The following is a 142,320-nucleotide window of genomic DNA, read 5'->3' as shown; positions in this document are numbered from 1 at the left end:
TATTTTGACTACTTTTTAAATCAAATTTGTAATCTAATCAAAAATGCTGTTTTACAACAGACTGGCAGCCTTTTAGTGTCTTTAAATTCTATCATGTCACAGATTTGAGGGTTAACATATTTATTATTTATAGGGACTTCTCAAAAGTAGCTAACAGACAGTTTACAGGAATTCATAGCTGTTAAATCCAGCTTTTAGTTTCCATTACAAGATGTCAGCTGACATATCATTTTTTTACAACAGCAGTAACATTGATGTAGAGCCATGTCTTCGACCCTAACGGCTGCAACAAAAAGGCCTGAAACAGGCCATGAGGACGGCTCCTGCTCGAGGAACATGCACAAAGACATGAAGCACCCTTCAACAAACACGCTTTAGTGGAAAAAAGGGGAGATTGTCATCACCCAAGCTTCGTGAGTTGGTCTAAATCAGCAGTCCCAACCTTTTTTGCGCCACGGACCGGACTTTAAGGTGTTGCGGATAAATACAACAAAATAAAACCAGTACTGGTACCCAGAAAAAAAAAGCTTTATTCATAGCATAAGGGAAAAGACCCAGGGAAACCGAGTTAATGATAAAAACCGATAAAAACCCTGAAAACCATACATTTCACACCTGAGCCTCAACTCTTGCGGCCTGGTAAAAATCGACTCACGGACCAGTATTGGTCCATGGCCCGGGAGTTGGGGACTGCTGGTCTAAAGGGTACCTGGAAGCGATACGGCCCGTAGGGGGAGTCCTGGGGAGGTTTTCCTGTGTTGAACTCTGTGTTGCAGCTGAAGAAGATCCCCTCCAGTTTGCCGCTGATGGGGGACCCGTGGCTGCCGCTGTTGTCTTTCACCGTTGGCAGCAAGAAGCAGGACTGAGCATCTCTGGAACGACACACAGGGCTAAAGCACAGCTGTACGGAGAACCCTCTCGGGGTTTTGGTCACTGAGCGGGACGCACCTGTCTTGTTGGAAGTACTCCCTCTGCTGGTTTCTGTAGAAGACGGTGAACGGTAGCATCCTGCCAGCGATCGCCTCTGCTTTCTGCAGCAGCTGGTTCAGGTGGATGGAGGAGTAATCTGCAGATGCACAGACTCAGACATTCAACAGTGAGCCTATATTTAGGCTGTGGATAAAGATGAGTTATGTTAGTCCATAGTGTGACTGCAAAGGATTTTATAAAATGATGGGACTATTTTATCAGACTAAAAACAGTGTGATAGTAAATTAGTTCAAAGACGATCCTCGTGATGCTTTAACCTGCAAATTGATCCAAAGGGATCAGTGTGCACGAGCAGCGAGGAGAGGTGTGGTTTTTGGACTGAGAAGCTTCGGTCTAACCTGCAGTGCAGAACTCAGTGATCTCGCTCCACCGAGAAATGGCGTATTCTCCGTCTGGCTGTTTGGCGGCCGTCTGAACGGCCACGGTGTACTCTGTGCGAGGACTCAGGAACCAGTGGCCCCTCACTGTCATTGGCAGAGGAACCGCTTTGGCCACCAGCTTGGTGGGCACATCCTGGAAAACAAAAAGTACTCGGCTCGTCCGGTTCGTTTGCTTTGTATCATCTAAAGCTGAGTCAGATTGCCCAGGATCGGCTCTGCAGACCCACCTTGTGTTTGAACTTGTTGGAGCTCATGTTCTCCTTCTTGTTGAGGTCGATGAAGTAGTGTGTGATCCTGTCTCGGCCCCTGCTGTCCATGTCCCAGCTGATCTTGAATGAATCGCAGGTGATGTTGGTGATCCGGATCTGCTGAGGAACCGGCAGGCCGTCTGCGTCCCTGATGCCGCTGTCTGCAGACTCTGCGCCTGCACAAACATGGACAAATAACGAAACTGCAGCTGTAACGCCTCTGCTGTGTGAGACTGTCATCAAACTGTGAGTAAGTAAGATACCTACAATCCATTTTCCCAATATTTTATCACTGAAACCAAAAAGCACTTAACCGCCAACCACGAGGTGTTTCATAGGCGTATACATATTGAAGGGCTGATCACAGCTGTGATGAGCTGAGCAACATATGCATGTGCATGATGAGATTTCAGTGGATGAAGGTTATGAGCTGGAAGTGATCATCAGTGCGGTGTCTGCATTAATGCAGGAGCTGCACAATGAAGCCAGCACTGAGGCACCAAAAGCTGCAATTCCTCTACCGTCCAGCAGGGGCTCCAGCAGTGAGTCAGTCCCGTACACTCCAATGTTAAACATGTTTACAGCCTGATACACAAACTGTTTGGGCTCCATAGATCATTTCCTCCTTCATAATACCTGTTTTTATAACTGACCTGTCTAAACTGTATTAAGGTTTAAAGTTTGCATTATTAGGGGCGTGGCCTCTTTGACTGACGGGTCAATGGTGACACAGGTGGCTGTAGCTTCTAGCTGTCTGCTAGCTTCACCTGAACTGGACCTCTGGACCGTGTTCGTACTGTTGGAGCCTTTTTAATTACATCATGTGACCAATAATATGGCTGCTGTGAGGTCACTGTACAGACCGTTCAAGAAGGCGGAGCTCCAGATGTGCTGGGTGAAATTGAGGATTTTGATAGGACGTTATCTGGGAGCTGTCTGAGCGTGTGTGATTCAACTTGCTAACCCTTAGCATGTGCTAACTTTCAAACACCAACATGAGAGAAAATCACTGAGAGTGGAAACCAGGAACCAGTGAGTGCTGCCCTGTGGTTGTACTGGGCTGCTGCGAGGTGAAGCTTTAGACTTACAGTGAAGCTGCCGTGAGCTCTGGGCACTGACTGAGAGGATGACATCACAGATACAAGCAGCCGAATACTGAAGCTTAAAGTGCTTCGCTGAGCTGCTGATCACAGATTAAAAAGACCACCGGGGGGGGGGGGCTCATGATGTAAGCAGATTATATCAGAGTCATAGCAACAGATTAACCCATCAAGGGTTGCAGTCCTGTGAAATCTATGACCCACATCAGCACCCACAGCTGCATCTCACTGAGCTTTTACATCAGCAGATCGATCCCTAACCCTGTCTGCACCACGCACAGCTACAGAGGTCCGAGAGCTTTGTACATGTATCTATAACCTGTGAATTAACAAAGAAAGTATCCTGATATGTCCTCATCTCTCTGTACAGCATTATTAACAGCATTATTTGTTAATAATGCTGTTAATAATTTGTTAATAATGACCTTCAGATCAGTCTGATGACCTTGAAGGAGAGGTCAGGGGTACTTTCTTTATATTCACAAACACAGAGAACGCAGCACTGCGCTACAGAGTTTTATATGAAGTCATTCAAAGCTTTTCCAGCTCTGCTATTTACAGACACAAGGACCCGTGGAGGCGATCAGTCTGAACTCAGACCTGAAACTCTGATGTTCACGTTCGCATGACTCTGAGGACATCACCATCAGCTCTGATGTGCATCTACTGCAAAGAGCTGATTAGAAAGGCTAAAAATCAGAGGACAGAGTCGATAAACTGCCCGAGCCGGAGGTTCTGATCACAGGACCGTTTCAGGCTGATTCTGCATTCATCCCTCCTACCCTCCCTCCTTGTGTTCTGCATCTTTTCAGCCTCGGTGGACAAAAGATTTCAGTCAGCAGAGACGCTGAGAGCTCAGGCTGAACAAGGAGCCCGTTGAAGAGGCGAGGACAGCTCAGACTGCAGCCCCGCAGATAAAAACCCTCCATCGGGGCAGTCCAAACACAGCAGGGGTCACATGGAGAGAACAGAAGTCTACAGTCTCGAGGTCAAAGGTCACTCCTGCCTCGCTGAGTGAGGACAATTGAGTGGCTCTGAAGTGCAGGACTCATCAGTTTTTGTTCTTAGAGTGAGGATTAGAGGACATTAGCGCCTGCAGGAGCTTCCAGGTGTGATATTAATTTGACCGCTCTGCTCACGGACGCCGGCCGCAGGTTCACTCAAAGCAGTAAAACCTGAACGCCGGCTTCCTCTGGACTCTAACATGTGCACTGAGCTCAGACTTGAGTTACATCAGACCCCTCCTGAGTATACATCTCTCCTCTGAACAGAATCAGTGCGTCGCCGTTCATTCACAGGAAGCTCATTGCTGCCTTTACTGCAGGTCGGGGTTATGGCTGAGGGTCGACAGCTTTGGCAGGTTCTTATTCTGAGTCCAGCAGCGCGCGGTGTGGAAGAGAGCAGAGATCGAACTAACCTGAAAAACTGTCAGTCACATATTATGGGCCGAGTATTTTACTACAGTCACTGTTGACCTGAACTGCAAAAAACTCAGACAGCAGTAAAATACCTGCTCCCGACTTTAGCATGTACAGATCTGTGCTTCATTTCCCACAAATGGAGCACAGAAACACCTGTATCACACCTGTATCACACCTGTATCACACCTGCCCTTCACTCACGTACAGAGCGGTTGGTGCTGGAGTGGATGATCAAATAATCGATCTGTAAGGACCAAACTGTGATGAAGCTGAGGTGTGATCTGATTTCAGCCTGTCCAGGATGATTTTAAACTCGTATCACTGAATCACTCGCTGCAGTTTGGACTCCGAGCTCCACACCAGCAGCTTTTCTCTGCTCCCAACACCGGAAAATGTTCGCTTTTGTTCATCAGCTGAGAAAAGAGAGCAAGAGCAGAAAGTGTTCCCTCCTCCTCCTCATCCCTCCATCCTGCCAGTGAATGGAGGAGGTGAAGCATCTATTCATTGCTCCTGGGAAGGTGATTAGCCACAGTGGTCTGCAGACCCAGCAGCCTGAAGTTGCTGCCAGAGTTCAGTCCACAGAGGCCGTTCTGCACCAAACACAGATCACAGCTCTGACCAAGTGCTGGGACTGCGCCGTCAGGTGTCCGTGATGTTACAGTCTGGGATTTCTTTTATCTCCATGACCTGTACAGCACAGGGCTAGAATCAGCTGTTCGTGCTTACATTTATTTTTATGGTTATTTCTGTGGAAACACATGAAACCATTATGGATTATGTACTGGAGCTGCACTCCCAATGTTCTTACAGGAGCTTTCAGGACTTCCTGTGAACGCTGCAGGTTCACTCTGCTCTGTTGGCCACATTTACATCCTTATTCAAATCGAAGCAACAGCCAGACCTCTTGTGCCAGCAGGACACACAAATCACCTGCATTTACATGAAGTCACCAGAGGTCATGTGACTCCTCGTCTTAGAGGCTTGGGGTTAGAAACGGAAACAACAAAAGATGCCTTGTTGTTGTTGTACACACTTTCAGATTACTGCAGTGAAACTGTCCTGAGGTCAGCCATGATGACAGCGGGCCAGTGCTGGTAGCCAAGGTAACAGTGACACAGGAGGTCCAGAGTAAAAGCAGGGACGTCTCAGCTGATGATACCGAAATTAAACATTAAAAATCCATCCATCCATCAATCATCTGTCAATCCATCATCATCCATCCATCCATCCATCAAACAGCCATCCATCCGTCCATCCATCCATCAAACATCCATCCATCCGTCCATCCATCCATCAAACAGCCATCCATCCATCCATCATACATCCATCCATCCGTCCATCCATCCATCAAACATCCATCCATCCGTCCATCCATCCATCAAACAGCCATCCATCCGTCCATCATCTATCCATCCATCCATCCATCAAACATCTGTCCATCCATCCATCCGTCCGTCCATCCATCCGTCCATCATCTATCCATCCATCCGTCCATCCATCCATCCATCAAACATCTGTCCATCCATCCATCAAACATCCATCCATCCATCCGTCCATCCATCCGTCCATCATCTATCATCCATCCGTCCATCCATCCATCCATCAAACAGCCGTCCATCCATCCATGCATCAAACATCTGTCCATCCATCCGTCCATCCATCAAACAGCCATCCATCCATCCATCCATCAAACATCTGTCCATCCATCCGTCCATCCGTCCATCAAACATCTGTCCATCCATCCGTCCATCCGTCCATCAAACATCTGTCCATCCATCCGTCCATCAAACATCCGTCCATCCATCCATCTGTCCATCCATTCAACATCCATCCATCCATCCATCTGTCCATCCATCCAACATCTGTCCATCCGTCCATCAAACATCTGTCCATCCATCCGTCCATCCATCCATCTGTCCATCCATTCAACATCCATCCATCCATCTGTCCATCCATCCAACATCTGTCCATCCATCCATCAAACATCTGTCCATCCATCCATCCATCCATCCATCAAACATATGTCCATCCATCTATCAAACATCCATCCATCCATCCATCCATCCATCAATCATCTGTCCGTCCATCCATCCATCAATCATCTGTCCGTCCATCCATCCATCTGTCCATGCATCCATCCATCAAACATCTGTCCATCCATCTGTCCGTCCATCAAACAACTGTCCATCCATCCATCCATCCATCCAACCATCATCCAGCCATTATCATTTCATCCATTTGGCCTGTGGGAGGAAACTGGTGTTCTTGGATTACATCAATAAGGTAACAGGACTCGGCCATGTGTCTATGCAGAAATATTGCCTCTCTGAAAAAGCAGATTTATAGCTCTTTTACCAGACTGTGCAAGTGTTCCTAATAAAGTGCTCTTTGAGTTGAAGTAGTTCAGGTTTTGGCTTCAGCCTAGAATACTTACCCTCACTGGGGTAATCATTAATATTTCGGTACTTCTGCTATAAGCAGCTGATGTCTGAGCAAAGCTGTGATTGGTCAGAAGAGCTCTGACCTCCACCTTCTCTGTCCACCACAGAGATTATCAAGCTTTAATGCAGACTCTCTCCGTGCTGTTATCCCATCTGGACTGTTGGATTAAATCAAGCCTGCCACAGGAAAAGTAACATGTCCACGCAGAGGTCACGGCATTCCTGACCCCGCTGCTCTCACCATGTTTGAATTAATGTTTACTTTCAGTCTCTGCTTGTTTAAAGTACAAAATGTGAATAAGCCCAGTCTCTCTGTTTAAACTTTTCTTCTTCTTCAGTCGAGTGTTTGGAGTCCGTCATGTGACAGCAATGATTCATCAGAACAACAGAAGCAGCAGAGCGGATCGTTTTCCTGCTTGCTCCGGTTCCCCTGAACGCCTCGACCACAGCAGTGCAGTCTTCCTGCTTACTGTGAGTCCATCACTACCTTTGACCTGCGGACTCAAACCATCAGCTCAGACTCCGTCCTCTTGTGAAATGATGATTAAAACACAGACGTGATGTAAGCCGACCAGGAGCAGAATCTACAGCAGCGTGCATCCAGATGTTTGACTGGCAGCAGCTGTGAGCAGGATTAGAGAGCAGGAATATCCTGATGGACGTCCTCGTCACTACAACTCTGAGACCAGCTGATGTTCACGAGGCCCAAGACTTTAAACCCAGAGCTGAGAGCCGGCTACTCTCTGAGTTCACATTCATGCACACTGAGTCAGTTTGAAGCTTTGGAGTCTAAAACCAGCCAAAGTTCAGACAAACCCACCAATCAGAGTGCAGCAGGAACTCTCTGCACTTTAAATAAAGTTTAAAAATAAAAGTATAAGTTAACTGGACTGTTCTACCTGCTGCGTCCTCGCAGTGTGACGACAGCAGACGCACACACTGACCTTGGCCCGGCTGCAGACTCTGGAGCTCCACGCTGGGACTCCGAGGCTCCGTCATATTGGCTCCACTCAGACAAAGAGACGAGCTCAGAGACGCTTCAGCCTGCCTGCAGCTCGCTCCACCCCTCTCTCTCTCCCTCTCTCATTCAGTGACATCATGGGACGATGAAGGAGGAAGAGAGAGAGTCAGACATTTACTGTTGTTGTGATTATTAAAGTGAGCTCTCGCAGCCTGCACTGCTCTTACACTGAGCTCATCACAGCATCATTACAAGCTGCCTGAACCAGGCAGGAACATCTGGCCCAGCTTCAGCGTGTGTGAGCGGATACCAGCGCCTGTAAGAACATGTGAACGACCCACATGCTTCATGTATGGTTACTGAAACTTTTAACAGAATTTTATAAGAAACAGTTTACCTGTAGCTGAGTGACCCTAGCTCACCTGTGTGCGCTGAAAACAGCCCCGCCCGTGTCACAGACGCTGCAGCTTTGAAAAAATGGAGAAACAGCTGGAAGCAGCAGAGACTTCACCGCTGTGACGTTGTGTCCCTGAGATTACAGGAGCTGGCAGATGTGTGTGTGTGAGACCGTGTGTGTTTGTTTGTGTGTGTGTGTGTGTGTGTGTGTGTGTGTGTGTGTGTGTGTGTGTGTGGATGGACTTGAGTTAATCTTCTTATGTAAGCACTCATTTCATTCTGTTGCCGTGCGGTCTGTAATCCTGCAGACCCACCGCCATGTTTAAATCCTCAGATGAAGACGTCACCGCTGCGGGGCAGGAAACGCTCCACCTGCAGGCCTCCACCCCTGATCTTCACCTCACAGAACTGGGCTGGGTTTATCTGTGCAGGCTGGCTCAGGTACCACCGTGTGGTACAGAGACTGCAGGAGCAGGACTGACAGCATGATGAAGCACAATAGGCAATAAATGCAGTTTATATTTTATATATACACATATATATGAGAGCTGATTGGTCACTGTGCTTGTTAATGTAGACGCAGCGTGATGATCATAAGTGTGACTGACGCACTTACTTTGCTTACATTTACATTCAGAACAACATCATCACGTGTGCAGCGAGCTGCTGTTTGTTCCAATCACATCTTTAACTTTAAAATGAGGCAGCAGGGGGCGGAGGTCCACTCCGCGCGCGCAGGCAGGTTCAAATAAAACAAGGCGGGTTTTTTTCATGTCACGTGTGACCCCAGCGTGTATTTTGTTATTGTTATTATTGTTATCTTCAGCTCATATTTTCTCCTGCGTCCGTCACACGGATGGGGACGTCCCTCTGGCTGATCCAAGACTATCTAAGGCACGGTCTCTGGACTGGAGGCTGTGGTTGCCATGGTGACGAAGCACGCATCGGGGGGGAATCTGCGTTTCTGCGCAGGCGCGGTGTGTGTCTGAGGCCACAAGGAGCGAGGACACGATGAACGGAGGTAAATATGTGAGCCCGCGGGACTCTAACAGCGCGCGCTCGGCGGGTGGACCGAAGGCTCGAGGCGCCGAAACCCGCGAGCCCCGGGAGGACGTCACCGACCGCAGCTCTGGTAAGAACCGAGGAGCTAATGGAGCGGTAGTGGAGGAGCGGCTAGCTGTTAGCTGTTAGCTCCGAGCAGGACTGAAGGACGGAGGTGCCGTTCACCCCAGCCCTCCATCAGCTCCATCAGCAGCCCGCTGCTCCATCGGGCTCATAGTTCAGCATTTTGTGCTGAAGAAGGCGGAACTGTTTGTAGCACCCGGACGGTTTACGGCGCGCACACGGCGCAGTGAGCGTGTTTTTATGGCACAGCCACGCAGGAAATCGGTATCCATAGAAACAGATAAAAAAACCAGCCAGGGCGAAGTTTAAATTGAAGAGATTTACATGAGTGAATAAAAACTCCAAACATGAAGACCTACTGAGTCCTTATTCATTTATCCGTGTTAATCAGACTTTCTGCTCTGGTGTTTGGCTTCAGGCTCAGAGTCACTGACCTGCTCTGCATTAATAAATAATAACTAGAACACAGATCCGTAAAACAACATGAGGCCACCTGTTAATTGTCTGATTCAGCTCAGAGAGTCGGGCTCTTGTTCAGAAAAAGATTTTGTTTGATTGTCAATCTGAGTCTGTCGTTTCAGTCAGCTTTAAAAACATAACTCCCACCTGGACGTCCCAGATGTACCTGAGAACAGGTGAGAGCACCTCCTGACTGCCATCAGTGTGCAGTCCTGTGAGCTGCTCTGACTCCATGGCCTGGATGAATATGGGCCTGTTTCGAGAGCTCGGACCTTCAGATGCTGCCGTGGCTCTGAGCAGCTCAGGTTAGCAGGCTGATGATGATGAAGGAAACCAGAGTTCTTACTTCATGTTGAAAAGTTCAGCTGTTAAATGTGAAGTCTGTTTGTCAGCAGCTGAGTTTAATGTAGCTTTGTGAGCCTGTTGTCCTGGATATCAAGCTGACCTCTGATTGGAGGAGGAGGGCACAGTCTACACACGGAGAAATCATCCACCTTTGTATCCACCCTGAAATCAGGTAGACCAGTACGGGTGGATGAAGTTTATTTTTCTGGAAAAGTCAAACTTTTTACAAGGTTTTCATGACATTTTTGTATGCGAGCAGTTTTTATGATGAGGTGACCTCAGAGGTTAAAGGTCATTTAAATAATTAATCACAACAACAACAATGGCCGTCGAGCGACATTTAAAGAGGCTGAAGTCACAGAACGTCTTCCTGCTGCCCGGGTCGTAGAGTCCCTGACCTGTTGTTCACAAAGGACAGAAACCATTTTGCTGTGGTGTTTGTGGAGAAAGAATCACTCGACAGTGAAATCTGAAGAGACACATTCAATTCAATTCAATTCAATTTTATTTATATAGGGCTTATTTATATAGGCGCTTCATAGGTACAGAGAAAAACCCAACAATCATATGACCCCCTATGAGCAAGCACTTTGGCGATAGTGAGAAGGAAAAACTCCCTTTTAACAGGAAGAAACCTCCGGCAGAACCAGGCTCAGGGAGGGGCGGGGCCATCTGCTGCGACCGGTCGGGGTGAGAGAAGGAAAACAGGATAAAGACATGCTGTGGAAGAGAGACAGAGATTAATAACAAGTATGATTCAGTGCAGAGAGGTCTATTAACACATAGTGAGTGAGAAAACCAAACTAGAAGCTGGTTTAAGTTCTGATTCATTCTGGAATTCTGTTTTAGCTTCAGGTGGGAAAAGCTGATATGTCCGAGAGTAAAACTGAGTCTGTGTGACACGCTGACGTTCAATGATGTCCTCTCTCTGTGCTGCTGCATGAGACAAACTCAGTGTTTGTTGTGTTTGTGTTTCAGTGTTACCTGCAGACATCCAGCAGGTGGTGGTAATTAAAGAGGAGGTTCCCTGGAGCCCGAGTCTGGAGCAGCAGGATCCAGATCATTTCCATATAAAAGAGGAACACAAGGAGCTCTGGACCAATGGGGAGGGAGCCTCGGCTGATGGGCGGGAGCAGGAGGAAGAGATGAGGTTCCCAATCATCGCTGTTTGGGTGAAGAGGGAAGATGAAGAAGAGAGTCCTCACAGCCAAACTGAAGACAGCAGGTCGATTCAACCAATAAAAACAGAAAGTGATGAAAGTAACTGTGGAGAACTAGAACCAGCCAGTAACCTGGATCCAAACCACCACAAACAACCAGATACTGCTGAGGAGGCTCCAGGTGTCTCTGAGATTGAGAACAGCTTTGATGGTGGTGACGGGGAGGAATCTTTCTCAGTTTCTGGGCCTTCAAACAAAGACAGTGATGGCGGTTTGAAGGACAGCAGGGCGCCTGATTTAAGTGTAAATACTCTGGAACAAGAGGACTTTCTTCAAACACCGAGGACGGGTCAGACAGAAAAAATGTCCTCCACCTGTTTGGCTGCTGAAAACGGTTTCAGCTTCAAGCTAAATGTAGATTCACAGATGAAAATTCACACAGGACAGAAACCATTTGGCTGTGGTGTTTGTGGTAAGAGGTTTAGCCGCAAGACGCTCTTTAAATCCCACATGAGCGTGCACACGGGGGAGAAACCCTACGGATGTGATGCATGTGGGAAAAGGTTTACGCTTCAGTACAGCTTTAAAAGACACATGCGTGTGCACACGGGAGAGAAACAGTTTGGCTGTGACGACTGTGGGAAAACATTTCGTTGCAAAACCCATCTGAAGCGACACATGAGAGTTCACACAGGGGAGAGACCGTTTGGATGTAGCGTGTGTGGGGAAAGGTTCACAGAACAGGGCGCTCTGAAACGACACACCAGAGTGCACACTGGAGAGAGACCCTTTAGTTGCACTGTGTGCGGGGAAAGATTTGCAGAGCAGGGCGTTCTGAAGAGACACATAAGAGTTCACACAGGAGAGAAACCATTTAGTTGTGACATCTGTGGGAAACGATTCAGACAGCAGAATACACTGAAAAGACACACAAACGTCCACACAGGAGAGAAACCGTATGGCTGTGATGTGTGTGGGAAAATGTTTAGAGAGCAGACTACACTCAAAAGACACACTGTTGTTCACACAGGAGAGAAACCATTTTGCTGTGGTGTTTGTGGAGAAAGATTCACTCGACAGGGAAATCTGAAGAGACACATGAAAGGTCACACATGAGAGAAACTCTTCCACTGAAGGATTTGTCTTTAAAGATGAGGGGTGTACTTGTAAGATCAGCAGTAAAATTTTGATTTCACCTTTCTCATTTTCAGAATAGGAATATTTAAAAAATAAAACTCTGACCTTGGTTTGACGTCTTTTTTTTTACTTCTTCAGTTGAATTTATTGTTTTTATCTACAGTTTTCTTAACATGACTCATTCAGCTCACAGCATATCTGAAAGGTGTGTCCTGTTTTCCTTTAGACGTGCCTAGCATGTGTACAGAGATTATTTTCACTGGTACCAGAGCTTCATTTTAGCAGAGACCGTTTGCTACATTATTAAACATTATTATTATAAACAAAAGTAATCAAAACTTTTTGATTTTTTTGTTTTGTTTGGTTTTTTTGAGCGGATTACAAACATGGTATTATGATGTTTGCTGCCTCACCACCTCCTGCTCTCTGCCTGGTGATGGAGCTCACAGAGATCATGGGTCCAAAAAGATTGAAGAACTTACAGGATTCAGAATTGTTCTAAAGAATCTTCTCGTGCTTTTCTCTGTCTTTCTCAGAGTGGCTGCTGTTTTTTGATCTCTGTTACGTAGGGCTGCACAATTAATCGTTAGAAAATCGCGATCTCAATTCATACTTATGTGCGATCTCATTTCCAAATGACAACGATTAAAAAAAAAAAAACCCAAAACAAGATGATGATTGTACCGCATTTTGATCCGGGACATAATCTGCATGAAAACAAGAGCTCACTCTTCCTGCTCAACAAATGACAAGGGCGGAGCCTTATACCACGTAATACCGAAGCCAGCTGGCAGGGAAAAAACAACGGAGAGCACGTGAGAGATGATGAAGCTGTAAAGGCCAAGAAAGTGACAGGAGAAAATCCGTCCCGGTCAACCACCCAAACATCAATAACGGGAACCTTATACAGCGCTTCCCCATACCCGTCGAACTCCCGCAGGCACAAAGAAATTACGGAGGCTATCACTTATCACCTGGCTAAAGATATGGCTCCCATCAACACTGTGCAAAACGAGGGATTTAGGAAAATGATCAACACCCTAGACAAACGCTACACAGTGCCGTCCTGCAACTATTTTTCTATTGTTGCACTACCTGCTCTATACACGCAGTGTCGAGCAACGGTGGAGACGGAATTACAAGCAGTACAACATTTTGCGGCAAGGACAAAATGTGAGACATTTATTGTTTTTATGTTCAGTCTCAACTGTTACGAAGTTGATGTGCAGTTAATAAGTGCAATAAATATTTATACTGGAAAAGAAAATCGTGAGAGAATCGTGATCTCAATTCTAAGCAAAAAAATTGTGATTCTCATTTTATGCAAAATCGTGCAGCCCTACTGTTACGCCTGCTCTCTTAGATGGCGGACAGCCACACAAGAATGTGTTTGTGTCGTGGGAATTGAATGTTTAATAGGTCGAACTCACTTTGTGGTTCCACCCTCACCGCTGAGGGGAGGAGTTCTCTGCTCTGCTGATCTCAGAGGCAGAGACCATCTCGGATATCTCCTACCTCCTGTTACCAAGTTAGAGGAAACCAGAAGAGTGAGATTTATCTGTTCATACGCTGCACGTACGAGACTGTACATGCTGCCCTTACATGTGTGGAGCTTCAACTTTTCCACTACTATATAAGCAGATACAGGAGGCTGTATAATCTTTTTATTAATGCATATTTTCTTTAACATCTCTGCAGAAACATTTACTGATCTGCTTCTTCTGCCTGCGTCAGAGTCTGTTACAGATTCCCTGTTACAAACTCCTCTCATTGAGAGTTCTGCAAAGGTGGCAGCTGAACTGGACCACAAGGCTTCCTAGATTGGACCTCCAGCAACAAAATGACTGCTGACTAAAGCACGTCTGTGAGCGCTAAGAATGACTGTGGATAGTTAGCTTAGCATGGCAGCATGTGCCATCCATCCATTCAGCTTAACCTCTAACAGCTCTGTTAGCTTCCTGTAAGATAAACAAGGAGCAGTTTGGTTTTCATGTGATGATATTAAAAAATGTTTTTTGTTTAATCTTTTTATACAGGTAGTCCCAATGAGACTCAAGGTCTCATGTACACAGTCAGATCAAAGACAAGAACAAGTTCCCTGAGATGATTTCACAAAAACATTTTTACGTCTTTTAAAGTCTACAGGGGAACTCAACTGAGAGAGTTTCTTTGCAATGTATTCCATGAAGACGGAGCAGAAAAGGAGAATGGCGTCTTCCCGACCTCTGTACGAGCTGATGGAACAGTGAATGTAATGATGTCCTGAGACCGCACTCTATGACTAAACTGTTTGCTTCACATGTACTCGTGAAAAATAGGAGGGCAGGAAACCAGAAATAGATTTATAGATAAACTGATACCAATGAACCATCCTGTGTAAGACCGATGATGACCAGTCAACCAGAGAATATAGAGTACAGTGGTGTGTTAAAGGTTTAGAGCCAGTTATAAATCTTAGTGTCCCATGATAGACAGACTCCAACAGATGAAGAGAGTGAGCAGGGGCATTCATGTAAATGATGTCACTGTGATCCAGGAGAAGTAAAAAACTTAATAACATGTTGTTTAAAAAAATACTGTGGACAAAAATGTGTTTTTTAGTCAGTTACAACCATTTTCTACATGTATTGCTATGTGTGAGAATATCCTGGCCCTGAAGGTGGAGCTGTAGTGTGTGACTGTAACCACTAGAGGGCAGCAGAACACAGGTCTGCAACCAAAAAACTGCATAGGAGTTTTTTGACTGTTTCTTATAGATTTTTACTCACTGAAACTGGAAAATATATTTAAAAATTTAGGTTTTCTTGCAAAACACATGTTTTTAGTGTAATTAAGCATACAGTTTCCCCTTATCCAATAATGATTTCTTACATTAATTTAATATTTCTAAGAGCGAGACTCAAGAGATATACAAATATAAAATGCGAGGAATTTGCGGGTGGGGTTGTGGGTTTGGTGAGGTGAGGAGCTCAGATGATCGTGTCTCAACAGATTTATTTTGTTCATAGCCAAAGGTAAGGAATCTCAGAACAATTATACATAGTTAATTGTAATATAATATTGATTTTGTTTTTCATCGCTGTTGTGCTTTTGTAATGTAAAGTCCTCATGTTTTGCAAAAACACCATATGTGATGGAGAGAAATGGAGATCATCTTTGGATTCAGCACCCTAAATGTTTTTTTGCAGACCTGTGTAATGATTGATATCAGACCAAACAGCAGGTTCACACTAGACGAGTCGTGTTTGTGGACCTACAGGAGCTCTGCTCCGCTGTTTACCTGCAGAAGCAGCTCTGTGTTCATGTTCATGTGTGAATAGAATAGAATAAATGTTTATTATCCCACGAATGAGAAATTTGGGTGCACACAGTTCTTATAGTAAGAGAAATATAGACACAAAGAAGTCCTATATGTATAAGCAATCGAAATTTGTATGTACAGATGTACACGTGTAATGTACAGAGATATTGTACACAGATGTGTGTGTTGGGGGGGCGTGTATGAATGATCCTGGTGAAGTATACAGTGTAAATGAATGGCAGCAATCACCAGCTCCTTCAGAATAACAGCTGCTGCTTCGTTTCTTGTGTCTGCTGCCTTCAGGGAGCCTGAGAGGAGCTCAGCTGTGCTGCACTCGAGGACTGTGAGGACGAGCAGGTCATCTGTTAATCACAGGTGAACATAGCAAACGTGGACAATACAACAACAAACAGAGGGAGACTGAGGACTTAAATACACACACAGGATAACAAGGAGAAGGGCAATGGGGGGAACACAGGAAGAACACATCAGACATAACGAGACAGGGGAAGCAAAACTGAACATGGTGCATGTGAGAAATAGAAGTGATTAAACGAGGAGGCACAAGGAAACTAAACAATACCAAATAAAGACTAAGAAACATAGATCACTAGAATAATAAGTAAACACGGTCGAAAAAGTGCGACAACACAAAAACACTGGGTCAAAGACCGTGGACCATGTCAGTAATGACAGATTGCAGATATGGTTAAAGGTTTTGTAATCCATTGTTACTTCCAAAACATGATTTCAATGTCATTCCAGTTTCAAGATTTTGTTCTGATATTTCCCTAAAAAAAATCTACTATTTCGTTTTGTTCTACGACTGTGAGAAAAATTGATTTACTCTGTTCTATTCTTTGATCAGACACGTCTGCTCTGATACTCTACACTGAATAGCACTGCTTCTGATATTACTATTAAATCTTCCTGTAGAAACTCCACCACAATGAAAACACCTCCAGCTCATCTTAAACTCTGAACATAGCCTGCTCCTGAGGTCTGTGCCACCAAGCAGGATGTCCTCTTATCCAGGTAACTTAAGCCTGGATTTTCTGGGGATGGTTCAGAATGGTTCTTATTCTGTGAAGCTCAGAGATCAACAGGAATACGAAAATATAACAAAGCATGAACTCACTTTACAATGAAAGGGAACAGGACTATACTAAGAAGTGCCAAGGCTGCTGACATCATGAGCTGAGCACAGCGAGGGGGGTTTGGCTGAACCACACCCTGTGCAGACTAGACAAGACTTCAGCACAGCTGAGAGGCAAAGCTGAGGGAGAATCACAGGCTTTTTGAGCTTGGTAGGAAGTGAATATTGTGCAAATGAAAGGCTTCCTCTCTGTTCCTGCTGCCAGCGGTCTTCATCGTCCTCCTCCTCGCTCCTGTGTTGACCAGCTGCATGGAGCTCATCCAGCCGAGGGACTGCAGCAACATCCGCCGCCAAGACAGAAGCCAAAGCAGCGGCGTGTACACCATCTATCCCCTTGGAGAAAGGTCTGCGGTCCAGGTACAGTCCACCCTCTCTGGGACTCTGGGTCCTGTTCATGTCCACGTCTTTAAGCAGCTAGAGTGTGACGGGTGTTTGTGCGCAGGTGTACTGTGACATGGACTCAGAAGGAGGAGGCTGGATGGTGAGTGCTTGTAACTAAAAAGTGTAAGCAGGAACATTTCAACAGGAGCACTGCTGTAAATCCAGATCTGTGATCCCTGAAACCACATATGTTTCTGCTGCCTCCTCCCCAGGTGTTCCAGAGGAGGATGGACGGCTCGGTGAACTTCTACAGACCCTGGGATGAGTACAAGATGGGCTTTGGTGACGCTGCTGGAGAGTACTGGCTCGGTGAGAGTTTTATTGGATGATCTGCAGCTCTGTACCAAACAGCACCCTGCAGCCTGTAAGTAATAAATTCAGTAATTAAATAATTAATTCAGATCAAACTGAGGTTATTGTACTCGGCCCTGAAAATCTTAGAAATATGGTATCTAAAGTTTTTTTTATTATTTTGAACATTTAAGAAAAACATAACATAACAACCCAAAACAACAAAAACCACACTCAGTGAAGAAAAATAAATAAATAAATAAACTGTTGCACACACAGGTAATTCTTAATTCAGACTGTATCTCACATTGTCATCATGTTGTAGACCCATAAAAACAAAAAAACTGTCCCATTGTTCTATTAGAGTCTCTGTCTTGCTGCTCAGTGTTCCCAGCATTTTCTCGCATGCGGTGTTTTCAGTCATTTTCTCCTCCCACATTTTCAGGGTTGGAGTCCGAGGCTCTTTCCAAAGTGTTAAAATAAGACAAACACACGTCACAATCCCAGTGTTTAGCACTCTAAAGCCTGCTTTGTCTAACTTTGGCACCTCGCCTCTGTCCCCCAATAGGCACAGTCTTGGTGATCTAGGTAATTTAAATTTCACCCACCCCTCCATATATTTTAAAACATTTTCCCATATTGGGGAGACCAGTGGACATTCCCATAAAGCATGTACTAACGTACCTTTTGCTTCTTGGCACTTCCAGCACAGGTCGTCTTTACTAATTCCCATTTTATAAAGTCTCGTTGGTGTGTAATAGTACCTATTGAGAATTTTATATTGGATACATTTGCCTCTAGCTTCCCTAATGTAGAACCCATTTTCAGAAATAATTGAATCCCATGTTCCCTCATCGAAGGAACAATCCAGATCTTTTTCCCAAACACTTTTAAGACTTTTACATATGTTGTTTTTAACCCAATGACATAAATTATACCATTTTGATGCCTTTGCAAGTGGTGGAAGTGAAAAGAAATTCTCTACAAGATTTTTCTCCTGAGACAATTTTATTTTATCTTTCAGACAATCTGTCATTTGTAAATATCGCCAAAAATGGCCGGGACCTTCCAAATTAAACTTTCCTGTCAAATCATTAAAAGACATAAACATGTTATCTTCATATAAATCGCTTATTAATCTTATGCCTTTTTTGTGCCACTGTGGCCAATAAATTGTTTGTTTACCTATTTTTATTTTTGGGTTGTGCCACAGGGGTGCATATTTTTGAAAGTATGGGGAAAGATTACAGCTCTTGTGAATCTCTTGCCACACCATTTTTGAAAACTTTAAAATAGGGTTATCTCCTCTATTCCCTTTATTGTCCGGTTTTTGAGACAACACCTCAATGGGAGTGAATGGAAAGACCAGTTCACGTTCCATTAGAACCCAGTCTAGGTCCGAATTTATTGCTGCCCAGTGTTTACACAGCTTGGACGTTTCAAAGAGATGAGATGCTGTACTGCTTTATGTTGGGTAGGGATAAACCCCCTTCTTTTCTCGGTTGGTACAGTCTACCAAGATTGATCCGCGGTCTACCACCATCCCAAAGAAAGTGTTTTATCATATTATCATATCTTAAGAAAATTTGAGGTGAAATACAAATTGGTATCATTCCAATGAAATAACTGATCAGAGGAGCTCCTGCCATCTTTATCGTATTTACTTTGCCCCATAATGCCAAGTGCAGCTTACCCCATTTCTCCAAATTAGTTTTAATCCTAGTAAGTAGTTTTCCTACATTATCATTCATAATCTCATCAACATTCGGATTAAGTGTTATTCCTAAGTATTTCATCCCTTTTTGTAACACATTGAAATTGAAAGCTGATAACGAATTAGCAATACATGTTTGCGATATTGGCATTGCCTCCGACTTATGCCAGTTAATTTTGTAGCCTCATAACTTAGAGAATTCACCAATAACATTTAGCAATTTAGTTATAGAATTGGTAGGGTCCTGACACACCACCAAAATATCGTCTGCATATAGAAATAATTTATGTTCTCTCCCCCCTCCATTCACACCCACAATACTTGAATCTTCCCTTATTTTAATAGCCAAGGGTTCCAAAAAGATAGTGAACAAGAGTGGGCTAAGACTACAACCCTGACGGGCAGACCTGGAGATAAAAGAAAAAGGGGACATCAGTCCATTGGTGATTACAGAGGCTTTCGGCCCTGAATAAAGTGTCTTAACCCATCTACAAAAATTATCATCAATTCCAAATTTTGACAATGCGGTGAATAAAAAACTCCATTCAACCCTGTCAAAAGCTTTCTGGGCATCAAGTGAAATTATTACTACCGGTTTTGGGTTATTTTTATTGGCCCACATAAGATGTAATAGTCTCCTCATGTTATCAGCTGATGATCGATGCTTAATAAACCCCACTTGGTCTTTATGAACAATCCGTGGCAACACCGTCTCCAGTCTTGCTGCCAAGATCTTTGACAGTATTTTACAATCCACATTTATTAAACTAATAGGTCTAAAATTGGTTGGGTCAGTTAAATCTTTATCACCTTTTGACAAGAGAGTTATAATAGCTTGATTGAAACTTTCAGGGAGCGTGCCACATCGGAAAGCTTCCTGAAATACTTTAGTTAAAAATGAGGCAAGTATGTCTGTAAACTTTTGATAATATTCGGCTGTAAAGCCATCTATACCCGGTGACTTCCCAGTTTTCATTGCATTAATGGCTTTTTTAACTTCTGCCTCTGTTATAGGTGCCTCCAATTGGTCCTTTTCTTCCGGAGGAACTTTTGGTATTGTTAATTTATCAAAAAGGATTCCAATTCTTCTGTACTAGCCGTGATCCTCATAGAGATCCTCATAAAACGATTTGAAAACGGCATTAATATCCCAAGATGATGTCATCAATTTATCATCTTTTTTAATTGCCGTAATCACACTTTGATTTTCTAGCTGTTTAAGTTGTCTAGCCAGTAATTGTCCTGTTTTTTCCCCATTCTCATAGAAATTTGTTTTAAGCCTGAACAGTGCATACTCTGCTTTCTTATTATAAATTTCATGAAGATTAAACTTTAGTTGGCATATTTTTCTGAAGTTACTCTCTACATAATTTTCTGCCAATTGTTTTTCCAAATAACTAATCTGTTTTTCCAAAGTCTGTATTGTTTGTTTACTTTCTTTCGCCTTCTTTGAACTGTATCCCAGACATTTGCCTCTAATAAAGGCCTTTAGGGCGTCCCATACAGTAGCCAATCTCTCTGTGGTCCCAATATTTACATCCCAAAAAAAGTTAATGTCATCTTTTAATGTTGCCACAAATTGTTCATCCCGTAAAAGACTTGGGTTTAATTTCCACTTGCCCTGATTATATTTCTCAACCTGTAAGTCTATATTTAGTTCTACTGGGGCATGATCTGATATTATGATTATACCTATTTCACAGTTTACAACCAGATCAGTGCTCAGACTAGGTATTAAAAAATAATCAATTCGGGAATAACTTTTATGAGAATGTGAGTAAAACGTATATTCCCTTTCTAAAGGATGTACTAGTCTCCAGATATCAAGCAACCCAGCTTCCTCTTTAAAGATGGCTGCTGCAGATTTTTTTTTTGCACTAGGGCCTAGACTTGCACCACTCCTATCCAAATACTGATCCGGAACATGATTAAAATCTCCTCCCAGCACAATCTGGCCATCAAAATCACCTAATATCTTAATAATATTGACAGCAAAGTTGGGGTCTTCCCTATTTGGGGCATATATGTCACATAGTATTACTTTCACACCATTTATAAGTACTTGGAGACGTATTACTCGTCCTCTCGCAATGGTACAAAGTTGATTTTCTTATTAATAAGTATTATAACTCCACGGCTTTTCCTGGATACAGAGTTATGAAACCCAACCCAATCTCGTTTCATTGTCAGGGCTTCCGTTTCACTTTCAAAATGTGTTTCTTGTAAAAATGCTATATCTGTACTACGGGACTTAAGCTAGCTTAGGAATTTTTTCCTTTTAATTGGTGTACTACAACCATTGATATTCCGTGTCACAATATTAATACCTAATTTACCCATTCTTATCTTTTTCTACGAGTATATATTGTCTCAAATACCTTAGTCTACTGCACAGTATATCAAAGCATCTCGGTGCAAGTGTTCCCTCACTGTAAACATCTTCTCCTAGCAATATAAACACAACAAGGGGAAAAAGAAGAAAAACAAAAAAACAAACAAAAAAACCCATGAAGACTTATCTGGTCCGTGTGGGTTCAGAGAACGGTCCCGCCGCTCTCCCCGTCATTTCGATCCTGGTGACACCATCCTGACCCCTGCCTAGTGTAGTGATTTCTCCACTCCTTCACTCGTACATCTCACTGCGATAGCCCCGCACCATCTACCGCCTTACCACCAACCTCCATATTCTCACCATTCACTGTCTTTTCAATGTTCTCGTGAATAAAATTTTCCGCCTCCTGTGCGTCTGTAAAGCTTAGCCATTTTCCCCTCCATGTGAATCGGAGCGTTGCCGGGTGGGCCAGTGTGTGCTTCACCTGATGCTGCCACAAAACCTTCATCATCAGGTGGAACAGTTTGCGTTGTGACACACGCTCCTTGGTCATATCCTCAAAAAACGATAACTTGCAGTCCTCCCATATTATCCCTTTCTTCTTTTTAGCTGTTGCTAGCACTTTTTCTCAGGCTGTACATCTGAGAAATCTCACCAAGATAATACCTGGAGGCTGGTTCGGGTTTGGACGGGGTCCCATGCTTCTATGACATCGTTCAATCTCATGTTCACCTCCAGTCAGTCCCAAACCATCTGAGAGTATCTTCTGTACATAATCAGATAGATCGCGCCCGGCCTCTCTTCCTTTTTTTTAATCCGACCAGTCTGAGGTTCTTTCAATGAGCCCTGTTTTCTTGATCAACAATCTGGGCACATAGTTGATTGACTTTGTTAATTAGCTTGGCATTATCTTTAGCCAAGATGGCCACCTGGTCCTCCACATCTGAAATACAACTTTCGGCTTCCGTTAGCCTCGTTTGGATTGCAGCTACAGAATTTTTAAGTTCCGTAGTGTCAGTTTTAATCAACGTCACATCAGCTGCAATCCCGTTCAGCGTCACTCCGATCGTAGCAATCTCAGCAAACAGACCCTCTATATCGCTTTTCCGACCTTCTTCTTGATTAACAGGTCTGGCAGAGCTAGCTTCTCCGGTGGTGACAGTTGGTAGGCGCGACTGCACAATATGCTTTTTTTGACTGGATGCCATATTCCGTCCCAAATTTACTTTAATGTTTCCCAACGTCGAGTGGTATCATAGTAGGAGTAGTAGGAGTTGTTTCAGAATTTAATTTCCATTATATTATCGGCTGGGGTTCAGAGCTTCTCTACGACGCAGCCATTCCTGATACCACGTGACTCCCAATTTGAATCTCTAACCAGATTCTTACTCTGGATGGCATTACCTTGGCCTCCAGTAATGCTGTGAGGAACCTTGGAGTCATTTTTGACCAGGACATGTCCTTCAATGCACATATTAAACAAATATGTAAGACTGCTTTCTTCCATTTGTGCAATATCTCTAAAATTAGAAATATCCTGTCTCAGAGTGATGCTGAAAAACTAGTTCATGCATTTATTACTTCCAGGCTGGACTACTGTAATTCATTATTATCAGGATGTCCTAAAAACTCCCTGAAAAGCCTTCAGCTGATCCAAAATGCTGCAGCAAGAGTCCTGACAGGGACTAGAAAGAGAGAGCAGATTTCTCCTGTTTTGGCTTCCCTTCATTGGCTTCCTGTTAAATCCAGAATTGAATTCAAAATCCTGCTCCTCACATACAAGGTCTTAAATAATCAGGCCCCATCTTATCTTAATGACCTTGTAGTACCATATCACCCTATTAGAGCACTTCGCTCTCACACTGCAGGCCTACTTGTTGTTCCTAGAGTATTTAAAAGTAGAATGGGAGGCAGAGCCTTCAGTTTTCAGGCCCCTCTTCTGTGGAACCAGCTTCCATCACTGTCCTTTGCTCTCATTTCTTCAGTTGTCACTGAGCTTCCAAAGAAGACACGGGGGAGCTGCTGTGTATTTAGATCTTATTTTATTCATTTTGAGACGATGATTAAAAATCGACAATGTGTTGCAGCGATTTCCTTTCACGATGTGAGAAACCTGCAGAATTAGCTCGACAGATAAGCACTGATTCAGTTTCCCATGTTTCAGTTTCCTAGTCAATTATTACAGAAAATGACTAAAATCCATTCGTACAAACACAGCGAGGATATTCATTCTTTCTCCTGGTATAAAAATAAGCTCTAAGTGCTTCACACACTTTAATACTGTCTCTGCTTCGGCGCGTTCACAGCTCGGTGTCGTCGATTAAAACTCTCCAGAAACATTTAAGAATAAAAGTCAACACGAATCAACGACATCGCCGTGTCCTGACAGGTCAAAGGTCAATCGCCTCCCTCAAAGCAAGCATGGAAACTCATTAAACTTTTATTAGAGGCATGAACCAGCTTTAGTAACTTTAGTTAACCGAGTGTTTAACTAAACCAGAGATAATAAACTCTGGTTCAGTTAGTGGTAGTGGACGTGAATGAAGGAAAAGTTAAAACAGATAAAAAACAATGAAAGAGCGACGAGACGAGCATCACGGCATCAGCAGGTGTTTATGGAGTGAAGCCTCAGAGACACCAGAACGAATTCAGCAGCTCCACATCCACAAAGTAAGAGCAACTGAACTTCTTCATGGGGATTCACTCTAACAGCAGGGACGACGTTTCTGATCCAGCTTCTGTTAACTGGAGATCAGGAGGGATATGAACTGAGAGCATGCTTCATTTTTCAGCTGGCTGAGAGACTTAAACTGGTTCATTTCAACTTTATTTTACTGACTTTCTCTGACTCAGATGGAGAGCCGGCCGGTGAAGACAGCAGTTTTACAAGACAGCTTTTTAAAAATGTTGGCTGAAACAAACTGAAACAGGAACTTAAATACTGGTCTTAGATTTTTAAAACACGGGTCACAAGTCTTCAGTAAAAAACCGAGCGACACGAAGGCGATGGCGAAAAAATGACTGAGCTACACTTCAATGCTGTAAACACGCTATGAGGGAAAAAAAACGATCCAAACGTGAATTCAAATCGACCAATCACAGCCAATCATGGGCTGCCTAATCAATGACGAAACCGTGGAAACCCACGGCCATGATTCGGATTACAGGAAGCTGGACAGCAGAGAGCGACGCGTGGAGAAAGAAGAAGGGGCTGACGAGTCCGAGACGTTTTCTGGCAGCGGCTTCCTGTGAGACTCAAACCGCTGAGTTCTGGAGAGTTTGGACCTCAGCATGAAGGCGCGCATTTGTTTCCTTTTGTTTGGGTTTGACTGAGCACTGGTATCTATAACGAGCCAATCAGATTTCATGTTGTACTTTCAGGAAGTTTGAAAAGTGCATCAAAGCATCCTGTGGGCGTTCTTCTTCTGAAACCGCTGCTCTAGAAAACACCGTATCCGTCAGTGTGACGAGCCGCCACAGCGAAGGCGGGGTAACCATCGTAGGTGGTGTAGGTGGTCAGGTCCTGACCCAGAGATACGGCCTGCTTCAGCTGGGAGGCAACCGCCGTCGACGCCGGGCCCGCCAGTGTGTATCCTGCAGGGACAAAAAATGCAAACTCAGCACTGCCTGTTTAGGGACAAATCTTTAATTGTTCTGATCCCATCGAAGCCTTTTAGCTTCAGTATTTCTACAGGCTGTATATAAAAGATGGACGTAGCCGCTGTGATGTCACCTCCTGTTTAGTGAAGTCTCTCGTCCTCTGCAGGAGGAGGAACAAACTTCGTGTTTTATTTAGACGAATTGATAGTCATCAGGAGAGAGTTCACTTACAATCACACAGCAGGCGCCCCCTGCTGGTCATCTGCACTCGCTCCATCTGGCAGACTTTGAAGCTACGTCCATCTTTTATATACAGTCCTTGGTGTTTGGGGCCTGCAGGTGAGCGTCTGTCAGCGGTTAGTTGAGTGAAGCGTTAGTTGGCTTTGGGTACGGACCTTCACATACCTGGGAAGGCTACTGCCGCCACAGCAGCCGCAGTAGCACAGTTGGCATCGGTGGCGCCCTCCGCCTGCACACCGAGCGTCTGCAGGGTGTGTTCGGCCGCGTGAATTTTAGCCTCTTCTACGCCCGCGCACAGCTTAGCAGGGGTGAAGGGATGGCTGCAGAGAGACACGTGAACAGGTGGACAGTCAGCCCTGCGTCCGGCTGAACAGCAGGCAGGTGATCAGACAGGTGAGATGTGCTTACACGTTGGGATACTGAGTAGCCAGAGCTGGGATGGTGATCTTGTAGAGAAAGAGCTGTCTCTGGTCAGGACCGATGGCAGAGTGCAGCTGATAGACCGGCTGACCCCAGTTATTCTTCTGACAGAGCTCCTCCAGAACCTGACAGACAGACAGGAGGACAGACAGGCAGAAGGACAGGCAGGAGGACGGGCCGGAGGACAGGAAGAAGGACAGACAGGAGGACAGACAGGAGGACGGGCAGGAGGACAGGAAGAAGGACAGACAGGAGGACAGACAGGAGGACGGGCAGGAGGACGGGCAGGAGGACAGACAGGAGGACAGACAGGAGGACGGGCCGAAGGACAGACAGACAGGAGGACGGGCAGGTGGACGGGCAGGAGGACAGACAGGCAGTATTTACATGGTATTTCGTAGTCCTGACAGTAATGGTGCATGAGAGCTAAAAGTATAAAAGTACAAGGAGAGTCTGTTTGACTAAATATAAAAATATATTTTGTACATTTTAGTGTTTTAATTTGAAAGGTTTGTTCTTCCTTTCTTTTTAAATGAGCAGCATTTAATAAATCCTGACAGCTTCAGTATCGTCAGACTGCTCTAGGTTTAGTTTTTCCCGCGGATGAATACATCAGGCCTTTGCTAATTTGATCCTAATGTCTCCTAGTCTCCCTCACTGACAGTTCATCGGAACAAAAACTCAGAAAATATATATGTGGAATATCGCCACCAGGTGGAGCCTCATCCCTGGTTGCTGTATCAGCTGTTCACTGTCAGAGGTTCTCATCAGGTGTGATATTTACTGCAGTGCCATGAAGGCATCATGCGGTCCATGTTCACTGCTGTAGATCAGGTCACATGACTGACTGAGTGGCGCTAAAAGATTCAGAGTTTTCCCCTTCATGCACACCTGACTGCTGTGGGTTATTTTGGGGGAGAGAAATTCTCAGATTGCAGTGGGCACTCTGTGGCATCAGGCTTCTCCTCCAGCTGTGAACCACCCCAGTGCACCTGATGAAGCCAGATGGCCACAGACAGACCAGGACGCTGCCTCCAGACCCTGAGCTGTGGGCTGACGTTAGCCCGACTGCATGGACACTTTTCCATTAGTACCATCTTGGATCGACTCACCAGAGTTTTCAAGGATTTCCATTAGGTCATAGTGATCTGAGCAGTCACTAAAATGTGACATTGTCAGACTGCATGCCACCGATTGGCTGGTCAGTGACATTACTTGAGGAGTCAGGATTGCATCTCTTTCACAAAAATCGAAACCGCCAAATGTCTCCAAAAACAACGCCGTGGTCCCAGAGTGTGAGAAAAAGTCTCAGACCGAGCAGCAGGTATATCATCGCCTCCACCTCGCATAATTGGTATGCGACACGAGCGCTCCACCTTTGTTTGAGCGTTTGTGTCACATACCAATTATGCCACGGGACGTTCGGCCCCGTTGGTATGATGACAACAATGTACATTAGGTAGTACTTGAAAGTAATGGAAAACCAGTCGATCCAAGTGGGAACTAACGGACAAGGAGCCTATCTGAAGCACAGAGGTGACCCTACGGCCCCACAGGAGGCCAGGCTCGTTTTTACTCAGCCCAGGTGCTTAGGCCTGGGTAACGCTGGCCCAGGTGAGGTCATGTGACGCATCAGGCCAGGACCAGCAGTGTTGGGAAGGTTACTTTTAAAATGTATTCCACTACAGATTACAGATTACATGCCCCAAAATGTATTTTGTAACGTATTCCGTTACGTTACTCAGTGACAGTAACGTATTCTGAATACTTTGGATTACCTATTATATTATCATGCTTTTTACAGCTACATGAATGTCCTATTGCTGTGTGATTTATTACTTTTGCTGGTTACTCGCCATACCAATACCAACTAGATGTTTAAATCTTAATATAAATGAGTAACAGTAGGTGGACATTAGGTAAGGCTGCACTTTTTGCAGTGATCTTTTAGAGAAAACTATTCCGCGCGTATATAAAACAGGTCCGCGGCTCCGAACCGTAGTAAAGGGACCTCCAGGTCTGATTGTTTTCTCTGTATAACTGTAGAGTCTCTATACTTACATTATGATAAATATATAAATAAAACCGAAATGAATTTTTCTGCTCTGAATTTTTGTGCCACACCAACAATTAAAGGCCTCCCGGTCAGGTGTGTCCTGTTACCTGTGGTGCAGGCTTGACGGCGGTGGCCTTCAGGTTTGGGGTCATCGGGGTCAGCTCCATTCCCGGCAGAAGATCGTACAACTTCTCCTCTTGCTGCTTGTCTGCCTTCAGCCCGTAGGAGGCACCACCACCACCACCGCCTCTCCCCACGGCTCCGCTCCCAGCAGCGTAGGCCAGGTAGCCCCGCCCACCCAGTCCCCGCACCCCCGCAGCCCCTACAGGTACAGTCATGTAAATTTCTACAGGAAATCGAAAAGGCAGTGAAATCAATCAAATCATCGGAAATCAGCCGTAAGAAGAATCACACAGCCAGACAATTATCAGATCGGAGCAAACAGGTACAGTGGTAACCACGGTAACAGCACACCTGCCCTTCTTCTTCTGCTGCTCGTTGACGATTACCATTTCCTGCATGATTAAGTTTCAGGTATTTAAATTCATTCGAGCCTGAATTGACAGAAACTTCTCGGTGATTCGTGGATCTGTTTTCGATTCCTGCTTCAGAAAAACATTCACACATCATCACGTGTTTGTGATTCAGCTGAACTGCCTCAGCTCACGACACAGGTGATATGATGGTTTCTGAGGCCCCGCCTCCAGCCTCCACGCAGCAGCAGGGTTACCTCTGAGACTCGGACACTTTAAAGTCACAGTCCTGCAGGCCCACTGAGAGGACTCACTCTGACTGATCTGTGATTGGACAGTCAGTGTTCAGGGGCGGGGCTTCACAAACTCTCAGTTCACCATCAGAAGTCTGTTTGATTGTGCAGAAACATTTTGGAGCTTTCTTTTATGTTTGAAGCTCTGCAGCATAAAACTAAAATCTGAAAGTGCTGATGGATGCAGAGCGAGCTCAGACTCACACAGAAGCACTGAAACGCAGCAGCCTATCAGAGGCAGAGCAGGTTCAAAGCTGAGCGCTGGAGGCTTTTACTCAGAGAAACACAAAGATTTTTAAAGTAAACTTGTGGATCCATCTAATCACAATATTCAGGCGGATTCTGCGTTTTCCTCAGAAATGAACGCTCTCCAGCTTGTAGACTGTATATAAAAGATGGTGGTAGGGTCATGTGACACGGCGAGCGTGGGGTATGGTAGTGGCACTCAGTAGACACATTTCCCTTTTAGAGTCAGGCCATTAGAAATAATGTGGACTTGTTTGTTTCTATGAGTCAGCTCTGTGTTTCACTGACATATGTGCGTTCTCTGTGGTTAGCCAAGCATTAGTCTGTCCCCAAGGCTTCTCTACAGAGGGCCTACCTGCTCTTTCAGTCTCAGAGTGCTTTTATTCTGTAGGTGAGTGCGAGCTGTCTTTGCAGGCATTCAGAGATCACACATGCTCTAAGGGCGTCCTCACCTCGGACCGACGGCGTCCGGATCAGACCTCGACCTCCAACGTGAGCTTTGGCTGCTGGGAAGCGGAACTGAGCTGGTATGGCTGTGTAGGCCTGAGGGGCGTAAAACACCGGCGCACCGAGGTACGCCGCCGAGGGGTCGTACATCTATAGAAGAGAGAAAGATGTGTATTTGTACTTTTTAACAGGAAGCAGATACGAGTTTCCTCGAGCACCATAACGAGGTCTACGCTCACAGTTTCAGTGTTCTGTGTTTCCTGTCACATCTGCTGTCGTTCACGTTAAACGTCAAGCTGCTAATAATGAGCTCAGTCTGTGTTCAGTAACCCTGATCTAAGCACTCTTAGGTATCCTTATTCAGTCAGGAACATGGAAGCCACGCCCACCTGCTGTTCAACCCTTCTGTTTGTGAGTGACAGCAAGTCAGAAGGAAATTGTCTTAAAGGGGGAGGAGCTAAAATAGCTTGTTCCAGACAGGAAATGCAGTGAGGGGCTGCACCGAGGCTCAGTATCAGCTACAGAAGGATTATTTTGAGCTGTGGATCACTGAAAGCTGCCCTGATAGGAGGAATAACTCAGAGTGCCTGTTGGCTTCCTGTTGGTCAAACATTGTGTCACATGACATTCATCGATGACTCACCTGTCCCAGCGTGTAGGAGGTGTAGTCGGTCTGAAGCAGAGAGCCTCCCCGGCCTCCCGTCCCTCTGGTGTAGCGAACGTAGCTGTCTTTGTCCACCGGCTTGGCCAGCGTCACCTCGATGGGAGAGCCGTCCACCACCTGCAGGAGATCCTGGTCAGTCTTTGAGGCTTTCAGAAACCTTCTCCTCAGGGTCAATATACAGGTGTCCACTGATTACAGCATAAATGTAATCAAACCTGATTTTGATTCCTGAAAATAGAGGAAGGAGTAAATGTTGGGCCTTGCTGACCTTCCCGTTGAGCGCTTTCATGGCGTTGATGGCGTCCTCTCTCTGAGTGAAATGGACGAAGGCGTAGTCTCTAATCTTCTTCACTCGCTCCACTGCGCCTGCAGCACGAACACAACAAGCACTTTTTTAAAACCACATTTCTTTTAAACTTTTATCTTTCAAAATCCTCAGTTCAGCTACAAAAACGAGCAACAACATGACGCATTCAGGGACAATCTGACATCAGAGCTTTGATCGAACCTGGCTTCAGGCTGTTGAACTCCTTCTCGATGGTCTCCTCTGTCGTCTGCAGCATCAGGTTCCTCACATACAGAATCTTCACTGTTGCCATGGTATCCTCATCAACCTCCACCTCAGGCTCCGCCCAGTCCACAGCGATGGCGTGACCCCACAGCTGGATACGACCTAAGAGAAAAGACGGAGACTCACGATCAGGTCTGGGAGGGATTGTTCTCTTTGTGATCCTCGACTTGTAAACTGGTGTCTGAAGCCACTCCCCCTCAGCTGAGGGGGAGGGGCTAATTACTGCTATACCTGCTGCTATACCTGCTAATTACTGCTGATCAGTAACATCCAAATAAATCCTCACTCAAACTGAGCTCAGACATCTTGGACAGTACAGCGACCCACAGCAGCCATGTTATTGGTCACATGATGTCACTGAAAATGCTCCTAAAGGCTCCAACAACACAAACACGATCCAGAGGAGCAGTTCAGTTGAAGCTAGCAGACAGCTAGCAGCTACAGCCACCTGTGTCACCATCCACCTGCCACTCAAAGAGGCCACGCCCCTAAAAAGGTAAAGTTTAAGCCTTAATACAATTTAAATAGGTGAGTTATAAAAACAGATGTTATGAAAGGGAAATTATCTATAAAGACCAAACAGTTTATGTATCAGGTTGTAAACACATTTATTTCTGCTGTAAAGGTTTAACATGAGGGTCTATGGGACTGACTCACTGCTGCCTCTGCTGGACGTCAGAGGAACATACTGGCTTTATCTAGAGCGTGTAATTGTCCTCTGGACGTGCTGGTGATGTTTGTGGGTGTCGGGTTCAGGGTCTGAAACCGAGTAAGATGCTAACGAGGCAGACGCTCTTTAACTTCAGCAGGAAGGCGCTATGATTGGACGCCAGATTTCGGAGGCACGGTGTCATGGCTTTCCACCCGCATGAGCCGACTTAATGTTGCACGGTGAGCATGATCTTCCTGTGGAGAAGCAGCAAAGCTGTTTCTGTATCTTATCTCTGAGACTTTCAGCTTTAGACTCCAGGAGAATCAGATAGTGTAACAAACCAACAGCTTTGGGTGTATTTATGGGTCTATCTGAAACAGCAGTTATCTTATCATTAAGCCCATCTAAGCTCTTCTTCTATTGGACATTGTGTCACAGGCTGTGATTGGCCCGTGATAATGCAGTCTTACAGCCAGCCAAAAAGAGACTTTGGAATTTTTTTATTGCGTTAGGTTTACTTTACAAGGTATTAGACAGCGTGAAGCCGGGTGGAGAGTTACAGCTGAACTCAATATCAATTTGTTATAAATTTATTGGTGAGGCCCTCATGTGGCCGCCTAAGGAAAATTAACTGCTCGCTGCCGGTGTCAAGGGCTTGTTAGCTAAACCACTGCAGCTGCATCTGCTCAGTGTCTCCAGCACCACAGGAAGTTGGAAACAGCTGATCAACAGAGCCTTCAAGTTTTAGGGGATAACTGAACCAATTTTACCAGATCCTTTGAAAACATCTTATTTTGGGAGTTCTTCACTGAATCATTCCTGAAGTCAGAGAGGGAATTATAACTGTACATTAGCAAAGAAAACTCAAGTTTGAGTTTGGTTTGGTACCTGGCAGCAGTTTGCGGCGGGCCATGGCGGCTGCTCGGTGGCTCTCATACTCGACAAAAGCAAAGCCTCTGTTCTTGGATTTGTCGGCGGCGCTGGGGTACACGATGACATCGACGACGCCGTCGGTGACCTTCTTCATCTCTGACAGGATCTCCTCTCGCTTCTTGGTTTTGGGAATCCCGCCAACAAAGAGGCGGCAGTTATCGACGCTGGCACAAACGCCAAGGAGGCGTCCGTTCCTGTGGGCCAGAGAAAGATTTGGTTCAAGCTCAAACGGGATCCCAGCTGGCTAAGGTGGTTTGTTAGGTCTTTGCTGATTGGCACTTGGGTGTTTCTATGTTTGTACTGGACTGTGACCACAACCCAAGACTTTGGGTTTATTTGTTAAGGTTTTTTCTTTTGTGTTAAAAACACTCGGGTACCTGCACCATCTGTTTCCCCGGTGTAATACTCCCAGGTCTATTTTGAGATAAAGAAGCTCTCCTTGCTCTGCTGCTTCCTGCCTAAACTGTTCACTGTATCGGCTGACTTGCTCTAAATGTGATGAACATTTGGATTTTGGACACGTATCTGCTCTGGTTTCCTCTCCTCTGGACCATTACGTAGTTTGGGTGTTTCTGGTGGATTGGTAGAATAATTTTAGTTAGGTCACTGGCAGGGTTAAAGGTTGTAGGGTTTGGGTGTTTGGTTAGTGGGTCATAGAAGGTTAGTTGGTCAGTTGATAGGCTGTAGGTCAGGGGTGAGGAACTCCAGGCCTCAAGGGCCGGGGTCCTGCAGTTTTTAGATCTTTAACTGATCCAACACAGCTGATTTAAATGGCTAAATGACCTCCCCAACATGTCTTGAAGTTCTCCAGAGGCCTCATAATGACCTAATCATGTGATTCAGGTGTGCTGACCCAGGGTGAGATCTAAAACCTGCAGGACACCGACCCTTGAGGTTCCCCACCCTTGCTGTAGGGGGATGGCCTGCTGGTAGAGTGATGGTAGGTGGGTACTGTTAGTCTGTACCGATGTTAACTGATGATTCTCTCAACAATGCAGGCACCAATGAGGAATCAGAACCAGGCTGGACTCCCAGGTTTGACTAGTTGCCTGACTGGTTTGACTCTGGTTGTTGTAACTAAAGACTTATATGAGCTGAAGTCAGGTGAGTCACGACTCTTGAACCAAATCTGCTCCACATTCAGAAGAAGGTGCTCACATTAAAGATGACTGCTGGTCAGGTTGTTTGGGTACTCAGTGCTTCTTAGTTTGCTGCTCCATTATTTTTGCAGTTGTGAACGGTTACTAGAAAAATAACTCTAACATTTCTTTGACAGTGACTGAAAAAAAGCAGACCTGAAGCCTGCCGATGTGTTTCTGAGAGCTCAGTTATCCTTTCATTTATCAGTACAAATAAAGATAAAGGAGGGATCACCTGATCTCATAGTTGTTGAGCTGCTTCATGGCAGCCCTGGCCTCCTGTTTGTTGCTGAAGGTGACAAAGGCGTAACCTCTGTTGTTCCCGTTGAAGTCCATCATCATCCTCACCTCGTAGATCTTTCCAAACTGAAGAGATGGAGAGGGAAGCACAAACAGATGAAACAACACCCCCAGGGACATCACAGTGACCGAATCCTTATCCGTGGTTCTCTGACCTTCTCACACAGCGGAACCAGCTCATCTTCAAACAGATCTCTCGGCAGTTTCCCCACAAAGATCTCGCTACCCCTCTCCGGTGGGGGGCCGTCCCAGCCTGGAGGTGGGCCGCCGTACCGCCGCTGACCGTTCTCCTGAAGCGGCAGCAGAAAAACATGAAAAGCATTCAGGAGCAGTAACAGACACGTGCTGCTGTCTCCTCGGTCTGAGGGTCCACGTACCTGCCGCAGCTGGTATCCAGTTCGTTGCATGAGTGAACGAAGCGCCGCCTCCTTCTGCGTCCCCGCCAGTCCGTCCCCGCTTGCTTTCTGATTGGAATCCATTGAGTGTGATTGACAGCGATATGTAAATCAGGGAAATTAGCGGTGCTCACTGGAAGACAATAAAGTACAGCAAAGGTGTTATTATGAATGCAAATAGCTGTGAACTGGTCTGCCTGCACGTGTCGTCCAATAATGTGCCGGAGCATTGCACACAATGCAGTCACACCTGTTTGAATACAAATCACTGCAAGCATCAGACCGTAACATGTTCGAGGGACGTTAAATGTTCATTTGATGTCGTGCTGATGGTTTTATTCCACACTGAAAGTGACCGGACTGAGTCCCTGAGCTGGACCTCTGCACATCTAAACGAAGCTGCTTTAGATGCATTTACGTGCAGACACTGATGCGGGAGACGCTGGGTGGTTTCAGCAGCTTTTGTCACTGACGTGGTCGAACAGCAGTCAAGGAGGAGCTGCTGGTCTGAACGGCATACACGAGTCGTGTTTTGAAGAGCGCTGCAGGGAGGTCAAGGTCTGCTCGGTAATCATTGACAGAGACTGTGGAAAGCTGCAGGCTGGAAGCCCGTCTCACTGTAACACTGAGAGAAAACATGCCAGGCTTCAAATGTGAAGCCAGCACATTTATAAATCCTGTGTTTATGAATGAATAACACACTCCTCTCTAACAAACCTCAAACCTGAACCCTCTAACCACAGCCTGGGACAGAAAATGGTCCCAGTCCTCCCAGTTTGGGAATGAGATGAAGGCAAAAACAAACAGTCGGTCTGTGTATCTGTGTCTTTGCAGTTTATTTACAGGAACCACAGGACAGCACACAGTCAGCCGATGATGCAGAGACAGAGAACGACCTCGTGGACTTTGGCCGATGCTGCTAGGTTTATGATGAATGTACTGACATGATTTTAAGAGTCAGTTATTTAAATGATTGAATTATAAATATCTCTAATTATAAAGCATTACACAGCGAACAAACCATCATCTGTGAGCAGTACTTGGCGACAGCAGGGAGGAAGAATGCCCTTTTACTATGAAGAGACCTAGAACATTCAGCCACTCATCAGTAATGACTACATGTCATTTACATATTTCCATGCACAAGAACATCTGTTGCTGTTGTGGAAATACGGGAACAATGAGATCGTCCGTAACGTTTAGAGTTTAGGTTCAAAACGATGTTTGAACCAGTTAGTTAGCTTGCTAGCTTCCATGTAAAGGTGATACTCCACGTTCTGACTGAAGAACCTGGGACAGGTTAAACAGCAGCGAGGTTGGAGGGTTAGTGAAGCTAGGCTAGCTGACAGGTGGAGATTTAAACACATAAGCACAGAAAGATGGAGGACCAGGGTTAAACTGAAAGTTCACATTGAGACAATCACCATCACATGACAGCAAGAAGACACCAAAAAGAGAACGTCTGAGGTGATCGGTCCACAGCAGGGGTCAGAGGTCAGGTCGCTGTTAAAGTCCTGATCCTCAGCTTCTACTCTGAAGACTTCAGGTCTTTGCTGCAGCCACAGCGCTCAATATATTTATGACACCAGTGTCAAGTTCATGAATTATTACAGTTATTCCTCGAGTGTGCGCTTTAACCACTGTGATATTTTCAATAGTAAGATATGATCATTGTTGTTATTATTTTTATTCAGAATCGCAGTTTTAGTGGTCGAAGTCCTGTGTGCCCGTTAATATAAATGTACGTTTTTAACAGGTTTTTGACAAATTTCTAATATATTTGTGTTCTTGTTTCTATGACAGCTCAGTCTCACGCTGCATCAGAATAACGGTGATAAAAAGCTGAGCACAGAAGAGTTCCATTAAAAAGAGGAGAGACAGACACGAGCACAGAGACGCCCTCTCCTCTGCAGGAGGGGTGTGTCGGTCGTAGCTCTGTCCCCGGCCTTTATCAAACTGCCCTCCAGTTTGGGCGTTGCCTGTGTCTGCTCTGATCTTTGACGGGGGCTGTGACCTCAGAGCGCTCCCCAGCTCTGGGTCCCAAACTCCTGAAAATCAAAGCTCTTTAAGCACAGAACAACTCGTACTGGACATCAGCTGGTGGTGGGAGTCACGCTCAGTGTTCGGCTGATTGTGTCTGGGAGCTCTGTGAACACACAAGGAAGTTTAAGGTGAGCTGAGAGTCAGCGCGTGGAAAAACATCAGCTGGACTCAGTCACCTGCTGCTGAGATCCACCAATCAGCACGGCTGACAGAGGGGCGTTCAGCTGGCAAACAGAGCTGATGCCCAAAGAGATCTGTATTTCTTCAGCTGGTCATGAATCTGTTGACATTTTCAGTTTTTCAGTCAAAAAACATGTTTTCATTTTTATCCAGTCAGACAGAGAGAGCAGAGGCCACGGCTGTGAGTATGGAAGCCCATCAGCGCCCAGAAGTCAACGACAGGCTTCATAAAACCTTCATTACTTAAAACTTCAGTCAGTCAGAATGATTTACACGATGCATCACAGTCGAGATTAGGTAAGCTGGTGTGTTACATCTTTATCAATACATCCTGACAGAATGAGACCAAAAATAACATGAGCATGCGTTCTGGGATATGATATCAAAACTCTGACATTTTATATTGAAATCGTTCAACATTCATGTGGAAGTGTTCACAATAACATAAAAGTTCAAATTTCAGGGTAGAAGATCAAAATAATGTCAAAATACATGGATTCAATAAAAAATTATATAACTAAATTGTCTTAAAATATAATGTAACCTATAATTAAATATATGTATATACATTTATAACAACTGTGTAAAAATATGATGTATTAATATAAATACCAATAAAGTATTAGTTAAAGGTAAAAAAATTAACCTAAATCAAAATGTAATGTTGTTCACAATGATGAAAGAATAAATGAATGACTCCCAGCCCCACAGTCATGACCTCCATCTTCTCCTACAAATCCCAGCATGCCTTTCAGCAAATCTGCCTTATCAGCCTGTGTGAGCTGCAGCTCTGAGTAATCTCTGCTGCTGCGCTGTTTAACCTTTCACCACGTTTGAACCACTACAGCCACATCTGCACAGGCACATCTGCACAGGCACATCTGCACATCTGCACATCTGTGTCTGCACATCTGCACAGGTGACCCGTTGAAGACCACGGTGTGTGTTTGAGGCAGCAAACAAGCTGCAGAGTGTTTATGCTCTGTTCAGAAAAGTTGACCTTTGACCCTAACTCCAGTGTGGCTCACACAGCTGCAGCTGTAATAAACATCAGGAACGTTCAGCTGTCACTAAATGAGATGGGATGTTAATAAGATGTTTTTCCAGCTGACTGCAGCACTGGATGAAAACAAACTACTTCCTGTCCTTTAAAACGCCGCAGCTCACTCTTAGACTGTGTTTCCTGTCTGTCTTCAAATTAAAGTCCGAGCAGTGACCTCGCTCGTTTCCCCTCAGGTCTTTTTAATGTCCTGGTGATCTTCAAAGTGAAATGAAAAACTACTCGCTGCTGATTCCCGATGGCTGACTTTACAGACGGAGTATTTTCCTGTTTTGAAACTGGACGAGTTGATGAGTGACAGGTGGATCTACCGGTCACAGGTAGCCCCACCCTCCTCCTCCTTCCTGTTCCTCTCGGACTCTGACGGGACCAAAATCTCCAAAATAAACTTCCTGTTTTCTTCAGTCTGACCTGAAAGCAGCGACTGAACCCAGATCAGCTGAGCAGGACGCTCATTTTCTCACAGACTTCTATACAGTCAGAGTTTAGAGGAGTCGCCCCCTGCTGGGCATTAGGAGGAGTGCAGGTTTAATGTGCTGCAGCAGTTTCCATCTTTATAGACAGTCAATTACAATACAAAAAAATTAAACTCTGACTAAATGTGGCACTAGTTCATGATTAATTACTGGATTATGATAATAATAAGTTACAGTTCAGCTTCTGTTTGGATTAAACTGAGTAGTAAATATGTTACTTTAAGCTTCTTCTGTATGAATGTGAGCATGACTCTTTTTAAGCTTGAAACCCAACGCAGACAGAAACTCGACTCTGTGCTTGTGTTTATTTGTGTTTATTTCTGATGTTTCAAAATAAATGTAAACTCGGCAGCACAGCGGCAAAAAGCTGCTGCTCTGTCGGCTCGGCTCGCACGTTTGGAATTAAATTTCAGGTGTTTCTATGGGTCGAGAGACACTCGCTCACATTCTCTCTTTTTCACACAGCGGTAGAGAGACATTTACTTAGCACTCTCACTCTCTCCATTAAAACACCCATTAACCCCGGCCGGCCTGTTTGCTCAGCTAGCCGCTTTTAGCCTCTGTGACGGCTACTGTTCACAGACACCAGCGAAGAAGAGAGGAAGAACGACCCTCACTTTACCTGTTCACACTCTCCCTCTCTCTCTGTATTTAAAATATAAAATTCAAACCTAAAAAACTTTATTTGCATGAAAGAGAGACAAAAACTCACCTGAGCAATTTCAGAGATCACCTCCCTCCGATCAGAGCTGTGTCATTCTGAGCGCCGAGTGTGTGTTCACGTGTCATCAGGGGCCTCTGTGTGTGTGTGTGTGTGTGTGTGTGTGTGTGTGTGTGTGTGATCACATCATATCAAACTCCAAAGGTTCACTGTCTTCGTGTTAGCTTTACGAGCTGCCCAGCGTTAATGTTTAACCCGCTGCTATCTGTGGAGACACACACACATGCATGCAAATATAGACCCACACACACACACATACTTGTGGAGTGTCCTGCAAACGTCTCTTCACAGCACACAAACATGTGGTCAGGTTTTTAACCCAGGGCCTAAAACCTGGTCGTGGTTCTGACTCAGATCTCAGAACCCTGCAGTTCCTCTGACATCCACTAGAGACCCAACGCTGCCGCTAGTAAAGATCCCCATGTTAAAAACTATGGAGGAGCAGGAGAGTCACACAATGACTATTAAATAACTAAATTTAAAAAAATAAATAAAATAAAAATCATTTTCAAAATCTGTTTTTTGTTTTTAATGTAATAAAAATAAGTAAATAGACATAAAAATTTTGTGTAGATTTTTGTAGATTGTTTTGTCTTCTGACATTTAAAATGCTCATTGTACTCCTTTACCTAGCAGCTACTGGACTAGCTTCTTCATTAGCTTTTCTGTGAGTTGTTATGTCCTTGCAGCAACAGTTTGAGAAGAGTTTGGACATTTGCACATTTACCTCGACGTTGCCTGTCTTAAAATGTCCAGCATGGATATATGACGAACAGTGATGGGAATAACGACGTTACAAGTAACGGCGTTACTAACGGCGTTACTTTTTTCAGTAACGAGTAATCTAACTAATTACTATTCCTATCGTTACAACGGCGTTACAGTTACTAACAAGGAAACGCGGTCCGTTACTATTTTTCAACAAACAGACGGTTGAAGCTGTGTTCAGCTTACCGCATCTTATATCAGCTGCAGGAAGTAGCTGTAAGTAATCTGGACGCTACAGCTTTAAGCAGCTGCGCGCTCCCGCGGACGGTAATCACGATCACTGTCTAGCACAACACCTGGAGCTCAGGGGGCAAAACAATCGAGTGCTGCTGTTTGACTGAGGAAGAATAAAGTAGTCGTGGTAAGTCAATCACACCAATCAACCACTTAAAGACAAAGCAACAAGGTGCCAGTTTTTAATTGTGTCGATAGGCCACGTAAAACCAGAGTCATGATAAACAAGATATACGCGGCGTTTTTCCCTCAATAGTTTCGTCACGTTAGCGCCAGCAAGCACTCTCTGCTTATGAGCAAAAAAAAAAAAAAACAGGGGAAGTTTTAGGAGTGACGGTGAGAGAGAGAGAGAGAGAGCAGAAAAAGAGAGAGAGAGAGAGTTTGAGATGTGAGATTTGTGACGTTTAGCGTGTTTGGAGTGTGTAGTTAATGTGTTGTCTTGTGTAGTTAGTGTGTAGTGTTGTGGATAGTTTTGTGTTGTGTGTCAGAACAATGAGGCGACTGCTGTCTCCAGGTAGAAACAGCAGTGATACACCTGCTGCTGTCAGACCTGCAGGTATCAGGCTGTGATGTTCTCCTTTATAGTGGACACAAATTATTTTTTTGGGAGTGGCACAAATAATTTGTGGCATCTTATTGAAGAACAGCTGATTGTTTTGTAAATAGTTTGAAATGGTTATTTAAAAAAAAAGGGTAAAGGTAAATGGATGCAAATAACTTTGTTGTTTGCAAAACTTGTGCATAGGATTTTAAAATTGACAATTAATATTTGCATTTAAAGTTATGAAATATGATTCATTAAACATGTTTATGGTTGTTACAGTAAAAATATAACTTTTTCTACACTGATTTTATGGTTTTTGTCTGATTTTAGATCAATTGTGTTAATACAGTATGTCAAAATGAGAACATAACTGTAAATTCAGACACGTGAGGTTGTGCTGAAAAGGATGATACCAAACAAGACAAAGTAAATAATTTTTAAAGGTAAAATGTGGAGAGAAAATCAAAAGTAGTTAAAAATGGCCAATTATACCCTGGACCCCAGAGGGTTAAACATTTTTTTTTTTTTTTTTTAAAGTAACGCAATAGTTACTTTTCAAGTAATTAATTACTTTTAGAATATTGTAACTCAGTTACTAACTCAGTTACTTTTTTGAAGAAGTAACTAGTAACTATAATTGAATTACTTTTTCAAAGTAACTTGCCCAACACTGATGACGAACATGAAGGCACTCTGCAGTGAAACGAAGGCCCCATTCTCCAAGTGTGCATCCGAACCACCTGTTAAAGGTGAGCCATGCTAGTGTTAGCCACGCTAGCATAGCTAACACTAGCATGGCTCCCACTAGCCTGGTCGCAGCAGATGGCCCCGCCCCTCCCTGAGCCTGGTTCTGCTGGAGGTTTCTTCCTGTTAAAAGGGAGTTTTTCCTTCCCACTGTCGCCAAAGTGCTTGCTCATAGGGGGTCATATGATTGTTGGGTTTTCTCTGTATGTATTATTGTAGGGTCTACCTTACAATATAAAGCGCCTTGAGGCGACTGTTGTTGTGATTTGGTGCTGTATAAATAAAATTGAATTGAATTGAACTAGCATGGCTAACACTAGCATCACTGCATGTAGCCTCACTTTCAGGCTTATGTTAGCTGGTGAAAATAGCGACAGCAGCCTACAGGCTTTAAAACCATGATTAAAGTCATCCGCCTGTGAACACATCAGTCCAGATGTTACCACAGAACATTCTGATAGTGAAGCAGTAACAGACTTGACACTGATGTTGTTTTTATAAAATGCTGTTAGTTTGATGTAACGGGACTCAAACCTCCCGGAAATCTCAGGGATCTTCCAGATGTTAGTTGGCAGATGTGAGACGAGACTTGTGATCTTGCTGGTCAGCATTGGTTTTCTCCTTGGAGTCTCCCATGGAGGCCATTTTAGCCCAGCCTCTTTTTTATTGTTCAACGTGACCTCTGATTTTAACTGAGCCGCATGAGGCCTGCAGGTCTTTGGATGTTGTTTTAGGTTCTTCTGTGACCTCCTGCATAATTTTGGCCAGCCGGTCGCTCCTGGGAAGGTTCGGCACTGATCCAGGTTTTCTCCATGTGTGGATAGCGGTTCTCACTGAGGTTCACTGGAGTCCCAAAACCTCAGAAATGTCTCTGTAACCTTTCAGACTGATGGATGCCACTGGTGTTGTTCCTCGGCTGGTTCTTTAGATGGTGGCGTGATGTGCTGCTGTTGAGACCTTTCAGCCTGCTTCAGTCTGTAGGTTTGGCTGTGAAACTGACCTCAGCTTTATAACAAATGCCATATATTTAAATTTTCGTGCTTCGTTAAATTATCGCTGTGTTTATAATTTCTTGACTGGTGTGTGTGAATGAGAGCTTCACAGTTAGCTGTGTAACTGCAGCTCAGCTGCCAATGAGGTGACGAGTAATCTGGATACTGACGCGTCACAGATCCATATTTAGATGATTTTCTTTCTCAGTGCTCACGTTTAACCAGCACACAGCTCAGCATGTTACTGCACACTAGAGGCCGCCCACAGCCACCAGTATGTGAAAACCAGAAAGACCCCAGCAGCCATCACAGACCTGCACCACCTTTATTGTGCTGTGCAGCATAACTAAGAGAGGATTCAGGGTCACCTGGTCCAGCCCTAACTATATGCAAAAAGGAAAGTTTGAAGCCTAATCTTAAAAGTAGAGATAGTGTCTGTCTCCTGAATTCAAATTGGAAGCTGGTTCCACAGTTTGTCTGCAGTTTGCTGTAATGACAGTGATCGTCCAGCAGAGAGTGCCACGCGACAGCAGGAGTCCTGAACTGGCCTTCAGCCGCTCTTTCTGCTCTTTAATAACTTTATTTATAAAAGACACAAACGCTGTTTCATGTTTTTCTGTGAAATGTTTTTTCTTCACTGTTAAAAAATAAAAAAGAATTTCAGCTACGAGACTATTATTACAGAGAAATGCTTAAAAATGAAAACATGAATAACTTTACAAAGCTCATTAAAGATGATGAGCTGATAAAGGATCATAAAGGAAGACTATAAAAGACAACATCACATAAAAGCAAGTTCATAAAAATGTGGTTTTGAAGGAAGTGGCTGATTTTATGAGCCACTGCTCCAATTACTAGAACTTTATTTCCACAAACAACAAAACAGATCAGCTGACCCCTGCAGCGTGCAGAGAGACCACAGCACGGCAGCAAGGGTGCCACAGAGGGCATCGAACCGTGGACCTGCAGCACACCGTGTGCACAGGAAACATGACCACGTTCACTCAGGAAGCTGTGGGCCTGCTGACATTGCTGAGCTCCAGCAACATCCATCAGAACCACACCCATCTGCCTCCACCAGCTTCTGATTCCGACTCAGCCCAGGTTCAGGAGAGGCGGAGAGACGTTACTCTGACTGAACACTGGACTCGTGTTCCCACCTGAACTCCACCCTGAGACGTCTGTGGAGAAATGAGCCCGAGGGTGAAAAGTGAAAGAAATATAAAGAGAGCGGTGCAGTGTGAAGGCTACATGTGATTCAAACATGACATTGACAGGTGAAGGTGGAGGTTCCTCTATGGTGCTGTGTTTGAGGAGATCCTGGATGTTGTTTAGGCTCCACCCTCTTTGCCTCCAAGGTCAAAGAGACCGAATTGAAGATGTTATCCACCCGAATTTCGTGCTGATGAAGCTGATCTCTGTGTGCTTCTTCCTGATGGGAAATAAAGGTGTGTGTGTGTGTGTGTGTGTGTGTGTGTGTGTGTGTGTGTGTGTGTGTGGGGGGGGGGGGGGTGCCCCTGGGTTTCTCAAACATAACTCCGGCCCTGACAGCAGCCGTAAATGTCCAGCTTTTAAACCCTGAAAGCTTCAAATGTTTCTGAGTGAGTGAGGAGGAGGAGGAGGAGGAGGAGCTGAGGCAGACCAACTTTTCGTGGCTCGTGTCGTTCAGCCTCAGCTCCGGTAACTCGCTGAAGTGCCGCCGGGATGAAGCGGGAACGTTTCCGTCCTCCGGTGCGCGGCTCAGAGAGGAGAGCGTCTCCTTCTTCCTGCACGTTTCTCTTTGCGTTTCGCGTTTTTTCGCTTATCGGTCTGAAAACAGCTCCTGTGCACCTGAGTGACGCTCAGCCCGCAGCAGGAGGAGCAGGGGGAGAGCGGGGCTCGTGTTTCACGCCGTGTGTTTGCGTGGATTCGCTTCTGCGGACGCCGCTGTGCTGACGAAGCCTTCCTCCGGACTTCACGCGAGGACCTGTGGATTCTTCACTTAAACTTTGTTCCACGCTGTCGTCTCACTGATCAGATGTTTCCTGGAGGTACAGCTGACGCTGAGAGCTGGTGAGTGTCTGCTCAGGTTTCCTCTCACTCATCTCCACATCTGCTCAGATGAAACAGGGAGGATGTGAGGTCACACCCTGAGGACCAAACGTTTCTCCAGTTTCATCATCAGGAATTTTGTTTTCCTTGAAGACCTTTAAAGACTTCGATGGGAGAAAGCTGAAACTTCCACAAAGAAGGAAGCTATCCTAAAGCCAGAACTAGGTGTTTGCTTCCTGGTGAAACTCTGAGAAGCCCATCTGAGGAATCCAGGGAGACCCTGGAGGTCCTTCAGTACATACTGAGAAGGAAGGGTGAAACTAACGACACACCTGAATTATCCTCCTGGAAGAACCTGCAGCATGACCTCAGACAAGCCTCATTGAGCTGCCAGACTCAAAAGTTTTGAGGGAGGGATGTGAGGAGAGCTTCTCAGACACTGAGCTGAAACTCTGATGATTTATCCAGAGGAACCACATGACAACCCACGAGGCCTCTGAAGACGCTGAAAGGCTTTGACTCTGAAGCTTCCTGAAGGTCAAGGTTCAAATTTTTGATGTGACCCCTGAGACCTGCTGAATGTGGCAGAAGAAACAAGTAAGTGCAGGTGTACCAAAGATCCTGGGTGTAAGAATATTTAAGAGCTGCTGTAACTGACTCATAGACTAACACTTTGACCAATCAGGATTAGCACTTCAAGGATCCTGAAGATCCATAAAAACAGGAAACTCTGAGGAGGAGTTGCTGTGCAGAAACATGACTTTTAGAAGTCAAAACTTTTAGGTGCTCAAAATCCTCAAAGACCCCAGAGGATTCAAAGAGTCGACTTCTTTAGGAGAAGAAGGTATTCCAGTGGAGCCTGGGGGCGTACCCCAGATAGTTCAGAAGAACTCCTTGTGGATCCCCTGAAGGACAGATGGGGACCTTGCGGGACCTCCAGTATGCCCTGCAGGAGAAGATCGAGGAGCTTCGGCAGCGCGACGCCCTGATAGACGAGCTGGAGCTGGAGCTGGACCAGAAGGACGAGCTGATCCAGAGGCTACAGAACGAGCTGGACAAGTACCGCTCGGTGATCCGGCCCGCCACCGCCCAGCAGGTCCAGGCGCAGCAGCAGAGCCTTGTCCTGCAGCCGGACCAGCACCGCAGCAAGCGGCAGGCCATCTCCGCAGAACCCACTGCCTGTGACATCAGCGACCTGTGCCATGTGACCCTGCCCTTCTACCCCAAGAGCCCAGAGTACGTAAGCTACCTGCACCTTAAAGGGTTAGCTCGTCCTCCTGCAGGTTTGAGATCTGTGGCTCTGAATGAGGGCAGCACTGCAGGACTGTTAGAGTTTTCTTTATTGTAGTCGATGACATGAGTAGAGCTGATGAGACCGACAGCTGCAACTTTACCCTCAGACACATAAAGGGTCATTTCCAGTCGTTTGATGTGATTATGCTGTTTGGAGCTGAGGTTCGTATCTGCTGTAATTCTTGAGCGAGGAACGCGAACATGAATCCATAATAGATTTATTGAGTTTCTGCTAAACGCTCCAGCTGCAAACACCTGGCTCACATCTGAAGTATCAGCAGCTGTTTGTCAGCCACGCAGACGTCCTGAGAACCAATCAGGGTTAACTTTGTTCTCCTGACTGATGGGCTGAAGGTGCAACAACAGTTAGTTGTTTTACAGAGTGAAGGCTGCAGCTTCGGTGGGTGTGATTAAAGCTGGAAGCTTAGACAGTCTGTGGGTAACACCACAGCTTCAGGTCCGTCATGTCTGGGGTGACGTATCGGCCACACAGCAGCTGTGACGCTGCGCGGTCAGAGCGCCGTGTCGTGGTTTCTTTGAGGACAAAAGTGAGAGCAGCTCCTGCCTCCTGAAGCCTGTACAGGGGCTGATCCAGGATACCAGACCCTTCAGGCTCTTTCCTCCTGCTGCATGTCCTGGTGTTAGGCTCACAGCTTTAGTAAGACCTGGACTTCACTGCTCTGCATGTGTTTCATATTTAGAGATGAATCCAGGTGAAAAGTCTCTGCGTGCATTCATGAGGGTTTTTTAATATGGCGCTGCTGGTGCTTCACAGCACCACCAACCCTCCAATTAGCACATGACCTGCTCTACCACTGAGCTCCAGACACTGCACAGGTGCTTGCTCTTGATTTTACTGCTAGATTACAACTTAGGTATTTAAATAAAACATTTTTTATGAAGTCAGGCATCATTCTGTATTTTCATCATTCTGTATTTTGGAAATAAGTTAACCTGGGAAACGGGGGGCTCGTGCAGCCCTGAGCTGTCACAGACTGACGCAGAGCGAGTCGCCACTGTAGCTTTTTTTAAAAAAGCAGAATTGAATAAGAATCAGTAAAATCTTCTCTTCCTTCCACGGATGAAACATCTCGACGGCTCTGACATCACATGATTCGTTTGCAGGTGTTAGTCTTTATGTTGTCATGGACACGTATGATGAGTGATGATTGGCTCTTTTCTCCTGTTAATTGTGGGCAGCGTGTAGACGACCAGTTTGGACTCAGAGTTTTTTGGCGCCTGCAGCGCTCGGTGGGCCTCGTCAGCCTCGTGCAGGCAGGCTGCTCCACCTCAGAGGCCTCTAACACCAAAACACTCGACGTGTTGAATCCAACCTGCTCGCTGTGATCTCGTAGTTTAGTTTATCTGCTCGTGTGTGACCAGGATGTCTCTGACTGCAGCCACTCATGGTTCAGCTAAATAGATTTAAATGCTGTGTTTAAGTAACATACACAGAACTATTATATTCATCAGCTTAATAAAATCTTATTGGAAACATAACTGAGTTGAATGGTTGGCTGTAAACGCTGCCGGGGTTCTGGTGTGCAGGAAGTGGAAGCAGATGGATTTTCTGAATCAAAGATGGTCCGACCAGCAGCGGCGTTTGAAGGCGCTGTGAGTAATCAGATGCTCAGCCTCAGTTCTTCAGCTCTGAGTTTCCAGGACACGTCACACTGCGGTAACCTCCGGCTCTCTGCCGCGGCTCTGCCGCTCACACGTTTTCATCGTGTGTGTCGACTCAGCTTTCAGCCAGAGATCCACCTGATGCTGCACTTCCTGTGTGAGTGTAGACATTTGTACCTGTAATGACTCTGACAGTTTCCTGCACTCACTCACTTTGTGCTGGGAGTCACGTTTGTTCTACTTTTAACTCTGAGTGAAGCTTCTTCTTGAAACAAGGGTTTACTCATAGCTGCTGCCCATATCCACTTCCTAGTTTTACTTTTGGACCTTTATGATTAGTTACTCAGGTCATAAACAAATATGCAGGACTGCTTTCTTCCATTTGTGCAACATCTCTACAATAAGAAACATCACATTATCTTTTCAGGATGTCCTAAAAACTCCCTGAAAAGTCTTCAGCTGATCCAAAATGCTGCAGCAAGAGTCCTGACAGGGACTAGAAACAGAGAGCAGATTTCTCCTGTTTTGGCTTCCCTTCATTGACTCCCTGTTAAATCCAGAATTCAAAATCCTGCTCCTCACATACAAGGTCTTAAATAATCAGGCCCCATCTTGTCTTAATAATGGATTGGATTTCATATAGCGCTTTTCAAGGCACCCAAAGTACTTTACAATGCCATTATTCATTCACTCACATTCACACACTGGTGGAGGCAGCTACAGTTGTAGCCACAGCTGCCCTGGGGCAGACTGACAGAGGCGAGGCTGCCATATTGCGCCATCGGCCCCTCTGGCCAACACCAGTAGGCGGTAGGGTAAAGTGTCTTGCCCAAGGACACAACGACCAGGACAGAGAGCCCGGGGATCGAACCAGCGACCTTCCGGTTGCAGATACGCTTCCCAACCCCCCTGACCTTGTAGTACCATATCACCCTATTAGAGCACTTCGCTCTCGCACTGCAGGCCTACTTGTGTGTGTATATATTTATACATATATACATATATAAGGATCAGATGGTGTCGGCCCTGCTGGCTGTTTGAGAGAAGCTGCACTTCGTCATCACGTCCACTTTTCAGACCTGGAAGCTGCTGCCGTCTTTATTTACAGGTTGTGGGTGGTTCCCACTAAAGTTGGTGTTTGCAGCACTGCATTTTGCACACACACACACACACACACACACACACACACACACACACACACACACACACACACACATCTGAAAGAGTTTCATTTACATCCCACCACCTCTCGCTGTCAGCGCGCCAGCCTGAGTGTTTGTCTGTGTGTGTGTGTGTGTGTGTGTGTGTGTGTTGTTTTAGAACAGTATTACAGTGGAGAGTGTGTGTGGGCTGCGAGCGCCCACCAGCTCTCCTGCTGTCTGCAGCGAGGCTCCAGAGGCAGACGAGTTAATGATGAGCTGAGACTCACATGTCACAGATCTGCTGCTGACGCTGGACTTTTATTTTGAAAGTTGTGTGTGTCAGGCAGGCTCGTCCTGTTTGTTCCTCGTTGCTGCGTTTGATGAGGTCGTTTTCATTCACGGCTCTTTTCTTCATACATTTCTGCTGACAGTCGGATGTTTTTGTGTCTCCTGCGTTTCCTGATGTGATGTTTCGCTTTCTCGTCCTTTGTGTTTGTGAATAATGATTGTAAGATTATTGCTGCAGTCCTCAGGTCTTCCCAGGTTTCTTTCCTTTGTCTGCATCTAATCTCGGGCTCTGTGAGCACTCTCTGAGTTTGGTCCTTCTTTCAGTTTACTTCCTGTTTTATTTTGAAAGAAGGGTCCTTTGTGGTGTTCTTCCTTTGTACTTCCTGCACTCCTCAGTGCCCTGATCCTTCTCTGGGCTTGTATTTCAGGTCATTCCCTTGCTCTCAGTTTCACTTCCTCGTCAGGTGATCGTCGTAGTGATCGCCTCTTTAGAGTCACCTGTGTGTCACCTGTTTCCAGTCAGCCAATCGGTGCTCTCACGTCATAATGTGCACATTTGCACTCAGTACTGCTGCTGTTTGTGTTTCCAGATGATCTCCTTGTGCAGGACTTGCATGCAGCGCAGTGTTGCATTTCACTGTCACATGCTCAGTTGATTTTGTGTGTAGGGTCACATGACGCATCCTTTTATGTGAGCATGCTCAGAGCCTGCAGCAGGAACCCTGTGCTAACAGCTGTGTTTTATCCAGCTAACACAAAGAAAACTGTTCTGTTAGCTGGTGTGAGTCTGCGTGTGTCCTCGGGCTTTACTCGCCCTCGCTCTTTGGGTTTTTCATGTTTTCTGATAAAACTTCTTTATTCGGCCCTATTCTTCTTCTTCTTCTTCTTCCAGTCACCCCCTTTAGGGATCTCCAGAGCAGATCATCAGCTGCACCTCTTCCTATCCCAGCATCCTCCTCTAAGGTCTTCCTCCTCTCCTCCTGCCTGCAGCTCCATCTTCATCATCCACTCTCCCTTCTCTGCACATGCTCAGACCGTCTCAGCCTCTCTGATTTTTCACTCCAAACTGATCAAGTTTTGAATATTAAACTTTTTTTGGTTGTACTTGCTGTGAAGATGCTTCAGCCTCGTTGTTTCCACAGATGAGTTTTTCTTTCCTCGGGGATGCTGAGGCCTGCAGTCATGCACCTGCTGTAGCCTGGTATCTCCGTGCTGCATCAGTGGGTGTCGCTTGGAGCATCATGCTTCCCTCTCCTCAGACGGATCTCCATCAGGATATGAAAGTCTCTGTGTTTCCTCCCGACTCTTCCTGTGATGCATTCGCCCCTCTGGCACCTCTTTCATTTGCTCGGCTCTGTGTTTATTGTCTTCTGTGTTCAATGAAGTTTTTCTTTTTTTTCTTTGAAATACATTTCCTCACATCCTGCTGATTAATTTTTGTTCTTTAATTATTTTTGTCTTTTATTTAAACGGCAGTTTGGTTCCTATCTCGTCACTTGTTCTGCTTTTCCTTTTATTTTCCTCCTCACTCCACCGACTCATGCAGTAATAATGTCTGCTTCATCACCCCCTCCATCCACTCAAAGCGCTTCTTCATTGCTTTCCTCCTGAGTCCAATTTGCATGCAGCAGCCGGCCAGTCGTATTTCTTCCTTTGCAGATTCACCAAAATAAAATCCAGCTAATGGATCCTCTCGGTGCTCGTTTGACTGCCTGGACAAAATAAAACTCTCAATCCAACGTTAAGTAGACCTTCAGGTGTATTTTTTCCTCTGTAATAGAGTTATCTTGCATATATGAATGTTTTACAGTCTCAGAAATGTTGGCTGCCTACACTGAATTTGATTTTGACCGAGCTATCGCATAAATCTCAAAGAGCTGAGGTGAAGTTGTAGATTTTACACCTGCAGTTCCTCAAACATCCACTAGATTTTATGACAGCTTCAGTTCTGAGAAACCTGTTTTTGATTTCACTTTCTTCATTTGATTTTCAGTCATTTCTCTGATGCATCATCTATAAAATTTGTTTTCATCCATACAAGCGAAACGGTTTGCTTATAAGAGTGACATATCGTCCACGGCTGAAAGTGATGCCAGTGCTAAAGTTCCCTTAGCCTGTGTTCTCTCTGATGTTGAGCAGGGTGCAGTCTCATTGTATAGAAGTCTATGAGGAAAAAGCTGATCTGAACTCAGTGAAGTTCTCCCTGGTCTCAGTCACTGGTTTGAGGTCTGACTGAATGAAACATGAAGTTCATATTGGAAATGTTGGTCTGACATTTACCTTTAATTCATGCACAAACCAGCAACTGTGAGCAAAGCAAAGTCAGAGGTCCTCACACGGAGCCCTGTGGGATGCCACAATTTGAGTTCAGAGCATAAAGTAAGAGGAAGTGAAGCTATTGAAAACTCTTCTGAAACAGTTCTGCTTTTTAAGTTCTCATCATCCTCAGCTTGTGCCACGGTAAATCTTCCTCCAAACCTTCTAACATCCAGTAAATCATTGCCTTGAATTAAGCACTGTGAATTAAAATGCTGCTCTCTTTAATATTCATTCAGCCGACTGTTCTTACTGCTGACAACTGGAGATTATCCTCTTTGATATTTTAACACCAGAATAGTTTCCTTTGTTATGAATGAGCTTCACAAATTAAACTGAATTACTTCCCCAACAGATCTGATGAGGGTTTGGATGCTGTTACTTCAGTGTGAGTGAGCTGCAGGTGTTTTCAGCTCCCACATCAGCAGCCTTTTTCTGAGCTGTGAGCCGGCTGACAGCTGGGAGTGTTGGTTTTTCTCCTGTTTTCCATCTTTTTCCACTGTCTGTCTCTTTCAGTCTGTTTCACTTTAAATGAGCTTTGACAGGAAGGAAACCTTTGGCTTTGCTTTAATATGCTCTCCCTCCCTCTGTTTCTTTGGGCTGATTCATTCCTCTCAGCGTTGGGTTTTCTTTGTGACGGCACTGTGAAGGAGGACGGAGCTCCTCTCCTAACCAATACACCGTATCTGACAGTTCATGTGTGGCACCAGCTGCTTGGAAAACCTGTAATTATGATTTGATAGTTGAGAATTAGCTTCACTTACACTGGAAAAGACAATCATGGTGCTTAATTCACATTTAATCTGTGATTTATTTGTCTCAATGAAAATGGATCTGTTTGGTAAACAGGGACCAGAGCAAACTAAACAGGAAGTGCGTAGTTATCTATAAATCCTGATTCATAAATTATCTTTAAAATATATATATGCTTTATTTTTAATTTTGATGGTTTCCTCACTGCAATCTGCTTTTATATGTCTGTTAATTATTTTTATTTATTTTATCTTTTTTCATGAATTGTATTGAGATGCACTCAAAGTCTCTTCTAAGTCCCTTTTAGTACATAAACTAATAATTGATGAAAAATTGAATTACAGAAACCTGGTTACAGCAGCATGATTATGTTAGTTTCAATGAATCAACACCCCCGAGTTATTCTAACCATCAGAAAAGCACAGGCTGAGGAGGGGATGTGGCAGCAATCAAAACCAGTCTTACTTGTTATCATCTATCGTCCACCTGGGCCTTACACAGAGTTTCTCTCTGATTTCTCAGACTTTTTATCTGATTTAGTGCTCAGCTCAGATAAAATAATTATTGTGGGTGATTTTAACATCCATGTAGATGCTAAAAATGACAGCCTCAACATGGCATTTAATCTGTTATTAGACTCAATTGGCTTCTCTCAAAATGTAAAAGAACCCACCCACCACTTTAATCACACTCTAGATCTTGTTTTAACATATGGCATAGAAACTGAACATTTAACAGTGTTTCCTGAATATGATCAACCTATCTCTAATAATCGGCTATGTACCACAGGCCTTCAAGCTGGCTGTAGTTAAACCTTTACTTAAAAAGCATCTCTAGACCCAGCTGTCTTAGCTAATTACAGGCCAATCTCCAACCTTCCTTTCATATCAAAAATCCTTGAAAGAGTAGTTGTCAAACAGCTAACAGATCATCTGCAGAGGAATGGCTTATTTGAAGAGTTTCAGTCAGGTTTCAGAGCTCATCACAGCACAGAAACAGCTTTAGTGAAGGTTACAAATGATCTTCTTATGGCCTCTGACAGTGGACTCATCTCTGTGCTTGTCCTGCTAGACCTCAGTGCTGCATTCGATACTGTTGACCATAATATCCTATTAGAGCGATTAGAACATGCTGTAGGTATTACAGGTACTGCACTGCAGTGGTTTGTATCATATCTATCTAATAGACTCCAATTTGTTCAAGTAAATGGAGAGTCCTCTTCACACACTAAGGTCAATTATGGTGTTCCACAGGGTTCAGTGCTAGGACCAATTCTATTTACATTATACATGCTTCCCTTAGGCAGCATCATTAGAAGACATAGCATACATTTTCACTGCTATGCAGATGACACGCAGCTCTATCTGTCCATGAAGCCAGGTAACACACACACATATGCTTTTGATGTTGAACCATGCACAGGAAGTCTAAAGGTGAGGCCATCATTTGACTGAAAAATGAACATAAACCAGTCGGAGAGAGAGAAAACTTCAGGAGTGGTCAAACCAACTGAAGTCAAACTAAACTTTATAACATCTAAAAAGGTCAGGAGCACCTGGAGGAGGCAGGTGTATCACTTTGAAGGTCTGCAATCAAGAGACGTCTCTTCAGTTCTGAAGGCAGAGATCCACAGTAGCAGCTGTTAGTTTGTGCAATTACTTTTGAGACTGAATTGCAGTTTTTCCATATAGTACTTGGGGTCTCTCATATGGATCCTGCTGCGGTTGGAAGCATTATGAATAAAAGCTCTGAGCTCATGTTCTGGATCAGAATGATTAATCAGCTTTTACAGACCAGTGTTTGCAGCAGGGCCAAAGTCATGGATGAGGATTCATTTCATTATTTCCTGGATGTTTGGTGAATCTGAGCTACCATCAGTTCATCACTGTCGTCAGGATGGCTGCTAAATATTTGTCTTCTTTTGCATGCATGCTGCAGTTTCACAATTTAATATGAACTTCTTATTGCTGATCTTACTTCCATTTGTACCATTTATATCACTGTAGTCACTTTATGGTGACTGCTGTTGTGATTTTGTGCGATATAAATACAATTGAATTTTCATGCTAATGGTACTTTTCAAAGCTGGCTTTACTTTTTGTTCTACCTTTGCTTTTTTTGTAGCAGTCTTTTTAATGCAGATGTTATTTGTTCTGTTCAGACAGTAATGTGTGGACTTAAACACTGATTTAAAGTTACGGCTGCTGAACAGCAGAGTTCTGACTCTGAGGGGAAGTTTGTCATCTGGGTTTTTGTAAACAGCCCGTCAGCTGTGAATGGGCTTCGGTCTGAAACACGAGAGTCTTTGTGAAGCCAGAGACTGTGAAGTCTTTTCATCAGCTGCTTCAGTCAGTGTCCGTACGCTGTGATCAGACCGGCAGAGGAGCTGCAGCTCTGACAGATCTGTGGCGTATCAGACACTTTCACAGTCAAAGCAGCGTCCTAAAATAAGCTTTCAAAGGAAGGCAAATATAAACTTTAGAGGTCTTCTGCTGAATCTGTCACAGAGAGCAGGTGGGGTTTGTTCAGCGCTCAGCATACGTTCACCTGAGGGCAGAATTGCTGGTTTGATGTGTTTCTGTTTGCTGCTGGTACAATCCTCATCACAACTCCTCGCAGCTTCTGAGAGAAACATGGGAATCGGCTAATTCTGCAGCCGCTGCCCTCAAACCATCACAGGAGATGTTTCACTAATGTAGTAACTGCTTTGCTGATGATATCTGCATTATGTAAAGAGGTCATTGTAGGAAACAAATGTCAGGCTTGTTTGGTTTCAGCTGCTCTGCTGTGACGACCTTCTGTTCGATTCGGGTTTAACGACTGAGTTTTTCACTCATGATTAGACAAAAGAAAAATACATATGAAAAGTTTTTGTTGGTTTTTAAAGCAACTTTTGAATCAGATAATCATCAGATGAGTCATAAGTGAAATAAGCGTGAGGTTCAACCATAATATTTGCATGATTCATACTTAAGCCTTCGATAATCGCAGTGGTTTGGAGACTAATTGAAGCTCTGTGGTGCTTCTTTATTCTAACTGTCTGTATTTCTGCATAAAAAATGAGTAAAACTTGGTAGAACATCAGCGCACAGGCAGTTTATTTTGCACATAAAGATTGAGACGTCTGCCCCATCCAGAGAGGTGTGCATGCAGGTGATACCAACTGTGAGACGCACAGGTCTTTATTTTTAACGGCAGGTTTGCTCTTATCCTCCAAACACAGCGGCACAAATACGTTTCCCCTGATAATGAGGAGGAGTGTAGGATAACGGTATACTCATGAAGGTAGAATAAGGACTTACTTGCTGACCTGTCGTCCTCCCTCCTCCTCTCAGATCGAAGGAGCTGATAAAGGAGGCCATCTTGGACAATGACTTCATGAAGAACCTGGAGCTGTCTCAGATTCAGGAGATCGTGGACTGCATGTACCCGGTGGATTATGGGAAGGACTCATGCATCATTAAAGAGGGTGACGTGGGGTCGCTGGTGTTCGTGATGGAAGGTGAGGAACCCACGGTTTAGTTTTCTGTCACTCTTCAGGATCTATTTATTTATTTCTCTGTCAGCTGTTTTTTTTTTAAGTGAGGTATTTCTGGCAGAAATTTCTCTTTTCAAGAACTTTTCAGGTTTGGGGATTTTGGGGCAAAATTCTGAGGGAAAAAAGTACTTTTGACCTGAGGTGAGGGGACTTTTGAACCAGGCAGTGCAGTTTGTTTCCACTCAGGTCTGTTCTGGTTGTTAGACTTGGTTGTCATTTTTTTTTCCTGAGCGTTTATCAGATGTTTCTTTTCTCGCTGGTTTTCCTTCAACAAATAAAAACTGTGCAGTTTGAGCTGTAGTTGTAGTGCAATGCTCATCATGAGCATCTTTGAATGTGTGGTTGGTGACAGACAGCACCTCTCCTCACTCTGAAGCTTTTTTTAAAGGAACTGTCTCACATTAGATAATACAAATCTCATCTCTACAAGAAGCCGACTCTTCAGGTTTGAAATCGGTGATAGCTTTATTAACGATCGTGTTTCTCCAAACTAAAACTGCCATTGTGCCTCTGAGACCATCAGTGGGTGAATAAAAGTTTGGAAAGAGGTTTGAAGACAAGAACACTGAGCCAAACCTTTGGAATCACAGAAATAGGAAAAAGTTCTGGCATAACGGAGGCACGATAAGGAAGTCGTTTATCACTACACGAGAAATAAGATTCCAGCTTTCAGCTTCTTGAAATGAATAAATATGGAACTCGTTTATTCTTTAATGACTACATTTCCTCCAATGAGCTGAGGAGTGAATAATTTCACAGGTCTTCTGTGTGACGGTGAATTCATGAAGCGCAGCGACCTGGAAACTCCTTAACGAGTGTTGTCTCAGAGCTCCGTGACATTTCCGCCTGAAGTTTCCCAGAGCGCCGTTCGACCTTCTGGACGTACTTCACTCGGCCGCTGGGAACATGTCAGAGCGGCGCGGCGTTGCGTAACGTGTCAGAGCGCCTGAAGGCGTTCACCTCCACTCTGCTGCTGGTTTCCCTGCTGCCTTCACACCACACACTACTTCTGCTGCTGTGAGGAAGAGGAGACCTCAAACACGATCATGAAGCTGCTGCGTCACAGGGCGCATTTACATTTTTCTGCCTGTGGAAAAAAAAATCACAAAAATCATCCTGTAGGTAAAAAGTAACTAAGTGCCGTCACAAAGATGAATGACAGTGTGTCTGAACAGCCAATCAGTGCGCAAACAGCAGAAAACAAAGAGAGGAACGAAGAATGATGGGAATGTGTCGGCACAAGGTCACTGCCCACAAGAACTGTGACATCACTACAGCCACATGACCAACTATGACTAACTAACTAACTAACCTGTGAATCAACTGCTGGAAAACGACAGGACAGGAAATAAATTGACTGCAGACAATGACGAGTCTCCCTTGTGTTTTTCACTGAACAGGACGCTCCGCCTGTCGGGCCTCCATCACCATCAGCTGTTTCCAAAAATCATGGATTTCCACAAGAAACTGAAACATCACTGAAACACGGTGCCGCTTGTAACATTAGACCAGCGTGAGGTCATCACTGTTGATGAGATGGAGCTGTCACCTACAGAGGACTTCAGATCATTTCTTGGGTGCTTTTGATTCACGTTCAGTCATTTGTTTGTTTAAAGGAAAGAATTAAAGAGACTCAATGAAACAATGTATCAATGTTCTTGTTTTATTAGGAACAAAAAGAACTTGGAAATCTGCCAAGCAGTCTCAGTTTGGCTGACAGGTTAGGGTTAACGTGACTGCCTGAGTCTGAACAAGTCAAATTTATTATTGAGCTTTATGATAAATAAAAACATAAAAAAAATAAATTAAATAAAACATAAGAAGTTCTGCAAATAAAATCAAATGTTGAGACTCAGTCAAAAGGGTACAAAAGGATACATTCAAATGTCTGGACCAGGGACCGGCTCACAAAAGTCATCACAGACACACAACAGACACACAATGGGCCCGTGGAGGACAGGCAGCAGGCTGGAACCAGGCTGAGACCCTTCCACTATCACCTGATGCAGGCAGTTCTCACCTATTGTCCACATGCTCAGACAGGTCTGCGGTTCTCGCCCCTGCTTTGTTCCTCTGATGTTTCACTCTCACTCACTAACCAACAACACTTGGTTAGGAGATGGAGAAGGCTGGGGTAAACACTACAGTGGTGGAGTTTAACACTGAGATGAAGGTCGTCTTGTTCTGTCAGCTGCTCCTTTCACGGGTCACCACAGCTGATCATCTCCTTCCGTCCCAGCATCCTCCTCTGTCACACCAACCCAGCCTTTTTATTTTACCTGTACGCAGCTTAAGTGCCGCCAGCACAAACCTAAAAGCTGTCGGCAGCATAAATGTCGTAGCTTGAGTGCAGATAACTGATAATTATCCTCAAAGAAACACTTTCAGCCTGCAAACAGCAAAGACAGATGTATGAAAGGTTGTGCTGCTGGAACATGACAAACGCTAGCGTTCCCCTTTCAGAGGGAACGAGTCAGTTCGAGCTTCATTGTTTGTGCTCAGAAGCTAAGAGAACATGAACAGCGTGGATCCTTTTGTTTGCTTTTCATTTTCTTTGACCCAAAGCTTTCGGCGCTCATTATTTTTGCCGAAGGACACTCGAACAGAAGGAACCGGGGATCGAACCAGTAACCCTGCAGCCTTGCTCCGCCGTTCCTATCTAGAGTACTTTTGTTGTATTTTTAGCTGCATTTGAGGTTATTGTGTTACATAAGAAGCCTGCGTAGAAACGTGATCCTCCCACTGAAAACACAGGGCACTGCTGAAGCTGCACTCAGGACGCCTAACCTGCACGCTCGTGTGCATCCAGTTAGTCATCCATTCACATTCAGCAGCTCTCACAGTTTTAATGACGTCCTGGTATCTCGAGGTGCTCGGGCACAGCAGCACAGGTGGATTTTTTCAGTTTCACAAATTTCAGTTGCATATTGTTCTTAATATTCTCCTGGAATCACTCCTTTAGGATTTCTTCTGTTGACAAACTGCTCGAGTTATTAGTTTTATGGCTTGTCGTCTCGTCATTAGACCTTCAAACCTGCCATCGGTCAGACTGTCACTCTGTGTTATCAGTACATTTAAATCTCTTTGTCCCAGTCATGCTGGCCTCACAGGGACAACAATTGTCCAGATGGCCAATCCTCCGTGTCGGTGGGTGGCAGGCAGCGAGTGGTGTGAAACAACTGATGACATTTATATCTAAGTAAAAGCTGCCGGGTGAATAACACCCATGCTGAAATTCAGAGCGAGTCTTCACAATGTGAAAAAGATCCTTTTGTCAGATTTTAAATGAAGATGTAAGCTGATCAGCAATTCAATATTAAAACTGCCCATTTTTGAATGGAGTCTGGTGTGGGCGGACGAGGTTCAGGAAGGCAGATTGTGTGCACATCTGATGACTATGTGTGCATGTGTGTGTGTGTGTGTGTGTGTGTGTGTGTGTGTGTGTGCACGCGTGTGTGTGTGTGTGTGTGTGTGTGTGTGTGTGTGTGTGTGTGTGCATGCGCGTGTGTGTGTGTGTGTGTGTGTGTGTGTGTGTGCACGTGTGTGTGTGTGTGTGTGTGTGTGTGTGTGTGTGTGTGTGTGTGTGTGTGTGTGTGTGTGTGTGTGTGTGTGTGTGTGTGTGTGTGTGTGTGTGTGTGTGTGTGTGTGTGCGTGTGTGTGTGTGTGTGTGTGTGCGTGTGTGTAAAGCCATTTTTTTTTTCAAACCTGAAAAAATCAAGTTTTAGTGAATTTCATGAACATCAGTTTAAATGTTCCTCTAAACTCGGCCACCGTCTGAAGACTTATCCATGCAATTCATTAAAGTTTTTTTAAATTTAAGTTTTTGTTTAATTTTATTGAATGAAATCTGCTCTGCCTTTCAGCACATCGTTTTTCAACTTTTGACCTCCTCCATAAAACTCTAAGAGTTATAATTAAAGTTCAAGGATATCCACTTAATTTTTCCTGCTGATTCAATATGAAAACTGTCGTTTGATCTGCACACATCGTTCGCAGACACACACTTTTTAAATGTACAAACGTCTTCAGGACCCTGTGAGAAGGTTCATCAACATCTGTGGAGAAGGACCAGAGCTGGCTGGTTAACAAAGGAACAAGACTGAGGTGATCGTTCACTCACAAATGCCTCTGAGGAAAAAGTAAACCTGATACTTTAAAGTAAGTCAAAGACAAAGTAAAACTAATACTAATAATGATCATTTATAATGATAGTTTATATCAGTGGTTCCCAATTTTGATGGGGCTCCCACACAAACGCAAAGCAGAAGATGAAGCATCGCCAAATATGCTTTATTTATTATTAATATTAATATTAAACCAACTCTGTTCCAAGCCAAAGACAAGAACATATGATGAAGCATATCTTCCCTTTGGCTTCACCTGCACAAGTGCCAAGGTCGGTCTCCCCGACAGAATTGGTTTCCCCTGCGTCGGGAGCAGCGCTGGGCTCTCCAAATCACAGACAAACAGCATCCCACAGCTGTTTATGTTTTTAAACTGATTTTGCACAGAGAGACATTTTTTTAAATGTATTGATAGAAATGTTGAATATTATTACACAGTAATAACCAACCAAACAAAACAACTACAATAAAATAATTACACCATGAAGATGATTTGTTTTGTGGGTTTTTTTTATTGCAACCTGTAATTTATTGCAGTTTACTTTTATTTGTTTAATTGTTTACTAAAGGTTTGAGTTGTGAAATAAACTGCAATGAAGTTTTAAAACAAAATATGGGTGTGTGTGGTTGGAGGATGTGTTTGTGTGGTGGCGGATTGTAAAATAAAAACAAAGGGTCCTAGCAAAAGAATTTGGGAAACCACTGATTCATATGCAGACGACTGTCTGATCTATGGTACAAACCTGCCGATAGATCCTCTTATTATACAATACTTTTGTTTTACCTTTCAGTGTAAAGCACCTTTGGGACGCTGGTTTAGCTTAGTAGGATGAGCAGGCGCCCGTAAGGCTGAGAGCGGTGGGCCCGGGTTTGAATCCAACCCGCGGCCCTTTGCCACATGTCTTCCCCTCGCCCTCCCTCTGCTTTCCTGTCAGTCTTCACTGTACCCATCCAATAAAGCCAAAAAACAAAAAAAAGCATCTTAAGGCACTGTTGTTATGATTTGGCACTATATCAATAAAACTCAATTGAATATCTCTGACTTTAACACCTCAAACTGCTGATAAACTCTCATACTCAGGTAGTGTTCAGGAAATATTTCAAGAATATAAATGTGGAAGATCTCAGAAACTCTCCTGGAAAATTTCAGCCTCCCAAAGACAAGAAGAGGAAAGGAGAGCCGCGACTTTTAGACGTTCTAAAGATCTTTATTTATCAGAATCATCTAAAAAACTCTTCGTCATCCACGCTCGACAGAGCAGTGTGTGACGCAGCAACAACCAGCTGCAACATCGACAGTAAAAAGAATAATTATATCAGACGGACCTGACTGAGATTCATCAGAGCCAACAGTGTCCTGAGAAACGAGTGCAACGTTTCATAAATATGATAAACACATTTTTAGGTGTTTGTTTTGTTAATGCTGTGCTGTGAAAATGCAGCATGAATTCGTCTGCTGTGTTTGAGCTTACATAAGAGCGGCGCATGTAAGAGTTAACGTTGCTCTTCTGTAAGGGTTACGCTGCTGAGCTCATGAATGCATTATATCAATGAGGGTCCTCACAAACATAGATATACCAACGTGAGAGTGTGTTGAGGGGGCGGGACGAGGGGGCGGGGGCCACAGATGGTGGCTAAATATACCGATAACTGTCACAGGAAGAGGAAGTCATCCCTAAAAACAGACCACGACAAAGGCTGATAGTGTGTGTGTGTGTGTGTGTGTGTGTGTGTGTGTGTGTGTGTGTGTGTGTGTGTGTGTCGCTCATGTTTTGGGGACATTTAGGGACATAAATCTGTCACAGTTTGCTTCACTTTGCACAACAGAAAAGTCCTCAAATAGAAAACAGCAACGTTTTATTTCTTTTGAAGTTTGGTTTGAGGTTGGAGTCACTGAGATGGAAACACCACCCTGTGTGTGTGTGTGTGTGCGTGTGTGTGTGTGTGTGTGTGTGTGTGATAAACATGCTGCTCATTAATTGTGTGTTTGGAGGAAGAAACAGATGCAGCAGTTTTGTCTCATTATGTAAAAGACACACACACACACACACACACACGCACACACAGAGACTTGTGTTTCTATCTCTGTGAAGACCCTCAGCACAGATGGTCCCCTCCTCATCCATCCAAACTGGACTCTGAGGCCGCATCTGGACCTTTGCAGAAATGTCCTCACTGTGATGGTTTATTACAAAAATGTGTCCACACAAAGACTGAAAGACTTTATACACACACATGCATGCATGCATGCACACACACTTCTCTGGTGATGTGGTTGTCATGGCAACGTGTTGGATGACAATTTTTGGCATTTAAATATTTTCACAGTTTGGAAATTTGGAATCTGTGTTTTTTCTTTCTAAAAAAGGGAAGATGGAAAAAACATACGAAAGGATGAGAAAAGGAAGGAGGAGAGGAGGAGAAAAGGGAGCGAGCAGGGAGCAGAAGGTGATGGAAGGAAGCACGTGAGAGACTAGGGAGGTGGGATGGAAGAAGAATAGCAGAGAGGAAAATAAGGACGAATAGGTGGAGGAGTGAAAGGAAGAAAGTGTGAAGCTGGAGAAAATAAAGAGAAGGAGAAAGGGAAAGGAAAAAATAGAAGAGAAAGAATAAAGGTGTGAGGCAGAGGAGGGAAGGAGCAGCCTGACAAAGAAGGATGTTTGTAAGAGGGTAAGGGGGGGAGAAAAACTAAAAAAGGGAAGTAAGGAAAATAAAGAGGAGGAAGAAGAAAGAAAGAAGACATGACAGAGGGAGGAAATGAGGGGAAAGGAGAGCACAGACCTTACCTTTGGTCATTTTGATGAGAAAAAAAAGACGCTTCCTGGATGATGTCACAGCTTTTTATTCCTCACCTCTTTATTCTTACTGCATGTGAACCTGTGACCTTTGACCTGTGACACACACACATGGACAGCAGGAGCTCATTTAAACCGGACGGTGTTTTTCCTGAGCTGAAAGTTTCGCGCTCGTCACTGAAAGTGCTTTCAGTGTTTTTTCAGACCAAACGTTACCGTCGGCGCGTTGTACTCGACCGCAGCGTGCTTGATGCTCAGAACGCCGTCTGCATGTCGAGCTGTCACGTTACCTGCTGACAGCGCGACTTGTGTGAGCGTTACCTGGATTTTGCTGATTAATAATGACTCTGAAGCAAAAAGGTTCAAATTTATTATCAGTAAAGAAAATAAGGAGAGAACACCTGAATGTCAGGATTCAGCTGCTGCACACACTTTGCTGCTTGTTACCCCGAAACCTGATGGGACATCGTCCTCAGCTCGCGGGGCGTCGGCGTGGATGCCCAACACTGTGAACAATAATCATAATAATAATTTGGATTTCTGTAGTGTCTTTCCAGAAACCCAAGAACACTTTACACAAGAATAGCAAAAAAAAAAAAAAAAGTAACGGTAGAGTTTGAAAGAGTCCAAAATGACACCCAGATTTCAAACCTCAGTGGACGGTGAGATGTAGGGCCTCGGGGGCCACAGCGGGGGTCACAGAAACCAACACCTCTGTTTTACTACTGTTTAGCTTGGGTAGGTTAGTTGACATCTTTACTTTGATTTCATGCACACAGTTGACAAGTGACTGTGGGGGAAGCTGGGTTTAGGGTTTGTTACTGAGGCTACGTCCACGTGTACTGTCAGGAATGCTGCTATTGTTGCTATTTTTATAATCATCACATTTCAGTACTGAAAACAGAGATTTTTCAAAACTCCAGGTGCCAGGTTGTGGAGGATTGTCGAAAACTCTGTTTTCTTTGTGTTTTGCAGTTGAAACCGAAAGCAGAGTGAGCGAGGAAAACTAAGATTTAGTCACATATATAGTTCCAGTTAGGTTATTATATGTCAAAGGTGTGCGCCGTTTTTGACGTCACGCTGTGCGCCACGTTATTGTTTGTATGGGATGAATTTCTACAATGGCTGATAGAGACAAAATACTGTTGCTGTTAATTTGACTATCTGCAGTGTTTACACACTTACATAAATTTACTTTTTTTTAACTTAATTTATGCATGCTCTATGACTTTTGTTCGTTCCTAAGTTGTGAGTCTACACCAACTAAAATACTGTCTTTAGTATTAACATCTGAAATGATGAAGGCACTTGAAAAGTAACACAACATTAGCTGCCTTTACAGAAAAACACTTTTCAGAAGTACTTCAGGTTTTGTGAGGGTACAAAACCCTGTTTAGTCTTTTCCTCCCAGGATTCTAGACTTCTGATTGGCCAAAATATGGACGGGATTTAAAAAAAAAATGAAAACGGAAAATCTGCGTTTTCAAAATACCCGTGTACATGTGGACGTAGCCTGAGATAAAGTTGTTTATCATCAGCATAGGAATGGAAGCAGAGACCATGGTGACAGATGATCTGACTCAGAACCTTGGGGCACTCCGTGGTTAACTGGTGCAGAGGTAAAGCGGGAGTCTACCATGTGGACAAACTGTGTTGTGTTGGAAAGATACGCCTGAAACCAGGACAGTACAGAACCAGTGATTGGGTCAGACATGAGAGAAGGATGGGGTGAGAAATGGTGTTGAAGGCTGCAGAGAGGTCCAGGAGGATGAGGATGCAGATGTGGCCAGCTGCAATAAGGAGGTCATTGGTTATTTTAATGAGAGCAGCCTCAGTGCTGTGGTGTGTTCTAAAGCCAGATTGGAAGGATTGATGGTCTGACATATGTTACTGAGAGAGGGAAGGTTGCAAATTGTTAGTAGTTGTTAAAGTCGTCAGGGTCCAGACCTGGTTCTTGAGGATGGGAGTCACTGAGGTGGCTTTGAGGGTCCCGCTCCTGACTCCAGCGAACAGTTGATGATGTAAACTGTAAGGGGGCACAGAGCAGGCAGACATGCTCTGACCAATGTTGTCTGCACAGGGTCCAGGGTGCATGTGGAGGCTTTGGACTGAAAGGTCCACTTGGTGACCTGAGAGGACTTCACAGAGAAAAAAGAGGAGAAGGAGCAACGAGGTAGATGTGCTACAGAGGGAATGACATCCTGAAACTGATGTACGAGGAGCTGCCGATGGATGGCACTAACTTTTTCTTAGAAACAGTGCAGGAACTTGTGCCAGGTCAGTGGCACCTGGAGGATGAGGTGGATGAAGTAGGTGAAGTAGTCGGTTGATGGTGGAGAACAGCAGTCTGGGATGGCTTTGCTGCTGGTGAATGGTGAGTTTTGGCCTGAGAGAGCTGCTTTGTAGGACCTCACGTGAGCTTTATAAGGCTCAAGCGGACACTGAGACCAGATCTTTTCTACGGCCTCTCAAGTCGGCAGCTGTGCAGTGAAATATGGGGCGGGGCAGGTAAAAAAGAGAGGTTGAGTTTTGAGGGGGACAAGAGAGTTTATACTGCTAATGGTCAGCAAGCGTATCAACCATGGTGTTGGGTGGGTCTGAGACCAAGTGGGTTGCTATGAGATTGTTCAGGGCCAGTGTACTGACAGCCTTAATGTTCATGTATGTAATGGTATATTTAGTGCACAGCCTACGCACTGGAACAGGAACAGGAAGCAGCACGGTCCAGCCACTTCAGATTGGAAGGAGTAGTGCTGGTGGAGAAAACCAGATCGAGGGCGTGACCTCTGCTGTGGGTTCGACCTTTAACATGCAGCGTGAAATTGAGACAGTCCAGCAGTGAAATCTCAGGTGAATGAAGACCTGCTGGAGTGGACATGAATATTGAAGTGACCAAGTAGGAGTAGCTGGAGACGAGGAGCAAACGGAGGTGAGAAGCTCAGACACCTCAGAATGACCTGGAGCTGTGTTGACCCAGCCAGGGTGACAGTACACTAATCTTGGGGGAGGGGCTTGAGTGAAGTGTCTCTGTTAGGCAAAGGATGTCGACCTCCCTGTCAGTAATGACATCGTTTTATTTGAGCGGACATTCAGCAGCATGAAAGATGCTGTTGGCAGCTGATGTTGAGACAGATGTGTGCTGTGGTTCCTTTAGCTTTGTGGTGGTGTGAACACGACAACACGAGAATGAGGCAACGCGGGATTTCAGATCGATGCCATGGGTGCATCTAATAAAAATTTCAGACAAGGTTCAAATTGCAGTGAACCTCAGCCTCAAGGTCAGAGGTCAAGTTTTCTGAAAATCTTTTTCAAACCATTACCACTGGACGCTCCCAGTATCTTTGTTTCATTTTCTCAAATCCCAGTTTGCCTCCAAATGTGTGTGTGTGTGTGTGTGTGTGTGTGTGTGTGTGTGTGTGTGTGTGTGTGTGTGTGTGTGTGTGTCTCCGCCCACACATGTGCGAGCACCGTTATTCATACATTATGTAAAACACTGATCGGTGTTTCTGCTCACAATGAAACGTGAGATTGTTTTGAGCTGCACATTTTATTCATCAAAATCGTAAGAATCATAATAATAAAATAAAACAACAACTTCCGTCTCTTGTGACTCTTTTTTTTTACCGTGGACATGTTCCACAGGAAGCATTGGGATGAGCTGATCTGACTGTGGAAAAATGTTTTGGGGATTGAACAACGACACAGGCGACAGACAGAAATGAGCCTCAGCCTGAAGCTCATTAATGTGCTGCTCTACTGCACGGCCCTGCGTAGCTCTGAAAATATCAGAGTCTAAGAAAAGCATTAATAAAGAAACATTTTATCACAAAAATTAAATAGAAATTTAGAAAAATAGTGATGAAATAAAGTAAAATAAAAATAAACAGGTAATAATTTATTTCAAGAAAAAATGTATAATTTTCAAGAAATAAAATCCCTGAAAAATGCAACAAAATTTCCTGGAAAATAATTTTTAAAATGACCAAAAAAGTCATATAAAAATGAAATAATATGAAATAATAAAAAAGTCCAGTGTAGTCATTCATTTACATAGATGAATCTATAATCTGTATTTTTCCTTATTGTTAGTGGTTTAGACACAGAACCCTGCTGTCTCTGCACAGCTGTTTAACCAGCTCTGCAAAAGCAGATGGTTATAAGCTAAGATGATGTCAGCTAATGTTAGCCTCAGGTGTCCTAAAAATCACACTTTACATCTCTCAAAGACCTTGATTACAATCTCAAATCGTCTCAAAATCCAACAGACAATTTCACTAACAGCAGCTAACAGAGTCTAACAGCAGCTAACAGAGTCTAACAGCAGCCAACAGCAGCCAACAGCAGCTAACAGCTGTGTTTACTGACACAAAAGCCAGCTGTCATCAGTCAGCAGTGATCTTTTCTGACTCATCGACTCATATCAGACTCACTTTGCTATCTGAGCACACTCTATACATGTGACTCTGGGGTAAAAATGTAAAGTACTGCAACTATTTAATTCACCGTATCCATTTTTTATTTCCTATTTTATTGCAAAGTGGTGAAATTATTCACATATGTTAAAATTAAGTGTTTTTTTATACAACATTAGCAGGGTAAAAGGGTACAGTCTAACTCTACTGTATCTCTTTAATGATTAAAACATGTTTGTTCTGTAGCAGCCAGTTTTGACTAGGACTTGAATTTGGAGGGTAAGAAAGCAGAGCTGACTATACTGACATCACACTATAACTTTAAGATAAATGGATGGATAGAGATTGGAAAATTGCTAATAAATAAATGTCTTGAGGCTTGAAGCAGTCCCAGCTTGTCCCTAATCGCTGGATCTCAGATTTTCACAGTGCAAGCGTCACGTTTCTGAACAGCTAGCTCTGTGAGATCAGAAGAAGCTGCTGTGCTCTGGAGGAAAACCAAAGCAGGCTGCTCTCACAGCGTCTTTGTGTAAATCTGAAGCTTCCTCAGACTTTGCTTCCTTTTTGTTTGACTTTAACAAAGACCTGTTTCTGCGTGCAGCCGGCTGCTTGTACCTCTGACAAAGCTCAATTTTCACTCTGACTAATGAGAAGCAGCTTCTGTAATGAATCCATGTCTGCTCAGAGCTTTCTGCTCGTTTAGCAGCGTTTCATGATCCCCTCCTCCTCTTCTCCACTCTCCCACGGTTTTAACGAGTTTCTAAAAGCACAACTCAACATCAGCCTGTCGGGTGGATGCAGATTATTTTCTGTTTGCAGGATCAAAGACACAAATCAGAAAAACTAAAGGAGGTCTCGTGTACTCTGTGTTGTTTGTCCATTTGTACAGATTTAAATTAACCCAGTGCTCCCAGTGCACCAGTTTGGAAACCGTTTGCTTCTCTGGTTCTTTCTTCTCTGAGGGGAAGCTTTGGCTTTGAAAGCTCCACCGCCCGCTGCTCTGATCATTGCTTTCTGTTCCTGAGAGTCTCACGTTTCCACCTCGTGTGTTTTTACCTTTAGACTGAAAAGTCTCAGATGTTGTTGCAAGAATCACGATGGAAGGTGGTCCAGACATTCACGGTCTCCTCAGGATTATTCTTCTGATTAATGTTTGAGCTCCACAAGGAGGCGCTGTCCTCTGTGAGGCTGAGGTGGAGATTCTTTGCATGCTTTCTTGTCATGGTAGGAGAGATTGTTCATGTTAGAGTATGTTAACGTGTTTGTGCTCTTTCTCTGTCTATCAAAAAGTAATATCAAACTGCCATTTTTGGCTAAAAGTTTTTAATTGATCGTTTTTAGACAAAAAAAGCATCTGTGAGAGCTTTCAGTCAGGTTTTAGGCCCTTCAACAGTTATGAGTCAGCGCTTTTGAAACTAACAAATGATATTCTGCTTGATTCTGATGATTCTATCTTAGTTCTGCTGGACTCACTGTGCTAATGAAACACCAGCAGAAGTCGAGGGTTTAAGATCTAAATCTTATGTTAAGCTCAGAACTGGAGTTCCACAGAGGTCTGTCACAGAGTCTGTTCTTCTTTCCTTCTACATGGACCCTGCAGGCCAAAATGATCCATCAAGCATCTCTAGATGACTGACAACTGTGAATCCTGGTTATAAAAAACTGCATGGCCTTCAGGTTCTCACAGTTTTAACAAAGGTTCAAACTTTGGGATAATCTTTGGCACAAACCTGAAATTTGCCAAACAAATGAATGTTTTGGTCCAGACCAGTTCTTTTCAAGTCCTTTCTAAAACAACCAGATCTGGAAAGGGTTCACTCTGCAATGCAGAGTTAGCAGTGGCTCTCTGTGCAGAGTTCAGTATACACTTAATTTAAACCTTTAAATGGTCTACACCTGCATATGAGGTAGATTTGTTGTACACTCCAGATCCCTAATGTCTGCTTCCTGCTCACCATCCTGCTGCTGAAGCTTATGTTAAAAGTGTGCTGTGTCTTTAAGTGTAAGTCTTTGGGATGGAGGACGGGTTCCTGTAGTGTCATTTTATCCTGCGTGAATTTTTAGTCTTGGATTCATTTATTTATTTAGCTGTAAAGCACATTGGTTTAAACCCACTGTATGAAGCAAGAACTTACTAAGTATAATCAATGACAGAACAACAATCCAAACAAAACAACACAAATTTAGATTTGTGTTTAGATTCTGATATTTTCATCACACAAAAAGTGCTTCATAAATTAAACTGTGTAGAAGAAGTAAAAGAATTCACATCAGGTTGATGCTGACTGTTGGAGCTGTTGATGAGTAAACTGTAAGAATTATACAACAAACCTTTAGAGATTATGATATCGTATCCGTCTCCCTTGTAATTAGCCAAGCCTACACTCTGAACCATCAGTGTAAAAAAGAAACAATGCTTAACGTAAAGAAGTGTGAAAAATATTAAAATATTTTTTTAATGAACACCCCAAACTTTTATTCATCAAAGAAGTTCAAAGTGAACAGGAAACAGGAGGCACACATATAAATTTGGACATTTGTAAATTGTATATAATGTTTCAGAGGAAGTTTAAAGGCAGATGGTGAAGAAGTACAAACTGGTGGAGAGCCGTGCTGGTTTGTTGATCTGGTTGTTTAAAGCAGAGCCCCTCACTCAAGCTGCTGAATGTGGCTCATAAGTAAATCTGTGCATTCAAACAACAGTGTCATCTGCATAAAAGTGTACATTTGCATCAGCTGCATGATGTGAATATTCATAAAGTATCTCATTTTTTGACCCCACCTGTGAAAGCTCGTGTTACTTCACACCGTGCCGTTAAACCTGCTGTGTGTACAGTTGTCCCTGGTGTTTGCTGTATTTTGTTCAGTGTCTGCTGGTCTTGTGTGAGTCCACCACTTCTCTGAACTGTGCTGTGTGAGGCTCACAAACCTGCCAGTCCTTTTCATCACTTTTAAAAAGCTCTCTCTCTTTGTCTCTGCGGTAGTCGCTCACCCACGCACTTCTTTTTGTTGTTCTGTCACTCTCTGTCCACCTTCTCAGTTATTAACATGGTAAAAACATTTTTCTCTGCTCTGACCTGTGATTCCTCCTCTAATGAGCACACCGTGGGCTCACGTCTCTCCTGTTTGATGTCTTAGGTCCTGTTTGATGCTCTGGAGCTCTGAGACTCCCCTGAAAGCAGCAGCGGCGTGTTTATGTGCTCTTTACTGACACAAATGACTCATATTATTTAAGACTGCGTAACAGTTGGTTTTGTTCATGAACATTGTCCACACTATATGAATTTCTTGAATAATTATTCAGTATAAGCTATGGAATAATGAATCTTAGTTAATTATTTTCCTCTTCAAAGTATATTTGATGACATAATTAAAATAGATGATGATGATTAACAGTCTTCAGCACCACGGACAGAGACATGGTTCATGTTACAACCAAACTGATAGAAGAAGGAAAGATGACGTGACGGCTTCGTGAGGACTTCTCAGGTGCTTCTGATGCTCGTCCATAAACAGCAGTGATGCAGTGTGTGTGTGTGTGTGTGTGTGTGTGTGTGTGTGTGTGTGTGAGAGAGAGAGAGAGATTAGCCTAATGATCATTATAATTTGCAATTACAGCCTCAGTTCCTGTGTGTGTGTGTTTATCTCACCATTCAACATAATAATCACCACCATCTGGTGTGTGTGTGTGTGTGTGTCTCTGTGTGTGTACGAGGCACAGCGGGGTTAATTCATGTGTGTGTGTGTCTTTCTGTCCCTGTGTGGACACATTTCGTTCCAAGTTGTTATGGGGACGTCTCTGCATTGCGGGGATGTTAGGGCGGTCCTCACAACTTTAAGTAAACAGTTAATCTGCTGTTTAACATGCTGTTTCTCAGTGACATGTCGCCCTCTGAGCTGATGTGTAGCGATGATTTTACAGTCACAAAATGATGCTCAGTGATAATCATGAAAGATCTGCAACTTCAGCCTCCTGATTTAATAAAATCCTCTAAAATCCACCTGCGATCAGAATACTAGGGGATCGAAGATGACTAAAATCCCTGTAAAATCAGACAGCGGTGTAACTTGTAGCATCAACACTGAAACTTTAATCTGAAAACTCTTTTTAATGGTGCTATCTGAACAAACAGCACCATAACTCATCTGAAAGGCAGATTTCCTGTTTTAGGTTCCTGAAGACGTTTCACTTCTCATCTGGAAGTTCCTTCACTTCTAAAAGCGGGTGGAGACATAGTTGGGCTGTTAGTCATTAGCATCGCATGACTCACATCACATGTCATGAGGACAAAAAACTCACACAGCAAAATGACTTCATCAGCTAATGTTACATCCTCACATTCTCAGATTCATGCGTGTAGCTAACTTACAGCTAGCTTGCGTTCTAACAGTATTACTAATAACTCACAGATGACTTCAGCAGCTAATCGATGATGCTAACCTTTGTTTAATGTCACACAGTATTGGTTTTGGCCATGATCAGCTTGTCAGTCACCAGTGAAGCTCAGCTGGTTCACACCTGTGTCAGAGGTGCTGTTTTTATCAGTAAGAGGAAACTGAAGTTCAGTTCTCCTAAATCAGTAAAAGAATATTTGTGTTTTTATTAAATATGTTGGAGAAGGTTTGTTCCGAGCTGCTCAGAAACAGAGTCGCTGAATCTCCAGATAATCCGCTCAAAATGAACCAGCCCTTCATGAAAGCCCTCTGAGTCTCTGAGCTCACTTCATACTCAACGCCATGTTGCATCCCTGAAGAGACGGGAGACTCTTCATCATACATGATGATGACACGAGTTTGTGTTGTTGACACTGATCACTCTGACATTTACAGTTCCCACCGCATTAATCTGTCTTCATCTATATTGATTTAAAATGTCAGTGTTTAAATGCCAAACAGTGTCTGACATCAGATGAAATCACTCAGACGGAGAACCGTCGGCTCTCTGAGCTTCACTGGGACTTCCAGCTCTCTGTTACTGTGCTTCCCTCAGAGGGGCTGTAATGTTACCAGCAGTGCTGGGTGCAACGCATTACTGTAATCACATTACATTTTTCAGTAACGTGATACAGTTACAATTATGTAGTTACTTGCATTATAAGTTCTTTGGCTATCTGCACGCTGGGTCGATAGACACAGAAATTCTTTTCTTCCTGCTACAATCAGCTGATTTCAGTTTATGTGCATGAAGAAGGAAGAGTGTTACAGGGATCCAGCTTTACAGGAGTGGACATTAGCTTTGTTTGTATTGTGCAGAAGGAGAAGAGCAAGATACTAAAGTGCAAACTGCCTCAGAACAGAAAAAGCTGCATTATGCTGCTAACATCTGCTCAGACAGCATGCTAACGCTAAGCTAGCCAAGCAGACTCCAGCCCAGCAGCCAGAGCCTGAGCCTCAACAGCCTATGATGATGATGATGATGCGGCCTGTTTCTACCTGTTCAGGTTTCTACAGTAAAATCACCATGGCAACCGCTCTGAAGTCAAAGAAAAAACAAAGAGAAGTACAAATGAAGTCAGTTAAAAAAGTAATATGTATGTACTGTGAAGTACAATCGACAGTATTTGACTGAAATGCAGACTCAGTGAGTATCAGCAGCTGACTCTCGTGTGTCTGTGAGACGCAGCGGCGTGAACAGACGTCTCCTCTGTCCCACGCTCGGGTTGGTCTCGTGTTCAAATGTCAGCACTGCGGGGCCAACTTTGTTTTCAGCTCTGGCTTTGATTTAACGGCTGTGATGGAAACAGAGAGGGCAGTCATTATGAGTGAGGCCTGAGTTAACATGACCCTGTGTAACGTGTTAAACCCGCCATGAAGTCACAAGCTGTGCAGATGACAGAAGCTACCACAAAGACTGAGGAACGAATTCTGAGCATGTAAATGCTGGAAAGCGTCTCTCTCTGTCCTCAGTTTTACTTTGATGTATTTCTAACTTCACTTTGCTTTTTCATTATTATTATTGTTACAGTAGCAGACGGAGGGACACACAAACTGACAGAGACGTGGAAGCCTCACAAACTGTTCTGGCCTCTGCAGATAATTTCCACCTTCATGACAGCTGTACGAGGGGAGAATGTTTTTATACGTCACCTGTATGCATCATTATGGGCGTGGCCTCTTTGTCTGACAGGTGGCTGTAGCTGCTAACTGGACCTCTGGACGTGCTGTTGGACCATTTTTAATGACATCATGTGACCAATAACGTGGCTGCTGTGAGGTCAAACAGACCAAGAAGAAGAAATTCAGGGTTTCGTTTGGATGTTACTGAGCACTGATTCATATACCATCTTTAGTCATCTTTAGGTGGAGGACATGAGGCCCTCTGGAGTTTCTTTTATTTATCAGATAATTACAGAGACTCATCGAAACTCGCCTCATTACAACAGTCTGCTTCTGATTTAAAAATGAGCCTCATGAAGGTGACTGTGTGTCCTCACTGATGAACGCTGACAGCACTTTGATATGTAAAATCCTCCTGACAGGTGGCCTGTGTGTGTGTGTGTGTGTGTGTGTGTGTGTGTGTGTGTGTGTGTGTGTGTGTGTGTGTGTGTGTGTGTGTGTGTGTGTTTCTGCTCGTAAAAAAGTAAAAGTCAGAGGTGTTTATTCTGTTTCCAGTGTGTCACTGCAGCTGAACAAAGCACTTTTTCTATTTTACACAACTGAAAACACACAACACACACACACACACACACACACACACACACACACACACACAGAGTCACGTTTCCATGACATTATCAGACCTGTGTGTATTTCCTGGAGACTTAATCTGACCTTAAAACATGTCCTGCCTGCTTTCTGTCCCCGTAATGTGACTGTGTAACCAGATTTAGGTTCACACAACGGGGGTAACACACACACACACACACACACACACACACACTGACCCGTGGATGATCTCAGACCATTGTGTGTTTCTCTCCTTCAGCTGAATCCTGATTGGCTGAAGTTTTCAGGTGGCTGTCAGTCAGTGTGTGTGATGGATGAGCAGCAGAGGAGGATACGGGACCGCGTCTCAGTGTCTTCAGATGGCCTGGAGTCGTTTGAGTTTGGATTCAGATCTGTTAGAAGCAGAAACACGAGTCGTTCTGGTGCTGTGGCGTCCCTCACTTACAGAACTCTTCCAACATTTCATGTTTTGTTCTGTGGCGAGGAGCCAAGGCAGAAGATTCATTAGCCGATGGATGAAACTCGTGGCGGGAATTTAATATGAGGCATGTGATTGGAGTCAAAGCAGGAGAATTCCACTCAGAGCATCATTTGATCATCGTGGACCTGATTGTAAATGTGATTCTGACGGCAGTCAAATAAAAGTGACAGGATTAGATGATCCTGCTCTTAAAGACGTTTATGAAACAGAAACTGTGAAACGCAGAGTCAGAGTGAATCTGAGAGGTGGTTAAAAATCGATCTAGGAGGAAACCAGATATTCAGTCACGCTGAACTGTTTACACGAGGTTTTGGTTGGTAGTTAAAATCCCTGCATGGCGTGGAGCTGACCGGCAGACAGCTCCAAAATTCAGGGGGTGTGTCCATCAAAGCCTTGCTTCTGAGTCTTTCACCGTCCTTTCATGATCACTCAGACGTCGTCTGATGACATCATAATACTACAGGACCCTAACAGCTGAGCAGCAGCTGTGTCAGAGTCAGGCAGGTTAGAACACAGCCTGTTAAAGAGCCTACATTTCCCACACTGCACCTGTCCTTCGTGAGGCTGTTTCTGTATCAGCCAAATCTCTGAGTCAGAAAACAAGAAACACAAACTGAGACTGACGGTCTTTGTTCTCTCTCTCTCTTTGTCCTGCTGTGTGTGACTGTCTCTCGCCCAGAGGGGAAGGTGGAGGTGACGAAGGAGGGGATGAAGCTGTGCACGATGGGACCGGGCAAAGTGTTCGGAGAGCTCGCCATCCTCTACAACTGCACCAGGACGGCGACAGTGCAGAGTGAGTACTGACAGCCTGATGTTGGTCTTCAAACCTGACCTCAGATCAGTTCAGTGCAAAGACATAGAGCAGGTGAACTCTGACCTCTGACCTGTACACCCAGATGAATCAAAGATTAGCCATGGTCTAGTTTTCATTAGTGAGAATGATGTCATATCTGATGGGAGCTGGATGGACCTGTTTCATGTTGGTGGCCTCCTCACATCATCCACAGGAAAACACTTTCCTTTTATTGCAATCACACACCACACACACTGAGTACGGTGATCGACAACCATCACATCAGAAACTTTTCATATTTCATGTCTCAACTTAAAACATGAAGAAATCCATTCATTCACACATCTAACATGTGCACTCTCAGGATACTTTGGCATGCAGACTGGTGCAGTCAGGACTCGAACCACCAACCTTCCAGTATCCTTGAAGCTGAGTGCTGATGTGAGCGAGGCTGTCAGCTGCTGACAGATTCCTCTGGGTTTCTTTGGGACCTCTCAGACTCCCTCGCTCTCGGAGGGATCTTTGTTTCTTACCTCTCCGTGTTCGCTAACAGTGCTCTGAATGTCTCTCAGTTGTACTCGGTCTGTGTGGCTGTGGAGCAGCATCAGATCCCTGTGCATCAAATAAAAGCAGAGCACCCAGCTGGTGGATCAAAGATGTTTGGTTTGTGTTTTCGACTTTTGTAAAAACCTGTGGTGTTCGTGCAGAAACTCTGAAACGGTCGCTGCTGCTGGGAACTTGTTGCTGTCAGACACCACTCGCACCATCACCTGGCTTGTGGAGACCACGGGAGCTGTTTGGACCTGACAGCTGGAGCTAACTCTGTTAAGCAGATGGTTGTAAACCTGCTGATGCACAGAGACGCTGGCTGTCCGTGTTGGCTTTCCAAACTTTATCCGAGCACCTTTGATCTTCAGAGTTTCTGGAATCGTTTTCTTTTAAGATTTCCGAGCGAACCCTTGAGGATTTCTTCCTCATGTAAGAAGCACTGAACTTCCTTTTAGCATCACATTTGATGTCAGTTTGGTTTACCTTCTCGCTGAAGCGTCTTCGTTAGAGCCAACTGTTTTGTGTTGTGTAATAAACCGCTGTGAATAATTGAAGCGCAGCTGCAGAGCGTGCTGACCGTGTGGTGTAAAAGCAGAGGATTAAAGCAGATAAACTGCAGCTGCAGCTCCGTGTGAGCGTGAAGATAACGAGCAGAAAGATTCTGCAAACGGAAACGAATCCCCTCGAACCCAACACTGTTGCCAAGAGACACGGATGCCAAAACTTAGCTCACTGGCTCAACCGGATGGTGTTGCCTGGCAACTGCTGCTCAGCAAGCGGTCTACCAGGAAGCCCCGACAAAAAGTTGGAGGTCCACACACACACAGACATACACACACTCACACACACACACGCTGCTGTCAGAGTTGCGGTTGATGTTCAGACTTCCTCTCCCTGCAGACAGCACACGCTGAACGCTCCACAGTTTTTACAGCACGACAAACTTCCAGCTGTGGTCTGGAGCCGACGGTGTGACGGATCCAGATGTTTGCTGTGGTGGACACATGGACTCCAGCAGGTTCAGTGGGTGTATGCAGGGGGCGGGGCTAAAGGAGACGATAGTTTGTTAAAAATGTCATCAGTCCATTTTTACTTTGTCTGTGTCTCTATGAAAAAAACATTTTAGTGCGTAAACATTAAAACTGCTGAGACTGCAGTTTGTTGGAATCGGTCTTTGATTTGGGATATTTCAGGATCGTTTTGGGAAAGTGAGCCATTTTAAACAGGAACACAGAGCATGTGAGGATAGAGCATCCACAGGTCCAGGATGGATCGAAGCAGCATCCAGGCCTGATCCTGATCTGTTTTGGACCTGCTGGAGTTTCAGTTCTGAGTCGACCAAATGAGAGTGATTTAGGTGATTTTCAGACTCTGATCCAGATGTGTGAACACATGAAATCAGATTACAGTCAGACTGCAGCTGCTTTTAAAAACTCACTTTAATCACATTTGCTTCAGTTTTAAAGTCTCGCCTCCTCTCAGATACTCACCTGGGACAGGTGTGCTTTGGTCATGTGATTAGTGTGTTAGACACATCAGTTTGATTTCACGGTGATTCTACAGTATCAAAGGAGCAGACAGAGAGTCACTCTTACAACACCAGTGATAATAAGTCAGTGGTGGACTGGCTGCCTCTGTCCTTACACTGAAACTGAACTGTAAACACACTCAGCATCTCACAGCGATTCAGTGTTTGGAGAAGCCTCTGCAGAGGAATTCACTCTGACAGCAACGTCATTGCTGAGGAAATAAATGGAGGCAGGCCCCTGGAATCACACGGGGCCCTGGAATCACACGGTTCTGACCTGACTGAAGGTGCTTCTGAATATGAATAACTCTGACCTTTGACCTTTACAGCACACACACTGTAGAGCTTCTGATGTTCTGCTTAGTTATAAATAGATGTTAATAACGGTTCGTCCGCCCCCCTGAATCACACTCGCACTGTAAACTCTGCTCAGACCATTGTATCTGCTGCTCTGAGGGTCTCCCGTTGTTTCCGTGGTTACAGAAACACTTGGTATCTCCATAGCAACAGGCAGCAGGTCATAAAGGAGTGGAAAAAGTAATAAAGAGTAATGGGCAAACAGCAACTGAGACACCACCACAGAGAAGGTAATGTGGTGTAATGCACCAGGTCAGAGTCATCTTCAGTCTGAGTTACAGCTTCTGCAGCTGAAACATGAAGTCAGCACTGAAGCACCACAACCTGCAGTTTCTCCGACATCCAGCAGGGGCAGCAGTGAGTCAGTGCCCATAGAGTCCCATGTTAAAATAAACATGTTTACAGCCTGATGCACAAACTTTTTGGTCTCTATGGATCATTTAATCCTTTATAACACCTGTTTTTTAACTGCTTTATAAGGGGCGTGGCCTCTTTGATTGACAGGTGACACAGGTGGCTGTAGCAGCTAGCTGTCTGCTGGGCTGCACTGGACCTCTGGACCGTGTTTGTGCTGCTTGAGCCTTTTGGAGCATTTTTAATGACATCATATGACCAGTAATATGGCTGCTGTGAGGTCACTGTGGTAACAGAGCATCCAGGAGCCACAAAGCTAAAGCTTCTTAATTCCAGAAACCAGTGGCTCTATGGCCATTTAAACGATTAGACTGTTAATTACAAACTTACAGAAACAAAGATTGTATGTTTACTATTTAAATATATAATTTATTTGTTAGTCTCAGAAAGATAGTATTTAAAGGTGGAAAGCAGAGCGGAGTAGTGTGGGAGTAGGAGTGAGACTTTTCTGTATACAGTTTGAGAAAATCCATCCGTGTGTGCTCGTGTTTCCTCACACCTCCGCTCATTAAACTGAAGGAAGTTTGAGCAAGTCTCTGCATCGCCACAGTAACTGCCAGCAACTTCAGGTGGATGACTTGTACCCATGGCAACCGCCTCGGTCTTAGCATCAGTGCTGGAGTTTATGGGATGGCTAACAGATTACATGTTGAAAGCGTCCTGATCCACACTGACAGCGTGAGCTCCCACGCCCTCTAAAGTAACCTGAACCTGAACACTCATACTGACCCACCACCATTTACCAAATACACCAGATCAGGTGCATGATCTGTGTGCAGGTACGAGTCCCAGCAGACAGTCTGACTTTTGCATATCTGACCTGATCTGATTGAACGATGTGTTCAGGTTCAAAAAGAGCTGCTCTGGCTGCTGCTCAGAAGGAAAACCTGGCAGATCCTGGTCCTCGCTCAGACACTGATCACAGCTCCTCTCTTTCTGAAGTTTGATTTCATTCTGATATCAGAGTATCGCTTACTGCCTCGTTTCTGTCCTCCTCTCATTGGCTCAACATTACGACCGTCTGGGGAATCAAACCTGCGTCATCTTGATGTCAGCACGCAGATCTGAGACTCCAGAGAAAAAGGACCCTGTCCTACACAGTGATTGGTCCGTTTGAAATGACTGTGCTCTCTCTGGTATTGTCCTCTCCTCTCTGTAACTCAGAGTAAACCTTTATAATGACCATAAGTCGATCTGATCCAGCAGTCCCTGAAAAATAAACTGCATCACATTTATGAGCTGTTTGTCGTCGTCTCCAGGTGTAATCATTTTTACTATCAGCACCGAGCATCTCTGGCACAAACACTTCAGGCTGCATTAGATCTATTAGATATTCAGTATTAATGGATCGAATCACGACTAATGAGAGTCGAGGACGTGAGATACACTCTGAAACGCTCTGCTGGTAGCGAGCAGACAGACTTCCTGTTAAAACACAAGTCAGAGATGTGACTTTTAAAGAGCTGAAATCTGTTAACCAAATAAAGCGCGCTGCTGTTAACGAGCACGCCGCTGCTAACGAGCACGCCGCTATAAATGAGCGTGCTCCCGTTAACAAGCATGGCGCTATAAATGAGCGCGCACAGTGCTCGTAATGCGCACACTGCTGTTAACGAGCACACCACTGGAAATGGGCATGCCGCTGTTAACGCACACATCACTCTACATGAGCACACCGCTGTTAACACGCATGGCGCTATTAGTGAGCATGCTGCTGTTAACAAGGACACCACTGTAAATGAGCGCACTGCTGTTAACAAGTGCACCACTGTTAACGTGTATGGCACTGTTAATGCTCGTGCTGCAGTTAACAGAGACATTGCTGTTAACGAGCACGCCGCTGTTAACGAGCTGGACTTTAAGCAGCTGTAATGGTTCATGTTACTAAGCAACAACTTTGCCTCAGTGATTTCTGGATAAAAATTCTTATGAAGAAATTTCTGTGCAGACTGTGTGACACAAAACTTTTATCACATGTGTGTGTGTCATTTTCAGACCACACACACCATCACCGGCTGTCCACACTGGAGATGTTTAACAAAGACCTCAGGTCTTCATCTTCAGCCACAGATCCTTCCCTCTGCAGCTCGATCCTTTCAGGATGTTTCCTTTCAGTCAGTCAAAGTGACGCAGAGCTGTCGACGCGCTCATGATGCTAAATGTGTGTTTTGTAGCTCTGACCCATGTGAAGCTGTGGGCCATCGACCGGCAGTGCTTCCAGACCATCATGATGAGAACCGGACTCATCAAACACGCCGAGTACATGGACTTCCTGAAGAGGTGAGAAACAGCCATTAAAAGTCGATGACAGAGTCAACAATGCCACAGAGTTTAGGAAAAGCTTTACAAGTAAACTCAGAAGCCTTTTCAGGCTTATAACCTTATTTTATTTATTAATTATATTTATTATTTATTAGTCTGTTGGTCAGTGAATGTAAAGCACATGTAGGTAATACTTCAACACAGCTGCCCAGGTGCACAGATGTGTCTTAAGGAAGAACACAAACCAAGAGTCCAGAAGCTGTTTCCTGTGAGAAATACATTCATTCATTATAAATGAGAGAACATTTCAAAACTAAAATTGAATAAATATGTTGATATATTTACCAGAACAATTCTCATTGTAATAATATTCACATTATGAACAATATAAATATGATAATATAAATATATACTGTAACATCAGTGAGAAATAGAAAGAGTGTCTTATAACGTGGTCGTATTCTCGTCTTCGCTGTCGTCGGCTCTTCTGGGCCGTTTTACAGACTAAGCATTTTTGTAGCGGTTTGTTTGAATCAGCTGATCGATAATCAGAAGCTGCTCAGCTGCACTGGGAAGATTAAAAGTTTGTGCTGCTTCACAAATACGCAGCTTCACGCCCGTGAACACTGAACGCTGACCTGAAGTTACTGTTCGGTGCTCAGTCGAACCGTCACAAGTACAAATATATACGCTTGTTGTATTTGTATATGTCATAAATACTCACCGTCCCTCCACAGTGGTTACTCAGAGTTGCATTATTGGTCCTCTGGTCAGACAAACAGACTCCGTGACTGCAGGAGGAGCTCAGAGGAGGAACATGGCTCGATTCATCTCGTATTTATTATCTTTTCACAACAAACTCCAACTTTTAAGTTTGAATCATTCCTGTCTGTGTCTGCAGCGTTCCCACCTTCCAGAGTCTTCCCGAGGAAACTCTTAGCAAACTGGCGGACGTCATGGAGGAGGTGAGTTTGTACCCGCTCCCTCGTCTTCTTCTGTGGGAGTGGCCCTGTAAATACTCCAATCAGACGCTGTCTTCTGGGTTTAGACTCATTATTCGGATGGAGAGTACATTATCAGACAGGGAGCCCGAGGAGACACCTTCTTCATCATCAGCAAAGGGAAGGTCAGTCATCCTCCTCTTCATCTTCCTCTCACTCGTTTCCTAGTTACTGATCTGCCCACTCATCCTCATCCAATACGTCCTCCCAGGTGAATGTGACCCAGGGGGATTCAGCCACCCAGCAGCCTAAACACCTCAGGGAGCTCGTCAAGGGAGACTGGTTTGGAGAGAGAGCGCTACAGGGGTAAGGTCACGTGACCCAAACATGTTATATATTATGTTAGGCTGGTTTAAAATTCGCTCTGAAGACCAGAAGCTGCTGCTGGGTTCACTCTGATGGCCCTGAAAGACGTCAGCTCACACGGACAGAAGAAAATGTTTTTAATAGTTCGTCAAACCTTCAGTTTGTCAGGGGCAGCCAGTCAGAAAAGGGGGGAGGGGCTAAAACGTTTGGTTTTAGACTGAGGGTGACGTGAGATGGTAGGTGAGAAGGAGCAGAATTAGTGTCCAGATGGTGGCGCTGCAGGGAAGATGATGATGTCACCGACATGTTTAGGATTCTGTGGGCTGCACCTTCACACACACACACACAAACACTTCTCTCTAGCTCTTGACGAAGGCGGTCGCACTTTTTATCCTCCTCCTCTCCCTTAGCTTCCCTGCTTAGCCTCTTGTGTCCTTGTCTAGTCTCGTGTTTTTTGTATTACTTTTCCCTGAAACACTCTCTCACAGTCTGTTCTCTAAAACCTAAAAGAGGAATTATGGATTTGATCAACTGGTCTCTGAATGCAATTGACACCCCTTTCTTAACGAGAAGTTTGGGCTTGGGTGAGCCTGAGTGCTGAAGATATCTACCTACTCGGAACCATGATAACAGGGTTCTTGCTGATCGGAGCTAGCTTGGCCCTGGCTTATCGAAGAATTAAGAAAGCAGAACCGGCTGTTCAAACCCCCACAAGGCTGCCCGCTGGGATTGGAACGATGGGACGAGGCGTGAGTTTTCAAAATGGGCTCATTGAGTGCAGCACGGATAAGATCTTGGAGAACCGCACGGCTGCCGCGAACACTCAGAACAAGACCTCTGAGTGCAAACTGGATCACATCTTGGGAAGCTCACTGCGGTCGTGAGTTCTCAGAATCGGCTCTTTGAGCACAAGAATGACAACATCACGGAGCGCAAGTCTGATAACATCATGGAGAAGCTCGCGGCTCTCCAACAGGAGATTGAGAGACCAGTGTTGGACTGTTAGAACAGCTTTGAAATTTATATGAGTTGTTCGCACTAAAGTAAAAACCACCATCACTTCATGCAGAGACCCCTTCGGCACCAGCTGCGGTCTCAAGGCTGGAGCTGAACAACACCACCCTGATAACGACTGTGTTTAGACTGTTCTTCCCTTTCTATGCAAGGCCACCTGGGTTGGCTGGAAGACTGTTTACTTAGCCTGGCAGGTCGAAGGACACTGTCTCAGCTGAACTCTGGACACACACACACACGCACACACACACACACACACAGACATATACACACATGCAGATGTACACTCATCCCCCCTCCAAACTCCTTCGACGCTTATTCCCCCCCGATGCTGACGGTGGATCATGGAGACCAGCACATAGGCTGCAGGCCCGGATGTACTGTCTACATTGGCTGTCTCTCACCCTTTACCCACCCCTGTTGCTTGTCATGTGTTTCTTTGGTGTATTAAGAGTTTTTTCATGTGCTATGTGCAGAGGTGTTTTTTTCTGTTCTCAGACTGATCTCCCTGTTGGAGCTCAGTCTGGGGAGTTATTTTTTCTCTTATCTTTCCTCATGTTGTGCTTTTCCATGTTATACCCTCTGACCTGTCTTCCCCATGTGATGTTTGTGTAATGTATGTATGGTTGGAGGGTAAGACGGCGCTGGCACGGCTGGCAGCCTTAACTCAATTTCCCTCGGGATGAATAAAGTACAATCAATCAATCAATCAATCAATCGATCAATCGATCAATCAAACACACATCCTGTAGGTAAACAGGTGAAAGGTAATTCAGGGTGGACATACTTCAGCTCCTCATTACGCCGTCTCTGAGTGAGTCTGACAGGAAATGAGGTCACCGGGAGCACTTTAATGGGACACTTGTTTCCCATCTTTGTGAGGACCGGCTGCAGCGTGTGGACGTCCTGTCCAAACAGATTTCATCTCAGCTAAAACACCTGGAGGAGAATCTGGCGTTGGTGACCCGGGAGCTTCGAGGTGGAGCAAGATGAGGCCTGTCGAAGTCCGCACATGTGCACACGGACATGTGAAGTCGGAACATGTGTGCGCTTTGCTTACCTCCTGCCATCATCGCAGCTGCTGCTAATTGGTTTGAAGTGTTTCTCTGTTTCCTCCGGGGAGCGCCATTTACACACCAGCCCATCTGCGAGTGTCTGTATCAGTGTGAGCGCCTCGGTCTCAGAGCTTTTCTGTAAAGAGCTGGAAGGAGGATGAGCTCACACTGACTCATTTATTCAGACAGCAGGAGGCTGAATCAAAGGCCACGCTGCAGCTTCACCGCAGGCCAAAGTCAGCGTTCAACCTCGGAGGACTCGCCTGCATCGCTCCGTCATGTGGATCAACCCAACACAGCGCAACATCAAGCTTCACCTCTTTAAAATCAAAAGAAATAAAGGTGCGAGCTTTCTCATCAGTTGGGTGTTTGTGGCCCAAGATCGTCGGTTTGATTCCCTTTGCATTGAAGCGTCTATGAGCTGCACGCTGAACCCTGACAGACTTCATCTGTGGGAGGGTGGAGACGTTCTGCCCCGATCGTGTTATTTACCACGAGGCACAAACTCAAAGAGATTCAAATATGAATATTAGGGAAATATGTTCATAAGTCAAAATTCCACAAGCAACAAATTTCATAAAAATTGAGAAAAAGACAGATGAGAGGTGGTGGAGCTGGATGGGTTTAAATACCAGGGGTCAAAGAGAGTGCAGCAGGGTGGAGCGGGTGTCATAGGTCAGAGGGAGAGTAACAGGAGTAAAAGGGAAGGTTTAAAGATGGAGGTGAGCTGAAGGTGTTCAGATGTTCAGTGAGCAGGAAAACAATGGTTTGGTTTCTGAATTTGTTTCCACATTAACACGTGAACCAAACCTGAAGCTCAAGTGAAACATGAACAACAACAGGTGTGTTTTCCTTCTTGACCTGAACTCTGTTAGGGAGCGGGCGGCCGTCCCAGAGCCAATCAGGAAGAACCAGTACCTGCCGGTCGACTGACCTCAGCAAGCAGCGGGACACGAAGCTGTCTGGCCTGATGGATGCTCAGGGGGAAGCCCCTGCAGCTGCTGAACGTGAGGGAAGGCTGTTAGAGTGTGCTGAGCTGCAGTCAGGAGTCCAGCAGCAGTGTGAAGCAGCCCGAGCCGCGATAAAAGCTTCTTACTCGGTCTGTCAGGGTCTGCTCTGCATGACCGATCCCTCCGTTTCCCCCTCGTTAGCCTCGAGCCTTGAGGTGTTACGCTCTCATGATTCCCACCATCCGACAAACCTGGGAGCAGAGCGGGGTCTCCCGGATGACAGATGCCTTTAAAGGATCTGTGAGTCGAAATGAGAGCAGTGGTCGTACAGGAAAACAGCACTTCATTCATATTTCATTACACTGGTGCAGTCTCGGAGCCACTGCTGTGCAATCAGCCTTTTACCTCAGCATAACCTGCGTGTGTGTGTGTGTGTGTGATCCACAGGGAGGATGTCAGAACAGCCAACGTGGTTGCCACGGAGCCGGTCACCTGCCTGGTCATCGACAGAGAGTGAGTCGTTACGTCTCGTTCACTCAAACTCAGCTCACCTGTGCGTGCTGCGGTGGCGCTCGTGTGTCACCTGAGCAGGTGAACCTGTCGGCCGTGTTTGCTCCTTCACAGCATCCTCACTTTGTGTCTGACTGTTTAAACAAAGAGTGGAGCTGCAGAGTGAAGCTCCTGCTGCCCCCTGCTGGGCCTCACAGCTAACTACACACGCAGCATATGAAGCTCTTTACATTTTTTTTCTTTTCTTTCATAAAATGAGCTCAAAGAGAAAAAACAAACACAAAGTGCTGATTTTTAAATGAGCACCCAGGTGTTAAACAGTCTGACTGCAGTTTGGGGAGATGATTAGCAGGAAGTTACAGACAAAGAAGCTGGAGCGCCATGTGGGACAAACTATTTCACACTTTCTTTCTGTCATGAAATTAGTACATTAACGTCCATGCACACAAGCAAGTCAAGCAAACTGTCATCATCACTCCCTGATTTTCCATACAGCAGCTGAAGGGCCTCCACACAGCCATAAAGACTCGAGAAATGACAGAAAAACAAAAATAATCTGCAAACTGATTTGAACAGGACCAAAACAGTCGTTTTCATATAAGTTTTTGTTAATGTCTTTCTACTGTAAAGGTGACTAAATGAGGTCACAGGCTGGCTGCTCAGTCACGTCTGTGAGTACAAAGTTATCCCAAAAGAAAAATGACCTGTTTTTTCTCTTGTTTTCATGTTTTTCATGTTGGGGCGATCGTAGCTCAAGAGTTGGGAGTTTGCCTTGTAATCGGAAGGTTGCAGGTTCGAGCCCCGGCTCGGACAGTCTCGGTTGTTGTGTCCTTGGGCAAGACACTTCACCCGTTGCCTACTGGTGGTGGTCAGAGGGCCCGGTGGCGCCAGTGTCCGGCAGCCTCGCCTCTGTCAGTGCGCCCCAGGGTGGCTGTGGCTACAACGTAGCTTGCCATCACCAGTGTGTGAATGGGTGAATGACTGGATATGTAAAGCGCTTTGGGGTCCTTAGGGACTAGAAAAGCGCTATATAAATACAGGCCATTTACCATTTTTACAATTTTTTTCTCACACTATGGTCGTATGAAAGTACACCCCACATAATTAAAGCTTTCAATACTAACGTGCTAAATGAATTAGCACATTATTTGGCTGAGGTGGTTCACATGATAAAGGAGAGTGATTGTTTACCTGCTAACCCTGGCTGTGTTTCCACACAAAGTGCAGATCGTACTGTTGTCAGAGCAGTGAAAGCAGAGCTTAGCGACAGATTGGCTACACGCTAATCTTCCATCAGCCTCTCATCAAAGTCCAGAGGTTCATCAAAAATGCACATGTGCAAACACTATGCTTGACAAGCTTAGTGTTGTCCTACTAAGAGGACACAGACACACCCACGACGACATGAACCCCACACAGAGTTCAGCGGCTCCATAATCAGGTGGAGTTAATTCTGCTTCCAGAGACAGTGACCAGCTGTGGCCACAAGATGGCAGTTATGTGAAAGATGGATGCAAACAGGCATGACAGAAGCCTGAAAGGATAGCGACTCCTTTACTTTGGTAGATTTTACAGACAGGCATTGCTTGCCTGGCTTCCCCTGACAGAACACCACTGACATCCATCACTATAAATCAGAAATATTTACCAGAAGTTTATTTACAAAGATGTTTCTGATGGCTGAACCAACAGGTGCTCCTCTCCTGAGGGGGAAAAATAAAAACCTAAAACCAGGAAGTCTTACCAGATACCTGAGTGGAAAACACCTCCCTTTCCCTGACCTTTCCCATCCCATATCTCTGCTTTAACCATTTCCTGTTTTATCATATCACAATAGAATAGAATAGAATAGAATAGAATAGCCCTTTATTGTCATTGTACATGTACAACAGAACTGTTGAACAAACAGCAGAAATATATACAAACCAGATGAATTTATACAAAAACAAAAGAAATGCACACATTGGAGAACAAATTGGACACTAGTGCATTAGACACATCAGCTGTGTTTCAGCTGCTGCTACTTCCTGTCTTTGCCTTTTTCTCTCTGTTGAGATTGTCTGTAACTCAGCGGTGTTCCTCCTCGTGTTCTCATTTCTCAAAGTGAACATGCTGCCGTTCGTTACTCGTGTCTTGGCCCCACCCACAAGAGATACAAATGAAGGAGCTGAGGAAGAGGCAGAAGAAGAGAGGAGTGGAGGCAGCAGGTGGTGGACTAAATGAGATGTTCCCACCTCAGAGCCTCATTTAAAAGGATGCAAATTAAATCTGAAGTTTGGAACAACTGCATTATTAACAGTTATGTTTGCTGTCTGTATGACCTCAGGTGTGACAGAGCTCATGTTCTCTATTTATTTCCTCTTTTAATTAAATGCACAGCCTGGACCAGTGTGATAGATATCAGAGCTTTTATTCCCACACAAAGAAACAGTGAAGGGAAAGAGTCCTCCTCCCTGCGTCGCTCCTCAGGCTGCGGCCTCTTTCCTAATGTGAAGGTAAAAGCACTTCTGGAGGACACAGGGTGTGAGTCTGTCTGAGAGACGTCCTTCACCAAGGAGCACTGAGACTGATCTCAGGTCAGAGGACAGAGGACAGGGCGATTCTCTGCCAGGTTCTCCTGTGTCGCAGTGGGCTTCAAGCGTGGGGGAAAGCCCCTCTTAGCAATGAGTCATAATTTGTACTACGAGCTGTCGTAGACTTTCTCTGAAGCTGTGATCAGCTGACCTTTGTGGATTTGGCAAGCTGTTAGCTGAGCTGTGATGGCTGATTTCAAGCACCTCCACGCTGTAAAGCTACATTAGAAAGGTAGTGAGTTTAAATGGATGCTTCTCTAACAGTGAGCATGAGCATCACTGCAGACCTCACCACACTGCTCTAAACTAACCAGCAGCGTGTTTGAGGTCTTTATGAGTTCTGTGCTTGTGTTTTTTACAGTAAAAGGCTCCATGGGCGACTTCTGTTGTGATTTGGTGACATTTAAACAACACTGGATTAAAGTCATTGCACTGAATTGAACTGGTGCTTTACGTTGGTCTCTGTGCTTCCTTTACACGTCGAGTCTTTAGGTCTTTCTCAGTTAGTTCCCTCTGTTCTCTGCCTGCTGTTTGTCTTTTGTCCCTGTTCAGTCACCTGTCTAGTTTTAGGTCCTTCATCACGTTCTTAGTGAGTTGCAGCTGTCTGTTCCCCACATCTTCTTTATACATCCTTAGTTTCACTTCAGTCCGTGTCACAGTGTCTGTTTATCAGCCCTGTGTTTGTTTTATGTGCCTGCTTGAATATTTTGGATTATATTCATGAGCTCTGGTTTCCCACTAAGTAAAGTGTGGTTTAGTTTATTCTTGCTTATTTGCGAGTCCTTCTGTTCCTCGAACCTTGACAATACTGGCTAATATTTTCATCCAACCTTTTAACAACACAATATTAAACTTCATCTTGTTTTTTGAGATCTTCCAGAGAGTAAGTTATAGCGTACAGATCCAATAGCTAATTAAAAAATGTGGCATTAACATTGCAGGTTAAAATTGGTGCTGATCAGTCCTTACAGCTCTTCAGCTCTCAGATGTCGCTCCTCCCTCTGTAGAGTCACAGCCCCAACTTTATTGACATGTGCACCATGAACGCACCACAGAGATGAGGAGGATGGGAGAGTGTTGAGGGTGTAAGCTGGCTGTTGGCTCACTTTCCTGTTACTGACCATCTGACTGCAGCACTGACTCTGCATTAAACTGCTCATTAACTAAATTGTCTCAGAATCCCATTCTGGATCCCACTTGAACTCAGTTTGGGATCCCCAGCTCTCAGCTCCTCAAACTGGGTCCTCGTTTGTGTGTTCACACCCATAGGGGGCGCTAGAATCAGCAGACCCACATAGGCCATGTCTTTGTCCTTAAACTCCTCCCACACCATCTGGCCTTCAGCAACCAAATCTGGTACACAGGTACATCTTAGGCCTCTGAAGGTTTGTATCTATATCAGGTAGCATGTCCTTAAGTTGCCTAGTAACCACATAGCAACAGGCTTAAATGCCCCATAAGTAGCATATAAACAACCTCCTATATTTTATAGGTTTCTGGACGTGAGCGAGTCCACCAGTTTGCCCACATTTACCAGAGTCAGCCAGATAAACGTTCACAGGAGCAAAAGCATGTGTGTATGAACATGGAAAAAAATCTTGAATGGTGTGTTCTGATTGGCTGCTTTCTCCACCTCCCTCTCAGCTCATTCAAGCATCTGATTGGTGGCCTGGACGACGTCTCCAATAAAGGCTACGAGGACGCTGAACTCAAAGCCAAGTAGGCCTGCCACACTCACACAGCCCTCACCAGAATCCTACACACTGAAGTTTTACTTCATTGTATGTCAAAGTCATTCAGAGGAAATATCAGACAGTTCAGTTTCAGCTTCTGTTTTTACATGTCAGACTTTTCTGAATCAGCTGGTACTGAACGTGTCATCACCCTCCTTCCCGCCGTCTGTGTTTCTCCAACACGTTCACGTATGTTTGCAGCAGAAACCGGACACTGGGCTTATATAAGAGCAGATAATAATAGCAGCTGCACAGGCCGAGCAGGTCACATGACTCCTCACTCTCACCTCTGTTTTCTCCTTAAATCTGCATAAATCGCTCGTTTGTGTGAACACTGACTCTGAGCTCTTTGGTTGAAGACGTCGAGCCGATCCAACGCTCACGACTGCTTTTGTCTGAAATCGTCTGCTCACTCTTTACTGCCCACGCCCTCAGTTCCTCCAATCAGAAACGAGCTACAGTAACTTACTCTGCACATGCTCAGTACGGCTCTCCGTCTGCCTGAAGTAGGTTTGTTAAAGAATTTGAACATCTTTATGTTCTTGGTTGAAACGACTAATTAAAGATGCATCGCGCTTTGCACTGAAAGCTCCACAACGTCATCGAGAAACAACCTGCTTCAGACGCACACACACACACACACACACACACACACACACACACACACACACACACACACACAGTAACTGTAGCTGTTGTGTATCAGGTTGGTCATGTGACTGTCAGTCGTCTCCTCTTAAGGTATCGGTTCCATACGGCACACACAGGTGTGCTGCTGTCAGTCATGGCTGTTTACCATGACTGCTGTTACCATAGAAACACTGCGTGCATTTCTCTGTTTTCTGGTTAAGTAAAACTTTGCTCACATTTGCTGGATTTTATAAACTGTTGTTGTGATTTAAGATAAGATAAGATGACCTTTATTAGTCCCACAGGTGGGAAATTTGTTTTGTTACAGCAAAGTGCATTTGGTGTCGTGTACAGCAGCAGTCAGAGGTTTGGACACATCGTCTCATTTAATGTTCTGTCTTTATTTTCATGACTGTTTACGTTGTAGATTCTCACTGAAGGCATCAGAACTTTGAATCAACACGTGGAATTATGAGTGAACAAAAAAATGTGTGAAACAACTCAAAACATGTTTTATATGTTAGAGTCTTCAAAACAGCCACGCTTACTGCTTTGCACACTCTACATGCATGATTGAACCATGCGTGTAGAGACCATCGGGTCACCTTTTCTGCGTCGCACAAAGTCACGGCAGGTGGAACCAAAGATCTCAAACTTGGACTCATCAGACCAAAGCACAGATTTCCACTGGACTAATCCAATCCATCTTTATTTATAAAGCGAATAGCCAGCACAGGACCAAAGTGCTGTACAGTAAATAAGTTAAGAACAATAGAATAACACAAAACAGTAAAAAATAAAACACATGATACATAAAACGGACCTATATTTAACACAAAATAAAACAGCATAGAATCAACTAAAACAACTAAAATAAAAACCAACAGGTCAGGGTGAAGAGGTGGGTTTCAGGCAGAGGAGAGGCCTGTCTGAGGGCAGATCGTTCCACAGGTTTGGAGCTGCGATAGCAAAAGCACGATGTCCTCTAAGTTTACGCCCAGTCCTGGGTACATGCAGGAGCAGCGGCCTGAGAGAGCAGGTGGGTCTATGAGGCTGTAGCAGCTCAGAGAGATAGAAGGTAGGCACCGTCTTTTGGATAAGGGCGTAAGAGCGCACCTTAAAGAAACTTTCAGCTTCACCAGGTGGCCACTCTGGTGCCGCCGGTGAAGTGGTGGAGCTGGGACACGGCACAGGTGAGCCGGGGTCTCCGATATTGCCTGATCTTTGGCAAAAAGTCGGAGATCCAGTAGTTTGGCGATCATACACCAAGAGAGAGTTGACATTTATCACAACAGTCGATGAAATCCGCACAAACAAGCATAACACAGGCAGTGACAGATGGCACACACACCAGCGCCATCTTGGATGTCCAGTCCTTGTGTTTCTGGGTCCAAACAAATCTCTGCTGCTTTTTGCTTTTCCTTAGTCGTGGTTTCTTAGCAGCTGTTTGACCATAAAGGCCTGATTCACACAGATGTGTCTGCTACTGGAGCTCTGTGTGGCATCCAATGTTCCCTCTAAGCTGCGCACGTGCGCAATTGCGCACTGCTGGCACGGTCTCTGCGCACAGAAAATCTGTGTTGCGCACAAAAAAAATCTAACCTGAATTGAAATTAAAATTAAAACTTTAACAATCCTGTTTTGCAGTGTTAGTCAGTGAGTGACTGGCTGCTCCTGTATGGGATCAGAACGATGCCACCTTATCCTATAGTCCAGCCAATGATGAGATTCATATTCGTATATACACGCAGCCAATCAGCGTCGCTGACAGGCTATGAAGCGTCCTTATGTGCCGACACCGGTGTTTTAGCTAGCAAAGCGGCGTGGCTGATGTGCAGTGAAGCCACGTTAATGACAACGTGTCCAACCATTGGAGATGTGAGCAGGACAGACGGAACAACTGACGGAAAAAGTGTGGACTTTATACCAGTTTTTAAATTGTGTTGATCGGCCACGTAAAACCAGAGTTATGATAAAAATATCTGCAATGTTTGGTTTTCTTCCTGAATACTGTCGTTGTTTATATTTACTGCGGGAAGAAACGGTAAAAACGGCATTTTATAAGGAAAACGCTCGAAAGCCTGTGAGCAAAAACAAAACCAAACCCCCCCACCCTTTCCTATTGGTCGAAAAAAGTACCGTGTCGACCAATCAAAAAATGATATGGCAACGCGGCATCTAGTTGTTAAGAGACGGGGGGAAGTTTTAGGAGTGACGGCGGTGTTCTGAGATGTGAGAGATTTGAGACGTTTAGCGCAAATCTTGTGTAGTTAGTGTGTAGTTAGTGTGTAGTTAGTGTGTAGTTAGTGTGTAGTGTAGTCAATAGTTTTGTTGTGTGTGTCAGAACAATGAGGCGGCTGCTGAATGTTACAGGTGTTACAGCAGTGATACATCTGCTGTTGTCAGGCCTGCAGGTATCAGGCTGTTGTTCTCCTTTATCTCATAGGGGACAGAAATTATCTTTTGGAGTGGCACAAATAATTTGTGTGGCATCAGATTTGATGCAGAACAGCTGATTGTTCTGTAAATAGTTTGAAATGTTTATTTAAAAAACGCCTTGGCTGCATTAAAAAAAACAAAAATAGCTGCAAAAAACTTTGTTGTTTGCAAAACTGAGTTACTTTTTGAAGAAGTAACTATATAATTAATTGCCCAACATTGGTCATTATATGCTGTATTTTGCAGACAGAGTTACAGACTCTCTCCTAGACCACAGACTCATAATACAAGTCAGAGCTTTATGAAAAAAAAAGAAAGAAAAAAGAAAGAAAGTTGTTTTTTCAAAATTGGAGTTCAAGTTATTTTTACTTCCAATAGTGTTAACATACTACACAGGTCATGAACAGGATTTTTTACATTTTCATTGTAAGTGGGCTAAAGCAGTTAATTAAAAGTAGTCTAACATAAATGTAAATGCTGTGATTTGATTATTTTAATAAACCATGTAACTTGGATGGATTCGATGCTGGCGTGACCACAGTGCACACGTCTGATGTCGCTCACAGTGATCCAAGGGACGCTCAGGGAGTTTGTGTGTTTGCTCAGACACATGAAACATTAGAGGGAACGTTGGTGGCATCTATCTGGGCTCTAATCTGAGCTGCTGTTAACTTGTGATTTCTGAGGCTGGTGATGAATGTATCCTCAGCAGCAGAGGGGACTCTTGGTCGTCCTTTCCTGGGGCGTCCTCATGTGAACCAGTTTCATCGTAGTGCTTGATGGTTTTTGCGGCTGCACTTGGGGACACATTCAACGTTTTAATAATGTTCTGGACTGACTGACCTTCAGTTCTTAAAGTAATGATAGATTGTTGTTTCTCTTACTTAGCTGATTGGTTCTTGCCATAATATGAACTCTAACAGTTGTCAAATAGAGCTGTCAGCTGTGCACCAACCTGACTGCTGCACAACACAGCTGATGGTCCCAACCCCATTAAGAAGGCAAGAAACTCAACTCCACATATGAACCCTGACATGCACACCTGTGAGGTGAAACATGTCAGGTGACTACATCATGAAGCTCACTGAGAGAAGGCTGAGGGTTTGCAGCGCTGTCAACAAAGCAAAGGACGTCTACTTTGAGGAATCTAAACTATAAGACATATTTAGAATTATTTATTATTTTTTCTTTGCTGCATAATTCCACATATCATTTATCTGATGTTTTCAGTTTGTATGTACTGTGTAGAAAGTAGTAAAAATAAAGAAAAAACATTAAGTGAGAAGTTCAGCCATCCGGGAGGGGCTCAGAGTAGAGCCGCTGCTCCTCCCCATCGAAAGGAGCCAGTTGAGGTGGTTCAGGCATCTGACAAGGATGCCTCCTGGGCGCCTCCTGGGTGAGGTGTCCCGGGCATGTCCCACCGGGAGGAGGCCCCGGGGCAGACCGGCACGCTGGAGAGATTATATCTCTCGGCTGGCCTGGGAACGCCTTGGTGTTCCCCCGGATAAGCTGGAGGAGGTGGCTGGGCAGAGGGAGGTCTGGGCTTCTCTGCTTAGGCTGCTGCCCCCACGACCCGGCCTCGGATAAAGCGGATGAAGATGGATGGATGGATGGACATTAAGTGAGAAGGTGTGTCCAAACCTTTTACTGCTAATGTCAATAAAACCTCATTTATTTTTTCAGTTGTACAAAACACTGAAAACCATGGACCACAGAGATGTTTCCTTTCATGTGTGAATGCATCCCTGAGTTAAAGATGATTTTAAGCTTCCTCTGAGAGCAGCTTAGCATAAACCACAGAGTAAAACAATCCTTCTGTATCTCATGCAGAGCAGCCGCTCAGCTCGTACTCTGTTTACTCCATCATTTAATCACCAAACATTATATATTTTTATTTTACTTCTTATCAGAGAATAAATTTGCTTCTTTCCATTACCAGACTAAATACAACTAATTATCGTCTAAATTCATTGATACTCTAAATATTAACAGAGATCAAATGCAGTTATACTTATAAAGACCTTGTTCTGCAGCGTGACACTAGCTCTACTTTAAACTGAGCACTTTTCTCATCCTGTGTGTTAGTTCAGTGTTCTGCTCAAGGGCACGTCAGCGGGGTGAAGGTCTGTATTTGAACCTGGCTGCAAGCTCTAACAGTAAATCTCTTACTTAAGACCTCGCACTAATTTTAGAGTGTTTGTGTTGTTTCGTCCCGAGCGACCGGCAGTAGCTTCTGTTTCTGCCGTAATCTGATTCCACAGCTTCCAGGAACTAGTCAGGTCCCTGTTTACACAACAGCACAGCTGCAGAAGCATATTTCATTAAAACCTGGCAGACAAGCGAGGCTCGCCCCAAAGGTGAAGGGCAGAGCGCCTAAACAATCTGACCGAGCGGAGAAGTTGAAACTTTTGCGTCCTCTGGTCTAGAGGTCGGGACAGTCTGTCCTTTAATAACTGAGCTGCGTTTACGGGCGAACCTCTCAGCAATGTTTCCATGCGCTAAAAATACTGGAGCAGCAGCAGCAGCAGCAGCGTCCTCCTGCAGGTTCTCCTCTCAGCTCATTACGCCCTGCGGGATCGGCCGGAGCAGACGCAGAAGCAGACCTCTCAGAGGCTTTCCTCCTTACACTTCACTTTGAGCGTGCTCAGTTGGGCTTTTTAAAATCAGACGCCACAAAGTTTGAGTCCAGATCCTGAATCTGTGTGTGTCATCCACTGAGGTGCCGAGCTTTCCTTTGAGGTGATCCTCGGATTCACGCGGTGCGCTACGCGGTTCAGGTCCAGCTCGTTTGTAACCTTGATGCACGAGGAGCTGGAGGATCTAGCAAAGTCTCCACACCTGTGGTACCACCGGACCTCCAATGCCCGCTCCTGTCCTCACCATGTAATCTGGAGGTGGAGCTCTTCCTTTGAGACGGCTCTGTTACGGACACTTTGCCGAACGTTCTCGTGAAGACTGAAGACGAGTTGTTTGTTCACATGTTTGTAGTTTGACCAACATCAGATTCCAGACTCGGTAGAAGTTGGGCAGCTTACAAACTCTCCATCAGCATCATCTGGATGATTCCAAACCAACATTCCTGAACAAGTGGATTTACAGTTTAAATAAAGTTTGGCGATGAGAGAGCCGATTCCTGTCCCAGCGAAGGAGCAGAGAGAGCGGCTCCCCAGCCTCCCTGCTCCTCCTTCCTCCTCTTTCTCCTTCCCCATAATCTCGTACTCCATCCAGACCTCCAAGAAGTTCCCATTCTTCCATGTGGTCAGATGCTGCAGGTAAAACCAGGTCCCTTGTTGGGAATGCCAGACAGGATTTAGCATGGGAAGATAAAGCTGAACCCCGGTGTTTTGTCCCAGGATCGGTGTCCTGTGTTTAGTGATGTGTGTTTTTGTTTCAGATACGAGGCGGAGAACGCCTTCTTCTCCAGTCTGAAGCTCACTGACTTCAACATCATCGACACGCTGGGAGTCGGAGGCTTCGGACGCGTCGAACTGGTACGATCTGACATTTCAGGAAATTAGATTCATCAGAAAGGGTTTTATTGCCAAATGCTGAGCAGGTTTACAACATTAGGAAATTGCTGACATACTGTCAGACAACGCTTAAATAAACATAAAAATAAAAATTTAAAGTGCTAAGCAGGTAGATATATACATGAGTGCAGATGGTGATCAGTGCAAAAATGGAATGATGCAGTGAACACAGTGTAGGGTCATGTGTTTGTGGTGCGAACAGTCATATGGTGTGCATCTGTGCATCACTGAGAGTCGGAGGTAGTTTTATCTGAATGTGTGGATGCAGACTCACCGTGGAAGGCCTGCCACAACAAAAAGATGGTTTCTGTGGAAACCACAGATCAGATAACAGTGATGTCACCTACACGTTTGTGAAGTATCGTTTTAAAGTGTCAGCCTTTTCTTTGGAACCATAAGTAAGTGGACGAGAGGGCGGAGCTCTAAGCTGTCAGATAATGCTTGCTCCTTTGCTTTGATCGTCTTCATACACTGCATCACAATGATGTGGATAAATGCTAATTAGCCCCCAAATCCTGAACTGGAGCTCCGCCTTCTGTTGGTCTGTTAGTACAGTGACCTCACAGCAGCCATGTTATTGGTCACATGATGTCATTAAAAAAGGCTCCAACAGCACAAACACGGTCCAGAGGTACCGCTCAGGTGAAGCTAGCAGCTACAGCCACCTGTGTCACCATCCACCTGTCAGTTAAAGAGGCCATGCCCCTAATAATGCAAACAGGTGAGTTATAGGAGTTTAATGATTATTCAAGACCAGCTTTAGAGTGATTATCAGTTTAAACTTGAGTCGTGTGTGTGTGTGTGTGTGTGTGTGTGTGTGTGTGTGTGTGAGCTCTGCTATTCACAGTATCTTACCAGTAAAATATCAGTACTGGTAACTGGACACCAGTCCTCATGTGATTCAGGCTCTGCAGGTTCACAGAAACCTCAGAGTTTCTGTCCAGTGTCGTCATCGTCCTGCAGTCGTAATAAATCTGTCAGGTATCAAACATGTGACTCTGGTCTCAGGATGCCTCACATTATAAATTCATCCACAGCTTCATCTGATTAAAACAGGTCATAGTGAGAAGGTTTGAGATGATGGAAAAATGTAAGGGGGGGGCGGAGGGCAGGAGGCAGCGGGTGGTGCAATGCAGCTCAGGGAGTCGTGTTTCTCTGCCGCAGGAGGCGGGGCCTGAGGGTACTAAAGGTCGAAGGGGAAGCCCTGCGGAGGGTTTGCCCAAAAGCAGGAAGGAATCCCCACTCAGGGTCTCCCACCGTTCCCCTGGGGATATTTTTGGAGTGTAACTCTGCTCCAAGGAAAAAGCAGACCTCCGACCTCCTGACTGTCTCACCGCAAAGACTACGAATCATGTGACGCCTCAGAGCCATCAGCGTACCCACCAAACAGCTTCAGATTTTATCACAACCTGCATGGTTTCTAGGCTGAGTGCGAGTTCACGTAAATGAGAACAGAAAAGTTGTGTTCAATTTCACTTTATTCTTGTGGACCTGATCAGGAACATGGATCCACGGTGTCCTACTGACCTCCATCCCACAGTCTGCATTCTCCAGACGGCCTGAAACCAGCCAAGCACTGCACAGATGCATTAGAGAGGAAGTACTTCAAAATCATATCTGATACTAATGTTCAGTTTACTGTTGTCTTCACTGTGACTCTGACTCTGTTCGGTCCTTCAGAACTAATCAGATCAGTTGTTCCTGAGGTTGTTAGAAGACTTTAGTTTACAGGCTGGACAACATGTCCGAGTTTCCAACAGTCTCACAATGAGTGACCGCAGCACCGACCGAGCAGACCATCAGCCCCTAATGAAATACAGCAGCTAGTGGCAACGAGGGGGAAATGACCATCAGCAGTGCAGAGCGGCTGAACGCTGTTAAAGTTACGAACGACTGACTGACCCTGGAAGCAGCTCAGCTAAACAGTCCTTTATCAGAAGTGGAAGTTTTCCCGTGTTTGTCTGAGTGAAAAAGCTTCCAGCTGCTGCTGTTCCTCCGTCAGCACCGATGGTGTCGGTTACTGAGGAGGGGGTGACCTCTCAGACATGTCGGAGTAAGAAGTCAGGACTGTAATTTGAGGAATCGGTCCAGGAATAGAGGATTGTGTCATCGTCTATGAACAGCACACAGTGAGGTGTTTACAGCGAGAGCATGGCGGTCGGCTTACGGCACAGATTCCCCACAGAGACACCGCACAGCTGCTCCACTCTTTACTGACATGTAATGAAGAGCTGATTTACCAGCAGACACAGAGCTGCAGAGAAAGTGTCTGACCTCTGCTTTTCTTTGTATTTGCATATTGGTAACACTGACTCTGTCCATCGAACAAGTTTTAATACTAGACTAGATAACCCGCCTCAGCACAGACTACAGGATTTAAATGACGATTTAAATAAAGCTTATCCACATCTACCTGACCTGCCCTCCTCGTTAAATCTGCCCTCTGTGCCCTCTAACTGTGACCTTTTTTGGAAAGCTGAATCAAGAAATCACTTAGATCGAGGCCTGCAGGCGTCACTGGGCTCAGTTAAGGTCAGAGGTCATGATTCAACAGTAAGACAAAAACAACCCACCGCTGACCAAAAGCATCACACAGGCTCAACTCACATCTGCCACCAAACATCTGGATGGGTCCCGAGACTTCTGGGAAATATTCTGCAGACTGACGAGACAGAAGCTGAACGTTCTGGAAGGTCTGAGTCCCGTCACAGCAGCAGGCAGACACTGTGGCGGTCGTGTGATGGTCTGGCTGCTCTGCTCCAGGACGGCTCGCTGTAACCGACCAGAAAACCCTGAAGGAGGATGTCCGCCCATCAGTTTTTTTTGTGATGTTCAAGAGCACTTGGTTCTGCCGCAGGACAATGATCTGAAACCAAAATGAAGGTTTTGGAGTGGCCGAGTCAAAGTCCGGACTTAAATCAGGCCGAGATGTTTTGGCGTGAAACCCCTCCAAAATGTGTGGATTCAACAAGAGGGGGCCAAAGTTCCCCCTCAGTGATGAGAAAGACTCACACATCACAAAGGCTTGATTGCAGGTCTTGCTGCTGAGGATGGCACAACCAGTTATTACCAGTACGAACATCCATGTGATCGGAAGCTTTTTCCCTGAATAACTGTAAAGATCTTTTAAACACTGTTTGTTGTATTTGCTCTGGTTGTCTTTGTCTGATACTGAATTTTGTGATGATCTAAAACATGAAACCCTAACATTTCAAAATAAAACAAAAACAAGAGAAGCGTGCTTTTTTAGCTCGGAGAAATTATGAAACTGGCGCGATACGCAGTGACTGAATCACAGTTGTTCAAACTTTAGCCCAGAGGGTACGTCACCATCTCTGGAAGTGTTGGACCTCCTCTAGAAAATAAAGCTTCCTGGGTTTGACTGATGTATCTAGCTGTGTGCAAAGCAGTGTCGCCAGCTCTTTACGCACTGTTTTTAGATGTTTTTACCAGATCAGGCTGTCTGTGGATTTAAAGGAAGGACCCGTTGTGTTTGTTCAGGTGCAGCTGAAGAGCGACGAGGCAAAGACGTTCGCCATGAAGATCCTGAAGAAGCGTCACATTGTGGACACGAGGCAGCAGGAGCACATTCGCTCTGAGAAGCACATCATGACCGAGGCGCACTCGGACTTCATCGTCAGGTCGGCACAACAACCGTCACTGGAGGCTTTGTGTTTGATGGAAACAATGAAAGATGCTTTGCAATATATACTTTGATTCAAAGATGAATTTTTAAGGAAAATATTCAAAAACAATTAATTGTTTTATGACATTTTGTATCAGGCAAAAAAATACCTCATCAACCTGCCGATCAAAGTCATGTGACCAAAGTTTAACATTTAGGTGTAACATTTATATTCATGCTCTTTGATATATAAACTTTATGGAAAATTTGCAATGACACAAAAAGTAAAGTCTGGATTTACAAAATAAAATCCTTGAATCAGATTTCTTCTTTTTGTTTCTGGCTTCTAGATGAAGCTTCGTAAAAAGTAACACAGGCTGGAGTCTGGCCAGGAAAAACATGCCGTCAAACACATTCATGTTTGTGGGCTTTTCTAAAAGGGTTCTTTGTGGTTTCATTAATCTCACTGACATAAACACAACGCCACATGTAACCGTCAGAAAGATGAGCTGCTGTTGTTCTTTGTGCTCAGGTTGTACCGCACCTTTAAAGACAGTAAATATCTGTACATGCTGATGGAGGCGTGTCTGGGCGGAGAGCTGTGGACCATACTGAGAGACCGGTACGCCTCACACAAAACTCTCATCATGTACAACTTTACATAGGTTAATATAATGCAGTAATAGTAATAGTAATAGTTCTAGTCATGAAACTTTCTCAGAAAACTGAGAAACTTGTGCACATTGCAGCGTTTAAAACTTGTCAGTAAGTCGTCACAGAGCAGTTATTGTGTTCCTGAGCAGAGGCTCAGAACGTGCTGAGAGACGTCACAGCTCTTTAAACTCTGTTTCAGGGGCTCCTTTGAAGATTCCACCACCAGGTTCTACACGGGCTGCGTGGTCGAAGCGTTCGCCTACCTGCACGCCAAAGGCATCATTTACAGAGACCTGAAACCCGAAAACCTCATTCTGGACAGCCGAGGATACGCCAAGCTGGTACGCACTAACACCTCCCTTAGGGCCATTTTTGACAAACAATCAGACGTAAGTCAACGAATAGCGTCAGAAAGGTGGATGCTTGGTGAGGTCATGCCGGGTTTTTATACTGTAAATTTGTCATCACATTCACATACTGTAAACGTGGAGCTCTTCGGCCTTAAAGAGTTCATTGAGTGAATACGACAGATACGGGTCTGTTTCTCCAGGTGGACTTTGGCTTTGCTAAGAAAATCGGTTTTTGTAAGAAGACGTGGACGTTCTGCGGGACACCGGAGTACGTCGCTCCAGAGATCATCCTCAACAAGGGTCATGACGTCTCTGCTGACTACTGGTCTCTGGGGATTCTGATGTATGAGCTGCTGACCGGCAGGTGAAGATCCAACTCAGTGCTGGACGTTTTATTTCTTTGTTTTTGTGCGTGTGGTTCAGTATCTGCTTGTGTCTCCAGCCCTCCATTTTCAGGTCCAGATCCAATGAAAACCTACAATGTCATCCTGAGAGGCATCGACATGATCGAGTTTCCAAAGAAAATCACCAAGAACGCTGCCAATCTCATTAAGAAGCTCTGCAGGTAGGGGGCGCTCTCTGAGCCACAGTTCACAGTTATCATCTCCAGGAAAAGTATCTAACCATAGCTGTGCTGGCAGGGATAATCCTTCAGAGAGACTTGGAAACCTCAAAAATGGAGTCAAAGACATCCAGAAACACAAGTGAGTGAGCTGTCCACAAAACATTCTCATTAAGATATTAAGATGACCTTTGACTTGGATCAGCCCTCACCTGCCAGTCTGAATATGAGACAAGTGTGTGTGTGTGTGTGTGTGTGTGTGTGTGTGTGTGTGTGTGTGTGTGTGTGTGTGTGTGTGTGTGTGTGCTCAGGTGGTTCGAAGGTGGGAGGGTCTGAGAAAAGGAACGCTGACTCCGCCCATCACACCCGATGTGAGTAGAAATAAAAATTCACTTTTTTCTTCTTGAATCGTCAAAGCTTGAAGATTCCCTGCTGATTTTTAAAGTTTAAAACAACAAATTATTTTGATTGTCTGCTTCAGCTATATTTTATTTAGTTAATGGTTTTCACTCGGACACAGTGGCACTTAATGACAGGTCGGTACGAATCCTGATCATCCACTTCTGTCCCACGCTAAAAATCTGATTTGATGTTGTTTGTGCTGTGCTGGCTCAACATGTAGTGCTAAAAATCAACCATTTTTATCCTCACTGAGATAAAAACACTTTAGCAAAGACACGCTGGCAGTTCAAGTCTTATGTTTAGTTGGACATGATTTTGGTATATTCTCTAATAAATAAAGTCAAAGAATCAAACTAAAACAGGGATTACCATCCCTGCTAGAACAAGTTTATATGTGAAATTATTGAATTACACCCATGAAAGTTAATAAACGGACCTGTGAGTTTATCTCATCACTGTGAAAGTGACAGATCTCCATATTTACGTGGACCCTCAGCCATGAGGTCAGTTTTAGTTTTGGTCTTGACATTTTGTGCACATATTACTCGTATTTTATTCTTCTCATTTCCTGTTTCTTCGTCTCCCACAAAAAGTACTAAAGAGAATGAAGGTATGTATTCAAAGGGAAATTTATACTTGGTGCATGTCCAGCCGGGAAGAACCAGGATGGAACCAGGACACGCTCCAGAGACTGTATCTCTCAGCTTTTCTGGTTTTACTTATACATATTCAAACTGGCACAACGTTAAATCTGTTATGAAGAGTTCCTTTAGCTTCAAACAGGTCCTCCCCATTGTCATCTTGAGCTCGCTCGCTCGATTTCTCTCTCTAGCCCTGTAAAGTTGTGACTTCTGTGTAAACTGTTAAAGTTGATTTGATTTAACAAAATTTGCTTTGCTCCGTCTGCAGGTTTTAAAGGGGTTTTATTGTTTGACCTTCTGTCCAGGTCTCCTCTCCGATTGATACGGGCAACTTTGACAGTTTCCCCGAAGACACAGATGAACCACCGCCAGATGACAACTCTGGGTGGGACTATGACTTCTAAAGTGGCAGCCATCAGTTTACACCAACACCCAGAGCTTGACACTTTGTGAAGAAGACGATGACTTCTCACCGGGCTGAACAAAGGCTGCGTGGGCATCTTGGTGAAATATCCTACCTGAAGTGACTGTGTTATTCTAAGCATGGCTGGAAACTTCTAGGAGTCAAACGCTGAGGATTTGAGTACCTAGTGCAAGGAAGTTCATAAAGGGAAATGGACTCCAGGCCCTTCCTTGGTCGACCTGGTCAAGCTGGTCTCTACTAACAGGAGGAACTTGGGACCCACCATTACAGCTGAGAGCTGGGAGCTGAAGCAGTTCAGGCATCAAACAAACTGCCTCTTAACATCACACGTTTGTTCTTTTTTCATATTAAGACAATGCAGGATGATTTCTCGCGGCACTGAGGGCAAGAAGTCAGTCCTACAAACATCTTTTGCTTTGATGGTGATTTTCAGCAAATAGATAAAAGCATGTTTTTAACTTTTACAGCAGAAATGATGTCAGCTTTTAGAAACCTGTCGGGACCCTGGGAGATAAACGGTACAGCTACAAAAAAGGATCTACAGCATAGAAAAAGTCCTTTCAGTGATGCCTCTGAATATCTCATGAACCCAAAGAAGCCTGATTCCTTGTTTGGCTACAGACGAACTTTGGGCATGTCCCTCCATCGAAAGTCAATGACCTGCGTAGCTCTATCTTTATGTGCCGTTTACTGCTACAAGATTTTCTGTCCCATATATTGCTGCAAAACAACTTTTTTCAGCCCTCTGAAATCAGGAAATGAGTTCTTAAAATGTTTGATTAACACATAGACAATTCCTCTTTACGTTAACCGGCTGCTCCTTCAGCCTGTATAGAGCAGTCAAGACTGTGCAGTAACTTCATCCACACAATACAGAAGAAATAACTGGATGTTCCTTAGAGACAAAAAAAAAAATGCCTTGAGTTAGTGACACACCACAGGCCTTTTTGGATCCTCATTCAACTGACACGTTTCACAGGAAGTGATGTTTACCATAAATCTGATGTAAACAACAAATTTCCCATGTGTGGGACTAATAAAGGTTATCTTATCTTATCTTATGCTTTCATCAAAGATACCTGACATCTTGACAGTTCAACAAAATCCTCCCAAAGTGTTTCTGGGAGCAATGAACAAGGCTAGATTACCAACCTACCAAAGTGGGGAACTTCTCCAAGGCCCCAGATCCTCCGTGGTTCCACAGACCTAAGGAGTTCTTTATGATAATTACTTTTAGTAACTTCAACACAAGGCTACCCTGTGAGCCCTCCTGCATACTTCCCCTGTGACAGCATCACTTTTTGCAGAATCCGAGAACAACGTCAAATCATCCTTCCCATACTTCCTGAAGACACTGAAGGCATCATAGTCCTGCTTTGTGCAACAAGTGGAAAACTTGTGCTTCTCTCAAGTGGCCTTGATAACTGACAGTTAAACTTTGACCCCCTCAGAGGGAGAACACTCTCCTACTGCTTGCTGTTTGATTAGGTGGTAGATTTGGAAGTTTCTGGAGACCCTCACAGAGGGCTGGAGGACGGTTATGTTCCTCTGTGGCACGATGAACTGGACAGAGTGAAATAAAGACAAACTGAGACCGAACACACAAACCTGAGGTCACCACGATGCCTTCACTTCCTGTTTCATTTTCTGGAACTTCAGATCCAAAGACGGATAGAAAGAAAACAATGCTGGGCGTAGTAGCGATCTTCACCCCCAAAGGATAACGGGGCAGTGATGCAAACATTTCTTCTTTAAGCTTTCCTTTCTGTCATTCTTTATATTGTGAGTCTTTGAATTGCTGCATGAGAACTGATGTTTTGAACAATTTTCCAAGACTTCCTCCATGTTTTGTGGACATGAATTAGACAGCATGCTTTGATTTCTTCTGAGCTGTTGGTCTGAAGACGTTTAAAACTGTGCAGGTTTCAGGAGTGTTTCCAGTTTTCTGCAATGCATCAAAACCTTTTTGTTCAGAACACGTTAGGGTGACGCGTCTAAGACTTGGCTGTGGACAGGTGGAGGAAAAATAGCATCCGTTACGTCTGCATGCTGACAGTAACTCCGTCACAAAGTGGACCTCTAGTATTGTTGAGTTGATGAGTCTGCAGTTTGTTTGCTTCCAAACATGAGATGAAAAGATCAAATTTGTAGTTATTTAAATTTGTACTGATGATGTATTTTTGTGGCCTTTTGTAAAAGCAGCTAACAGTCTCCGTTTGTTATGAAGTCTTTATCTTCAGCAGTCGGATTTCGCTGTGGTTTTACTGTAGAATGATCAGTGATGTGACGTCTGTGAGCTCTGCATGACAACAACAGTATGTTCAGTTTTCACCACCAGAGGGCAGCATACAGACAGACTTCCACAAAGTAGCCTGTGCTGGGCTTTTCCAGCAAATATTCCAGTGGAAAAACATGGAGGTGGGAGTCCAGTGAGGGATGGAGTCCTCACTGATGGTTTCTGGGATGTGGAGAACCACACCACCTACGAGCCTCGCTAATTATCAGTAATTTCCTATTATATCTCAGTAGTTTGAAGTGGAGGACTTCATAGTCTAAAATCCTAAAACTAGAATTTTCAATCACAGGTCATACTTTACTCAAAACGGAGAAATATCTGTTTCCTCTGACTGACTGGCTCCATCTGCTGGACAGAGCTAAAATACTCCTGATGGGGACGATCAGAGTCAGACGACAATAAAATACACAAAATAAATACGACATGTAATTGGACCAGAAAGAGAAATATTCATGTTTATATCGAAGTGCTGATGCTTTGTGTTTGTGTGATGAAGCTCAAGTGTCATTGGTTTATTTGTATATACTGGAGATATTGTGTTTTGAGGATGTTTTCAGCGGTTTGTTATTATTATTATTATTATTATTATTGTTATCTTTGCTACAGTGGCTGTTGCAGTAGCTGAAGAAGCCTTCTGACTCTTTCCGTCTCTCAGTGGAAAAAGCTTTATGGTGATGACTGTTAAAAGAAAAACTTTTTGCCAAAGCTGCTCGATCTGTTTCAAAAAATAAAAGCTGTAAAAAAAAGGTTTCTTCTTTTTATTTATAAAATGCAGCAGCAGAAGAAAATGACATTCAAAATTCTGATGTTGTTCCAGCCCACAACACAATAAAATATATTATTAACATGAAATATGGGAGTGTGAGGAGGGTGCACAGGTACTGGTTCAATTCAATTCAATTCAATTTTATTTATATAGCGCCAAATCACAACAAAAAAGTCGCCTCAAGGCGCTTTATATTGTACAGTAGATAGCACAATAATAAATACAGAGAAAACTCAACAATCATATGACCCCTATGAGCAAGCACTTTGGCGAGTGGGAAGGAAAAACTCCAACAGGAAGAAACCTCCGGCAGAACCAGGCTCAGGAGGGCGCGCCATCTGCATTGGGGTGAAACAGGATGAAAGACATGCTGTGGAAGAGAGACAGAGATTAATAACAGATATGATTCGATGCAGAGAGGTCTATTAACACATAGTGCATTTAAACACCTAAAGAAGGCGCAGTGGTGCTTGTGTGTTTGTGAATCCTCCACACCGGGGTAAATGAGCCTTCATGTGTAGCGCTTCATGACACCCTTAAGATGAGATTTCCAAGCAAGACGTGGCATCATGGCAGTTATCGTGGGATTAAATGAGCCAAGTTCTCAGTATGAACAGTTAAGAATAATACATGTGAATCCAGGGTTAAATTAAATCTTTATTTAAAGTGAGAATTACATTCAGGTTGAGATCACATTTACAAAGCACGAGGAAGCCAAAATAAAATGTATGAACAGCAAGGTTCATTAGTTAAAATACACATTTAAAAATGTAGGTAACATTTATAATGTGTATAAACTGAATTGCTTTGAACAATAACTAGATGGATTTTAGTGAAACAGAGCTGAATTATTGATCTCAGCCAAAATAAATTCATCATTAATCATTAAATATCATCCTAAAATCACAAGTCAGGAAATGCAGGGCTGGAAGGACGGACTCGAAGAGCTGGTTTTGCAACTTTTATTTTGAAACAACCTCCGGATGTTGTCGCCTGAGGTTGTGGATTTGTTTTCTTCCAGCTGTCAGATTTCTAATCAGTATGAAATATTAAACACGTGACATGATCCAACAACCTCGCTGATCAGCGACTTTATGTCGGTAGAAAATCACAGCTTTCCTTCATTACAGGGTTTGAATGACCGGCTGGTGCAGCACGGACTGGACTCGAACCGCCGACCTCTCAGTCGAGAGTTCCCGACTTTTAATTTGAAGGACACTACCGGACATGTGTGTTCTTCCCGCCGTTTCTCCTTGTGAGCTGATGATGGCCGTATCAGCAGAACTCCGCTCAAAAGCCGGCGGAGTGAAAAGCAGGCGCGGGTTTCCGAGCAGATGTGAGAAATAAATGAGTTTCGCGAGCTTTTCTGGAAGTGTTAGGTTCTCTTCTGTAATTCGGCCAACACATCATCCATATGAGAGCTCCTCTTTAAATACAGCTGCCATTTTATCCCCGCGTTTTCCCGCTTCTCCCGTCTACACGGTGTCGACGGAGAGCGCCGCAGTACCACTCTCCGCCTGAAGGGAACAGAATGCCTGTGTGGGGGCGCTGTTTCACCAGAACATGAGAAAAATAACGAGTAATACATTTTATGAATGACATTTTAAAATTACCGATAAATAAATAATTGGGAACGCTTCACGACCGTGCGTGTCTTCCTCGCGCCAGTGACCATGTTAGTCTCCTCTGTTTCGTTCCCGCTTGTGTCACAGGCTGAAACACGTCACCTGTGGGGCTACTTCTGTCATATGTAGGGGGGCAGGTGACACGCACAACAGGTGTTCTGCTCTGCGAGCTGTTCACACACGGAGCAGAGCTGCAGGTGGACCCGGATTGTCTCACGGTGATTCCCCCTCCCCGCCTGACCGAGGCCCTGGTTCCAGACTCAGGTGTTTTAGGTCCAGGTTGATCTCTCAGAGCAGCTCAGGTGGGTTCGTGGATATGTTCACACTCGGGTTTTAAGCTTGTTTTACTTTGATGTAAACTATAAATTATCACCCGCGTGACTTACATCGTTTTTCTACATTCAGAGGCGATTCTGAGAAGTTGGGCTGACATGACGCACATAGTGTTGACAGAAACTCACTGAATTAATCCGCCAGAAGAGGACTGAGCAAACAACCTGCTCGGTCTTTAATCGAACTGTCTTTGTCTACCGAATTTAACGAAACAGTGAAAATTATTAGAAAGAAATTATCAAAATTTTGCAGAAGTAAATTTATGGGATGCTTTTGAAGAGTTTCGATAAAATCACATTTGTTTAGACGGACTCCGGTGAGCGCTCTCCCCCAACCGCTACAAAACTCGGACCAGGCTGTCAATAGACCCTGTGCACGAGAAAATGCTAAGTTCCTGTTTTGAGACCGGATGTAAGGTTGTACATTTCCGGTAGCTTTATTTTGCGGTCAATCGCTACTGCGAAGGTGGACTCCAAAATAATGTCCGAAACACGAAAACGGAAAGATCGCGTTAAGTTACAAAGAGCAGAAGGTGGGAACACTCACCATTGCTGTGTCATAAAAAATCAAATGATCAGTTTTGACGTTTGAAGCGTGTAGATCGATCGGTTGTTTACATCACTCAACACAAGCAGGACTGCACTACAAAATCAGAAGACACATCGTCCACATTCAGAAGCACATCTCTGTATAGTGACAGTTCTTATGATTTAAACAGGCTCAGCATTCAAACTACAGCTGAACAATAGTCAAAGGTTTCCCCCGTTATGTCGATATCAGCTAGCCAAGTACACCCCTACACAGCATGTCAACAAACCATGAAAAAAAGCCACAAAAATAAAGAATCAATGCTGGTAAGGATTTCTATACATTAGTATTTGCGAAGGGTATGTTGTGACTTATCTTCAAAATTACAGCAGTCCCTCGCTATAACGCGGTTCACCTTTCGCGGCTGCGCTGTTTCGCGGATTTTTTTTAGTGCAATTTTGTATGCTTTTTTTTTTTTTTTACAGCGCATTGTGTTCCGCGTCCTGATCGGCTGCAGACCGCTGTCGATCTCCTCCGTGCCCTCTCTCCTGTACAGTACAGAATCGCTACATCGATCGCAAAAGCAGTGTGACTCTGAAGATAACCATCGCACAAAGAGTTGGACTTCTGATTCATTAATGATTCATTGATGTTGAATTCTCTGGCAGCTGCTCTATTCCATGTTCTGGACCTGAAAACAGGGTTTGATCTTTGGGTTCATTCTATAATACTGGACTTATTTTTCTACAAAGGTTTGAACTTTGAGTGTTTAAACAAGAGAGAAAAGTGTGAAAATGTTCATGCCTGTCTGAGAAAAGTGTATAAAGTGTGTAGTGACGCGTTTTACAGCCTTAAAACATCTATAATCATTGTAAAAAATAAAGTTGGCTACTTCACGGATTTCACCTGTCGCTGGTTATTTTTAGAACATAACACCCGCGATAAACGAGGGACCGCTGTTTACAAATACTGAGAAATATAGAATTTGAATCCTTTCTCTGTTTTTCTCTGAGGCGCGGGTGAAAAATATCGACAGCTCGATGAGCATCATCTACAGATATATTCGGTAATTGCCCAAGACATCTTGAGAAATGTAAATCGTCACTTGATTCATCCATTTGGTTGACTTGTTTTGGAAAACCCGACCGTAAACAAGGAGCGAATATCACACCGGAAACGAAGCGCTATACAGGAGTTTCCCCACCGCAAGTAGCACATGCTAAGGTGCACAGAGTCTATAAACCGGAGAAAATGATCCCGGGTTTAAACGATTAACATGAAAATAGTAAGTTTTACTTTAATAAAGTCTGAGCACATTTTTACTGCAAACACACCGCAGTGAAGTTCAGCTAACATTTAACAAAACTGCATCAAACATGTCAGTGCACAGACAAAAATCCAACTCAAGTAAGTTTTTTTTTTAATTGAAGGTGTTTCAATGACAGGTTTATTTATCGGCCGAACTACAGAGCTGAGTTACGTTACGTCTCCATGATGGCTGCGAAAGATGGCTGTCCATATCAGGTTTAGATCAAATCGTATCTTTTTTAAACGGAGTCTGGTGAGTCCTCCAAAGCGCTGCCAGAGCAGACCGAGCTGTGTTTAAAGTTGGGTCTGTGCTGGGCTGAGGAGAGGATTTAACCAGCGCTGAGTTTCATAAAATCTGACAACGTTTTCTCTGCAAACATCAAAAACACGAGCAGCTGTTTTCAACTAAAGTTGGAGCTTTAACTGAGAAGTTCGGCTCACATTAAAATTACAAACACTATTTTCTGTGCAAAATGCAGATTTGTGTCTGCATAAGAGGTGCTTTTATTGTGGAGGAGTCAGGCTGGAGGTAGTGTTTTGTTTGTTGTGGCCATCCTCAAAACGCACGTGCGTGTTTGCAGGGCTGCTGCTGGGCTCTGATTGGTCCCCTGCAGGTCTCAGCTTCGCTACGTCACGCATGGTGAATTTAAAGAGCTTCACTCTGAGGAAGATCTGGGTGGAGGTGGGTGGACGACCGTCATAATGTGATCATTCTGATGGGTTAGATGTTTCCTGCTCCGCCCCTTTCATGTGACTTCTTATCCGTGAATCCAGATGACAGAGATAACCGGGACACGTTTAACCTGCTTCCTGGTGCTGGGCCCAGGTTGGGTTACCATGGCGATGTAACCCAGAAAGAAGTGAAGCACCTTCACGTGCTCTGATGTTACCTGGATAAGAAGGCTTAGGTCACACTGAAGCGCCACGCCTGCAGTTCTTCCGACAGGCAGCAGAGGCAGCAGCGAGTCAGCGCTTACACCCTGATACACAAACATCGCACCTGTACGACCAGCCTCACCCATTTAAAGTTTGTATTATTGGGGGCGTGGCCTCTGTGACTGGCAGGTGTCTCCATGGATACAGGATGATACAGGAAGAGGCTGACGTGCCTCCGTCTTTTATGTACAGTCTGTAAACCGTCGCGCTGTGAGCGCCTGAAACGTCAAACTCATACTACATGCAGTGTTTCCATAGAAACGCTGTGGGGACGTGTCACTGCGTGTTCAGAGTTTAAGCTCTGGATGTGTGAGGAGAAGCACGTAACTGCTCCTCCTCTTCCTCCTCTCCTGTTTTTATGAATGAGAATTAAACACGTACTCATACACGGTGATGTCAGCAGCAAGCCCCTCCCCCACCGATGCGGGAGAAGCCTCATGACCAGAGAGAGAGCGGCTTCCTCCTGTCTTCGGATGTCTCTCACCCACCCGTCTCCTCTTCAGGGGGGAGAGAGAGGGCAGACATCCCTCTCCCCCTCCTCCTCCTCCTGCATCCTTGCTCCCTCCTATCCTCACGAGCCTGAGGATGAGTAATCCAACCAGGGAGGAAGAGGGAGAGCTGCAGACGGCGTGAGGGAGGGAGGATACCAACATCATCATCATCAGTGAACGTGCAGAGGCAGAGGATGAAGATTCAAACCCGTCCTGCAGGTCTCTCACTGCTGAGCGCTGTCCACCCGGAGCTGGCTAATTCCTGGAGTGGGAGGGAATCGACTGAGTGAATATTTCTGCATGCTGTTGGATTGCTTTACACTGGCTAACTCCTGGAGAGTGTGTGTATTTGCACTTGTCTGTACATGACTAATATCTGGAAGAGCTGGAGGGAGACGTGTTTTTCTGGATGGTGCTGGTCTAATTCCTGGAAGGGAGGCTCATTGACTTATGCTTTGAAACTGTGGGATCGGACTATTTCCTGAACACTAACCCCTGCTCTGTGCTTCCACATGTGATGTTTCAGAGATCTGGCTAATATCTGGAGTCTTTTATTGTAACAGTGCCTCACTGCCCTACATTCACCTCTCTCTCTCACTCACTCACACACACACACACACACACACACACACACTGCGCCTGGAACCTGGTTAATCTCTGGACCAGTGTGTCTGGCATGTTCTGCTTCTGCCTGCAGAGTTCCCTGCAGAAGCTCCAGGCTCTGGAGGTGGAGGGGGGGACATCGCTGGGTTCATCCCCCGAGGAGATCCCCCCTCCTCTAGGCAACAAGGAGCAGAAGAGCCCCCGTGGTCGGGCCGAGCTTGGAGGGAAGGAGGTGAAGACGCTGGCGCTCTGTCACGGCGTCCCTGCAGACGAGAACAGCCCGCCAGGTACACACACCTGTCTGTGTGTGTGTGTGTGTGTGTGTGTGTGTGTGCGTGCGCTGCTGCTATTACAAACAAACTTCTGTGAATTTACAAAAACTTAATTTCTACAGTCAATAGTGAAAAATGGAGCTTGTAAAACTTACAGGAATACAAACATCCATCATTCCCTCACATTTTCCAAAGCCATCCAGTGGGCCAGTTTAGAGTCTTTACTGGGCTGGTTCTGGGCCCTGGGCTTTATGTTTGACACCTCTGCTGTATGTGGTTCTCAGTTGGGTCCAGAGGTCCTGTAAGGTCATAGCAGTGATGAGAGTGTTTGCAGTTATTTTAGTCATTTTGATGTTTCGGCAGCTGCAGGGTTCCCACCGAGCTTTGGTATTCGGACTCTTGTTGGAGTGATGATGACCTTCTGTTGACAGCATAGAGGAGAAACGCAGTGATGGAGCACGCTGTCAGTGTGACACCCGCGGTTCAGTTTCTGAGCAGGAGCGTGTTCCTTCTGTTCAGCTTCTTTGGTTTTTGGATGAATCGAAGTGACAGAGTTTTGATGTTCTGAACTTCCTGTCCTGATTCTCTAAACACGAAAACTAACCTGTTCACTTCCTGTCGTTTGCCTAAAACAGCTGTAAACGTATAAACGGGTAGCATTGTGTCAGCAGGACGGTATCAGCTGTTTGAAGTTACAGAATAAGTTCAGCTTCACTGAAACACGGCTGAAGGTAAAACAGGTGCTCAGTGTTACTATGCAGTGATATATATTTATATACATGTGGTATATAAAGCAATTTAGAGATGAATAATTACTGTAAACTGACGGTTAGCACTGCCGAGAGGAAGCGCGCTCACCTGTTTGTGTTTTGTGTGTCTGCAGAGCTGCTGACGTTCCTGGCCAGACCGCCACAGTCACCGCGACACCCGCCGCTAACCGCTATCCACCCCGGCCAGCAGCCCCTGACCCCCGACGTAGTGCCGCCGGCGAGCCCTCAACACTCCCCCTACTCTCCTCAGAGGAGCAGCCCCGGAGGTGAAGGAGGACACGGCTCAGATGGAGGTGGAGCTCTCCTCCAGCTGCTGGCGGGAGGCGCCAGCCCCTTGCCCTCCCCCCGCTGCTCCAGCCCGTGTCAGAGGTTCAACTCGGACCCAGACTCCGCCCCGTCGCCACCGTGCAGCCAGCAGTACATCCTGTGAGTGCTGCTCTGGGGGGGCGCTCGCTGCCCGTGTGGACCTGGTTCTCCTTGGTTCTGGGTCCTGTTTGCTCTGATGTTCATCTCGACTTTCTGCTTTGTTTTCCTTTAAATGATGTCTGTGTCCGTTTATGTCGCTTCCACGCGTGCTGCACAGCCTGGACCTGGACCCTGGTGGTCCTTGGATCTGGACCCCCATGCTCCTGGGTCTGGGTCAAACTGGACTCTTTGCTCTGGTTTCCAGTTTCAGGCTGCTTGAAGCCTTTTTGTCCTCGATATCATGTGATTGGTGGGGAGAGTGCAGTGTAGTGGTTTGTGTTTGACCTGCATTAGTGCAGCTTATATAACCTGTCCTTCATCATCATCGTCTTCGGTTTGTGACCCACTGCCTGAAGCTGGAGGCTGAAATGTTTTGTCACTCTGCTTCCCGTCTTTGTTGTTTCACTGACAGCTACTTCCTGTCTGTGTCTGTGACACGCTGGTGTTGAATAACGTGACGGTTCCCGCGTTCAGGCTCAAACCCGTGTGTGTCCTGCTAATCTTAAAAATGTTAAATCCCTTTGATAAATATATCTAGAGCTTCCTGTCAGCGGCCATGTTGGACACTGCGCGGTGGTGGCGTGCTCGTACCTGATGACGCCCGCCTGCTGAATCTGAGCTCCTGCGCTCTGTGTTTGTGTTCAGGTGTCGGGGTTGGGGCGACAGGACGCAGGACTCGGAGGGCGAGCGTCCCTCGTCCGTGCCCTTCCTCACCAGACACATCCAGACCCTGAAGAAGAAGGTCCGCAGGTTTGAGGACCAGTTCGAGCAGGAGATGAACTACAAGGTAAATCCAGGAGGGGGCGCTGTCAGACTCACCGCACAGCGTTAAAGAGTCATAAACGTCATCGTTTGATGCGCCTTACTGCATCGTTTGGTTTTTGTCGTTGAGTTTCAAACTGTCCGATGTCGTCTTCTGTTTCAGCCTTCACACAACGACAAGTACTCGAACCCGGAGATGATCCGAGTGATGGGCGAACTGGCCAAGGCTCGCAAGCAGCTCAAAGGTGACGGTCGCAGGCTCAGCTCAGGTTCAGTGTCTGTTGTGGGCGCATGCTGCAGCCACACGTGTTTGACAGCAGCATATTAAGTCACAGTAAACGTGCTCATCAGCTGAGCTGCGATCAGACTTCTACCAAACTGACAGTAAAGACCCGTGTTTCTGGTTTCAGTTCACTGACTGCTGAACTGGTTCATGGTAACGTGTGATTGTGTTTCCTCTGCAGAGCTGAGACTCAGGCAGTCGGTGTTCGAGTCGAAGGAGCAGGAAAACGCAGACGTCTGCAGGTAACCCGACTTCACTAACCCTGTGCTGACTCAGTTTCAGCAGTAACTGTTCGATTAGTTTGTGCACAGAGTTACTGCAACAGAGCTGGAAGGTTTTAACATGCTGCCTCTGCTGGATGCTAGAGGAACTGCAGGCTTTGGTGCTTCAGTGATGGCTGCCTGTATCCTGCAGGTACGGCGCAGGGCAGCAGGGGGCGTCGGAGCACAAACCGGCTCTGGAGGAAACGGTGGAGTCTCTGTTCAGGCGGCTGAGAGAGAAGAGGCAGGCGCTGGGTCTCCCTGACAACATGAAGGTCTGTGCTCGGCTCTGAGCGTGACCGAACACTTCGATTCATCAAAGGAATCAGTTTTCATTTTGTTTCAGTTTGAATGTTCGTTATCACGGGCACAGACTTGACTGTGTTAGAGATGGACCGATCCCATATACAGTATCAGTATCGGTCGCATCCTGACCTAAATTACTGGATCGGATATCGGGGAGAAATAAAAATGTAACCTGATCCTTTAAATATCGCAAAAGTACCTCACAAAACATGACATGGCGTAACCCAGGTAGTGACCTTAGCACGTCGCAGCAGTGTGCAAAAGGATATAAAAGGTTCCATTTTTGAAGTTTTTGAGTATAAACATTATTGTGCTGATAATGCATTTCTCTTTTTCAGAACCAAAGAGTTTTTGAAATCTGCATTAAATTCCATTTTAAATGACTTTTCCAATTTTACTTTAAATACTTAAAGTTTAAATACAAACATCAGTATGGCTCAACTGTGAAATATTTTGGGTGCAGTGTATGTTTTTTTTGCATAAAAGTATAACAGAACAGCTTTAGTGTTTAGGTTTTTTTTAAAAACTTGAGTATGAAACTGCAGCAAGACATTAAAAACAGTGTTATTGATTATAACTATATCAGATTCACATCGGTATCAGCAGATATCCGATTTTATGATATCGGACATAGAAAAGTGGTAGCGTGCCATCTCTGGACTGTGTGTGGATGTGTGTGCAGGAGATGACTCAGGCTCAGATGGTGTTGGAGAAAATCACTCTGCAGAAATGTCTGCTGTACTTCGAGAGTCTGCACGGCCGGCCGGTGAGTCCTCCGCCACACACGCCCCTCGTTTCTAACGCCATGTTTTTATTCTCCAACTCCACGAGAGGAGCTTATTGACACTTTGTTGTCTCCCAGGGAACGAAGCAGGAGAAGAACCTGGTGAAGCCTCTGTACGACCGATACCAGATGATCAAACACTTGCTGTGTGCCAGCCCGACCATCAGCACCATCGTAAGACACGCACACACCTGTCGTGTTTTAGCAGGAACATCAGCAGCAGCGTTTTCATACATGTGAACTAAACAAAGTTTCATGAGAGAAAAACGGAAACGTACAGTTTATCGTCCTCCTGCTGTAGCGCCACCTTCAGGACAAACTCACTGTTGTCTCAACGAGACGTGAAAATAGCAGCTTTGAGTTGTTTATGTAGTCGAGATGATTTTACATAAAAACTAAAGCTTGATGTGAAAATACAAGGACGCGCCTCTTTCTGTCTCAGGAGGAAGAGGATGGTTCTGATGAAGACTGCGTGAGTTCGATGGCCGTCGATGAGCTTCCTGTCCCGCCGCCTCGCAGATCGGCCCGACCAGCAGCCGGCGAGGAGGACAGCGACTGGGACAGCGACTCGGCCTTCGTGTCGCCGTTAGACGAGGTGAAAGCCGTCCGCCAGCAAGCTGCTCTCACCACAGCGAACCTGCACGAAGCCTCCAGGTGGGTGAAAAGTCACGCGCAGCGAGGCTTTGAACCGTGTGTGACCCGAGCCGGTGTCACGGACACGTCGGGTGAAAGCTGAAAGAAACGGACGTCTCATTGCGTCCCAACACGTCTGATCTTTAACTGTTCCACGGCTGCTAACAGGAAGTTTCTACTCAGCAGCTCATGAAACGTGACAATCAAACGCACAATAAACACGTCTGAATCCTCACCTGCAGCTGATCTGTGGAGGTCCTGCAGCTTGGTGTGAGACGATGTTTATGTCGACATGCTGCAGGTGTAACTGCGCCTGTCAGACTGAGCTCAGGGTCGAGTCCTCACAGTCAGCCTGCAGCAGGACACTACTACAGTCTGTAAATCAAAGATGGATGCAGCTCCTTCTGAAAAGCCTTAAACCTGCTCTCTGTCTAATGACCAGCAGGGGGCGACGCCTCTGCTCAGCTGATCTGAAGCAGAGGAGTGTGATTGGCTATAAAACACCTCGACGGAGCCGCGTCCATCTTTCGTGTGCAGTAAATCGCTCGGGGGCTAGTTTTCAGTTTCTGTTCCTGGGTCCAGGTCTCAGCTGCTGGACTGTCTGCGGGAGACCCGGGCCGAGAAGAAGGCGAGGCGGAAAGTCCTGAAGGAGTTCGAGGACGAGTTTTATCGACAGACCGGGAGGTGAGCACAAACTTTATTAACAACAGGAGCTTTTAACGCAGCAGCAGCTGGTTTTATTCAGTGATTATAGGAGCGACGCGTGCGGGCAGTAACCTCGTTAACTCGCTCCTGTGTTTCCTGTCATTTGTGCATGTTGGACAGAATCTGCCAAAAAGAGGACCGAACTCCAATGAAGGAGGAGTACCAGGAGTACAAACAGCTGAAAGCCAAACTGCGCCTGCTGGAAGTCCTCCTCAGCAAACAGGAAGTCGCCATGTGAGGAAAACCTGAGTTAAACAGAGCCAGCATCACTTCTCCCAGTCTGGAGGGAAACTCGTGAAACTTCGGTTTCCTCACACGTTGAGCTTTTTCATATAAACTGAATGTGCTCGAGTCCAAGTCAAAGCACTTTACTGTGACGATAGTGGAGGACGTGTCAAAAGTTCAAATGAAGCTAAAAATGTCAAAGTTTGTGTTTGTTAACGATGTGAAACAAACTCAGAAAAGCAATAAGATCAAAAAACAGCAGCTTGACGCTGAAAGACGGCAGAAACCTCCTGAAACGTGCTCATTGGACACAAACCAGGAGGGCGGAGTTTATCCGGCGTCACGAAACAAAACAGCTGTTTGTTTAAAGCGACCGCGTTCTTCTTCTTCATGGTGTTTTGCAGAAATTCCACCTGAAATATTTAATATATAAATGATTTTATTGATATTAGTGCTGAGCTCAGTGAATTCAGCACTTCCTGTTGAAATCAAATAATGGAAACGACGGAAAACGAGGTTAAGATCTCGTCGGTAAATCTTTCAGCGTGTCGCCGCGCCTGATCACACGTTAGAGCTACAAACTGGATGTTCGTCCAGAGGTGGAGGCTTCACAGGTAGACCCCACCAGGAGACCCGGAGTCGCTGCTGAACACCGACTTCTTTAATCATTCAGGTGTTTCTGTTTGTTCTGATGAGTTTGAGCACTGAAGCTACCAAAACGTGTTCGGGTTAAGTTCACAGAGTTAACCACAGGTGGGGCGCGGCCACTCTGAATCTTCTCATTTCATTGATTTATTTTGTTCTTTCAGTTTCGCTGAGATCTGGTGTGTGTTGCCGTGGAGACTGAGGAAATGAAGCATATGCGTCGCTTTATCTGAAGCGGGGCGTTCAGGCGTCAGACTCGTGCCGGTGCAGATGTATTTATGTCAGAGCACTTTATGCTGAAAAAGGACATTTAATTTGTTTCAGGTTGCTGTTGTAGCGACGGGTGGAGTCTGTCGCGGTGCAGGCGAAGCTCCTGTAGAAAAGAGAGCCTGCAGGGCAAGTAGCTGAAAACTGCTGTGCTCTTTAATGTCAGAAGAAAACCCACCGTGTGCGTTCGAGGAAACTGTCAGAACAACCGAGTGAAAAGCTTCCTGATGTTTTGCACGTTACACTCTCAGCATGTCGGCGGCGTTCCCGGGATTCAAGGTCAGTAGACGGAGCAGAATCCAGCCTTTTCCAAACACTTCTCCTGAAACGTGAGATGTTCCGTGTTTCCCCGACGTCTCTGGTGAATCGTGTTAATGTTGTCGTTTGAAGCTTGAAGCCAGCTGAGGTTGAACCTCCCGCTCTGAACGCTGAGTGCACGCCCACGTTTGACACACACAGACTCTGCTGTGATCATGAACTCTGTCCCGTGTTGTGCAATCCTGGATGAAAAACATCTATACAGACAAATACTGAATAAATATTTTTGCTACCAACGCGACTCCAAATGTTTGTGTTGGTTTCTCTTTGTCTCTCACAGAGTGATGCAAACCTTCACACAGAACATTTAAACGGTTTATTTGGATTTCAGACATAGTCAGAGTGTTTGTCCCGACACATGCAGCCTCTTAAAATCTGATGAGTCCTGGAGGACTTGGTGCTGGATGGTGGTCGGCCATGCCGTCTCAAACTGCTTCACTCGTAGTAGAAGCTGGCAGTGACCGTGAAGACGTCCGACGAGCCTTCGTACGGCGTTATGACCGGCTGCAGGCCTTTCAGCTCTTTGTAGTGGCCAAAGTGTTTGATCCTGTAGGAGCCCGCCAAGGCTGTCGGGGGAATCTGCCACTCCACTGTGGCGTTACTCTGCCAGTTTGACCCCTTCAGCCAGTGAAACCTGCAGCAAGACAAGCGACTTTTACTCCTCAAAGGACCCTGGAGTTAAAAGAGGAACGTCTGCAACGTGACTTTAGTTTCAGTTTGTATGTTTTTATGATTACAGCTCACGAAAATCAGAAATCCAGGTTCCAGAATATTTAGACTTTGTGCTCTTTCAGGCTAGGAGAGGGCACTTAACCACACCTTTGTCTACCTTACCTGTAGACAAAGGTGCCGGGTCATCTGCTGGTATTGCTACTGGTTGCTGATTCCACCTTCTCACAGTGCCCAATACTATCAAATAACTTAATGATATTGTTAGTGTTTCTGATTGGTCAGGAAACTCACCTGACCTGAACCCTGCAGACACAATCAGAAAGTCTGGAGTGGACGAGAAACACTCGACCAGCTCCAACCAAAGCAACCCGAGCTTCAGTGACCCACAGGCTGACGAGGGACTCAAACCAAGTACTGAGTGTATAAATACACATACTTAAGAGAGGTTGGACATTTCTGTCTGCAAATCCTTTTTTGATCAATTTAAGGAAATATTCTAAAAATCAAAGGTTTTTTTGCTGATTTTCATGAGCTGTAGACCATTTTTTTAAATTAAAATTACAAAAGAAGTTTTTTTGTTGTTGTTTTTAAAAACCTGATCAGATTTTTGAGATGCACAGCTACACATTAATCTACCTGGTCTCCCATGATGCATCATTGTGGACAACCTCCCAGGTTTCTGTTCTGTTGTCAAAAATCTCAACAGTGACAAAGGTCTTATCCCTCTGCAACAAACAAGAGGAAGAGGTCAGAAAGACGTTTAAAGTATACTAGAAATGCTGGATAACAATGCTAAGCTAACAGTGGCTGAAACACTAGGATACAGGTGGATGAAGAAGAAGAGTTCTTACAATATCTCCAGAGTTTCTCGGGTTCCCTGCTACAAACGTGACAGTCACAACATCACCCTGAAAACCACATTAAATATTTAAGACTCATTTTGTCCACATAAACACAGAGCGGTGTCATCAGCGTGGACCCTGAGGAACACAGTAAGAGTGTGAAGGTGTTTCCTACCTGTCTATAAACGGGGTAAACCTCCTCCAGGACGTCTCCAAAGCTCATATTCTCAGGTTTTCTGTCAAAGAGCGCCAGGGGCACAAAATTAAAGAGATTCTCTGTGAAGAAGGGAGGCTGAGGGCCGGCTGGCAGCTCTGAGACTCTGTCCTGGAAGCAGAAAACATGTTTAATGTCAGCAAGTGTTACATAGGATTGGCTTCACACTGCAGTGAGGGTCTTCTGTTGACTGTTTGCATCCAATTGTTGGCCCTGGCTTTATGAAATATTTCTGCTACAACCTCATTTATTCATTCAAGATTCTTTATTTGTCACATGTGTAGGTATACGAGTACAACACAGTGAAATGTATCCCGACTGTGCTCCTCAACTCTGATCAACCTGATCAGAAGTTAAACCTTTTCACTGTTTCATCTGATGTTTCCACCTCACATAAAGTAAAAACATGTTCAGACTATGAGAAGTTTGACGGATGTTTAGCCATCTGAGTTTGGTTCAGTTTCATGTTTTATCTCAATCATCTTTATATTCGAAGAAGATTTTCCTGTGATTTTCTTTTGTATAGATTAAGTAACATGTAAGCAATGTTACAGAATAATTCCTGTGTAGAAATATTCTTCTGCTCTTATTGTTTCTCTGGCAGAGAGAGAGAGTAGGTCTCACACTGCAGCTTGTTTCAGAGGATAAACTGGTGATAAATCTGCTGTTTAAACAGCTCTGTGGGCTCTTTCTGAACTCTGAACAGCGGGTTCAGATCAGGTGAACAAGGAGGCCATGTCATTAGTTTTCTTCTTTTATACCCTTTCTTGCCAGCCACGCTGTGGAGTACTTGGGCTGGAGCTTGTCCTCATGAACTCATGTTTTTCTTTCACTAACTGTTCTGAGCATCGAGGGAAGCGTGACCCCGTGTTTCCAGTGTGCTCATTAATGCTGATGAAAGATGTAATCCATTCATTCACACCTGAGCAATGGCTCGGGCCAGGCCTCGATACTTTTGCAGGTAGGCACTGAGCGTGTGCGGGCCGTATATGGTTGAAGCGCCTTCATACCGTTGCACCTGAAAAAGAGACAATCAGAGTAAGTTTCCAGCCTGCTAAATGTCCATTAATATATATATATATTTATTTTGGCCTTTATTATTGGAGTACAGAGAGGACACACAGGAAGCAGTCTTGGTGGACCTGAACCAAGAACCCTACAGTAGCTTTCTGGGGTAAGCCAAACTAAATAAACACAACATTTATGTGTGTTTAGTTTCCTTTAAATACATTTTTTATGAAATTATTAAAAGTAGGTCATATCATTTTTTTTTTAAAAATTTAAAGATTTTCTTTTTCATTTTTCAAATTAATTGGACAATTTATTTTTGGCAGATTTACTGAAGATCTATGAGCAGATTAATGAAGAATGAAAATAATCATTACTTCCCTCCCCGCTCTGAAACTCATGTTTGAAACTCTGTTGGTATCACAGGAACAGTGTAAACACCACAGGGACACCTTTAACTGTTTTATTTATTTACACAGGTTTGCTTTTTACAGCCGTACTAATTTTACTCTGTGATATTTTATTTAAGTAAAGACTGAGTACTTTCTCCAAATCTGACTGTTTTATGTCCAGTTGGATTTATTCACACACTGATTTGGATTTTACAATTTAGCAAATGACTCTAAAAACTACAAATCCCATAAAGTTCAGCAGATGTGTACCTGGTATTCTTCATAGGTGGTGATGTAATGAGTGTACACGTTACTGAGGCCTGCAATCACCACCTCCATGTCCTTTAGTGTTCCCTCTGACTCCAGCTCCTGGCTCACAGTAACAACAACACAGTAACAACACATTAACAGCAAAACGGTTATAAAACAGTTGTAAAACATTTATAACAAGTTATAAAACAGTCATAACAGAGTAACAACAACACAGTTATAACACAGTAACAACAGCAGTAACAGTGAAACGGTTGTAAAACAGTTACAACACAGTTACAACACAGTGACAACACAGTTATAACACAGTGACAACACAGTAACAACACCAATACAGTAACAACAGTAACAACAACACAATTATAACACAGTAACAACACAGTTATAACACAGTAACAACAATACAGTAACAACAGTAACAACAACACTGTTATAACACAGTAACAACACAGTAACAACACAGTTACAACACAGTTATAACAACAGTAACAACGCAGTAACAACACAGTTACAACACAGTTACAACAATACAGTAACAACAGTAACAACAACACAGTTATAACACAGTAACAACACAGTAACAACACAGTGGTGTGACCCGTAAACACTCGAAAATAATTGTTTTTACATGAAGCGTTGTTGTCAAGTCCTTTCTCACCTCTTTGACAGCTTCTCGTAACCTCCGCCCTGACATGGTGCTGTTAAAGACATACACATATATATGCAGCAGAGTGTTATTACTGTGTTATAGGCAGCTGTGTTGTAGTAACAGCTGTCGGTAAAATGTCGTTACGTCATTTCTCCAGGAATAGCTACGACAGCCACAGAGCCGATGGTGATCATCTGAACGTCGACAATCTGAGGATGCCAGGGCAGAGGCCAGTTCATCTGCACAGACACACCACGACAGTCTCATGTTATTGGATTCACTCTCAACACTTACCACCTCTCAGGTTTTACCTGCTCCTAGTAGATTTTGTGCCCTCTTCTCTTTAATTTAAGCCCAACTTTCTTTTAGGGTTTGAGCCAGTTGGACCTCACAGTCCAGATTTACAGGCCAGGTTATTTCCTGAAACTTAAAGTCAGGCCTGTGGGGAGCTGGATGAAGCATCATAACCTGTATTAGTGTCAGACTGTAGTTATACACTGACTGTGGGTCATTGTCTGATGTGCTCTGATAACATAAATGTTGGATTCATGTTCATCACAGACTATATTTTGTATGTGTGAGCCTCGCCTCACCTCCCCCGTGCTGAAGAGGATGGGTTTGGGATGATGACATTCCTTCGTCTGATTGGATGGTTGGCCAAGCAAAGCATCTCTGATCCCATCCCAGAAGGGGTCTCCTTCCACAGCGCCTTCACACAGAGATAGAGTCAGGTTAACACAGCCCATCTCCGCAGGCTTGCAGCCCAATGTGAGCTAAGGGACAGAATCACCTTGGGTGAAGTTCAGGCCTCCGCCTCCATCTGTTGTTCCTGCTGCAAAGCTGTGACCCAGAGCTGGTTTACATGTGCTCGCCTGAAACACACAAACACAGCGTAGCTCAGCTTTTATATGAAATAGAAGCAGGAAGGTGCCGGCCACAGCTTTTCTCTGTGAGGCATTTTTACCCTGCGTTCACATTAAAAAGAAACTAACACATTAAAAGAAGCTGAGTTATCTGTTAGGAGCTGCTGTTCGTACCCACACATCGCAGAACAAGAGAAAACATGTCTGTAAAATGAATGAATGAAGAAAACATTAAAAATGTGTCCCTGGGAAACATGACATCAAATTTTAATTATTATGAATAATTATTAATGCTGTTTTTAAATTTCTTAATCTGTGTGTGTGTGTGTGTGTGTGTGTGTGTGTGTGTGTGTGTGTGTGTGTGTGTGTGACCGTGTGTGTCTCATTGATCTGAACAGTGACATCAGTCATGTTGACCCACTGATGAGCATGATGAATGAAGCCGGTCACCTCCTCGACTGCATTTGCATACAGTTCCTGCAGGGGGCAGCACAACAAGCACACAGTTGTGACTTTGTTACTCGTGGGGATGCTAATCGAATTCCTTTCAGGTTTAAACAAACATTCATGAAGCAAAGACAAAGTCAAGACACAGAAACAATGAATCTTTGTGAGGGTCACACTTTTGTCCCCATAAGCACTGAGTCCCCACAAAGCTTTAATCCACACACGTCCCGATATGGCAGTGAATACAAGCACGAAGCTTGTCAGATTTTTTTTATCATTACATGACGCTGTGTTGTTTTCTGAAACGAGGCACACGTACCTTGGCTTTCAGGTAGACGTTGTGTCCGATGATCCGAGTGCTCTCAAACATGTCTTCTCCAGGTCCGGACGCCAGACACATTGTAGTCTGGCAGACACACATTTATTGGTTTCTTTCTGCAATTTATTAACTATCTTAACGAGTGTGTGTGTGTGTGTCTGTGTGTTGTGTATTTACCCCTCCTATGGGACAGGAGCTGTTCAGGTAGTCACAGGGCAGCCCAGTGTTCACACAGTACGGTCCTCTGGTGTTCGGAGTGACGTCGCCGAGGTTACTGGAGGAGAAACCAGCAACGAAACTTCCCTGAAACACACACACACACACACACACACACACACACACACACACACACACACACACACACAGAAACACTTTAATTATATCCCCAAATAAACCATAATGAGTAAATGTTCAGCTGGAAACTTTCAAACACTATATTTACCAAAACGACCAAAAATGCAAAAAAATAATTTGCTTGTTTTATCTTCTGGTTTCTGTTTTTTACTGAGTTTGTGTTAAAAATCACAAACTCTGAGACTGTGGTCGGGCTTTGATGCAACCTCCTCAGGTTACCTGTCCAGGTAGCCCTCCGGGGTTCTTGTCCTGCTCCAACAGGTAGGAGGCGTAGCCCATGTTGTCGCTGCTCACCATGCGGTTGGTGTAGTTCATGCTCACCGCGTGGACAGCAAACCAGCTGTCAGCAGCAAAGCACAGTAAGAATAATGATAGTAATAAACGATGGCAGCATTATTAAAGGAGTGCTGTGTGCGTTTGTACCTGATCATACCGATGCCGTCTCCATCCTGATCGGTGAACTTCAGCACCAGCACCTGTTTGTCGGTGTTCCACTTATACCTGAAAGATCAATAACACAAACACCTGATCAAATCAGCCAATTGTGTGGCAGCAGTGCAGGTGAGGAGCTGCAGGTGTTTCCATCAGCCTGTCTCTGTGAGAGTTTATGAAGCTTTTTATTTCCTGTATTTTCTCTGAGGTTTACAGAGGAGAACTGATCTATAGCAGAGCGACCAGAGCTGCAGGGATGCACTGATGCCCTCTAAACAATAAATCAGGCCTAATACAGGTTTCAAATTATTATCCACGAGTACCTGCGCCTCTCCTCCTCAGGGTTGTTCAGGTACGAGTGAGGACTTCTGTTCAGGCTGCTGTCGTCCAGCTCTCCTCTGTTCCTGTAGATCCTGCCGGGCCTCATGTTATTGTGGGCTATGTCTATACTCTGGAATCAGGGTTTCAATTATGAGTACACAGTTCTTCGGTACACCCGTACTGTGACAGATAAACATTTCTAATAAAGATAATAATTTAAAACTGTATTCTCCTATCCCCCCTGAACTACCCATCGCGTCGTGATACCACGCTTATCCAATCATCCAAATTATTTATTATTACTCTCCCAGCCTTCAGTCCTCCACCGTCCAAGAAGAATCGCAGAGGACGGCTCTCTATTCCTTTCTCAGGTTCTGAACCAGCACAGGATGATTCACAGACTCTGTGTGAACTTTATCAAAGTCGAAAAAAGACTTTATCAAGACTTATAGATTTATACACTCAGAAAAATTATGGTTCTTAAATGGTTCTTCAGATGACTTCATGGTTCTTTAAAGAACCATCATACGTCAAAGAACCTTTTTATTTTGTAGATGGTTCTTTAGGTATTGCAAATGGTTCTTTAAAGAACAAAAGGTTCCTCATCCTTAGCAATCTAAGTTTGATGGTGTAAAATGGCATAAATATTTATTCACTGTAATGAGGGTGTAAATTATACTGTGTGTTTTGTTTGTGTGCATGTGTGTGCGAAGGGGGAGGGCGGGTTACCTAGCATTACTCTTTAAGAGCAGATGGTAGGAAACTGAATATTCAAATAAAAGTTAGAAATACTTGCTTAAAAATATACTGGTGGCAGGGGTGGGGGCCAAAGCCTAAAGACCCTACCCCCCAACCCCGCAAACCCATTGATCACAAATAATGTGGTAATAGAATATGGAATTTATTATTAAGACGTTTATGATTATGGTGAGTTAACAAACAGTAGACACAATACACAAATTCAAATACTGTACTTTAGATTTCAATTTTAATAAAGTGTTACTATTTTCTGCTTCAAGGTATTACTTTTGAGATTATTATATATATTAGAAAATATAGCATAATGATAATACTAGTTATTGTGAACTTTACAAACCACCCAGCAGTATGTAAAGTCAAATTATAAAATACAAGTAAATAACAATTGCACAACAGAATGTCAGTGTAATGAACATACTTATGTGTAATGAACACACTCTGTGTTCATTATCGACACACTTAGTTTTGACAAAGCACACTGCTTAGGTAAATGATCTGAGTACTTGTTTATCACTGAGCAATTTGTTAATATGTGTTTCGAGCCAAATAAATGACAGAGTGAGAGAGAGAGAGCGTTACGTTAGAACACGTCGTACTATGGCAACCTCCCGAAAGGGAGGGGGGGTGTCAATCGTTGGGATGCGCATGCGCAGACAGATTGCGCGACCGGCGGGCCTTGAACTTTCTAAGGGAAAAAACAAGTTCTCGCGGCCGGTGACAGCGAAACGGATAAAGTCTTGAGTACCTGCTGGTCTTTGAAGCTCTGGATTCTGGGACTGTTGGAAAAGGTAAAACATTTTCATTAAAACCTTTTTACTGTTTTGTTTTTGTTACTCGTCATTGTAGCTTGCTGTTAATGCTGTGCTAAAAATAACAGTTAGCTATGTTAGATACGTTAGCCGTTGAGGTTAACATAATTTAGTATCGGTATACAGAACTGTTTTCCTAACAAAACCACTGTTATAATTAAGTGAAGATGCTCCCAACTAATTTGAACCTTTGGCTTCTAAAATATGTGGTTCTATTGCGGCGTACATAACGTAATGTCAGCTAGACCGATATTAAAATTTATAATATTGTTAAAGTCACTAAAATGGCGCCTGAAGCCTGTTGTGATGTGAGCTCTGTGTCTGCTCTAGAAACTCAGAAATTCAGTTAAATTTCATTTATCCACCATCATACATTAATGGAAACGGAAGGCTGGGTGTCTGTACCGCTGTGATTGGCTGAGAAGCACGCGCGGGTCACTTTCAAGTGTCTGCCAGCATTGAGGGGGGAGAAGAAACTCGAGTTCTTCAGCAAACTATCGGGGTGTTAAGAAATATTTTATCATCTCCTGAAACGGTCACATCGTTGTCCTCATCACTTGATCGAGATGGGACTGCACCCAGTGTTACCCACAGCACGGTGGAAAGTGAGATGAGGGAACTTTTTAGACTAGCTAACACCCGGGTAGCTTCAACGAGCCAAGTAGCTACACGGAGTTCGACTGGAGTGGGGCAGTCTTTTATGGCGTTATTTTTGTGCCACTATTCTGAGCGCACGTAAAAAAAAGTTTGCAGGTGCAAGTGTTGCATTTTGAGGAGAAATGTATTTTGAGCGAAGAAAAGCTGAATTTGAGTGAACAAAATTCATTGCTGCGTGCAAAAAATGTATTTCAGTGTTTGCTATTATCCACACACACACACACAATAGCAGCCCCTCTCGATCAGTTTTTGCATTTGCGCTCACTCGCTCTCAACATTTCTGCCCGTCTTGCATCTCTTCTTTGTGTATGCCGTTATATTTGTGCCACAAAACCAGCCAATCACAGACTTGGATGCAAAAATATCTGATTGGCTGTTTTGGTCTCCAATCAGCTCGAAATGATGAAATGCAATATCCCAGAATCCATTTCGTCCAAAACTCAAACGAGGCAGTGGCGGAGGAACACAGAGCGGCGGAGTTTGAAATATTACTCTTACTGGGTCACAAAATAAACTTTTAAGATATTTTCATGCGAGAATGTTGTTGTGTAAACTTCAAATATCTGCTTAATTCATCAAGACATCACATATTTCCATAAGTGCTCTAACGTTTTCGGAGATGAATCAAGCAGTCAAGTGACGATAACAACGATGTGACCGTTTCAGGAGATGATAAAATATTTCTTAACACCCCGATAGCTTGCTGAAGAACTCGAGTTTCTTCTCCCCTCCATGCTGTCAGATACTTGAAAGTGACCATGCGTGCTTCTCAGCCAATCACAGCGGTACAGACACCCAGCCTTCCGCTTCCATTAAACTCCTTCCGTTTCCACTATACTCTTTCATTCACATACATTATTCTCTTGCATACATATATTTTCTTCAGACATGTATGCATTCTCTTCTTACATACATATATTATTTGTGAGATTAAATGCATATTGAATGCATGTAAATGAGAGCAAAATGTAGGAATGCATAAATGAAAGTGCATGTATGTTAGAGTGAGAATTTGTAAATATGTACATTAAAATACATGTATAAGAGAGCACAATACTGCAATGTGTGTGTTAAATACAGGGAGTGCAGAATTATTAGGCAAATGAGTATTTTGTCCACATCATCCTCTTCATGCATGTTGTCTTACTCCAAGCTGTATAGGCTCGAAAGCCCACTACCAATTAAGCATATTAGGTGATGTGCATCTCTGTAATGAGAAGGGGTGTGGTCTAATGACATCAACACCCTATATCAGGTGTGCATAATTATTAGGCAACTTCCTTTCCTTTGGCAAAATGGGTCAAAAGAAGGACTTGACAGGTTCAGAAAAGTCAAAAATAGTGAGATATCTTGCAGAGGGATGCAGCAGTCTTAAAATTGCAAAGCTTCTGAAGCGTGATCATCGAACAATCAAGCGTTTCATTCAAAATAGTCAACGGGTCGCAAGAAGCGTGTGGAAAAACCAAGGCGCAAAATAACTGCCCATGAACTGAGAAAAGTCAAGCGTGCAGCTGCCAAGATGCCACTTGCCACCAGTTTGGCCATATTTCAGAGCTGCAACATCACTGAGTGCCCAAAAGCACAAGGTGTGCAATACTCAGAGACATGGCCAAGGTAAGAAAGGCTGAAAGACGACCACCACTGAACAAGACACACAAGCTGAAACGTCAAGACTGGGCCAAGAAATATCTCAAGACTGATTTTTCTAAGGTTTTATGGACTGATGAAATGAGAGTGAGTCTTGATGGGCCAGATGGATGGGCCCGTGGCTGGATTGGTAAAGGGCAGAGAGCTCCAGTCCGACTCAGACGCCAGCAAGGTGGAGGTGGAGTACTGGTTTGGGCTGGTATCATCAAAGATGAGCTTGTGGGGCCTTTTTCGGGTTGAGGATGGAGTCAAGCTCAACTCCCAGTCCTACTGCCAGTTTCTGGAAGACACCTTCTTCAAGCAGTGGTACAGGAAGAAGTCTGCATCCTTCAAGAAAAACATGATTTTCATGCAGGACAATGCTCCATCACACGCGTCCAAGTACTCCACAGCGTGGCTGGCAAGAAAGGGTATAAAAGAAAACTAATGACATGGCCTCCTTGTTCACCTGATCTGAACCCCATTGAGAACCTGTGGTCCATCATCAAATGTGAGATTTACAAGGAGGGAAAACAGTACACCTCTCTGAACAGTGTCTGGGAGGCTGTGGTTGCTGCTGCACGCAATGTTGATGGTGAACAGATCAAAACACTGACAGAATCCATGGATGGCAGGCTTTTGAGTGTCCTTGCAAAGAAAGGTGGCTATATTGGTCGCTGATTTGTTTTGGTTTTGTTTTTGAATGTCAGAAATGTATATTTGTGAATGTGGAGATGTTATATTGGTTTCACTGGTAAAAATAAATAATTGAAATGGGTATATATTTGTCTTTGTTAAGTTGCCTAATAATTATGCACAGTAATAGTCACCTGCACGCACAGATATCCCCTAAAATAGCTAAAACTAAAACAAACTAAAAACTACTTCCAAAACATTCAGCTTTGATATTAATGAGTTTTTTGGGTTCATTGAGAACATGGTTGTTGTTCAATAATAAAATTATTCCTCAAAAATACAACTTGCCTAATAATTCTGCACTCCCTGTATGTGTAAACATGAGAATAAAAATATCTAAATATAAAATTTAAAATAAAACTATGTGAGAGTGAAAGTATATGTATGTGAAAGAAGAATATATGTATGTGCGAGTGAAAGAATGAATTTTGGCTTGTACAGCCCCTCATAGCCAGTCGTAGAGGAGGCATCGACACATAAATCTACCCGGCTTAAATCACAAGACCACCTTTGACCGAAAAGCTGTAGATTTTTCTTGTTTGCACAAATTAATTCAGATTCACACTAATTCTTTTCACAGCTCCAACAAAATGAGGAAGAGGAGGGAGAAACAATTAGATTGAATTACAATTGGATGGAAGTCGAGGACAAGGAGAAGGAAGCTTAGGATGAGGAGGAAGAAAAGCAGCAGGAGCATCTTTAGGGATCTCTATGATGTCATTGAGGTTTGTTTCATTAATATTGTCCTCTCAAAAAGAAAGATTAACTTGTTTTAGTTCACCTACTTCCTGTATTAAATAGTGATGTGCAAAACGTGGAAAACCACGGAGCAGGCACGTATAGTGCACCTGCACGTAAATGAACATTAAATCTCTCAGACTAAAATCTGTATTATACTTTTAGTCTTAAAAACATATGTTGTATATTTATCACCCTTATGATAAAACCCATGTCAGCCATTGGTTCATAGACTTTGTATTTTGAAGTCTCAACATTTGCTTTATTGCTATTGCTATGTGGGTTTTTGTGAGCCTTTTGGGACCATATTAGGATGAGGGATCAGAATCTGGAGTCGTGCACACTACTGTTTCATTTAGCGTGTATCCATAAGATTTGTACAGCAGATCCAAGTTGTGCCTTGAAAACAGGAAAGTCGTCTGCATAGAGGAGAACTTTAATAGCAGGCTTGTACAAAGTGAGGCTTTGTGCTCACATTTGCTGCAAACACTTGTTTTACCCTGTTTTGATGCAGAATTCATTTGAAATCAGGCAAGAACTGGACTTGTTTTTTATAATGTGTTCTTGTGAATTGATTGTGTATCACATACATTTGATTTGGGTTCCAGTTCTTTTTTTCTGCAAGACAACAGTCGTCTGCCGGCCAAAAAAGTTTTCCAAATACCTCCACGTGATCAAGCCTGGATTTAGAAAAGAATAGCAAAAAAATCTGCACCTCCTGCTTCACATGCAATTTGTGTTTGTGTGTTCAGAGGCGGCGGCGAGAGGGGAGACCTCGGCTCATCCAGCTGGAGAGCCTGACAAGGAGGAGTCGAACATTAACTCTGCTCTTCCAGGGCACCCTGCAGACTCGGCTGCTGGCAACAGCGAGGGAGTGCGGCCGCCGCTGGGATGACGTGAACGCCAAACAGGAGTCCATCACAGGTCGACTGCAGGTATGCGAGTCAGACCTTCTGAGGAGGGTTTCACTTTTCTCTCTTCTTTATAATTGACCCTTGTTTTCTCTCTCTCAGCTCCTTGTCTCAGAGTGGGATTTGAAGCACAAAGGGAGGAGCTTGTCGTTTGGTTGGCTGATATGGATGTCCGCCTGAGTGAGGTTAACCAGCTGACAAAACTGAAACAACTGCAGGTGTGGGGTTGTTTTGATATAACATATATTTGATATGATACATACGTCAGAGACATTATCCTAAACTGGACTAACAAAGGACCATGAGTCCAACATGAAACTTGCCTTACATAAGGTTAGGCTGAAGTTCATTGATAATTTTAATCAAAAACTTGTTGAAACTTGTTGAAACTTGTTGAACACATTTTCATCTGCTGATGAAAATGTGTTGATTTATTGGTCTGGTATGAAGCTCTTGCTATTTCTAATGTGTTTTTATCACTTTCTGATGTTTTATTAATTAAACAATACATGTATTCATTGTTGTGTTATCTATAGATATAGTATTTATATATTTTTATTTATAGTATAGTAAAATGTTTAATTATTACTGTTTAAATGACTAATATGTGACATGTATTAGTAGTGATGTTGAGCTGAGGGTTAAAATGCCTTTTGTCTTTTGGTATATTATGAAATGGCAATAAACCATTAATATATGTCTATGCTGTGCTCGTATTTATTTTACCCTACTCAAATTCAATTTATGATACATTTTATTTTGAAAATTTAAAATGGTTCTTTAAAGAACCATTTTTAAAAAGGTTCTTTGAAAAACCATTAAAGGTGCCCCAAAGAATTCAATTCAATTCAATTCAATTTTATTTATATAGCGCCAAATCACAACAAAAGTCGCCTCAAGGCGCTTTATATTGTACAGTAGATAGCACAATAATAAATACAGAGAAAACCCAACAATCATATGACCCCTATGAGCAAGCACTTTGGCGACAGTGGGAAGGAAAACTCCCTTTAACAGGAAGAAACCTCCGGCAGAACCAGGCTCAGGGAGGGCGGGGCCATCTGCTGTGATTGGTTGGGGTGAAAGAAGGAAAACAGGATAAAGACATGCTGTGGGAGAGAGACAGAGATTAATAACAGATATGATTCGATGCAGAGAGGTCTATTAGCACATAGTGAGTGAGAAAGGTGACTGGAAGGAAAAACTCAATGCATCATGGGAATCCCCGCAGCCTACGTCTATTGCAGCATAACTAAGGGAGGATTCAGGGTCACCTGGTCCAGCCCTAACTATATGCTTTAGCAAAAGGAAAGTTTGAAGCCTAATCTTGAAAGTAGAGATAGTGTCTGTCTCCTGAATCCAAACTGGAAGTTGGTTCCACAGAAGAGGGCCTGAAAACTGAAGGCTCTGCCTCCCATTCTACTTTTAAATACTCTAGGAACAACAAGTAGGCCTGCAGAGCGAGAGCGAAGTGCTCTAATAGGGTGATATGGTACTACAAGGTCATTAAGATAAGATGGGGCCTGATTATTTAAGACCTTGTATGTGAGGAGCAGGATTTTGAATTCAATTCTGGATTTAACAGGAAGCCAATGAAGGAAGCCAAAGAGGAGAAATATGCTCTCTTTTCTAGTCCCTGTCAGTACCCTTGCTGCAGCATTTTGGATTAGCTGAAGGCTTTTCAGGGAGTTTTAGGACATCCTGATAATAAAGAATTACAGTAGTCCAGCCTGGAAGTAATAAATGCATGAACTAGTTTTTCAGCATCACTCTGAGACAGGATATTTCTAATTTTAGAGATGTTGTGCAAATGGAAGAAAGCAGTCTTACATATTTGTTTAATATGTGCGTTGAAGGACATGTCCTGGTCAAAAATGACTCAAGGTTTCTCACAGTGTTACTGGAGGCCAAGGTAATGCCATCCAGAGTAAGAATCTGGTTAGATACCATATTTCTAAGATTTTCAGGGCCGAGTACAATAACCTCAGTTTTCAGACAGCCAGCAATTTAAGGAGAACATGCGGCTAAACATGTCACTCCTGGTCTGATTGGGAGGGACCAGAGAAAACTACAGAGTCCGACATTGTTTTGGCAAAGTTACACACCGATTCAATATTGATTTTAGTGACCTCCGATTACGCGTAACGGTGTCATTACTGCCGACGTGAATTATGATCTTACTGTATTTACGTTTACCCTTAGCCAGCAGTTTTAAATTTCCTTCAATGTCGCCTGCTCTGGCCCCTGGAAGACAATTGACTATGGTTGCCGGTGTCTCTAGCTTCACATGTCTGAGAACAGAATCACCAATTACCAGAGTTTGACCCGGCGGGTGTGTCGCCGAGTGGGGGGAAAAACAGTTGAACACATGAACAGGTTGGTGGTGTACCTGGGGCTTCAGTTTAAGACTATGCTTCCTCCTCACCGTCACCCAGCCGCCTCTTTTCCCCAGCTGCTTGGGGTCTGCCGGGGAACAGCTAGCGGGCCTACGCTATCTTCGGCTGCACCAGCTACAGGGGCCTGGCTAGCTACGGGTGAATGAAGGGTGCTGCGGCCGAGTCTCCAATTCAGTAATCCTGGCCTCCAGAGCTGCAAATATGCTACATTTGTTACCGGTATCATTACTGCTAAAGGAGGCCGAGGAGTAGCTAAACATCTGACACAATGAGCAGGAAAGTGCAGGAGGGACAGGTGAAGTAGCCATGGTGCTAACGAGTCAGCTACGAGCTAAGCTAAGCTAGCGAAACAGTAAAGAGACAGTGAGTGAATACTTTGGCTATAAATTAGGTAGTGAGTACACAGAAAGTGTGATTCAGATGAAGCACGTTAAGATTATACTATGAAAAAGGGATGTATCAAAAGATTTAAATTAAATTGCTAAGCAGAAAAGCTACTCAGAAACACCACTGTGTTTGAGCAGGAACAGGAAGTGATACTCTACCACAAAGCGAGCGAACACCAAGTGACAGCGCCACCAAGAGTCAGGAACCATTTCTTGATGGTTCTTTGGGGCACCTTTAAAGGTTCTTCAATGAACCACTGAAAGAAATGGTTCTTCAAAGAACCATTGTTTGAAAGGTTCTTTGTGGCACCAAAAGAGGTTCTTCTATGGCATCAGTCTAAAAAACCACTTTTGGTTCCAGTTGGCACCTTTATTTTTCTGAGTGTAGACTTATACATCAGATCGAATAGATAGAAGAATTGAGACCTGCATATTCTAAAAGACAAAATGTTCAAATGTTTTCAATAAACAAATATAATAAAGGTCTTTAAATGTGTGTTATGTTAAAATAAACACTCATTCGGCCATGTTGGCTAACGAAAAGTGAATATTAGCTAGAAGAATAGGAACTGTTATATACTGTCGTTCATCACACACACACACACACACACACACACACACACACACAGGTACACACACACACACAGGTATACACACACAGGTACACACCTTAACAATGCCGTTGACCAACGGCTCGATGGCAGCCTTCATGTAACCGCCTGTGATCATGAACAGCGTGTACTGGAAATATCCACCAGGTCCACAGTGAGTGTGAGTCCCACTCAGAACAACGTTATCCTGCCGGTATAGATCCCCGTACTTCACCTGCAGTGCCTGCAGAACCTGCACACACACACACTGCTTTGTGTGCTTTGTAAAGACCTTTAACACGAGACACATTGGTCCCCACAAAGACAGATGTACAAGATCACGCTAAGGTTGGGCGATATGGAAACATTTTCCAACCGACATTCATCAGTCCAGTAACCAACAATAGGCGGTATATTCACGCAGGTGCAGAGTTTTTGATGGGCAGAGCAATGTAATCATGCACGTACTGATTTGCATGTTTAGAATTTAAATGTTTTGTTTGGAGGAAATATTTTAGCTTCTTTTCTTGTTTGTTTCAGTATTATTATCACTACTTTTTGGATTATTCATTTATTAATCTGACATGCGCCAAATCACACAAAACATTGGTAGATTTTTTTTTATGTTCGCTGGAAAAGACATTTTTGATTTTTAACGTATTTGTTGTTTGGTCAAGTGTGTCAGACAGATAAACATGGTTATACTGGAAAAAATAAGCCAGTTTCTCTTTGTTTCCCTCCCCACCATTGTGGCTTTTTATTTAAATCAAATGTTTTACGCATTTTTCTGAACATAGGCTGCTGCCTTTCTTTCTGTTATGAGTTTGAGTAAATGATTTGGGCGAACTCTGAGGAGTGTGCCATTAAAACAGCGCTATTATTTTTCCATTGACTGCTTCTCTTAGCTTCAGCCAACATGATTAGCAAACTTACTCAGGGGCAAATAAATAAATCGCTCTTGTAAAAACGATCGCCCATTGTCCATATATTCGTTCAACCTTAGGTCACGCACACACAGCATCTCTCCACACATTTGTGAGACCTTTAAGAGTCTCTGATGATGTCGATGCATCATCCTTGAGAACAACAAGAACAAACTACAGCGTGAGGTTAGCTGAGGTAACACCCAGCAGGGGCGGGGTGCTCCCAGCGCTGATCCCAGACCCAGATAAATGGGAAAGATTGTATCAAGAAGGGATTCAGTGTAAAATCTCTGATAAACATGCAGGTCATAAAGAAGAAATCCATCAGAGGGACCGCTCAGAGTCAGAGAGGCTGACATGGTCTGAGCACGTGCAGAGGAGAGAGGGTGGAGGATGGAGATGCAGGCAGGATGAGGAGAGGAAAACCTCAGGAGATGGATGTAGTGAAGGAGGACATTCAGATGGTGGGTGAGAGAGAGGAGGATGCTGGGATAGGAGGAGGTGGAGGCAGATGATCTGCTGAGGAGACCCGCTTCAGCCCAGAAAGTAAAACTTTGAATACAGTGTGTGTGTGTGTGAGTGTGTGTGTGTGGTCACCTCGAGTCGGAGCCTCTGTGAAACCATTCCTATGTCTGCCGTGACGAACACCACCCTGCGCTTGCCGTCATCGACGATGAAGGCTCTGCTGTACAAACGGGTGTGTATGCCTGCAGCCGTCTGCTGAGGGTTTGCATAGCCCATCTAAACACACACACACACACACACACACACATTAAAACCTTCTCAGCAGGTGAGATTAATGACGTTTTACAGTGAGCTCGAGCGTGTTTGTGATCCTGAGTGTGAGTGGGCAGCTCGCGTCTGCAGGATCACAGACGTTCACACAAATGTCACTGTGGTACCTGAATAGACACACATTGTGAGTGTGAACTGTGTGTCTTTCACTTCTAAGACGATGTAAGTCATGATGGGTATAAGACGTGTTTCATGCCAGAACCCAGACTACAAACAAGGTTTTACAGACGACGTCTGATAATCCTGCTGCTTCCAACAGATTCTATGTGTTCATATTCACTAATGTTTTTATGACCGCTCAGCGTTCAGCACTTAGCCCATAAAGATTATCAGTCCAAGCACACCCAGTCGGACCGGAGCGGCAGACTTTGGAGTTTGTTCTCTGCTGGTCCTCTGCTGCTGTTTTCATCTGCACTCATTTATATGTCAAAGTTCTGGGTGTGCTTGACAGGAAGTTGAGAAATGTTTACGGAAGGATCCGCCCAATTCCCATCGCCTGTGGTTGGTTGAAGTTGAGGAATGTCATTCATGTGAAGGTCCTGGGTGCCATGCAGTTTCCAGTGAGCAGCTCTGATGCTGCTGGAATCAGAGATAGTTTGAATGGCAGCGATCGGGTGGACGTGGGCTGCAACGCGGCTTGCAGAGGCAGCAGCAACTACTGACAGAAGCAGTGTAGGAGCGCCACCAGCTGACACTGAGATCGTCTCTTCAGATGCGTGAGCGAGAAGTTGTGCTCATGTATTGTTACCATGGAAAAAAGTGACCACTAACTTGGCTAACTGTTACTTCCCCAGCTGTTCTCTGAAGTTCTGAAGAAGAACTCCAGAGAACAGCTGTGACAGACCAGCAGAAGCCCGGAGAACTGTTGCTCAACAGCACTTTAAAAATAACCACAAGGTCTGCCTCTGTAGAAGCAAAACATAAAGAACTGAGCCGTGGCTCAAGACTTTTGCACAGTTCTGTCCACATACAGGTGACTTCATGTTAAACGCAGCGCGCCACAAGTCCCTGAAGGCAGCATGAGTGAGTTTGTGGTACTGACCATAGGGACATCAGCCGGCGGTCCGGTGCAGTCGGCTCGGCCCACGCCGATCAGGTAAGGTGTGTGCTGAGGGGGCGGAGTCTCTGGATCTGACAGCACGACAGATTTGAATTCATTACAACCTCAGATGTTGGTAATATCTTCATACTTTAGATCTCCTGTGACAACACTGAGAATGAACCTGATTCAGTGTTTTATAATTCAAATAAAATAATCAGACAGTAGTTTGTGCCACAAATCACTGAATCTGACCAATCACATAAAACCAGAAGCTCAGTCAGGAAGTAAACAGTACATCTGTGTTTATGTGGCGGTCTTAAAGGTGCCGGTCTGTAAACATGGATGTTTAATGGGTTCAGGATCGTCCCCATAGTAACAGTTGGTCGGGGCGTGTCAAGCCATTGGATGGTCGATTTTTCCTGCAAATGTTTTTTGCTCCTGAAATTTGAATCATAGCTGCTGAAACATAAAACAGACACGTGTTGGGGATTTATACACAAACAAAGTTTCCTATTAACTGTTATGTTTATTAGCATTAACAAGCACTCAGAGGACAGCTCCGCACTGACCTGACCCTGAGCTTTGACCTGTGACCTTGTGACTAAAATGGTGCAGTTTATCTTTGGCTTCTATAAACTGCACAAACTTGAGGCTTTAAGATATATTCATGCAGTGTGTGATTATGATGTCATATTAAAACAATAAAAAGTGCTGGTCAGCTCTCTCAATGCCCTTTCATATGATATTGACTCCATATGGTTCTCAAGGTTTTTCCAGGTCAGTTTTGACCTTGGACGCTAACAATGAAGGTCAAATGTTTGACCAGCATGGGCACTTGTGTCCCCGGGACCATTGTTGTGAAGATTGAAGACAATTCTTAAAAGATTGTGGGTAACACCGTTTTTACAGATTTTCATATTTTCTGTGACCTTTGACCTTGACTCGATATCACCACAGTGAAATCAGCTCGAGCTGTTGTTGGTATCTACCATCACACAAAATTTGAACATCGTTATCTTGGAAACTGTGGACGCTAGAGTGCTAACAGACAAACGGACGAGCAGAACCAAGGACGTCTGTCCTCCAAACACGCTGTCGGAACAAAGTCGACAAAGCTCCGAGTACACGACAGGATGAACGTCTGAGGTTTTATTGAGTAATTCCTCACCTGTGTGCGTTTCCCTGGTAACGTACAGCACGACCAGCGAGATGCACACGCCGGTCATAACGACGAAGATGACGCCGAGCGTCACTTCCAGAGCTGAAAACCCACAGCACAGCGACTTCCTGCTTCCCATTCTGTCTGTAGGAGGAAACACACTGAAAAGATTTTACCTTTCAGAGCTTCATATCATCAAAAACACGATAATACAAGAAGAAGAATTTCAGAGTCTGATATTCTCAACGTGTTTGAAGAAATGAATCATGGGAACAACAATCCGTCTGTCTGATGACTTCAGAACCGTTTATGCTCATCAGGCTAAAGACCAGACTCCATAAATCTGCCAAGGACCTTCATCAGGTTCTTCCATCAAAGGTTAGACAGCCAGAGTCCGTCCACGAGTAGAAACCAGCAGCGAGGTTTCACAGATCAGACACTTTGGATCATTTTGCACATTAAATCAATCAATCAATCAATTTTCCTTCTGTTTGTTTACTTTGTTTCTCTTTTTCTGCTTTTTGGGGAAATATAGAAAAGAGTTTACAAACGTTTCCAGCTACACGTGGAAGGAAACTTTATATGATTTCTTTGATTTATTTGTTGCAGATGAAAATGATTATTATCTTTTAAAGCAGGTGACCGTCGCTGAGACTAGCCGAGGCTAATCCGGGTCTCCGTCAAGCCCATGTGCGACAAACGCTCGCATTCAGGCGCGAGACGAGAGACGAGCATAAAGACACGACTCACCTGGAGTTGGAGCTTCAGAGAAAGTGTCTGTTCTGACCCGAGGACAGTCTGACCGCTCAGAGCAGCTCAGCTCTTATCTCTCTGATAAACACAAGTCTGCAGGTAAAAAGCTCCAAAGGTTAGCACAAAGGTAAATCACAGATGCTGATCGGCGATTCCAGATAAAAACAACCACGATGGTAATAAGACAATAAATTAGTTCCACCTGTTATCAGACTGATACTTTGAGTTTGATCTCTCAGCACCTCGAAAACAGCCGTTGAACTTATCTGAGCTCAAGGATCGCTCACCTGCTCGTAGTACAGACGGTCCTCTGCAGTACCCTGAGTGATCTCAGAACCAGAACCCGGTGCAGCAGGGAGCCATGCGGTAACAGGCCTCAGTCCTAATCCCGTCATAGCTAGAAGCAACTGAATAACAGGATGGTCCTCAAATAACAGGGTGTCCAACATGGGGCCAGGAGCCCACATCTGACCTGCCAAAGGTCTAATGCGGCCCAGCAGATGGAACCTCAAATATTTTTCCATAAAGCACGTTTCTGCTCCTTGTGTAATAACAGCTGGGGTACTACTCGAGCCTTACACTGCAAGGGAGTTAACATATATCTATTATATACAGGAAGAGGGTGATAGACCATCCGAAGCAGTTAGAACGAGACAAGGCTATTGACCGGACCTCATACCACAGGCTGTACCCAGGGGAGTCTACACCAAGTCTGTATGGGTTACCGAAAATACATAAACAGGGTACACCTTTAAGACCGATTGTCTGTATGATCAACTCTGTCACCAATAACATCTCCAAGTTTCTGGCTTCGATCCTCAACCCCCTGGTGGGCAGCTCTGAACGCCACATCCAGCACACCCTGGATTTTGTTGAGAAGGTGAGAGATGTCATTATGGAGGCAGATGAAACCATGGTCTCGTACGACATTACATCTCTCTTCACTTGCATCCCAGTCACGGAAGCGTTGGAGGTAGTCCGTAAGAGATTACAGGATGACACCAACCTCAGCAACAGGACCACTCTCAGCACCGACCAAGTGTGTTTGAACTGTGTCTTCATTCCACCTAATTCACATACAAGGGTCAGTTCTACAGGCAGAAACATGGGTGTGTCATGGGCTCCCCAGTTTCACCCATCGTGGCCAATTTGTACATGGAAGAAGTGGAAAAGAGGGCGTTGCTATCCTACCCTGGAACACCACCAAGCCATTGGTTCAGATATGTGGATGACACCTGGGTGAAAATCAAATCTCAGGATGTACTACATTTCACAGATCACATTAACTCGGTGGACCAACACATCAAATTCACCAGGGAGGATATGAAAAGTGGCAGGTTAGCCTTCTTAGACTGTGAGATTTCCATCAGTAATGGGGGACATCTAAAAGCTGACGTGTACCGTAAACCTACACATACGGATCAGTATCTAAGGTTTGACTCTCATCATCCACTGGAGCACAAACTGGGTGTCATCAGGACGCTACAACACAGAGCGAACACCATCCCCACTGACACAGCGGCCAGGGAGGCAGAAGAACAGCACATCAAGAAGGCCCTGAGTAAATGTGGTTATCCCAGCTGGACCTTTGTCAAAGCTGGGAAGGCACCTAAAGAAAGCTCCAGCTGATCCAGGAGAGAAGGACAACCGCTGACTAAGTGAAAACCTGCATTGATCCCGTATGTGTCAGGAGTATCGGAGCAGTTGAGACATTTTTGAGGCATTTTTTCTAAACACCACGTCTCTGTGGCTTTTAAACCCCAAAATACGCTGCACCAAAAACTGGTCCACCCCAAGGATCGGGTCCCCCGACACAAACAGAGTAACATAGTGTACGCTGTTAAGTTCCAGGAGGATTGCCAGGATTTATACATCGGGGAAACCAAACAACCTCTGGCGAAGAGGATGGCACAACACAGAAGAGCCACCTCGTCAGGCCAGGACTCTGCAGTCTATTTACACCTACAGGCCAGTGGACACTCTTTCAATGATGAGGATGTACACATCCTGGACAGGGAAGAACGCTGATGGACCCCTAAGGGTCCATCTGTCACCATCTTACAATGCTGTGATTGCAGCCATTATAGCAGTAATATTATACTCAGAGATAAGGTCTGTAATCAAAGGAAATGCAATAAACAGAAAATATAGCAGTGTAAAAACAGCCGGAGCGTGCGCTGCCACGGCGCAGGCTGTTAACGAGTTTCACGGTTTCTGCTCTGCACGTTTGTTAATTACATCAAAGGATCACTTTGTGTCACAGCTGTCTGCAGCTGGGCCGTCATAAAGTTTGGAGAAAATAAAGCATGAATGAAAAATGTGCACCAGAGGAATCTAAACGATCCTCATCAACACTCTGCTTCATAATCAGTCAGCAAACAGACAGACATGTGCTGATAAAATCCTTCTTTGTTGTTATTATCCAGTTGTTACATTATTACTCTGAAGGAAAGAAGCCATAAAGCAGACATGTCACAGGTGTAAGACACAGAGGGAGCGGTGACCGCGGAGCTGCAGGGCAGTGTGGGAGTGTCGGTGGACCAAAACATTACCTCTGCTGTGCTTTCTGTGGGACAGCAGTCGTTATTCCAGGGAACACTGAGGCGTTCCCACACGCACATCATGGAACGTTCAAACTTGTTTACACAGGTTATGTCACGTTAGAATATGATGGTTAAAAACTAAAAAACAAAGTTAAACTTACTTATGAGAACTACGTTGAGACAGTTTATTCATTACAAGTATGCATTACTAAGAATAACTTGATGTATCTGACTGTTTACAAACTGACAAACATTTCAAGTTCTTCTAAACTAAAAACAATTTGTGGTAACTTTTTTTATCATCGTTGAAATTTCTAGAATAACACCTATATTAATATAACACTGAATGCAAATATGAGTCATTTTTGACCAGGACATGTCCTTCAACGCACATATTAAACAAATATGTAAGACTGCTTTCTTCCATTTGTGCAACATCTCTAAAATTAGAAATATCCTGTCTCAGAGTGATGCTGAAAAACTAGTTCATGCATTTATTACTTCCAGGCTGGACTACTGTAATTCATTATTATCAGGATGTCCTAAAAACTCCCTGAAAAGTCTTCAGCTGATCCAAAATGCTGCAGCAAGAGTCGTGACAGGGACTAGAAAGAGAGAGCAGATTTCTCCTGTTTTGGCTTCCCTTCATTGGCTTCCTGTTAAATCCAGAATTCAAAATCCTGCTCCTCACATACAAGGTCTTAAATAATCAGGCCCCATCTTATCTTAATGACCTTGTAGTACCATATCACCCTATTAGAGCACTTCACTCTCGCTCTGCAGGCCTACTTGTTGTTCCTAGAGTATTTAAAAGTAGAATGGGAGGCAGAGCCTTCAGTTTTCAGGCCCCTCTTCTGTGGAACCAGCTTCCAGTTTGGATTCAGGAGACAGACACTATCTCTACTTTCAAGATTAGGCTTAAAACTTTCCTTTTTGCTAAAGCATATAGTTAGGGCTGGACCAGGTGACCCTGAATCCTCCCTTAGTTATGCTGCAATAGACGAGGCTGCCGGGGATTCCCATGATGCATTGAGTTTTCCTTTCCAGTCACCTTTCTCACTCACTATGTGTTAACAGACCTCTCTGCATCGAATCATATCTGTTATTAATCTCTGTCTCTCTTCCACAGCATGTCTTTATCCTGTCTTCCTTCTCTCACCCCAACCAATCACAGCAGATGGCCCCGCCCCTCCCTGAGCCTGGTTCTGCTGGAGATTTCTTCCTGTTAAAAGGGAGTTTTTCCTTCCCACTGTCGCCAAAGTGCTTGCTCATAGGGGTCATATGATTGTTGGGTTTTTCTCTGTATCTACTGTACAATATAAAGCGCCTAGAGGGAACTGTAGTTGTGATTTGGCGCTGTATAAATAAAATTGAATTGAATTAAATTGAAAAAGAATAGTCAACAAATAAGTATACGAGCCAACATCCTAGACACTGTTCTGAACATCAAACAGTTATATTACCATCACTGTTATAATCTCACAATGAAGCAAAGTCTCAGATTTAATTATTCTGAAACTAAGTTTAGGCCTATCACAACGTTGTTTTGTAGTTACTAATATCATCAATATAAACGTATTTATTGTTCTGTCACAAGTGCAGTCTCTAATTTAAACAACACATTTGTTTTTCATTCCAACACAGGAGCTGGAATGTTGTAATATTTTAAGGATGCTTGTTTCCAGTCCAGGCATTACTGCCTGAATGACTGTCATGGAATTAAGTGATCCAAATGTGCAGAAGAAAGTCTTTAACTTCCCTTAAGTACAGTGGCAGTGGATGTGGGTTGGAGGTGCAATGAGCTTGAACCTGCAGGCGACCATCTTCACTGACCATCTGTGACGGAGGACTCATCTCTCCTGTTGTCCTGCAAGCAAACA

General features: G+C 44.4%; 6 protein-coding genes and 1 pseudogene across 11 annotated transcripts in view; 4 read left to right on the top strand and 3 right to left on the bottom strand.

The window, feature by feature from the left end:
- Positions 1 to 7,638, bottom strand: part of LOC116324057 (phytanoyl-CoA hydroxylase-interacting protein-like) — a 9,000-nt gene extending 1,362 nt beyond the window's left edge. Inside the window, exons 1-5 of the mRNA XM_031744596.2 lie at positions 7,525 to 7,638; positions 1,598 to 1,794; positions 1,329 to 1,503; positions 949 to 1,066; positions 710 to 872 (exon numbers count right to left, since the gene is read on the bottom strand). Of these exons, the coding sequence (XP_031600456.1) occupies positions 710 to 872; positions 949 to 1,066; positions 1,329 to 1,503; positions 1,598 to 1,794; positions 7,525 to 7,579 (708 nt within the window). The 5' untranslated portion in view covers positions 7,580 to 7,638. The remainder of the gene's footprint in view (positions 1 to 709; positions 873 to 948; positions 1,067 to 1,328; positions 1,504 to 1,597; positions 1,795 to 7,524) is intronic.
- Positions 7,639 to 8,868: 1,230 nt separating this feature from the next.
- On the top strand, positions 8,869 to 12,754 carry LOC116324058 (gastrula zinc finger protein XlCGF57.1-like). Its single transcript, XM_031744597.2, has 2 exons — positions 8,869 to 9,069; positions 10,845 to 12,754. The coding sequence occupies exons 1-2, from the start codon at positions 8,949 to 8,951 to the stop codon at positions 12,140 to 12,142; spliced, it is 1,419 nt and encodes a 472-aa protein (XP_031600457.2). The 5' UTR covers positions 8,869 to 8,948; the 3' UTR covers positions 12,143 to 12,754.
- Positions 12,755 to 16,792: 4,038 nt separating this feature from the next.
- LOC116324059 (microfibril-associated glycoprotein 4-like) lies at positions 16,793 to 17,347 on the top strand. Its single transcript, XM_031744598.2, has 3 exons — positions 16,793 to 16,977; positions 17,063 to 17,101; positions 17,214 to 17,347. The coding sequence occupies exons 1-3, from the start codon at positions 16,870 to 16,872 to the stop codon at positions 17,328 to 17,330; spliced, it is 264 nt and encodes an 87-aa protein (XP_031600458.2). The 5' UTR covers positions 16,793 to 16,869; the 3' UTR covers positions 17,331 to 17,347.
- A 6,016-nt stretch (positions 17,348 to 23,363) lies between these two features.
- a1cf (apobec1 complementation factor) lies at positions 23,364 to 38,366 on the bottom strand. Of its 3 annotated transcripts, none has more exons than XM_031744593.2 (13): positions 38,239 to 38,366; positions 33,750 to 33,900; positions 33,528 to 33,662; positions 33,308 to 33,438; positions 31,889 to 32,127; positions 30,286 to 30,450; positions 30,046 to 30,143; positions 29,757 to 29,894; positions 29,119 to 29,263; positions 27,762 to 28,000; positions 25,587 to 25,723; positions 25,344 to 25,498; positions 23,364 to 24,932 (listed from the first exon to the last, which is right to left on the bottom strand). In XM_031744593.2, the coding sequence occupies exons 2-13, from the start codon at positions 33,849 to 33,851 to the stop codon at positions 24,778 to 24,780; spliced, it is 1,839 nt and encodes a 612-aa protein (XP_031600453.2). In that variant the 5' UTR covers positions 33,852 to 33,900; positions 38,239 to 38,366; the 3' UTR covers positions 23,364 to 24,777. The 3 variants fall into 3 exon arrangements, with proteins under 3 accessions (XP_031600453.2, XP_031600454.2, XP_031600455.2); XM_031744594.2 differs by having other exon boundaries at positions 27,762 to 27,976; XM_031744595.2 differs by having other exon boundaries at positions 24,801 to 24,932; positions 25,334 to 25,498.
- Positions 38,367 to 44,476: 6,110 nt separating this feature from the next.
- Positions 44,477 to 104,321, top strand: LOC116324062 (annotated as a pseudogene).
- A 3,981-nt stretch (positions 104,322 to 108,302) lies between these two features.
- Positions 108,303 to 117,110, top strand: LOC116324053 (protein FAM13C-like). Of its 3 annotated transcripts, none has more exons than XR_005614030.1 (12): positions 108,303 to 110,466; positions 111,335 to 111,647; positions 112,332 to 112,473; positions 112,612 to 112,693; positions 112,913 to 112,973; positions 113,146 to 113,266; positions 113,980 to 114,063; positions 114,160 to 114,255; positions 114,524 to 114,735; positions 115,297 to 115,398; positions 115,540 to 116,835; positions 116,947 to 117,110. XR_005614030.1 is itself a non-coding variant. In XM_039616082.1 (12 exons), exons 2-12 carry the CDS (start codon positions 110,253 to 110,255, stop codon positions 115,655 to 115,657), a joined length of 1,545 nt encoding a protein of 514 aa, XP_039472016.1. In that variant the 5' UTR covers positions 108,303 to 108,831; positions 108,924 to 110,252; the 3' UTR covers positions 115,658 to 117,110. The 3 variants fall into 3 exon arrangements, 2 of the variants coding, with proteins under 2 accessions (XP_039472016.1, XP_031600450.2); XM_039616082.1 differs by having other exon boundaries at positions 108,303 to 108,831; positions 108,924 to 110,466; positions 115,540 to 117,110; XM_031744590.2 differs by having other exon boundaries at positions 115,540 to 117,110.
- Positions 117,111 to 117,167: 57 nt separating this feature from the next.
- asah2 (N-acylsphingosine amidohydrolase 2) lies at positions 117,168 to 137,941 on the bottom strand. 2 transcript variants are annotated; one of them, XM_039616151.1, is made up of 21 exons: positions 137,895 to 137,941; positions 137,154 to 137,305; positions 135,986 to 136,074; positions 134,746 to 134,889; positions 133,305 to 133,478; positions 123,660 to 123,787; positions 123,328 to 123,405; positions 123,124 to 123,244; positions 122,728 to 122,853; positions 122,551 to 122,637; positions 122,157 to 122,261; positions 121,712 to 121,793; positions 121,515 to 121,630; positions 121,066 to 121,160; positions 120,931 to 120,970; positions 120,273 to 120,371; positions 119,525 to 119,620; positions 118,564 to 118,713; positions 118,398 to 118,454; positions 118,183 to 118,271; positions 117,168 to 117,508 (listed from the first exon to the last, which is right to left on the bottom strand). In XM_039616151.1, the coding sequence occupies exons 2-21, from the start codon at positions 137,281 to 137,283 to the stop codon at positions 117,310 to 117,312; spliced, it is 2,205 nt and encodes a 734-aa protein (XP_039472085.1). In that variant the 5' UTR covers positions 137,284 to 137,305; positions 137,895 to 137,941; the 3' UTR covers positions 117,168 to 117,309. The 2 variants fall into 2 exon arrangements, with proteins under 2 accessions (XP_039472085.1, XP_039472086.1); XM_039616152.1 differs by lacking the exon at positions 137,895 to 137,941 and having other exon boundaries at positions 137,154 to 137,837.
- Positions 137,942 to 142,320: the final 4,379 nt, after the last annotated feature.

The sequence above is a fragment of the Oreochromis aureus genome, linkage group 8, assembly GCF_013358895.1.
Source record: "Oreochromis aureus strain Israel breed Guangdong linkage group 8, ZZ_aureus, whole genome shotgun sequence".
NCBI lineage: Eukaryota > Metazoa > Chordata > Actinopteri > Cichliformes > Cichlidae > Oreochromis > Oreochromis aureus.
Note: the sequence above shows the minus strand (reverse complement) of the source record. Positions and strands in the feature narration are given on the sequence as shown.

What these genes read in the sequence shown, in the direction of transcription:
- LOC116324058 (XM_031744597.2), top strand. Translation starts at nt 8,949, where the DNA reads ATGAACGGAGGTAAATATGTGAGCCCGCGGGACTCTAACAGCGCGCGC. An exon ending in CGTCACCGACCGCAGCTCTG is followed by an intron (nt 9,070 to 10,844) that starts GTAAGAACCGAG and finishes TTTGTGTTTCAG; the next exon opens with TGTTACCTGCAGACATCCAG.
- LOC116324059 (XM_031744598.2), top strand. Translation starts at nt 16,870, where the DNA reads ATGGAGCTCATCCAGCCGAGGGACTGCAGCAACATCCGCCGCCAAGAC. An exon ending in GAGAAAGGTCTGCGGTCCAG is followed by an intron (nt 16,978 to 17,062) that starts GTACAGTCCACC and finishes GTTTGTGCGCAG; the next exon opens with GTGTACTGTGACATGGACTC. An exon ending in CAGAAGGAGGAGGCTGGATG is followed by an intron (nt 17,102 to 17,213) that starts GTGAGTGCTTGT and finishes CCTCCTCCCCAG; the next exon opens with GTGTTCCAGAGGAGGATGGA.
- a1cf (XM_031744593.2), bottom strand. Translation starts at nt 33,851, where the DNA reads ATGGATTCCAATCAGAAAGCAAGCGGGGACGGACTGGCGGGGACGCAG. An exon ending in CCGCCGCAAACTGCTGCCAG is followed by an intron (nt 30,451 to 31,888) that starts GTACCAAACCAA and finishes CTTTTCTCTTAG; the next exon opens with GTCGTATCCAGCTGTGGGGT. An exon ending in TGAAAGCGCTCAACGGGAAG is followed by an intron (nt 29,895 to 30,045) that starts GTCAGCAAGGCC and finishes GATCTCCTGCAG; the next exon opens with GTGGTGGACGGCTCTCCCAT.
- LOC116324053 (XM_039616082.1), top strand. Translation starts at nt 110,253, where the DNA reads ATGTTCTGCTTCTGCCTGCAGAGTTCCCTGCAGAAGCTCCAGGCTCTG. An exon ending in GAAAACGCAGACGTCTGCAG is followed by an intron (nt 112,974 to 113,145) that starts GTAACCCGACTT and finishes TGTATCCTGCAG; the next exon opens with GTACGGCGCAGGGCAGCAGG. An exon ending in TTTTATCGACAGACCGGGAG is followed by an intron (nt 115,399 to 115,539) that starts GTGAGCACAAAC and finishes CATGTTGGACAG; the next exon opens with AATCTGCCAAAAAGAGGACC.
- asah2 (XM_039616151.1), bottom strand. Translation starts at nt 137,283, where the DNA reads ATGGGAAGCAGGAAGTCGCTGTGCTGTGGGTTTTCAGCTCTGGAAGTG. An exon ending in TGGTCAACGGCATTGTTAAG is followed by an intron (nt 123,788 to 133,304) that starts GTGTGTACCTGT and finishes CCCTGATTCCAG; the next exon opens with AGTATAGACATAGCCCACAA. An exon ending in CCGGAGGGCTACCTGGACAG is followed by an intron (nt 122,854 to 123,123) that starts GTAACCTGAGGA and finishes TGTGTGTTTCAG; the next exon opens with GGAAGTTTCGTTGCTGGTTT.